Here is a 143,966-nt window from a genome sequence, read left to right as displayed (position 1 = left end):
ACGCAGTAAAATAAACCCTAATTTTTTTGCGAAAAAATCGATTTTGGTGCAATTTACGACGATGATTTTTTATACGTTAGGTAGTACTTTTGAAAGAACTTACAAGGGTTAGAAGTTTGGGGTAGAAAATATATTTTCGCTAATAATTTTCATAATCCTACAGAAAACGTTTTTTATCCTTACTCTATTTAAATAGCACAAAAGTCAAAAAAATAATAATAATAGTAAAATTATAGTTATATAATTAATATTATTATTAATTATTTATATAATTAGTAGTTATATAAATATTTATTAATAATGAGTTAAAAAGTAACTGGCAAAGAAATGGTTGACTATTACAAATTGTATTCTACATTATTAATTTATTTTTTTTTTTTTACTTTTTTTATTCAATGTATAGAAGAAATGTTTTAAACACAACGATTGTTTACACCATGCATAAGTTATAACAGCTATTTCTCCACAAATATCGCACGTAGGTTTTTCATTAGAAAAGCAAACCTCCACGAGATTTTCAAACTGTTCTGGTCTCTCCTCTATATATCCAGACGCAAGCTACGCGTATTTAAAAACATTAATAAATCGTGGGGAAGACAACTGGTTATGCGTTAGGGATTGCAATTTTAAAATATTATCTCGCTGATGCAAATTGACATCGTACTGGTAGAGAATAATTTGATCAGAAATCTTCTAATGAAATTATTTCATATTCTAAAACCAAATACATCCAGGGGTTGAATTTGACCTGTTGTCCCTGCAGGTATAGACAAAGATTTAAACTTAAAATTCGATGGAGTTACTTTACTAATCATTTCAGGGCAGTGGCCGAAATTAGCAGAATTGAGCAGAAGTCAGTTTACCAGACTTTGATGGCAAAACGAATATGATATTTGCTCTGAACATTGTATTTATTACAATGTAGAATACAATTCGTGATATTTAACAATTTTTTTTCAGTTGCTTTTTAACTCATTATTAATAAATATTTATATAATTATCCTAGCTTTTGTGTTATTTAAATAGAATAAGGATAAAAAAGCTTTTTCTGTAGGAGTATGAAAGTTATTAGCGAAAATATATTTTCTACCTCTAACCCTTATAAGTTCTTACAATAGTACTAACTTATAAAAAAATCAGCGTGGTAAATTGCTCCAAAATTGACACACAAAAATTTATTTGGGGTAACCACCCCAAATAAATTTACATCTAATTAATGGTTTTCTTCAAAATATTGTTCAACAGTGTAACAGTTTATCACATTTTTCTTAAGCAAAGGGGTTATCTATCATACCCCGTAACTTTGCAGGGGATGGTCAGAGGCAAATAAGAAAAAACACGTCATTAATATTTTTAAACGTACTATAAGGACACATAATATCGCAAATATCGACAGGGTAGTTTTTAAAATATTCCAAAAAACTAGGGGTAGTTTACCCCCTGAAGCCCTTAGATATATGTGTGATCCATCAATGGAAAGCTCTTTGAAAATGAATATCAGTTTACATTTACCACATTTCGATAGCTGTTTCCAACCCTTATAACTCGCCCAAGGGGCTTTATTAGCACGTATAAAAAAATACGTAAACCTTATTTTTGGCCATACTATCGCTGTACCAAATTTCAACAAAATCGGTGAGGGACAGTTCTGATACTTCCCTTGTCAGAGACTTCATCGGTCCAGATAACATTTTGAACAAACAGCAGATTATTAAATTTTTCTAAAAATCCTCTACAAAATTCTAATCTTAGATTGACATCTCCGTCACGTAAATAATGAGTAAGCCCCGTTTGAATGGTTTATACTTATTTTTCTTTCATATTCGGGAGCAGCGGCTTTTGGGTCAGACGTCTTATTCAATTTCTCTACGAGATGTTGATGGATTTATCGCAACTGAAGCCAACACTGAAACTTTTGAAAACTTTTGAATCTTTTCGTTATGCTGATAATAAAAATTGATAAACATAATTATTAACATTACGAACCCGATTTATTGATATTAACCTTTAACTACTCGCGCTGATGACCTATGCAGCGACACCAAGCCAGCTATGCTTCGTTCGGTGCGTCTTCTAAGTGTCCTGCCAGTACTGAAATTTGCCGTGGTGTACAGAATACGCCAACGCGAGTAGCTATGTAAGTATATCAAAATGTTTATTTTTTTAGTTTTTCTACAAAAAAGCCTTTGTTACGTAGGGTGTGCATAGGTTAATATTATATGTAGGTATGTATTTAGTTAACCGATTAATTTTTTCTAGGCATCGAGTGAAGATAAAAAATCCCCAAAATTTGACCCAAAATGAGTTGGAAGCTCTGGCCCAAGTGATACATGATACAGATTCCGAAAAAGAAGTTGGAGGAGAAGCAGACATATCCGATGAGAGTGAAGGTATAGAGGAAGATAACCACAATTCGAATTCCGAACAAGAAATGAGCGAACAAGAAGAAAACGGTGAAGTGGAAGGTGAACAATATTCTGATTCGGACGATGTTCCTCAATCAGTATTAGTGGCTAATGAAGGACAGTATGTTGGCAAAGATAAAAAAACTATTTGGTATAAAAGCTACCATACGAGTAAATCTACTAAGCCCAGAAGCAAAAATATAATAAAAATATTACCAGGACCAAAACAATACGTAAGGGATATAACCGATGAGATAAGTGCTTTCACAAAAATGTTCAATGATGAAATGGTTGAACATATTATTCAGTGTACTAATTTGGAAATTTCAAGAGTTTGACCAAACTTTGATCGAGTACGAGACGGAAAGGACGTTACAAAATCGGAAATGCTAGCTTTTATAGGCTTATTGTTTTTATCTGGAGCTAAGAAGCAAAACCACACTCATTTTTTGGAGTTATGGACAAAAGATGGAACGGGATCAGAAATATTTCGAGCATGCATGAGTTATCAAAGGTTTCTTTTTTTGCTTGCAAACATTAGATTTGATAACAAAATAACAAGGCATGAAAGAAGACAAATAGATAAGTTGGCAGCAGTGCGGTTTATTTTGGACAAATTTGTGAATAATTGCAAAAAAACTACTCTGTGGGTGAATTTATGACAATAGACGAAATGTTGATTGCGTTTAGAGGGAGGTGCAGCTTTGTACAGTACATACCAAACAAACCTGCTAAATATGGTTTGAAGGTGTTTGTGCTTTGTGACGCACAAACATTTTACGTGAGTAATCTGGAGCTGTACTGTGGAAAACAAGCAGACGGACCATACAACCAATCAAACACACCAACTGCCATAGTTCACCGCTTGCTGGAAGAACAGAAAGGAAGTAACAGGAATTTAACCTGTGATAATTGGTATTCAAGTTACCCTTTGGCATTGGAACTGTTACAAGACAAAATAACATTTATTGGAACTCTAAAAAAAAATAAACGGGTGCTGCCGCTAGAGTTCCTGCCAAATAAAAATAGTTTAGTTGGGTCATCAACTTTTGGATTTCAAAAGAATGTAACGATAGTTTCACATGTCCAAAAAAAAATAAATGCGTTGTTTTGATTTCAACTATGCACGACGACTCCGCTATTGATCCAGATACTAACAAACCTGAGATCATTGTAGATTACAATATCACAAAGGGAGGTGTGGACACAGTCGACAAAATGTGCAATACTTATTCTGTTGGAAGAAGAACAAGAAGATGGCTCTTGGCTTTTTTCTTTCAGTTGCTAAATATAGCAGGCATAAATAGCCAAATTTTATATAACGCCACTCACTCTGATTCTCCTTACAAGATCAGAAGAAATTTCATAAAAACGCTATCTCTGTCGCTGATGAAAACTCATCTTTCTGAAAGAGCTGCAATATCTACTCTACCCATAGATATCAGACATTTTCTATCCAGATATAGAGAAGCTCAAGGAGACACAGACGAAGAGGCACCGAGAAAATATAGAGGAAGATGCTTCATCTGCGGTAGAAAAAAGAACAGAGTGACTACAATTACATGCAGCATTTGTCACCAATTAGTATGTAAGGAACATAGTGTAAACGTAATTACATGCCAAAAGTGTAAGGAAGGCGGATCTAGTAGTGAATAGGCAAATTTTTTTTTGTGTTTTCAGAATATCTGATTTATTTTTTTTTTAATAATTTTTTTGGGTTTAATTACTGTTTTTTGCAAATAAATATGAACTAAAATATTGAGCAGTTGTTTTCTATACATATATTTACGACTTCTAGAACAAATAAAACTAAAAAAAAAATAAATATACACCATAATGTGCAATGGTGTACAAAATACACCGCGCGAGTAGTAGCGTAAAAAAAAGGTGCGCGAGTAGTTAAAGGTTAATTGATACTGTGAACATAATTACATTGTATGATGTTATTGCAACAATAAACATTTTTAATCGATACTATAAAGTAGTATCATTGGCAGGATTGTAATAACTTGGTCCCTTTTGGGGTTTCATATAGGATATTTAATTTTGTTTCATTAAAAACCATAAAATAATTTGCTTAACAACTAACTTTATTGATAGCTAAAATAATACTCCTTGCAATATTAGTTATTACACTATTCGAACGATTCATTGTGCGTGCTCATCAATTAGGCAATCGGTCAACGACCAAAAATGCTTACTCCACGAGCCGCACAGTTCATCGTCTTTTATTTAATGCTACTTATGCTATTTTTTATAATTTACACTTCTTTCTAATTAATTTCTAATTCTAATTTTATTTATTCCACTACATCTCCCTTATTGTTAAAGAAAATTTAAACATCTTAATGTTTTAAATTTTCATGTTAAATTTATTTATTCCACTACATTTCTATAACAATTAAATTTTAAATTCTATAATCTATTATAATTAAATTTACATAACACTACACGTAACAGTCTCTTTTTTATGCACTGTATTTTTTCACTCTGTTTTTATGCACAGTTACTAATTTATTGTTAATTTTTATAATTATGTTAGGGGATTCATCTTTAATTACTTTGTATGGACCCTTATAAATAGCTTCTAGTTTATTGTTAGTTTCGCTTTTTAATAATACTTTATCATTAAACTTAAAGTTAATTTCCTTACAATTTTTATCTAACCTACATTTTCTCTTATTTTTAGATTCAATTAAATTCGTCCTAGCATCGTCTAATGCAGATTTCAATCTAAATCTCAATTCATGGTTATAATCGTCAAAATTATATACTGGCTGATTGTTATTAAGCAAACTAGTTGGCAATTTACATGTTTTTCCAAATACTAATTAAAACGGTGTGTATTTTGTTTCTGAATGCACGGTGTTATTAAAAGCAAATGCCCAAAACGGTACCCATGCACTCCAAGTATCTTGAAATTTGGAAGTTTGAATTCGCAAATATGCGCCTAAGCTTTTATGTGTGTTTTCCAAAGATCCCAAAGTTTCATGATGATAAGCACATGAATGTAATTGTTTTATACCTAAAACCTTTGCTGATTCTTTAAAAACACTTGCTAAAAACTCAGTACCTTGATCCGTAACAATTTCCTGTGGAATACCGTACTGTAATATGAAATTTTGAACAAAAGATTTTGCTACAGTTTCGGCTTCTTTGCTTTTAATAGGATATGCTCCTACGAATTTAGTAAGTTCACATTGAACGGTTAAAATGTACCTGTTATCTTCATTATCTTGATTCAAAGGACCTACCAAATCTAAGAAAATTTTTTCAAAGGCTGATGATGCGGTGGTGGTGAGTGTTAACGGTTCTTTATGAGATCTCGAGTGTTTGTACCGTTGACACTCATCACATTTATTTACGAATCTCTTTACATCATGTTTTAACTTATTCCAACAGTAGTATCGCTTAATATTGTTAAACATACGATTGATACCAGCGTGACCTCCCGTAGGTAAAATATGAAATTCATTTAAAATTAATTGACGTGTTTCTTTACACTCAATGTAAGTTCCTTTATTTATTATGTTAAATTTTACGCGTAACTCTTTGATTATTTGTGAATATTTCGCTAAATTGGCAATTAACTTATCATTTTCTTTACATTTAAATATACACAGCTGTGAAATTTCATTATTAATGCATATAGCTTCTAAGTGTCTCAACTTTGCGTCTAGGGCTGAAATTGATCGACAACTTAAATTTATATAAATTATTTGATGCCTTTTATCATATAAAATTTCATTATAATTAATTATATCCACATCATTATAGTTATAGTTCACTAATTCATTATTGTTCAAATTTCTTAATTCGACTGAACCTATTGGCCGCTTTAGCAATTCAACAATTCCTGGATGGCCAGTCCATTTATCAGTATCATTGCCAGAGCTTACCACAGATTCAGAGTTTCTTAATTTTTGCTGTGCACGTGTCGTTACAAAAACATCGTGTGACATATTTTTTAGATCTGTAGAGTCAAGAGTAATTCTTGATAACGCGTCCGCTACGGAATTCTCTTTTCCCTTTATATAGTGCACAGAAAAATCAAATTCCTCTAACACTAACCTAAATTTAGTCAATCTCGAAGAAGGATTCGTCATGCTGAACAAATATATCAATGGTTTATGATCGGTGAATATTTCAAATTTTCTACCGTACAAATATGGTCTAAAGTGCTTTACGGACCACACAATTGCCAAAAGTTCTTTCTCAATGACTGGATAATTAATTTCTGCTTTATTCAATGACCTGTTGCATATGCTAGTAGGCTTATCATCAGAATTTGAGAGTACTGCGCCAATTGCATAACCAGAAGCATCAGTTCTAAGAATAAACCTATTACTCTCTGAAAAATTAGGATATTGTAAAACCGGTGGGTTTATTACAGAATTTTTTAGAATTTCAAACGATTTTTGGCAAGTGTCATCCCATCGAAACTGTATAGACTTCCGGCATAATTTATTCAACGGATATGCGATTTCAGCAAAATTTTCAATGAACCTACGATAATAGTTCACGAATGCTACAAAACGCTTACATTCGTCGGCATTTTTCGGTATTGGGTAATTTTTTATTGCATTTATTTTAGCAGGATCTGGTGAAATTCCGTCTGCAGAAATAATATGACCTAAATATAGCATTTTTTTTCTAAAAATTGACATTTGACTGGATTTAATTTTAAATTTACTGTTCTAAGCCTATTGAGTACTTTTATTAAATTTTTGTTATGATTTTGTAAACTATTTCCGAACACTATAAGATCATCCATATAAACAAAACATGAATCATAGTTTAAACCTGACATCGCAATGGTCATAACCCGTGAAAATGAACTAGGGCTAGTTTTTAATCCAATTGATAGCCTAGTCATTTAAAACTGACCGTTGTTGGTAGTGAAAGCTGTACAATTTCGACTGGATGGTTCCAATTCTACTTGGTAATATCCTTGAGAAAGATCTAAATGGGTAAAATATAACGCGCCTGATAAGGAGTCAAAAATTTCAGTAATATTAGGTAACGGAAATCTGTCATCCTCAATATTTTTATTTAGCAACCTATAGTCGATAACAATTCGCCATTGTTTGTTTCCCTGACTATCATTTTTCATAGGAACTATTAGCAATGGTGAGGACCAACTTGACTTTGTTTCTTCAATTATTCCGTCATTTAACAATTTATTTATTTGAGAGTCGATTTCGGTTTTTTGCGCTTGAGGTAACCGATAAGGTTTGACATAAACTGGATGTGCGTCTTTTTTTAATTTAATAGTTTCTTTAATAATATTCATAACACTCAAAGGATCATCTTTTAATAAGAAAACATCTGCATACTTAACACAGATTTTATGAATTGCGTCTACCTCTTCTTTGTTTAAATGTTTTACATCAAGTAAATCCAAAAGTTTATTTACTCTATTTAAATTTATATTAGTGTTTTCAAAATTTAGCAATTCGAATTTTGATAAACATACATTTGAAGGTCTAAAATTTTTAATTTTAACTTCTCTTTCGTTAGTATTTAAAATTCTAACTGGGACCTTATTCAAATCTGGTCGAACAATGATTCCTGCAGTGAAGACACCTTCAGATATCTTGGCAAAATCACACAGTCTCCAGAAGAATCTGTCGAGAAATACTTTATAACTTCGCAACGTGGTGGTATAGTTACAAAACTGTCAATTTTAGATTCTAAGTTGATCATAATTTTACAAGAATTAATCCAAAATGAAAATGAAAATTTTTCGTAATCTATGGTTGCACGATATTTTTCAAAAAAAATCCGATCCTATGATGCCATTCACACCACAATCAAAATCATTCATAACAACAAATTCATGAGTAATATTATAATTATAAATGTTTAAAGGAATGTTTACTAAACCCATTGACTTGTTTAGTGGTATCAATTATTTCATTTTTGTGTAAAAATTTTGAAAAAATTACACTTAATGTTGCACCCGTATCCAAAAGAAATAATAGATCATCCGTACCGTATCTCATTCGCACATAATTCATACCATTCATACTACATATTACTTCATCTGTAGAGTTATTCACGAAAAAACCGCTGTTCGTTTATGTCATTGGCTGTATTTTTATTGGTAACCTCAGGAATTCCCATCGCGTCAGATTCTGCAAAATACGCATGATTTCTACGAAAAGAACCTGAGATTCCTCTATGACCTCGAAAGTTACCGCGACTGCGATATGATCCTCTCTGACTACCACGATCGTTACTTCTAAATTCAGCATAATTACCTCGGTTGTTATTGTGGCTATTGAAATTATTAAATCCGCGATTATTGTTATGAGGAACAAAATTATTATTTCCTCGATTGTTTCGGTTATACCCGTTAAATGGTCTAGAATTCCGAAAATTTGTTCTTCTGATTTGATTACCTCTACCATTCATTTGAAAAACAGTAGATGACGAGGGTTTATTTATTTCCTCATCTAATGCAATGTTAATTGCGTCTTTTAGGGTTTTACAATTTCGTTGTTACGGTTGTATTTTTCCTTAATGTTTCATTTGAGTGTTTAACCTTTACTTTCCTAATTCTTCGTTTTAATTTTATTTTGGGTTAGATATTTTATTTTGTTATCGAGTATTTTGAGTTGCATAAATTTCGCGATGATTTATTTTGTTTATTTTTGTTTATTTTGTTGAATTTTTGTTTAATTAATTTTTCTTTTCAGCGACAATTCTCCGAAGATCTCCTTTCATAATTTTCCTTTTTCATTTTCAATTTATTTTCCTCTAAACTTATTTTACTTCTTCGTTTCCCCTAAAAGATGGTGTTAATTCTTTCGTTATTCTTGCTTGTGCGCAAGTATCAATTTTTTGTGATTTTTTGAGGATATTTATCGTCTGTGTAAGATTTTCTCTTCCTCTTTTCAAGTCAGATCAGTACGTGTACGCACGTAGAGTTAGGATTTTTGGTAAAGCCATTTTGAATTTTTCGCGTGGTGATTGGTTCCTAATCCAAATTTTTGGGATTCATCTACGTGTTGTGCAATTTATTGGTAACGTTTTTGCACGTCCAATTATCGGATTACTCCGGATTAAACCGTATTTTGAAACTTTTCTAAGTTTTCTGACTAAACCTCGAAGATCTGAGATTTTAATTGAAAAGCATAAATTTTGGCAACCTTTCTGTAACATTTTCGAGACAGAAGTTTGGTTATTTTGTGAGATTTTCAATCCATTTTCGAAGTTCTACCTTTTCGGAGGGGTTCTTCCTTGAGGATTTTGGTCGAGGTTGCATTGCCACCACCTATTAAGTTTTCCTTTCCCTGAATCGGAGGAGATTGTCGCTGGAGCTGGAAGAATTTGCTTGGATCGTCTACATGTGGTCAAGACAAGGTCAGACCTAAACGTTTGTTTTTTTTTTTGTTATATACCGCTTCCCGGTGAGCTTTTGTTCAATTAATTAGCACAATTTAAATTAAATTCATTAAAATCTAAATCAATTAAATTAATTAAATATATTTTATTATATTATTAAATTATCATAGATTGAGAATATTCAGTATTTTTGTCTGTTAAATCAAACAAAATAATTTTTATTGTAAAATTTTGGCGTACTTTTTTTTTGTTTCACGAATTAGTTTTTTTTTATTTTCTTTCTCGACGCCACACTGATATCAGGGGTACGGGTCGTACGCGTAATTCAATTCAATTTATTATTTTCTTTTGCGTAGTTGTTTTGGTCATTTATTACAATTTTTTTTTTTTTTTTTTTTTTTGGTACGCCAACAATTCGTTTCTTTTTTTGTTGCTTCACGTTCGTTGGACAACAACATTTTTTTTCTTACGTATATCATAATAATATTTTTTTATTTACATTATTATTATTTTTTTTTTACCGAATAAATATTTTTTTTTTGCAACTTAAAATATCTCGAACTTTTTTTTGTTTTGTTATTTTTTTTTGTGTTTGTGTCCACTTGTGTCGATAGCATCATTTTACCACCTCACGTCACAGTTCGTGGACAACGCAGGGTTAACTGTGTGGCGCCTTATAAATAACCCTACCCGTCTTCACTGGGCCGGCCGAGGACCTGCGTTAGTTATTAAACTGCTAATCGACTATATCGTTCCTTTTTTTTTGTGTTCATAAGTCGTCACACGTGCTTTAAGGATTGTTCTTAATTCATGATTTTTCAACCCGTTACAAAACGAATTTATCGCGAGTTTTTCATTAACAATGCGTAACGAACTTAGTAAATTTTCATCATCACCCGCTTGTGCCAAAGTTAAATCAGGTAAGTAACTGTTCAATGTCCCTACCAAAATCATCAACTGTTTTACTCTGTTGCCGGGAATTATGGAGTTGATTGGACAGAGTAGTGGCAGATTTTCGAGTTGTAAAATTTTCTCTTATATCTCTTACAAGCGTTTCAACGGTATCATACTTTTTATTTAACCTTACTTTAGCATTGCCAGATAGTCTGGTTTTTAAAACATAATTAATTAAAAGTTTTTTACCATCTGCATTTAACAATTCAGAATATAATTCAATTGAATCCATTAATTGTTTTGTAGTTTCCTCTTTTCCATCCATTAATGGAAGTAAACTACCTGCTGTTTTTAGATCAAAACTTTCCCCCATACTTATTTCTACAGCTTCACTATTTATATTTAACCTATCATCTAAAATACCCTGAATTTCTAGAACTATACTATCTATCCCTGAACTATAATATTTAATGTCTTCAATTTTATCAACATTTGATGTATCCCTCTTTAATTCTATATTTAATGATTCTAACCTAACTCTAAATTTATTTAATTCATTCAAACGTTTTTGAGTGGATTCTAAATTTTTCCTTCTTTCTTTATTATCCTTTAAAATATTAGTTTTAAATGATTTAATTTCTACCAGCAATAATTGTAATTCTTCTATGATTGTCATAATATTATGAAGTTTTTTACTCACACTATAAATCACATTTTATTTATCGTCACACCGGGCACTTCCGATATTGAGCGAAAGAAGTTCATGACTTCTCGCAACTTCTCGTCGGATTTTTCTTTCCATATTCCTATTACACTTTTTCCATATGATGTATCCCAATGCGCAGATTACAACGAAAACCAGAAATGCCATACCAACTTCCCATAATGTAAAAATTGTTCCAGTAGTTGCTGTAGTTCCACCACTGTTTCCAGCTTGCGATATTATGATTTCTTTCTCTTCCTTAGATTGATTGGTTCCCATAATTACGTTTTCATAAATTTTCGATTTTCTTTCAAACGGCTGGCAGGATCGCCATGTAATAACTTGGTTCCTTTTGGGGTTTCATATAGGGTATTTAACTTTGTTTCATTAAAAACCATAAAATAATTTGCTTAACAACTAACTTTATTGATAGCTAAAATAATACTCCTTGCAATATTAATTATTACACTATTCAAACGGTTCATTGTGCGTGCTCATCAATTAGGCAATCGGTGAACGACCAAAAATGCTTACTCCACGAGCCGCACAGTTCATCGTCTTTTATTTAATGCTACTTATGCTATTTTTTATAATTTACACTTATTTCTAATTAATTTCTAATTCTAATTTTATTTATTCCACTACAATACTATTCTCGGTCCTGTGTTATCCCTACAATTGTGTTAAATACGTCGTAAGCACCAAAATGTGACGTCACGTCGAAATTTCAAAGTCATTTTTCGGTCATTTTTTCACTTTTCCGCACTTCCTTTTTATTTTTAATGTGTTTTTTAGGCATTTTTACATCGGTTAAAAAATCGTCGATTTTTAGAGCACATGTACAGCTCTGTTCAGATTTAATGCGAATCGGCCGCTGTTAGCTCCGACATGACGCTGGTACTGGAAGAGACGGAGACATCTTTTGTTTCTATTCAATTTTATTTCTGAGACTAAGGGAACAGGGTAAAGCCCAGGTAAAACCGTCCCAGTTTGAAGTGGGCCGAAGAATGGATCACCCTTTTTTTAAATGTGTTAATTTTATTTTATTTTAAATCTTTTTTGATATTTTTAAGCACAACAAATACATGATTTTTTATATGTTCCTCTAATAAATGATTTTAGAGTATTTCTATAAATAAAACGTCAGATAAAATTCATTCATGATCGGGTAGCTGTAAAAAAACCCCTAATTACGGAGCAATTGGCTACAACACGGTTACGATTTGCCCTTGAATACCTTGAGTATAATTGGGAACCAGTCATCTTCACAAACGAAAAAATCTTCTGTTCGTCGGACGACCATAAGAAATTGCTATGGCGAAGGGATGGAACCCGGTATGATGCTAATCATGTTCAACCCAATACAAGAAGTGAAATTAAAGGAAGATTTAATACATTCGAGTGCTGGAGGATGTTTTGATACCACCAGTAAGAACCTGTATTCAGAAGGGATCATCACGATAGTCCAAGACAACTCGCCCGTGCATTCTTCAAGAATTGTTCATGATTAGTTTGACGATCATAATGAGGTTAGGCGAATACCCTAGCCAGCGTGGTCACCGGATGGAAACCCATTCGAAAATCTATGGGCTTTGGTGGAAAAACAGTTCAATAAAAATGCCAACTTTCCTTTTCGCAACGTGGATAATCTGCGCCGCAACATTACAGTTGTATGGGAATTGTTTCGCGGCAAGGATGTATGCGAAAGATTAGTAAATTCGATGTCCACCAGATGGCAATGTTGCATAGAGAATAATGGGTATTATACAAAATACTGATATTTGATGGTATAATAGAGCGTATGAAATTCTCCCCAATTAGATTATTATAATATTTATTATATTTTATATGTATAATAATATATTATATTTTTTGTTATATAGGAGTGTTATATTTTATTATATTGATTTTTGCTTGTTTGATTTTATTACATTAAAATGGTTTGCGATATATTTCAATATATGTATAGTTTATATATAACTTATTATCAATATATCATTTTCATTTCTTTTGAGGTTCGACGTATCCTTCCACTGTATTACCAAAGTAATACAGTAATTATTAGTAATTATTTTCATTTACTACAGGAATTGTGTAAAGTAAATGAATTGCTTATACCTATTTATTTTCTTAATTTGTCTTTGTGATTCAGTCATCTTGGCCATAAATCACACCACCCCGCTTGCCTGTTCGGAACTTTTACAAGACTACAGAGCAGATAAAACCGAATTAAATGCCTCATATCTGAACAGAACTGTAATAATAATAATAATAAATAAATTTATTGCCATAATAAGAAACAAAAAATACAAATTAAAGAAAATGTATACATTTAACTTAATACATAAATACGGGCAAAAGGGTCGATTTATCGCGTAAGCGATATCTTCCAAACAACCCAATCAATCAGCAGTATACTAAGTTATATAGAAAAACAATAAATGAACGGCAAGCTGCTATGCTAAACTTATGGTCACCAAAAACGGTGCATAATGATAGTTGCTGGAATAAAAGAAGAACAGAAGAGAAGAAAAGGGAGAAGAAAAAGTTTTCAGGAAGATACTTGGAGAGCCAATAAATGACGTTTTAGGTGGTTTTTAAATGTTACAAGGTGAGGAATATTACGGATCTCAGTAGGCAGACTATTCCAAAGGGTTACTGCCTGCACAGCAAATGATTTATGGTAAATCTCGGTACTATGGGTCGGGAACATAAGCACAGAATCTAACTGAGATCTAGTAGGTGAACCATGCGACGACAAGCGTTGAAATATACAATACAAATACCTTGGGGTTTGATTGTGAAGAACAGTATATAACATAGTTAATATACGAAACGATCTACGGTTCTGACAGCTTAATATCTGCAAATAATTACGGTATGGGGTTATGTGTTGAGATCTCTCGAGATCAAAGATATACCGTATGCAGTTGTTTTGAAGTCTTTGCAGTTTGTTTCGTAGTGTTACCGAAAGATCAGGATATGCCGTGTCAGCATAATCAATATGGGGGAAAATCAGGGAAAAACAAAGATTATGACGGATCATGGGAGGAAGGAAGCAACGGAGACTTCTCAGTGAGTGGAAACAATGATAGACCTTTCTGCAGACGGATTGAATTTGAGGTTTCCAGGACATTGTAGAATCCATAACCACCCCAAGGTTTCTAACCGTGTCTGACAGCTGAATAATGTCTCCGTCAAGCATTAAGTGAATGGATGAAAAATTATTCAGCTTTGCCAGTAAAGGTCGACTGCCAAACGCAATTGCTTGAGTTTTAGCAGTATTTAATTTAAGGCCATAACGTTTGGACCAATCCAAAATATTGGAAAAATCATGATTAAGACGTGCAATTGCTTCCGGAAAATCATCAATAGTTGTCGTAGTGTAAATTTTGAGGTCATCAGCATACACATGACTATTTCATTCATATCGTTAACAGCCAATAAGAATTCGCGGTTTTCCGTCAATTGCGAGTATTTCAGCGGTTATTTGGCCGTAACCATGGAGAACGATAATACGAACCTTTGTATTATCGCTGTAATACGAACCTTTGTATTATCGCTTGTTTGACATTTAATTAATTTCGAGACATCCATGCATGTTTCCATAACAATCAATGTAATTTATTAAAAAAATATAAAAATTCTAAAAATATGTATATTTTTTATTCATGAAATAGTCTAGCCATATACAACACGACAATCGAAAATACTCGAATCTCGACGTATTGCCTTAAAAAACACCACTCGACCTTCGGTCTAGTAGTGTTGCAGGCAATACGTCTCGTATTATCGAGTATTTTCGATCGTCTTGTTGTATAATATATGATAATTACAAGAAATACAGTGGGTTACGGCATTAATAAAAATCGAAAAGAGCAACGGACACACAAGCAGACGAGAGCGCAGAATCAGCACGCACACACAAGGAACGACAGGAAAAGTAAGATTGAAACCAAGATAAACATGAAGAGGTTTATCCAAGGGCAGCTAGTGACTCCAACAAAAGATCGTGATCAACCGAATCGAACGCCTTGCTGAAATCAAGTAATACAAGGATGGTAACACAACGTTTGTCGCAAGCATACCTAATATCATCTGTAATCTTAATAAGCGCTGTTGTCGTGCTATGACCCTTACGAAAACCCGATTGAAAGTCGTTGTGCAAGTTAAATTCTTGTAAATACTCTTGAACTTGTAGATAAACAAGGCACTCGAGAGCTTTAGATAGAACAGATAAAATGGAGATAGGGCGAAAATCATTTAAACTTGAGGGACTCTTGGATTTAGGTATAGGGACAACATGAGCAACCTTCTAGATTGAAGGGAATGAGGATCGTTCAATGGAGAAATTAAAAATGTCGGTAATAGGAGTAAGAACAATATAAAATATAGGAAGAAGAAGTTTGAGACCAACTCTATCAGCTCCCACACTCGTAGACCTCGAGTGATTCAAGGCATCGCGGACTTTGACGCTGTGACCAGGAGAAAGGAGAAAGAGGAGAATTTAGATGAGGCAAGAATTTCAGAAATAGTTGTCATCCTAGTCCCACCACTAATGAGCAGAGGTGGGTCAGCAAAAAACCTCGCCAATGAATCCACATCACAAGCAGCCCGAACAGAGGGAGACTCAACCGCCCCTAAGGAACGCATCAACCTCCAAAACGTCCTCGGATTAGCATTGTAGTCAACCTTGCCATCAATATCGGCCATTCGATAAAGCGGGAGCCAATCGATCCTCTGCGCATCAGACAACAGCAAATCGTTATCAATACGACCCAGATCACGAACGGAAATAACGCGTTGCGAGAAAATATGTTGTCGTATCTGCACTGCACAGTAAATTAGATCGTGATTGGAAAATTGAGGAGCAGGGAGCTGACCATGCATAAGTATGCTGCTCGGACGAGTCGTAATAGTAAGATCCAGATGCGAATGCGAAGTTGGAAGATGATGAGTTGGTTGTGAGGGCAGGATGGTCAAATTTAATGAGGAAGCAATGAAACGAAGTTTGTCACTCCGTAAGTCATTTTTTAGCAAACAAGTATTGAAATCTCCCATCAGAAGAATAGTGTTATAATTTAAAGAATGGGTTTCCTCCAATTGATCAAAGTAGTTAACAAGAGGAGGACAGTAAAAAACGAAAAGTAATAACTTGTTGTAGGAACTTTTCAGTTCCACAAGCATAAATTCAGCCCCCTGAACTGACCCATCGGAGGATTCGACAATCGTAGCACTCAGGGTATCCCTGATAAATAAAGCCACTCCCCCACCCAGCGAAAATAGACGATCGTTTCGCAAAAGACTATAATTAGGAAGTGGGGAGAGAGGGTTTAAGCCATGTTTCACTGACCATAATAATATCAAAAATATTAGATTCTGAACTGTATAGTTGTTCAGATATAATGCGAAAAGAGCCGCTCGTAGAGGCATAAAATTGTGCTAGAAACGACTTACGTTGACGAGGCATTCAATTCGGTTTTACCTGCTCTGTAGTCTTGTAAAAGTGCCGAACAGGCAAGCGGGGTGGTGTAATTTATGGCCAAGATGACTGAATCACAAAGAATAATTAAGAAAATAAATAGGTATAAGCAATTCATTTACTTTACACAATTCCTGTAGTAAATGAAAATAATTACTAATAATTACTGTATTATTTTGGTAATACAGTGGAAGGATAAGACGAACCTCAAAAGAAATGAAAATGATATATTGATAATAAGTAATATATAAACTATACATATATTGAAATATATCGCAAACCATTTTAATACAGTAAAATCAAAAAAAAAATATAATACTTCTATATAACAAAAAATATAATATATTACTATATATATAAAATATAATAAATATTATAATAATCCAATTGGGGAGAATTTCATACAGTCCATTATACCATCAAATATCAGTATTTTGTATAATACCCATTATTCTCTATGCAACATTGCAATCTGGTGGACATCGAATTTACTAATCTTTCGCATACCTCCTTGCCGCGAACAATTCCCACATAACTGTAGTGTTGCAGCGCAGATTATACACGTTGCGAAAAGGAAAGTTGGCATTTTTATGGAACTGTTTTTCCACCAAAGCCCATAGATTTTCGAATGGGTTTAGATCCAGCACTCGAATGTATTAAATCGAATTAAATCTTCATTTAATTTCGGTCAGTTCTCCCGGTCCATGAATGCTCATCCATCTCCAATAACCCAAGGAAATGTGTCCACTAATGTACATTAGTAAATTTTTCCATTTTTTCAAAGGGTGGCCGTGACCATTATAAGGGGGGGTGCCGTTACTGGAAGGGATATTAGAACGGGATTTCGTCCGTAATTGTTTGGAATTTGAAAATTGGCCATTTCTAGAGGTGACCGTTTTTTAGGTGGTCGAAAATAGAGGATTTACTGTTGATCAAAGTTTTTATAATTTAGTTATTAATCGGCCGTTCCGTATTTATTAAGTTTTTGTCATTCACATGTTTCTCGAATTGTTGTTGACGTTAAAAGTGCAATAAATCGTTCCGGTCAATCTTCTTCAAAAGTATTTTCAATTGCCACTGAAAGATTTCTACATTTTCTACAAGAACCGTAAGACTTTTCTTTTGTTTTACAGTTTTTCTAAGACCCGAGCTTTTAAGTGCACAAAGGAAAAAGAAAATTTTTCGTAATCAATTTTTCCTCCATACTAAACAAAAAAATCTGTACCTGAAACTACATCAGTAATTTTGATGTAGTTTCAGGACCAAAACTGTTAACAACTAAAAATTTATGGGAAATCACATAATTTGCAATTTTTAAATCTAATTTATCTGAACTAATCGAAACTATGCGAATTTTGAAACCTGCAAAAATAACATCGTTATGTACAAATAAATGAACCTTTTACTTAAAATACATAACTTATTTAAAAATACTTCCTATAAAAAGGTTTTTAGAAACAATCAGTAAAACAATTTATTTGCGATGCAGTAAAATTATTAAAAATATGCAGAAACAATTTCAAGGTTATTTGCGATTCTGACGTAATGATCATAACTATTTATAAATAGTTGATTAGTTCGAAGTTTAGTCATATAACAACCAAGTGTAAGTAAACTTCGTATAAAATGGCTCAGTTCAATGCATCATCATTAAACGATTTAGCCTTTCATAAAATTAATTTAAGCATAGAAAAACGTGTAGATGTGTTAAGACTCCATCGACAATTACCATGGACTTTAGTTTTACATTTGTGGAAAACGTGGTTCGAGATAAATTGGAATGAATTGGGTACACATATGCACTGCCATGAAAATGCGAGTACAGCGTGCATAGAGTTTAAAATATTCACACATAAAATGGATCATAAGATTCAATGTGACCTATTCAGGGAACCACAATTGTACAGGTAAATTAGAAATTAAATAAAATGTATAAAATTATATAAAATTTTAATAAATCTTTAGGGATGATTTATTCTTCCAAATATATGGGAATGATGAACGTGGAGAAGTGTGTGTATGGGTTGCATACTACGAAACTGAACATGGACGTGTATGTGGGGAGTGCTTCGCAGATTACGAGTGGCATATTGTATGGGAAAGTAACTTTTACCGAAATAAAGACGGATTTAAAGACACTGAAAAAGTTGTAAGATTCGAACATAAAACTATTAATAAATATGGGTTTATCGAATTAGTGGAAAATAAAGCTATGTGGTGCGCGTTCTGTTTGAAACGTTCACATTTTAAATTTGTTTTAAGAGAATATTGTTCCGAAAAGGTTCATGAATTTTTAGAGGGTTTTTAATAAACATTTATTATTTAAGTAATTATGTATTAAGTTTAAATAGTTTTTGTATTGGGGATTATAAATAGTAACATAATTTTTTTTTTAAACATTTAAATCTCAATGATATTGTCTTTAGGTATCCAACTGTTATGGGATGAATCGAATTCTAACTACTTAACGAACACTTTATTCTTTAATAAAAATAAAGATGTTTTCTTTGTACTTATAGTGGTTGTTTTATTTCTAATACGCAGCTTTAAATGTTCTTTACATGTTAAGTACTGAATCAAAAAATTATATCTAAAAACAGATTTACAACAAATTTTTCTCCCTTTCCTAAAAATCTAATTTACTTGTCACAAAATCAAAGTAATAAACATTCCAAAACGTAGAAAACTTGAAAATTAAAATTTAACAGATTAAAAAATAAAAAAATTTTACTATAAAATAGAATCTAAATTTGAAGAATGAAGTTAATTTCAAATAAGAATGAAAATAAATTAGAAATAGAATTAGGTGTGGGGTTGGGGAAACCAAAAATGGGTTATTAAGCAATTAAAATTTATTTTTGGGAAAAAGGAGCGGATGGGTATTTATACAGGAGTCCGTTACTAATGGGACACAGAGCAATAGTGAATTCCTTACATTAAATTATTACGATTTAACCCAATTTATTTATGTGGCTGAAGTTAGCTTCAGATTTAAATCCACAACGGATTCAGATTTATAAAATTACAGTTGACCAACCAAGTAGTGAACAGGAATTTTAATTATTATTTTTGTCAAACCCCACGGAGTGTCGCACCCTGCGACTAGTCTAGATAATTCGAATAGGTCCTCTAATATGCAGCCTGTCTTTGGACATCCCCAGATTTACCGTAGGGGCAGCGGGGTCAACGTTTAAAATAGACTCATTTTTACCACTAAACTAAGGATTTAATTTCTCAACCCCTAGTGAATGTAATTTAATATGCAACGCTGATTATTATTTTGAAGCTGGAAAAAAACAAAATTTACTCAAAAATCGTTTCTCGTTGGTATTTGTAATATGAAAATATGTCAAGTTTTAGTTTTATAAATGTACTTATAAACCAGTTTATATTCTACATAAGGTCACTATCAAAGTATAAGTTGTTTGAGTAAGACGTAGAGTTAACACATGGCGCAGTCAGTGAAAGAATGAAAAAGAAAATGAAAAAGTAAAATGAGTGAAAAAGAGAAAAGTAAAGAATATACAACGAATTTTATAGTGCCAAATCCGCTAAAATTAGAAGATAATATGCAAGAAAATTTAAACAAAATTTCGATTATTATATGGAAGCATATGGCTTCGAATTGTTACCGGAAAAGAGAAAAATAGTCATTTTGATGAACATCGTGGGCGAAGAAGTCGTAGAAGTCTATAATACATTTCAAATTGAAGATCCGTTAACATTAAATAAAATTTTAAAAGAATTTGAGAATTATTGTAATCCCAAGAAAAATATTTTATACGCAAGACATGTTTTTCAATCTCGAACTCAGCAAGAGGGTGAGTCATTTCACGGGTTTTTAACAGAAGTAAAAACATTAGTTAAAAATTGCGAGTATACTAACGAAGAAGAAGCATTAAGAGATAAAATAGTTTTACAATCAAATGATAGGGACACTAAGGACCGATTAATGAAAATGGGAAATGTAACATTACAAGAAGCGGTAGAAGCATTCAGAATAGCGGAAATATCAAGAGGACAAGTTAAACAAATATATTTAGAAAAAAGAATAGATAAAATTAATAATTTAAAAAATAATGTTAAACACGAAATAAAACACAAAGAATAACTGTACCTGATTTGAATGATGTAGTTCACACTATAAACATGTCTGATGAATATAAAAATAAATTTAAAAAACAATTAAAGTATTATTGCATGCATGGTTGGCCTAATTCAATATCTAAAGTAAAAGATAATGTAAAAAAATATTATAAAGTAAAGAATTTAATTTTTATTGAAGATGATTTAATATTTTATGAGAATAATGTAATGGTTCCAGAAAAAATGAAAATTCATATTTTAAAAAAATTACATGAAACACATTTTGGAATGACAAAAACAATCGCAAAAGCTAAAACATTATTTTATTGGGAAGGAATGATAAAAGATATAAAAGAATACATAGCAAAATGTAGACTATGTGAGAAGTTTCAGAACAAAAAACCTATAATTATAAGTGAACAACCAACACTACCTTTTGAAAAGATAGGTGTAGATGTATTAGAATATAGCAATAAATCGTATTTGGTATTGATTGACTATTATTCGAAATGGATAGAGCGAGGGGTAAACCGCTGGGGAAGTAGGTGTACAAAATAGGGGAAATGCGGAGAAATTATGGGGAAGTTCGACGAATTACGGGGAAGTCTGGGGAATTATGGGGAGATGCGAGTAATTACGGGGAAGTACAAGGAATTACGGGGAATTATCGAGGAAGTTTGGGGAAGTACGGGGAATTATTGGAGAAGTACGGGAAATTATTTAGGGAAATTTGGGGATATATTGAAACACGATCGAATACGATTAAACACGATATCTAACGATCGAAGTTACGATGTTCCATAAACAAGCTAGATCTAGTATTAGGTGCGCAGTTTCTGTTCCATAAAGGGTGTGTGAATTGTTACTAGTAGAAGCATCGTTTTCATTCAAAGGTAAGATTGAATGAGTATCATATTAAAATTAAAATTTATATTAACATATCGTGAAGAGTCAATGGTACTAAATTCGCTCGTAAATTCTGTTTTGTATTAGGCGCCAGGATGACGGCAAATCGCTATCGCTGTTTTCAAGAGGCCGAAAATTTTCTACAATTTCAATTAAATGAAAATGTTAAGGAAATTCTTATTATTACCGGATTTGATAATGAGGTGCTGCTTGGTACGATTGACGAAAATGATCTAGAAAAAATAGAAGCATTTATTAGAAATGACTACCATGAATTACTAACTTTGGAAGAAAAAAATTTGTTTTACGGGATTTTTAAAAATAATCCGCAGCAATTTAAATTGCTATCTGGCACGAAAAAATAAATAGTTTTAATTTCCAAATTTTATAAATGCAAATACGAGAGAAAAATATCGACTCAGTCTACGCAAACCGACATAATTGAAAACATTTCTGAGCAGACATTACCACACCCCTCAGCACAACCATTAAGTGAGACTGCAGCTACAGATCAGGAAACAGAAATGTGCGTTATATTAAAAGCTCTTAAGTGCTGGCTTAAAACAAAAGTTAGTCAGGAACAATGGTTAATATTTGAATCAAAATGTAATGGTATAAGCCTAAAAATTCAAAAAGGATTAGATAAACATTTTTCTTGCACTGTGACTTGCTTTTGTGGTCAAAGTTGCAAAATCTTACGACAAGATTTGGATTTTTTGGTATGGCCGAAAACACCAGACATCGCGGTTGTAGATGAAGAGTATGTATTTTACGGTCCCATTAATTTACTTGGTAACGAAATAAAGAAATTATACAAAGGTTTCGAACAAAATTATAAAATGCTTTAAATCTGTTTTGTCAGTATTATTATTTTCTATTTTTATATAGAAAAACTCAATGTTTTTATTTGCCAAAGAATATATGTTAATTTTTATTGACTTTTATTTGGGTGTTTTACTTAAATACACACGTGGATATGCCGTCCGAAGGGAGAGGAGGTACGAGTATGTAAGAGGAATTACGGGGAAGTACACGGAAGTACGGGGAAATACTAGGAATATAAGTAGGAAGTATAAGGAATTATTTGTCAAAGGGGAAGTAGGTGTACAAAATTTGAACTAGCGGTTTACCCCTCGGGATAGAGTTAGTTAAATTAAAGCAAAAGAATTCGGAAGAATTAATCACTGTATTGAAAACTATGTTTGCAATACACGGAGTTCCACAAATAATGATAGTCGACAATATGCCTTTTAACTCTAAAATATTTAAAGATTTTAGTATTAAATGGAATTTTATAATTAAAACTTCCAGTCCATATTACCCTAAAAGTAATGGACTAGCAGAAACGGCAGTTGGTATATGTAAAAAAAAATGTTAAAAAAAAACAATGGAAGGAGATTTAGACATATATAATGTTTTATTACAATATCGATCGTTTTAAGTACAAAATTGTCACCTGCTGAACTTTTATTTAGTAGAAGAATAAAAACTAAATTACCTATAAGAAATAAACTATTAAGACCAAAAATTATAATGAATTTTACAAAAACTTTAAACGAAAAAGCACAAATAAATAAAAGCTACTATGACAGAAATGCTAAACCTAACAAAACAAACTTCAAAAAGGAAGATAATGTAGTATACAGATATAAAAATAAGTGGGAACCAGCAAAGGTTATCAAATCGAATAATACTCCTAGATCAATATTTATAAAAGATGAAAACAATAAAATAAAAAGCAGAAACACGATAGATATACGTCCTTCGGAAAATATTCCAACATTTAGAACACGTGACAATGACATAGAAATTAAAAAAGAACAGGTACATTTAAAATTATACGATAAAGAGATTAATGTTGAAAATCAATATAGAACAAGGTATCTTACAATAGTAAAACCACATCAACATTTACAGGTTTAAGTTAGTTTTAAGTTTAAAATCAAAATTTGAGAATGTATTTTATTTTTATACACATAAAATGGAAAGAAAATCACCTAATAATATTAATAAGTTTAGTACGACCCATTTCTACGAATACAAAAGATACAAACATAGATTATTACAACAACTGCAACATATTTATTTTCTTAAAACACAATCGATAAAATAAAATTGAGAGAAATTAGAAGAGAAATTAAAAGACACTACAGAAAAATAAATGAATTCAACATAAAAATATACTATTATTACCAAGAATTCACCACTAAATTACATCATCTAGAAATAGAAGAGATACTTACGGAAATTAATGTAACACTAGATTCTACACTAGCACGAGAATGGGAGAGAAAGGAAAGAAAATTGAACCAACTTCGTACAGAGAAGAAAAAGAAGAGGGAGAAAAAAGAAAATAATACCATCTTGCATAAATTTCATGACCGAGTCACTAATCTTTCAAACACTAATTTTAACACCGAAGAAACGAAACTTCTCAACAAAGGGACAAAATACGCCATAGTAAACACACCAAACCTAAGAAGAGTGGCATTGGAAATGGAAGCCATAACAAGAGGAATGAAGGAGGAGGAAGAAATAAGAAAGAATCTACAACTTCTAATCCGAGAAGACACAAAGAAGAGGAACAAGAACAATGAAGAGAAGATCAAAGAGAAACGAAGAAGAGAGGTAAAACTGATAGAATCAATAAAGAAGAAAATCAAAGAAAACGACCTAATTTTCACCAAGGCGGACAAAAACGCAGGTTTAGTAATTTTAAGCAAAGTTGAATATGTTAGTAAAACAGAAAGATTCCTCAAAGACAATAACTATAAAAAGATTTTGAGGAATCCCATTAATCATTTTCACCAAAATGTCAAAAAAACTATCAATGAGGTTAAAGACACTCTTAAAAAGTTTAATGTTAACACAAAAAGCATAATTCCAATGAACCCAAAAATACCTAGATTATACGCCCTCATAAAATTACATAAAATAAACCACCCAATAAGACCCATAATAGCCTCTACAGATGCCAGTACATATAAGATCTCAAAATTTCTAGTACAGTTTTTTAAAAATAATATAGACTTTAAACCCAATTATACGATTAACGATAGAAGACAAATAATACAAAAACTTACAGATATGAGACTACCAAATGAAAACACCATAATATCTTTTGAAACAAACTTTGAAAATTGTCGAAAGCATTCTGAATTCACAGTTAGAAAACAAAAATGATAGCGAAAACATTTTTAAATTATTCCAGATATGCTTACAACAGAATTTCTTTAATTTTCAAAATGAAACATATACATATCAAGAAGGACTCCCCATGGGTTCTCCTTTGAGCGGTTTATTAGCAGACATTTTTATGAATGAAATAGAAACCAGCTTCATAATAAATGAAAAGAACCCTTATTTTGAAAATATACTAATATGGCAGCGCTACGTGGATGACATTTTGGTCATTGTCAACACCAATAAGAAAGAAATCATAGAAGGTTTGCACCAATACATCAACACATTGCACACAGACATCCAATTTACAATTGAACTTGAAAACAACAATAAACTAAATTTTCTCGATATCACAATAGAAAAAGACAAACATGACATACAATTCGAAATATACAGAAAACCGACTCAGACAGACGCCACTATCCCGTATGATTCCTTTCATAACATAACCCAAAAAATGGCAGCATTCAGATCTTACATCCATAGAGCTTATAATTCGAATTTGAATACAGAAAAATTTAACAAAGAAATCAGAATAATAAAAAACATTGCCATAAATAATCTATATCCAGAAGAAATAATAGATAAAATGATCAATAAATATTAAATTAGACAGGAACTAAATAATATTACACAATTACAAAATCAACAAACACAGAAAATCAAAAACTACAGATCTATCACACACCAGGGAAGCATTAATAATGGAATAAAACAAACAATGAAACAATATGACATTCTAATAACAGATAAACCAAATAAAACTATAGGCAATTTACTCATGAACAATAAGGACAAAATAAACAAATTGGATGACAACGGAGTATACGAACTACAATGCGATACATGTCATGCTACGTACATCGGGGAAACAGGCAGAGCCGTTAGACTACGAGTCAGAGAACACAAAATAAAACATAATTCTAATTTTGGCAAACACATAACTTTCAATCTTAATCACGAATTTAATGACGACAAAAATACAAAAATTCTGCACCATATTAACAAAGGTCATCTCATGGAAATCCTCGAAGGATATGAAATTAAAAAATTCATTAATAATAACCCTGATCTAGCATGTTTGAACGACCAAACCCAAACAACATACCAACCACTATACTCTTTCCTACAACAACCCTACACCCCACCCCGTAAACCCCCAGATAGACGATGTCTTCAAAACACGATGTCATTTTGAAGTCGCACTAAGCTGGGTCCCATAACCCATCCTCATCCCATAACAATCCCTAATGGTCGATACAGAACCTATAATATATCACTACCCAATATTTAACCCCCCCACAGAGACGAGGATTTCAGAGTAAGATGTCGTTCTGAATTCGCACTACTCTGGGTCCTTTGAACATCACCCCTCTCTCCCACCTTTTTAAACTAACCTTTACTATCCTTTCATCCCTTCAAAAAAAAAATTATGGATTCTGTATAACAACCAATCCAAAATATACCCCCAGGTTAAACGAGGATAACAAAACAAGATGTCACTTTGTTTTCGCATTAACTCTGGATCCCATGGACATCATACTTATCCCTTTACATCCTACCCATAACCATTAAAAAATCCAATACCCCTTCCCTATATTTTCTAACGTGGCTTTAATAATTATTTCAAAAATCGATATAAAATCCGATACTATTTTCGAGATTTGAATCGACATCGAATATCACTATAATACCAAACAGAAAAGATATAATATCCCCAAACAAATAACGTATAACCTCAAATTAAAATTAACTTTGACAACGAACTCCATGACACATCGCGTTTCTAAACGTTTTTAATCCTCTTCGATCATACCTAATAAACATCATCTATATAGTTTAACAATAGAAATAAACAAGGAATTACCAAATGAATCAAGTTAAAGCATACTTTTGTAACAAATTGACGTAAGTTTTATTATATTAATAAGTTCACATTGACATGCTAATGTAAGATTTACTTAAGAAAATTTATATCTATGTAGGTAACTCTCCTGAAGATGCTATGTAAATATAGCGAAACCGGTTGAGAAAAACAATAAATAAAATCCATTAAAGTGCAAAAAACGAAGTTTTAATTTATACACATAAAATGGAAAGAAAATCACCTAATAATATTTTATTTTTAATTTTTTGGGGAGATGTAATATGAAAATATGTCAAGTTTTAGTTTTATAAATGTACTTATAAACCAGTTTATATTCTACATAAAGTCAGTATCAAAGTATAAGTTATTTGAGTAAGACGTAGAGTTAACACAGTATTTACGGTTATAGTAATACAACCATTAAATTAATGAACTATGATTTTTTACGATTGCATTCCAATAAAAATTTAACTGTTATTAATTCAAACACATTATCCGACAAGTGGTTATTGGATTATTGCATTGAAGCGAATGCGTTTTCTTTTTTGAAAAATATGTCGTCTTACATTTAATACGTCGATACTGTTTCAACTCAGTTTATGTTTTCGGAAAACGACACCTTGAACTTAAAAATTTATACGGAAAATTTAAAAAATTACAAATATGTATTGATTCCTTACAACGTGAATTCTTGCCATTGGACATTAATTCTTTTAAGTACGTCCGAAAAATTATTCTTCTTTCTCGATCCCGGACCTACAAACTTGGCTAATAAAATATTCAACATGGTTAAAAAGTTCTTCCAGGTTTGTAACAGATCAAAATCTAATGATAACAAAATCAGCATTAAAGGATAGAAATTGGCAACCTGTTATAAATATCCAAAACAATCAGACGACATAAACTGTGGACTGTATGTTATCTATTTTATAAATATTATAGGTCGCCGATTGTAAATGACTTATTTAATAGTACTGAAGAATTAGAAACAATATCGACTTTGGGTGCAGACTTATGTATTAGAAAATTCTGACAACATTAAAAACCACTGCCCTCGATGTGGACTCTATAGTAATCTGAGTGGGTAACGTCCATTATACGCAAGTTGAACTATACTTTATCTACAACTATTTAATTTTGAAAAAAAAAATCAAAAAAAGGAAAAAAAAATCTTGATAGACATTTTAGACATTACCTCAATATAAGAAAGCTGTCATTTCTGTTAATATTTTATTTTTTTGGTTAGTAGGCCGTGTCAGAACTGTGGAATAATGGCTTCATTATTCAACACTTTGTCAGTCGTGAGTAATGGGTGTCATTACCCGTCAAAAATCAAATGTATAACGAATAGATAATTCAATAGTTGTAGATAAACATATTAAAAGTTGTACCCTTATGAAATTTCGCTGTAATTTTATACTGTATGTGTTGTTTATAATGCTGGATTTATTTGTCTTTTTCTCAACACTGTTCATAAACAGATTTTATTTGCAATGTTAAACTTTAATTTAAGCTACAAAAAAATCCCACAAGATCCCAGGTTGAAATTTGTTTTTTTATGTAGTTTCAAGCCTAAACTTTCCGTTCCTAAACAAATAAATTGCGCATATTTGCGCATTTTCAATAAAATGGCTAATATACAGGGTGGTGTCTACGGATATTCGACAGTAAATACTGAAAGTTAGTTTTGAAACTATCAATCGTTTACAATTTTTCAGAATAACTATTTTTTATGAATTAATATTAGTACTAACTCTATTATTAGATCAACAACTAGAGGCTTTCGGGCTTAACCGTGCGTCTTGAAAAAAGAGTCACGATTCAGATATCATGTTGTAACCTTCTTTCCAAAAAATATCTATCCAACACACAGTAATAAAAAACAAAATCAATGACACCAGATGCCTATTTCACAAAAATTATTATCAAGAAATGAACACTGCTGTATTTAAAAATTTTACAAACGACACAATTCTATTATACAATCAATAATTAGTGTTATATGCCTGTGGCAGTGCATAAAATTCTTGTGGATGGCCACTTAATAATAAAATCATTAAGTATCCAGATTGGCATGCTTTCAGAAGATGCACAAGAAACTCGGAATAAAGACCTTAGAAGGTATAGAAAAAACTTTTCCAAAAAAATGTCAAGAATACACAATAATAGAGACATTTTGTACAGACTATTAATATGTTCAGACACAATTATAGGATCATTTCATAGCCGGAAATCAAGGAATAATACAGATTTTTCTGAAGAACTTATAAGTCTTCTCTGCTTTGAAAATGATGAAGAAAGAAATAATTTTTTATCGTCAATTGCAACTAATATTGAAATTGTAAAACACAGTGACAACGAAGAAAAATAAATATAGGTATAAACAAAATTTTTTTTTTTTTTATATATATTATTTTTTATATACTAACACCTAGTAAATACATACTAATTAGTTACTTATTTTTAACACTAAATTAAACTAGATAATGTTTTGCAGCTTTTCCCAGTGGTCCAGTCTGCTTTACCCATAATATAGATAAATATTGTCATATTTTTACAGTTTTAAGACCAAAACACAAAAACGCGCACACTGCGATACGCGGAACACACGTATTGGGTATTATTGTTTTTGTTATAATTCCGCACTATTGCTCGCGTTTGAATCGACTAGGGCACTAGCTCACTAAATCGAACGGATTCATCCGAACTTCAATCGAACAGCTGGATGGCCTCGATGTTGGGATGATCGTGCATTCTCTTCTCATGTTTATATGCCAATGATGCAATTTCTGATGACACCGATGTTACTTTCAAGGCGCGATGGAGGTCGGTGTTTCTTATATACCAGGGTGCATTCACTATGCACCTTAGTACTTTGTTCTGAAATCTTTGAATCAAAAATCAGACTTGCATTTGTCTTGCAGGTACAACCCCACAGTTGGATTCCGTATGTCCATTTTGGTTTTAATACTTGCTTGTATATTAACAACTTGTTTTTTAGTGATAGCGTTGATTTTTTGCCAATAAGCCAATATAGGTGTCTAAATTTGATATCAAGTTTCTCACGTTTTTTTTTGACGTGAGCTTTCCATTTGAGTTTGACATCCAGCGTCATACCAAGATATTTTGCGGTGTCGGCGTAAGGGATTGCATTGCCATTTATGTGTACTGGGACATAGTTTACTTTCTTGTAAGTAAAGTTTATATATGTCGATTTATTTGTATTTAGTTTTATTAGCCATCGTTTGGTCCAGTTTTCTATTGAATTTAATGCCAATTGTAACTTATTTGCTGCAACTACTTCATTTTCTGCAACAGCAAAGATCGCTGTGTCGTCTGCGAATGTCGCTGTTAAAGTTTCTGGTACCTGAGGAAGGTCGAATGTGTAGAGTAAGTACAATGTTGGGCCAAGCACACTTCCTTGAGGAACTCCGGCTCGTATTTCATGTATTGGTGAATAAGCGTTTTCGTATTTTACTCTAAAATATCGATCAGAAAGATATGATTTTAGTAGTTGACTATACGTTGATGGTAGTATTTGGTCTAGTTTGAAATTTAAACCATCTAACCAGACTTTGTCGAAAGCTTGTGCAACATCCAAAAATATGACAGAGCAGACTTTATTTTCTTCCATTGCTATTTCCATAGTATTCGTTATTCTATGCACTTGGTCTATTGTTGCATGTTTATTCCGAAACCCAAATTGATGTGTTGGTATTAGGGCTTTTTCTTCTATGACAGGTTTTAGTCTTTTTAATAGTAATTTTTCAAGCAGTTTTGATAATAAGGGTAATAATGAGATTGGTCTATATGATGTAACATCTGTGGGGGGTTTACCAGGTTTTGGTATCATTATTATTTCAGCATACTTGGGAAGTATTTCTGTTTAAAAGCAGCATTAATTATGTGTAATAGTTTTGTAATCGCCCGTTTTGGTAGATGTTTCAATGTTTCTCCATTAATTAGGTCATAGCCCACTGATTTCTTTATATTTAGTTTTTGTATTTCATAATACAGTTCTTTCATTCTTACACATGGTATATTACTCTGCTGATCACTTTGAAATACGCTAGGGACACTATTTAGCATAGTTGTTAGACTGTCTGATGTAAAAGTTTCTTTTAGATGATCAGCAAACAAATTAACTTTTTCTTGATTGCTCTTAGCCCAATTTCCATTATTATTTCGTATTGGAGGTGTATGTGTTTTTGGAACATTAAGCTTTCTTGTTGCCTTCCACAGAGAATAATTAGTACTGGCATCGTCAGTAAGGTCTTTTAAGTACTTTTGAATATTATTTTCTTTATGGCTATCTGTTAATGCTCTTAATTCGGCTGTTATTTTATTTAATTTAGTTTTATCACTAGGAATTCTATTGGTTTGCCATTTCTTTCTTGCTTTCCGTTTTTCTGCAATTTTGTCTCTAATGAATTTAGGATAAATATTAGATTTAGGTTTTGGTGTTAAAATTGGTGTTAAACAAAATTTTAAAACAGTATGTTAAAATACTAAATTTGCTTACGGGGTAAAACATAATTTATGGTTATCATTACATCATTAAACATTTGTCACAAATTAACACAGAAACAGAGTATAGCGTAGTTTATTATTACAGTATTTTTTAATTGCTATTTTTTCGCAGGCCAGCTACATGAAAAATACTCAGAAGTTACTTAGAATCCATAAATGCAACAAAAAAATGGGGGTTCCTGTTTTAAAATGTCAACATATGGTATCTCAATTTTGGGACAACTGTCATTTTAATTTTATATCAAAAAATACGCGTTAAAAAATATAACATAGATATTCAAGAATTTTTTCTGGAAGAATATCCTTCAAATTTTTATCGAATTGTTTTCATACTTTATGTACATAGATCTTTCTTAGGGTCCACTATTTGTACAGTTTTGTAATCTTGGTAGCATGAATTGTTCATTCGGAACTGTCGATATAAAATAATTTCAAGATGACCTCCACCTATTTAGTAGACTAGGGATGTTACGGATCTTCGCTTCGACTCCGAAAGGTCGGAACTTCCGATTGATTTTACACCACCGACTCCGACTTCGGCTTCGATAATTTTGATTCGGACTTATAACGAAGATCGAAATGTAGCAGTGTATAAAATTCGACGTGTCTCGCAGGCTAGCAGGGTTTCCCGACGCGAGCAAATGCTTTACAGGCAGATAGAACCTTCATTACCAATGAAACTAAATTAACGAAATAAAAAAATATATATATTTTTTTTTGCTAAAAAAAATGCTTTAACGTAAAATAATTTTGATTACGTTATAAACTCTTTGGCAGCACTGTGCGTCTACATTAACGTTTGCTTGTTATTTCATTTTCTTTTTTGATCGATTTCGGGGAATCCCGCTCGCGTATATTGTTCAGTTGTATTTTGTTTTTTTATTTGTGTGTTAGTATAAGCTCGTCGCGCATCGACCCTTTAAAGATTCTAAATAATAACTTGTGAGTTAAGTATTGTTGATGTGATAGTTTTTTTATAGACTGAATAATGAAGCCTAAAACGAGTGTTGTATGGAACTACTTCTATGAAGTAGACGCAAATTCGGCAATGTGTAAGATATGTAAGAAAACCTATTCAAGAAAAGGAGGTACAACTACTTCGTTAAAAGGTTATTTAAAGTCGTTGCATATTACTGAATACGAAGAATGCATTAAGCTTGAAACTGAAAAAAAGCAGCCCGCGACTGCATCCCCATTTCAAGAAGCTAAAAAACAAATGACTCTCCAACACGCTTTGATGAAAAATCAAAAATGGGCTTCTTCAAATCCTAAATCAATGGAAATTGATAATTTGATCTCTCAGATGATTGCTCTGCAGGACCTTCCATTCAATTTTGTAGAAGGTGTCGGATTTCGACGACTGTTGCAATTCATCGTGCCGAATTATCAGTTAAGGGGAAGACAGCTTTTTACGTCATTTATTTGTGATGAGTTGTATCCTAAGCTGGCCAGTAAGGTAGTGGATTTGTTGAAAACTTTTACAAAAATTTCATTTACCACCGATGTTTGGACTGAACCCAGTTCTAATGTTTCCTTATTGAGTTTGACAGCGCATGGCATAACTGAAGATTTTAAGAGAATAAAACTTGTTTTGAAATGCCACCCTTTTGATGGCCGACATACAGGAGATGTAATTCAGGAAAAATTTAATAAGATGCTTCAGGAATGGCAAATAACGTCTGACAAAATCCACTGTTTCATTCGTGATTGTGTGTCAAATATGATATGTGCAATGAGGCTAGCTGATATCTCTGATGTCAGTTGTACCATACATCAATTACAACTTTGTGTGAAAACTATGTTAGATTCTGATGAAGAAATCAAAAATTTGATAGCAAAATGCAAAAAAATTGTACGCGTTTTAATCATTCTCAAATTACTCAAACGGAACTAAACAAAATACAAACAGAACAAATCAATCAAACGGCTTTAAGCGTTGTACAGGAGTGTAGTACGCGGTAAAAAGCTTACATAATTTAATTTAATTGAGAATTAAATTCCATATTCTTTTACTTTTATTTACAGGTGGAATAGCACTTTCAACATGCTGGAACGAATAATTAAAATAAAGGATTCGTTGTGCCTTTATGCTGGTAAACATAGTATCCCACAAATATCTCCTGCAGAATGGCTGTATCTCAACAAATTAGTGTCTATTCTTCAACCATTTGAAGAGGTTACCAGAAACATGAGTGATAGTAATACTAGCATTAAGCAGAGACAATAATGCTGATACTCCTGCAAAAAAACGAGCAAGGTTCGAATCGCCATCAGCGGATGTACCTAACAATAATGTTCAGTCAATTTTATCAAATATATTGCTGAGTAGCGATGATGATGATGATAACACCGCAAAGGATCATCATATGGAAGACCTTACTTAATAAGTACAACAAAGAAAAACGTATTCCTGTCAGTGACGATCCCTTGTTATGGTGGAGAGTAAATACAAAATTTCAAACATTGCACTCAATTGCTCGCCAATATTTATCGTGTCTTTCAGGGTCAGTGGCAAGTGAGCAACTTTTTAGTGGCGCCGGTCTCATTTATGATCCATTGAGAAATCGATTGACCGGAGAGAAAGCTGCCAAGCTTTTGTTTATTAAATACAATTTGCTACTTTTAGAGTCAATTCATTTGATTTAAATTAAATTTAGCACTATTAAGATATTTTCCTATTGTTGCGTACCTACGTACGAGTGTATGTGTAATATCTAATTAATATTTTAAGTATTGATTAAAGACACTGATTGCTGTATTATGTTTCTATCATGTTATTAGGGTTACTCTTAACAGTTAACTATCACATCTCTCTTGTACTCCGCTTCCGATTCCTACTCCGATAAATCAAATCTAAAAACTCCGATTCCGACTCCGGTTCCGGTAAACTCACCTCCGTAACATCCCTATAGTAGACCATAAGCTAGTTATTTTAAATGGAATGCTACAGTTTTTATTACACCTTTTAATTGTCTTTAATTGTTTCTTAATAGTAAATATATTTTTTATGTACAATTAAAAAGTAGAATAAAAACTGTAGCAATCCATTTAAAATAACGAAGTTATGGTCTACTTCCGGTAGACCGCAAGTGGCAGCCATCTTGAAAATATTTTAGATCGAAAGTTCCGAATGAACAACCTATGCTATCAAAATTTCAAACTTCTATGAATAGTGGAACCTTAAAAAGTTTTAACGAACCAGTTGCATAAGACATCCTGTATATATTATAGTATATAAGTATATATTACTTATTGTTAGGGTACATGAAATAAATGTACCATGTTTTCGGAGTTACATCAGTTTAAACATCCAACTCAACCAACAACAAAACATTTGTTTCGCTTTTATCTTCAAATATTCGCTTCAAAATACTAAATTTTGTTTTATAGATGAAATAAATCCTAGCTAACGATTAAGGAGATATTATAATGGTATTAAATCACTATTAAACATTTTCAACTTCATTTAGTTGTAATTAGATTTTTGGCCAGATATTCATAACTTCCTAACACTGTGCGGCGGGGTGAATTTTTTAAGTAGACTCATTTTTACCGCTAAACTAAGGATTTAATTTCTCAATCCCTAATGAATGTCGCACCCTGGAACTGGTCTAGATAATTCGAACAGGTCCTCTAGTATGCAACCTACCTATGGTCATCCCCAAAGTTACCGTAGGGACGACAGGGTGAATTTTTTAAGAAGACTCATTTTTACCACTAAACTAAGGATTTAATTTCTCAACCCCTAGTGAATGTCGCACTCTGGAACTGGGCTAGATAATTCGAATAGGTCCTTTAGGATGCAGCCTGCCTATATGGGCATCTCCAGATTTGCCGTAGCGGCGACAGGGTGAATTTTAAAGTATAGTCATTTTCATCACTAAACACCACGTTTAGGCGCCTGATAGTCCGGAGTTTTCTCCCATGCATCGTACAAGTTAGTGGTGCACCTTTCTGGGACACTCTGTATCATTTATAATAAAAATTATTGCGCTTGTAGAACTACATTGTAAGTTGTTTTTAATTATTTAATAACCTAAAATTATTTGAACATACGATTTCTACAATATTGTAATTTTAGAGAGGAGAAAAAGTTGGGCAGAGATCACAAGTAAACAGGAAACTGGGGCTGAACGCTTGCTGAAATGAAATATTAGTAGGAACTTTGGAGCACCTTTCAAAATGAAACCATCTTTTGCAATGATTGCAAGTAATATATCTCAATTCATTATAGAGTCCACATCGCGGGCAGTGCTTTTTAATGTTGTCAGAATTTTCTAATACATAAGTCTGCACCCAAAATCGATATTGTTTCTAATTCTTCGGTACTATTAAATAAGTCATTGACAATGCACCGGCGACCTATAATAAACTGACCGGCAAAAAAAACCGGCCACTTAAATTTTGCCACAATTTCAAAGGTGGGTTTCTCGCGAACCACTCATTCGATTTTGATGATTCCTTTTTTGATCGAAAGGTTGATTCTTCTGTAATAATCCTGCGATAGAAATTTTTATTCGGATATTAATTTGAGCATATACGGGGTGTAAGAATGAAAAAAGCATTTTTTCTCGAAATTTTTAATACCCTGTGGGGTGCAGATGCTACAGCAGAGGGTGTTAACTGGAATCAAATGGTAACCCAATCTTTTCTGAACATTTTGTTTTTTTATTCACTCTATTATCTCTGTTACTAACGAAGATGCAGTGTTTTAAAGCGAACGCCTGTGAAAACAAGACAAATAAGCATACAAAACAAGGTGGCGCGCTAGGTAGCGTATGTCAGTTGTTTCGAATAGTAAATTGACAGTTGTCAAAGATGCCGTTGTCAATAACTGATGTTGCGGGTATTATTAGTTTAATTGAAGATGGCAAAAGTCAGCGGTACGTTGCCCATACGTTGGGTATACCCCGAACAACAGTTCAGGATGCCTGGAACCGATATGTCGAAACAGGAAATTTTACTAGGCGGCAAGGTTCCGGTAGAAGACGACTGACAACAGCACTTGATGATCGATTTATTGTGCTAAACACTCTGAGGAATCGTAGAACGACTGCTGTAGAAAGTCGGCATCGCCTTCAAATGGTGCGTGGGGTTGACGTAAGTGAAAGAACCATTCGTCGAAAACTTGCAGAAAGTGATCTAACTGCAAGAAGACCTGCCAAAAGACAGCGGCTGCTCCAGAGATATCGGCGAGCACGTCTTCAATTTGGACACCTACATACGAATTGGGAAATGGAACAATGGGGTAAGGTCACAGTATAAAGTAAATCAGTAGTCTCACTTGCCTTATATGGCGTAATCAGATTTGCTACAGCGCACACGCTGCGCGCATTCATACTACGTTTGCTACCTTATAGTACGTGATCTTTATCATCGACATAAAAGTTTGTTGCAACATTTATTTCAATGATGCGCGCAGCGGATGCGCAGTAAAAAATCTACGGACACGACGTCAAACGTGCCGACACGAAGTGAGACTACTGCTTTACTTTATACTGTGGTAAAGTGCTCTTCACTGATGAGTCCCGATTTTGTCTCCGGTCACCTGATGATCGAGAACGAGTGTGGAGACGTCGTAATGAAAGGTTTGCGACCTGCACAATTTCGGAAAGAGTACCTTTCCATGGAGGTTCGGTCATGGTATCGGCGGGTATTTCGACGGAAGCGTATGCAGCGGTCATCTTTGTTGAAAATGGCACGCTAAATGCCCACCGTTATATCGAAGATATTCTGCAAGAAGCTGTCGTGCCCTATTCCCATTTTATTGGTGACGGATTCACGGTAATGCATGACAATGCGCGACCGCACGTAGCACGTGTGGTTAGCGAATATCTTGATGAGATGGGTATTGAACGGACCTTAACACTATCGAACATCTTTGGGACTAACTTAAGAGACGCATTCGTCGTCATCCTGTCCTACCGGACAATTGATTCATAATTGTGTAGTCCACAAATCTTTCATTTCAACGTCTTCATATTCGTTTCTGACTATCGGGTGATAGTAGACAAAACCACTACTCATCCGTAAAAAAGACCTCCATTGCAGTACTCATTCTTCCATTGCTCGATCTCCCAATTCACATGTAAGCGCGCAGATTGAAGACGTGCACGTCGATATCTAGGAAGCAGCCTCGGCCCTTTGGCAGCCTTCTTGCAGCCAGACCAGTTCTAGCAAGTTTTCAGCGAATGGTTCTCTCACTGACATCACAGCGGCCTCTACAGCTGTCGTTCTACGATTGCTTAGAACAATAAAACGGTCATCAGCTACTATTGTCACTCATCTTGTTTTCACAGGCGATCGCTTTAAAATACTGCATCTTCGTTAGTAACAGAGATAATAGAGTGAATAAAAAAAGAAAATGCTCAGAAAAGATTGGGCTACTGTTTGATTCCAGGTAATACCCTCTGCTGTAGCAACTGCACCCCGCAGGGTGTTACAAATTTCGAGAATAAAAGTCTTACTCATTTTTCTCACCCCGTATATGCTAAAATTAAAATCTGAACGAAAATTTCTATCGCAGGATTATTACAGAAGAATCAACCTATCCATCAAAAAAAGAATCATCAAAATCAAATGCGCGGTTCGCGAGAAAGCCAGCTTTGAAGTTGTGGCAAATTTATAGTGGCCGGTTTTTTTTGCCGGTCAGTTTATTTATAAAATAGATAACATACAATCCACAGTTTATGTCGTCTGATTGTTTTGGATATTTATAACAGGTTGCGAATTTCCATCCTTTAATGCTGATTTTGTTATCATTAGTTTTTGATCTGTCACAAATCTGGAAGACCTTTTTCACAACGTTGAATATTTTATTATCCAAGTTTTTATGTCCGGGATCGAAAAAGTAGAATAATTTTTCGGACGTACTTAAAAGAATTAATGTCCAATGGCAAGAATTCACGTTGTAAGGAATCAATACATATTTGTAATTTTTTAAATTTTCCGTATAAATTTTTAAGTTCAAAATGTCGTTTTCCGAAAACATAAACTGAGTTGAAACAGTATCGACGTATTAAATGTAAGACGACATATTTTTCAAAAAAGAAAACGCAAACGCTTCAATGCAATAATCCAATAACCACTTGTCGGATAATGTGTTTGAATTAATAACAGTTAAATTTTTATTGGAATGCAATCGTAAAAAATCATAGCTCATTAATTTAATGGTTGTATTACTATAACCGTAAATACTGTGTTAACTCTACGTCTTACTCAAGTAACTTATACTTTGATACTGACTTTATGTAGAAGATAAACTGGTTTATAAGTACATTTATAAAACTAAAACTTGACATATTTTCATATTACATCTCCCTCAAAAATTAAAAATAAAATACATTCTCAAATTTTGATTTTAAACTTAAAACTAACTTAAACCTGTAAATGCTGATGTGGTTTTAGTATTGTAAGATACTAAAACCACACTACCTACGAAAATGAATAAAAATACTTTAATTAAATACAATAAATAAATAACAATCTTTAATAGAAAATAGAAAAAAAATACTTTACAAACAAAATTATTGAAACAAAAAAAAAATATCTTAACACGAGACTCTACAAAAAAAAATAACGAAAGTAAACGATCTCAGGGTTTGTTTTCTAGGGCTCATGTAAACGAAACACAGTTGCTCATGTTTAAAAAAAGAAAACATTTAAGTTAATCTATAACTTTCAGCTCTAAAACTTTTAAATAAATTGATTCTGATAATTGAAATAATCAAAGTGATCTGAAATAATTGATTTTGATTCGCTCTGGATTACACACGAGGTAAGTGAGTTATTTTTTTTTGAAATGGTATATCGAAAATACAAAAAAAATCTTAACTTCTTTGGTTTTACAGATGTTGGTGGAGTTGATTGAAATCTTGATTCCTCCCTGGTTTGAACTGCTCCTTTTTTCCCCTTGGTGGAATGTGCTGGTACCCACTTGGTGGCTTTCCTTTTATCGTACTCTTCTTAATTAATTTTAGCTTCTTTTCTTCTCCCTCAATTGTGAATTTCTTTGGTTATCTTTTTTCTTCAGAAATTTATCTTCGTAGGATTTCACGAGCGTTTCGAAATAGATGTTTACTCAATGATGATCAGGAAGCGAATCTTAGCGTCCTCGTTATTCATTTTTCACCCTTTTTTCGGCAAAAATCGACAAAAACTTCTCTTTTTTGTCCATCACCCTCTTTGATACCACAAGAAAAAGTGTAAAAAATTTGTATTTCTGAGCGCCATCTCTTATTGACATTTGGTTTTTCTTCCAAATTTTCAAAAATTACTTTTTAAATAAACTATATTTATTGAAATCCTTCAATGTCTGAATACTCTGAATTATTTCATTCCCCTTTGACACAATTTTTCACATTAATTCTTCTTTAATTCCAAAATTTATATTCCGTTTCTTTCAAAATCTTCACATTTTTAATTTTCAACATTTCGGTTTTAAACTGATTAAAATCACTTGAATCTGATGTAATTCATTATAAGCTTTATGTTTTTAGGTATTTCAAGAAGTTTTTTGGCTGTAATCACCCATAAATTGAATACTTTGGATTTGGAGGTTATATTTTGTTTTTTTGTGGCCTCTTTTCTCTTTTTAACTAAATACAAGAATATTTCTTAATCTACGACGGAAATACGAACGGATTTATCATTGATTAAAACATTTTTACAAATAACGACGAAATCAATGAGAACTATAACAAACTTTTATGAAATTTTTCAACGATTAGCTTTAACTATCCTCGGTATATCAACTTTGATATCAATACGTGAGTTGTTCTTTATATTTTAATTATAATATTAATTTGAACGATTTGAAGAAGTACTAATAAACTCTCTAGGCTCTCAATTTACAAGGATGTTTCTACGGAATGTCATTATTTCCTCTTTATTGTAATTATTTCTTATAACAAAACTATTGTTTATTAATTAATTAATAAAATTATGAGTGGAACCCAATATTATTACAATACCTTGTTCTATATTGATTTTCAACATTAATCTCTTTATCGTTTAATTCTAAATGTACCTGTTCTTTTTTAATTTCTATCTCATTGTCACGTGTTCTAAATGTTGGAATATTTTCCGAAGGACGTATATCTATCGTGTTTTTTCTTTTTATTTTATTGTTTTCATCTTTTATAAATATTGATCTAGGAGTATTATTCGATTTGATAACCTTTGCTGGTTCCCACTTATTTTTATATCTGTATACTATATTATCTCCCTTTTTGAAGTTTGTTTTGTTAGGTTTAGCATTTCTGTCGTAGTAGCTTTTATTTATTTGTGCTTTTTCGTTTAAAGTTTTTGTAGAATTCATTATAATTTTTGGTCTTAATAGTTTATTTCTTATAGGTAATTTAGTTTTTATTCTTCTACTAAATAAATGTTCAGCAGGTGACAATTTTGTACCTAAAACGATCGATATTGTAATAAAACATTATATATGTCTAAATCTCCTTCCATTGTTTTTTTTTAACATTTTTTTTTACATATACCAACTGCCCTTTCTGCTAGTCCATTACTTTTAGGGTAATATGGACTGGAAGTTTTAATTATAAAATTGCATTTAATACTAAAATCTTTAAATATTTTAGAGTTAAAAGGCATATTGTCGACTATCACTATTTGTGGAACTCCGTGTATTGCAAATATAGTTTTCAATACAGTGATTAATTCTTCCGAATTCTTTTGCTTTAATTTAACTAACTCTATCCATTTCTAATAATAGTCAATCAATACCAAATACGATTTATTGCTATATTCTAATACATCTACACCTATCTTTTCAAAAGGTAGTGTTGGTTGTTCACTTATAACCATAGGTTTTTTGTTCTGAAACTTCTCACATAGTCTACATTTTGCTATGTATTCTTTTATATCTTTTATCATTCCTTCCCAATAAAATAATGTTTTAGCTTTTGCGATTGTTTTTGTCATTCCAAAATGTGTTTCATGTAATTTTTTTAAAATATAAATTTTCATTTTTTCTGGAACCACTACATTATTCTCATAAAATATTAAATCATCTTCAATAAAAATTAAATTCTTTACTTTATAATATTTTTTTACATTATCTTTTACTTTAGATATTGAATTAGGTCAACCATGCATGCAATAATACTTTAATTGTTTTTTAAATTTATTTTTATATTCATCAGACATGTTTATAGTGTGAACTACATCATTCAAATCAGGTACAGTTATTCTTTGTGTTTTATTTCGTGTTTAACATTATTTTTTAAATTATTAATTTTATCTATTCTTTTTTCTAAATACATTTGTTTAACTTGTCCTCTTGATATTTCCGCTATTCTGAATGCTTCTACCGCTTCTTGTAATGTTACATTTCCCATTTTCATTAGTCGGTCCTCAGTGTCCCTATCATTTGATTGTAAAACTATTTTATCTCTTAATGCTTCTTCTTCGTTAGTATACTCGCTATTTTTAACTAATGTTTTTACTTCTGTTAAAAGCCCGTGAAATGACTCACCCTCTTGCTGAGATCGAGATTGAAAAACATGTCTTGCGTATAAAATATTTTTCTTGGGATTACAATAATTCTCAAATTCTTTTAAAATTTTATTTAATGTTAACGGATCTTCAATTTGAAATGTATTATAGACTTCTACGGCTTCTTCGCCCACGATGTTCATCAAAATGACTATTTTTCTCTTTTCCGGTAACAATTCGAAACCATATGCTTCCATATAATAATCGAACTTTTGTTTAAATTTTTTTAAATTTTCTTGCATATTATCTTCTAATTTTAGCGGATTTGGCACTATAAAATTCGTTGTATATTCTTTACTTTTCTCTTTTTCACTTATTTTACTTTTTCATTTTCTTTTTCATTCTTTCACTGACTACACCATGTGTTAACTCTACGTCTTACTCAAACAACTTATACTTTGATAGTGACCTTATGTAGAATATAAACTGGTTTATAAGTACATTTATAAAACTAAAACTTGACATATTTTCATATTACAAATACCAACGAGAAACGATTTTTTGAGTAAATTTTGTTTTTTTCCAGCTTCAAAATAATAATTAGCGTTGCATATTAAATTACATTCACGAGGGGTTAAGAAATTAAATCCTTAGTTTAGTGGTAAAAATGAGTCTACTTTAAACGTTCACCCCGCCGCCCCTACGGTAAATCTGGGGATAACCATAGGCAGGCTGCATACTAGAGGACCTATTCGAATTATCTAGACTAGTCGCAGGGTGCGACACTCCGTGGGGTTTGACAAAAATAATAATTAAAATTCATGTTCACTACTTGGTTGGTCAACTGTAATTTTATAAATCTGAATCCGTTGTGGATTTAAATCTGAAGCTAACTTCAGCCACATAAATAAATTGGGTTAAATCGTAATAATTTAATGTAAGGAATTCACTATTGCTCTGTGTCCCATTAGTAATGGACTCCTGTATAAATACCCATCCGCTCCTTTTTCCCAAAAATAAATTTTAATTGCTTAATAACCCATTTTTGGTTTCTCCAACCCCACACCTAATTCTATTTCTAATTTATTTTCATTCTTATTTGACAATAACTTCATTCTTCAAATTTAGATTCTATTTTAGTAAAATTTTTTAATTTTTTAATCTGTTCAACTTTAATTTTCAAGTTTTCTACATTTTGGAATGTTTATTACTTTGATTTTGTGACAAGTAAATTAGATTTTTAGAAAAGGGAGAAAAATTTGTTGTAGATCTGTTTTTAGATATAATTTTTTGATTCAGTACTTAACATGTAAAGAACATTTAAAGCTGTGTATTAGAAATAAAACAACCACTACATAGGTATTGTACATATGTACAAAGAAAACATATATATTTTTATTAAAAAATAAAGTGTTCATTAAGTAGTTAGGATTCGATTCATCCCATAACAGTTGGATACGTAAAGACAATATCATTGTGATTTAAATGTTTAAACAAAATTATGTTACTATTTATAATCCCCAATACAAAAACTACTTAAATTTAATACATAACTACTTAAATGACAAATGTTTATTAAAAACCCTCTAAAAATTCATGAACCTTTTCGGAACAATATTCTCTTAAAACAAATTTAAAATGTGAACGTTTTAAACAGAACGCGCACCACATAGTTTTATTTTCCACTAATTCGATAAACCCATATTTATTAATAGTTTTATGTTCGAATCTTACAACTTTTTCAGTGTCTTTAAATCCGTCTTTATTTCGGTAAAAGTTACTTTCCCATACAATATGCCACTCGTAATCTGCGAAGCACTCCCCACATACACGTCCATGTTCAGTTTCGTAGTACGCAATCCATACACACACTTCTCCACGTTCATCATTCCCATATATTTGGAAGAATAAATCATCCCTAAAGATTTATTAAAATTTTATATAATTTTATACATTTTATTTAATTTCTAATTTACCTGTACAATTGTGGTTCCCTGAATAGGTCACATTGAATCTTATGATCCATTTTATGTGTGAATATTTCAAACTCTATGCACGCTGTACTCGCATGTTCATGGCAGTGCATATGTGTACCCAATTCATTCCAATTTATCTCGAACCACGTTTTCCACAAATGTAAAACTAAAGTCCATGGTAATTGTCGATGGAGTCTTAACACATCTACACGTTTTTCTATGCTTACATTAATTTTATGAAAGGCTAAATCGTTTAATGATAATGCATTGAACTGAGCCATTTTATACGAAGTTTACTTACACTTGGTTGTTATATAACTAAACTTCGAACTAATCAACTATTTATAAATAGTTATGATCATTACGTCAGAATCGCAAATAACCTTGAAATTGTTTCTGCATATTTTTAATAATTTTACTGCAACGCAAATAAATTGTTTTACCGATTGTTTCTAAAAACTTTTTTATAGGAAGTATTTTTAAATAAGTTATGTAGTGGACGTAAAAGGTTCATTTATTTGTACTTAACGATGATATTTTTGCATGTTTCAATATAGTCAAAATTCGCATAGTTTCGATTGGTTCAGTTAAATTAGATATAGAAATTGCAAATTATGTGATGTCCCATAAATTTTTAGTTGTTAACAGTTTTGGTAGTAATTTTGATGGAGTTTTAGGTACAGATTTTTTTGTTTAGTATGGAGGAAAAATTGATTACGAAAAGTTTTCTTTTTCCTTTGTCGCAAATAATAAATTAATTACAGTAAACCTCTAAAAACGGCCAATTTTCTAATTCGGAAAAGTTACTCGGAAAAAAAGGAAAAAATTACCAATGTAAGTACGTGGCGCCAAGCGGTTCTTTGAAAAGCAAAATCATATCCATAAGTATAACTTTTTTGTTAATGGTCCGATTTAAGTGTGTGATACCTTTTTGGAAAGGGTTCGTCCTGTAGATCATGTCATAGTAATGGCGGCGCGAAATTCTAACAATAACAGTAATTAAACGAGTAAAAACGTTATAAATTATTATATTCTTAGTTCTTTAAACATTGTTAGTAATTGTCCGACTTTTATAATAAGTAAAAACACAGTATATTAATAAAATACTATAATTCATTATTATTAACGACAAGTCAACTGTATATTATATAATTTTTCTGTAAAGATAATAATTATCTAAAACTCGCTACAACAATTATTTACAAAATGAGATCAATTAAATAATATTCTATAAGTAGTCAACTATTAAAATCTAATTTAGCTGTAGTTACATTTAGTTGCTACATTAAATTGTATATAAAAATTCATGGCACATTTTTATTTTACCGTATAGGGCCGTTATCCTAAATCGAATAGAAAGACCATTTTTCAAAAGAGGTTTTCACGTAAGATCAAGATTTTTTTTTTTAAGTAAGGTCCAGTTTGAAAAATAAAAAATTAATAGAAGTCTTCAATTTTGCTAAACTATCGAATAAGCCAATAAAAAAAAGAATGTGTAACGGCCCTATTACAGTTTAAGGTCGGTGTCTACAAAATTCACACAGTTCGTCCAAACTACTTTCGAAGGTATCATGGGCCATCTACGAGCATTACTTGCATTTGAATTCATTATGAACCTCTTCAGCGAAATAGAGACATTTTTCCTTTAATGAGTTGGAGTTTTTTTAATAAAGTTTCAATAATGATGTTTCTGTATGTATCTGCATTGAATGATTTAACTGTTTTATTTGATAATATAAAAATAAAAATAAAACTGCTGTAATATAACTTTCCTTTATTGAACACGGCTACTACATAGTCTTTCGACAATTTAAGTGGCGTTGTAACGTTGTTGTTGGTAATAAAATAATGACTTTTCTGGCTGATTGTCAAATTTTGTTTTAATTTGTGTTTCATTTTTGGATTCATCACTTTCTTAACAACTTTTCTGTTGTTGCGTAAAGGCGCGTTCTCACGATTCAAGTTTAGTTGATCGACTAAAGTTTATCAACAAAACTTGAATACGACTTGAATAAAATTTTGTTCACCCACTTCAATAGAAACTGATCGACCGTTTCAGTTTTAAAATGGCATCGAATGTAGTTGTGCGTGAATGTGTACAGATGACTGCAGTTTTGTTAATAGAAGAACTGAAAATAATTTTATGTAATATGAACAAAAGTCGTAAGAAACGTCGTTTTTGGGTGAGGCAGTGGATTTTAAGGAGAGATAATTTGGGAGCATCTTAAACTTTGCTGAAGGAGCTAGCATTAGAGGACAAAGACGAATATAAAAATTATTTAAGAATGTCTGAAGACAAATGTGACGAACTGTTGTCGAAAGTTCATGATTGCATAAAAAAACAAGACACAGTGATGCGACAAGCAATCCCACCAAAATTAAAGCTGCAAGTAACTTTAAGATATTTAGCTACGGGGGATTCATTTTCCACGCTTGCTTCCGTATACCGAGTACCTAAAAATACCATTTCAAAGAGATTTTATTAAAGTAAGTATAAAAATGTATTTAATTTTAAAGTACAAAATTTAGTCTAAGACACTTTTTAAAGCTTCGGTAACTATATTAGATGACTCCTGCAAATCCTCGCCGCATTGTTGTCTATCGCACAATTGATTTGAAACCGACGACGACCAATATTCTCCGTCCATGTTGTTTGAAAGCGATGGCGATGGAGATGAATGATACTGAGAAGGTGAAAACGCTGGTGATGGAGTGTTCTGATATTGACAAGGTGCCTGCAATCGTTTTTGTCTTATTACACTTTCAATTTGTTCCTGGCAGATGATTGCATCGTAAAGAGGCATCTGTTTTAGCTGGACAGCGATATACACTGTTGGAAATAATTCACGAGCACATCCTGTATAATCTGAACGCGTGTGTGTAGCGGAATAAAATTTGGTATGGAAGTAGTACTAAAGTAGCGTAACTTACTCTCACATGGAGAGCGGCACAACTCTGCTGGGAGATGAAACATCAATAGCGAGAGTATCCCCCGTGAGCTTCGCGTACCATCGCTACACGACGGCATGGAGTCTATAAGTCGCTGTATTGTAGTGAGAGGGATGGCCAACTATGCCACCTCAACTCGCCTCCATAGCTCCTCAACGTTAGCTGGGGAAGCCGGATAACTTTGAAGTCTCCGACCAGTCATGTCCCAAACATGTTCGATTGGATTCATATCCGGAAAACGAGCTGGCCTAGGAAGCATTCGTATACGGTGCTCTTCCACAACGGTCTGTACAATACGCCCGATGTGCGTTCGGACGTTGTCGTGCATGTATAGGAGAACTGGGCGCCGCCGAACGTAGGGAAGCACAACGGACCGTAGCACCTCATCTACGTATCATTGACCCGTCATGGTCTTCTATACACGCAGCAGACGTGTACGTCCACCATATGTAATCGCACCCCATATCATAGTGCTCGGTTGTCGGTGGATAGGGCGTTCTTGCACACACTGCTCGAGTAGACGATCATCACGGCTCCGACGAACTAAAATTCGCGCATCACCAGTGCTCAATTCGAATCTTGATTAATCGGAAAACAAAATGTCCCTCTACTCGGCAACCTACTAATGCCTAGCGTCGACCCACTCGTGACGTATGCTGCGGTGCTCGGGTGTTACTGGAATCCGCTGTATCGCACGACGCGCGCGCCTGTCCACTATCTACCAAACGCCGCCGTACAGTTCGCGTAGTGAGTGCGCCTTCCTCTGCCAGTGGCCAAACAGCTCCAAGTTGCCTTGAGGAGGACGCACACGACGCTAAAGCGCTGAGCACAAGAGTGCGATCCTCGTGTGCTGTGGTCGCGCAGGGCCGTCCCGGCCGCGGCTGTAGGTACCTATGTCCTACCTCAGACCATTCTCGCTATGCCCGTTGCACTGCCGATAACGACCGCTCGAGACGACGCGCAATTTCACGGAACGATACACCCTCAATGTGCATACCCACAAACATTCCTCGCTCAAACTCGCTTAAGTAACGCGATCGCCCATCCATTGCGCACAGAGTACGATAACAATGTGGTCCCTCACACCACAGTAAAAACGACCGGTATTTTCCATCCACTTCGGTCTCCATAGCGACGGAATGTTCCACTTGGAAGGGCGGCTCAGTCAACAATGCCGCGACGGAACAACTCGAAACTCGCTGAATAAACTCGTCTACAGTAAAGCTTTGTGCTCCGCAAATATTATGGATTTATCTTCACGCGTTCAAATTATATAGGGTGTGCTCGTGAATTATTTCCAACAGTGTATTTCGCAAATATGTCGAATTCATCATCAACATTACTTTTATTTCTTTGCATTACTTCATCAAGTTTATCAATTGAACACGAAAGACATTTGTTGTCTTTGATTGTTTTTTAGTAGACTGATTGGCAGTTTCTGTCTTTTCTGAATGCATCGCGTCCTTCTGTGTATTACCATTTTCAACAGTAACAGATGCAGATGTTGATGCAGGAAATACATTTTCAACTTGGGTTTCTGCTTCATTATCGATGGTTTCGTTTTCAGCGTCATCAGGTTGTAAATTGTAAAAGAGAAATAGAACTATATTAATATACTTCATATTATTAAAACATGTATTAAATATGCAGCAACATGAAAAAATATTTTTTTTTTGTTACAGGTGCCACAATATGAGGACGAATGGAAGACAATTCAAAGGGAATACTACTTTCGATGGAATTTTCCTAACTGTTGTGGTGCGTTAGATGGAAAACATATCGTGATACGAAATGCCCCTCACAGCGGATCAGAGTATTTTAATTACAAAGGCACATATAGCTTAATTTTGTTTGCGTGCGTTGACGCAAACTATTGTTTTCGCTATTTCGATATAGGCACAAATGGACGAGCAAATGATGCTGCCGTTTTTGCAAAATCTTCTTTCAATGCAGCATTAGAAGATATTAGGAATAAGTTGAATTTTCCAAAAGGTGGAGTATTTGTAGCTGACAATGCTTTCCCCTTAAGAACCTACATTTTAAAACCATTTGGAAGAAGTACTAATCTATCTAGAAAACAAAAAATATTCAACTATCGCTTATCAAGAGCTCGTCGCATTGTTGAAAATGCATTTGGAATTTTGGTTTCTAGATTCAGAGTCTTTGAACGACCTATAGCGGTTAAAATTACCAATGTGGACGCAATTGTTAAAGCAGCTTTAGCAATACATAATTGGCTAAAAATGAGTTCTGGTGAAAAATATACACCAACAGGCTCTTATGATAATGAGGATCTGAACACCAGGCAAATTATACTAGGTTCTTGGAGAACACAAAGTACTGAAGCCAATGGTTTAGTTGATTTGCACGTTAATTTAGGAAGTCGCAACTACACAACATTAGCGTCTCATGTGCGTGATGAATATGCCGAATATTTTTCCGGACATGGTGCTGTGCCCTGGCAACTGAATATGATACCCGACGATGAATAATTAATAGTTAATGTAAAAAAAATAAAGAATGAAAAGTATACTTACTAAATTTGATGAAGTGGCTCTTGTATTTGTAACACCGTTTAGAAATATATCTGCTCTTTTATACCAAAATAATTTTGGCACGTACAGTTCCTCTGTTCCCATTCCACTTTTTATTGATTTGCAAACCAATGAATGTTCTTTTTTATACATCGTTCTAATAGTCTTGATTTTGTTCTTCAGATCAACAATAGTAAGACCAGAAATTTCCATTTCCTTGGCAATAGAACCTAAAGCATTTTGTCGTGCATCTTTATTTTTATATTTATCCGTTCGGTGGTTCCAAAGACAATCATGCTTATGATATAGTTCCAAAAATTTCATCATAACACTTTCAGACCACTTGAGACTCATTCTTTTAAACTATTTTATTATTGGTAATTTTAAATAATATCTTATATCAAAAATAACACAAGCACGTGTGACGCGGCCAGTGCAAGCGTACTACGCAGTCGACAAAAGACGACTGCCTAGTTCACACGTTTCAAGACAGTTTCAACTTGAAAGCAATTCGTGATGACTCCTCACTTGAACGACAAAAGTTTGACTGGATCAAACTTTTCTTGATCAACTAGAAAGTTGATCAACTCTATTGAAAGAAAGGTTCTCACTACAGTTTTTATTCAACTTTTGTTGATCAACTAAAATCGTAAGCGTTTCGCTCAACTCTCTTCTGGCACTTTGTTTGACTTTGCGTTTATTACACATCTCGTATTAAGCTATCTTTATTAGTTAGTTACAGACAATTAACAAAAAAGTTATATTTATGGATATGATTGTTTATAAACTTTTTAATTGTTTAAATACCGTTATTGTTAGAATTTTACGCCGCCATTATTATGACATGATCTATAGGACGAGCCGTTTCCCAAAGATGTCATACATTAATAAATTAGAGGTTTTAGCTGCCCACTATAACCCGGATTTATTGTGCATATCGGAACATTGGGCTAAGTCGGAAGCGCGTGATGTCATAAACATGCGTCATTATGACTTTGTAACTGGCTATTTTCGTTCTGTAAGATCCCACGGGGGTCCTTAATACTTGCCAGAAACGGCTTGACCATATCGTTAATCAATGTTGAAAGTTTTTCATCGGAAATGTCATTTGAAGTATGTGCCGCACGTGTTAAATTTATGGCTAAAGATGTTGTATGCCTTTGTGTCTATAGGCCCCCACTGGGCTCGATTGAGACGTTTGTTGCTAACCTGTCTGCGTTACTTTGTTCTTTATTCTTAAAATTCCAAAACATTGTTCTATGCGGTGATTTTAACATTGACATTAATAAATTCAATAGGGAATCCGATCTTTTGAAAGATATTTTGAGCTCATTTGGTCTACACGGTCAAACGAGCGAGCCAACGCGCATAGCTATTGACAAAAACAACCGCATAGCCAATTCAACATTGGTTTATATATTTACTAATTTACCGGCGCGTTTCTGCACATTTACCGTTTTTGATCCTATTATAGCGGATCACATGGCTTGTTCACTCGAGGTTCTTTTTGAGCCGGTAATTGATGTGGAGATAGAGGCGCCTGTGGTAGTAAGGCGTCGTGTGTTGTCAAATTCGAATCTTGCTAAGTTATATTCGCAATTACGTGATTATGATTGGTCGGATATCTGTTCAAATATTCAATCCGACTCTTATGACCGTTTTTTGAATGTATTTATGTTTTACTTTGATATATGTTGCCCTATAGTTTCTGGTCGTCCTGGTGGTTGTAATAAAGCTCCCTGGATTACAAATGATATAATAAGTGCTGGCAGGGAGCTTAAAGACATGTTTTGGATTATGAGCAACGGTTATCCGGAGTTGCGTAACTTATATAATGTTAAGAAGGGTTCATATAGAAAACTAATTAATGAAACTAAAAAGAAACATACTATGAAACAAATAATAGAGTCATCGAATAGAAGTCGCGCAGTGTGGCATTGTGTAAATAACCAATTGGGTAAAGGAAGGAAGCAAACTAGTTTTCTGTTGCGTTCGGATGATGGTCATATGATTAGCGACACTGCGCAGATCTGCTCAACATTTTCAAAGTTTTTCACAACATCTGTTGAGGAGAAGGTAGAGTTGATTTATGGCCCGATGAGGGATGTATCTTGTACCGTTGGTAGCTCTGTACCCAATAGCATATTTTTGTATACTATATCCTCCGCAGAAATTCTAGCGGCCATCAAGCGCTTAAAAAATGTACGCTCGACGGGTTGCGATGGCATCGGTGTGAGTGTAATTAAGTATGTAGCGTCTTGTCTGATCGAGCCCCTTAAGCATGTATTTAATTTTTCTGTTTGTTCTGGAATCTTTCCCGGGGCGCTGAAAATTTCTCGGGTCATTCCAGTTTTCAAGGCTGGTGATCCTACAAATGTCAACAATTTCAGACCAATAGCGATAACTAGCGTTTTTTCAAAGATATTTGAAAGCATCGTCTCGGAGCGAATTTTGAGTTTTCTGGACAGGTTCAATGTTGTTAGTAATGCTCAGCATTGTTTTAGGCGGGGTCTGTCTACAGAGACTGCGTCACTGAATTTTATTGAGTTCATCTACGATAACCTGGATAAAGGTAATTTTGCTGTGGGTCTGTTCTTCGACATGTCGCGTGCGTTTGATTCGCTGCCACTAGTGTACATCATGCAGAAATTGTATGCTTTGGGTTTGCGAGGCACGATTTTAAATTGGCTTCAATCATTTCTGGAGGAACGAAAAATAAAAGTGGTCCTCTCTGGTCAGGAGTCATCGGAATCAAATGTTCGACTGGGAGTTCCCCAGGGCTCAATCTTGGGCCCATTAATTTTTCTATTGTATATAAATGACCTTCCTGAGTATCTTTCCGATGTCCATATAGTCATGTATGCCGATGACACGTCAATTGCCCTGGCGTCGAATGATGCTGATATGCTTTTTTCTAAAGTCAAGCATACCGTTGAATCATTTGATGCTTGGTGCAAACAAAATCGTATTGTTCTTAATCTAAAAAAGACCGTGTTTGTAAATTTTCATAAAAGGAGAAGGTTTCCGCAAGCCGATGATATCATTCTATCAAATAGCTGCAAGTTTTTGGGTGTTTATCTAGACGAGCAGCTAAGTTTTGACAAACATGTTGATCATCTGGTTTCGAAATTGAACTCGTCCTTCTATGCAATTCTGAAGTTGAAGGGATGCCTCCCGCTATCGGGATTATTAGATGCGTATTATGCTCTCTGTTATTCGCATCTCTCATACAATATATTACTGTGGGGAAGATCGACGGAGTGGCGGCGTGCCTTTGTAGCACAGAAGCGCATTATAAGATTAATCTTCGACCTAAACTGCAGAGATTCGTGTAGAGATACATTCAAGGCCAATTCGCTTCTTACTCTTCAAAGTATATATATATATAAATCAGTTGTTCATGTGCGGGAGCATGTCGATAGATACCCTGTCATGAAACACAATTACGAAACTAGATCTGATAGTTTGGTGTGCTTGGGTCATCATAAGACGGCTTTCTTTGAAAAGAGTCCACGGTATGATTTCCCAAAGCTCTATAATAATTTGCCATCTGCAATTAAAAAAGCTGATTTAAACATAAAGTAAAAATGATGCTTGTAGAAAGGGCGTTTTACGACCGCCAGGAATACTTGTCATTTAATTTTAGTATTAGTCCTAGTCAACTAGCATAGGTCATACTTCATAATTTAATTTCTCTCTTTCTTTGTTGAATATTGTGTATGTTGTGTATTATATATTGTATGTGGTTTGAACTTGTCACATCTACTATTTGTAGCCAGGTGATTAAATAAATTATTATTATTATTATTATTAAAATCGGAGAATTAGCAAAAAAGTTATATATATGGGTATGATTGTTTATAGCGTTTTTACTCATTTAATTACCGTTATTGCGCCGCCATTACTATGACATAATCTATAGGACGAACCCTTTCCAAAAAGGTATTACAAACTTAAATCGGACCATTAACAAAAAAGTTATACTTATGGATATGATTTTGCTTTTCAAAGAACCACTTGGCGCCACGTACGTCTGGAAACAGGTTCGTGTTTTGTTACACTTTTCTAATTACCCATATGATTTAGCGACGACCAAAATTCACTTTTATGTAGAAGACAGTATATGCTTTCTGATTTGGTAATCATATCTGATATTATGTTAATTAGTTTTCAATTTTTAGGACTCTAAAGTTAGAGAATTTTTCTATATATTTTACTGTTTTCCGCAGAATTTAAGGTGTTCCCGCCCAAAATCTGCGCCGCCAAAACTATGTTAGGCTCTACTCTACGGGATCTTTCTAATGAGCTATTAATCATTAAAATCAATACACAAACAAAAAAGTTCTTTTTATGGATAGAATGTATGGGTAACTTCAGACGGGTGTACTTCTTGATGTTTTTATTTTGTCATTTTTTAATAATTATTCTGAAACGCAAATAACATTGTTATTCGGTTATAAATAAGATAACGTCAACTAACGCAAATAACTTTGGAATTGTTTTTGCATAATATTCTATAATAATTTTATTGAAACGCAAATAACCTTGGTAAACATTATGTGTTGTAAATTTTCCACTATTCATTAAGATTATACAGTGTGTCCGTAATGTAATGGATATAGGCGATAAAATCATTATAAACGGTTTATGGAAAAATCCCTGAAACCGGTCTAAAGATTTAAATTTTTTCAATTGTTTGGTGTAGATTTTAAATTTCTTCCGCCATTTTTAAGCGAGTTATGACGTCATCGGTATTTTCTTCAAATGGCAATCCCCATTTTTATTATGAAATATGACAGAAGATTTTTTTCTGAACCTAATACAGTCAATATTAATATTGTTTACATAAGAAAATTTTCGAGAAAAATTACTTTAAAGTTTAACTACTTCAGATTTGTTGACATGATGAAAATAGCAGTAGCCATAAGTAACTATGGTAACCAATTATTTTAAACAATTTCCTAAGTGTCAAAAACTGATTTAGTAAGTAGTTGACCTCTTTAATACAACATATCCTGATCGCCAACTCATTAACTAAAGTATGGTGAGTCTAGCTGTGACTAAATTTAAACAGCAAGGCCATCCCTCGAAGCATTTCTCGAAGTCTGGCCTACTAAATGTTGCAAGGGAAGTTCAACAAATCGTGGTATTGGCTAGGCAAGAAAACCCTCGTGTTACTGTAAGGAGTCTATTGGGTCTAATTTCGACATTAGTAAATCAACGGTTCATAAAATTTTAAAACCCGCAAAATATCATTCCCATAAAGTAAACCTGATTCACGAGCAATGACTCGTAGTTTTTGCAACAACAATTTTGCAACGATGACGAAGACTTTGTCAAAAACATAATTTTTTCGACGGAGGGACATTTACTTTGAGTGAACAAGTAAATAGACAAAGTTGTCGGTATGCGCTACCCAAAATCCAAATTAGCCAAGAAAGTTGCACACCCAATATCCGTAAAAGATTTGAGGAAACCTTAAGTGGAAAGAGATGTTAAAATTTTTTCAAAGCGATGTTATTCCTTCCATCCCGATAATGTTGACACAACCCAATTCCCACGGCAGTTATTCCAACAAGATGGCGCGCCACCACACTTCAAGAAGCTTTACTAAATCAGTTTTTGACACTCAGGGAATTGTTTAGAATAATTGGTTACCATAGTTAATCATGGCTACTGCTATTTTTATCATTATACAAATTTGAAGTAATTAAACTTTAAAGTAATTTTTCTCGAAAATTTTCTTATGTAACCAATATTAATATTGACTGTACTAGATTCAGAAAAAATCCTGTTTCATATTCCGCAATAAAAATGGGGGATTGCCATTAACAAAAAATATCGATGACGCCATAACTCATTTAAAAATGGCGGAAAAAATTTGAAATCTACACCAAAAAATTGCAACAAATTTCAATCTTTAGACCCGTTTCAGCGATTTTTCCATAAACCGATTATTATTATTTTATCGCCTATATCCGTTACTTTACGGACACACTGTATAATAAAATCCAATAATAGCATATTATTCTACTCACATATAATGAGGGCTATTATTCACTAAGGTAAAGTTCATGTCACGAGCGAGTGGCATAATTAACCTGAGTGAATAATAGCTCATTATACGTGAGTAGAATACTATACTTTGTCCACGACTATTGAAATTAATTCCATAAATTTATTTGTCCACGACTACCTTATAATATATACCTTATAGTTCAGTTTTTTAAAACAAAATGGTAGCCATTTTTCACAGAGTGAATAATAGCGGTGAATAATAATCATTATTCACGCATAATCAACTCGACAGACAAATAATTATTTGAAACGTCAACATTTCAAAAAACGTCAATTTAAAGACGCGGTCGAGGAGCTGCAGTTTTCAAAAATACATAAAAAAAGGAAATTGATAGTGAGGAAGAGATAATGTGTACTCCACCGGAGATAACAGAAGCTGCAAAAATCACTTCCCTGCATTTGTTGCCTGAGAAATTCCGAAATGTTTATTTATCTGTGTACAACACCCTTATGAACTGGAGGGCGACCAAGAAAATTAGTTCATTCTCAGAGTCAGTTTTACTGGTATATTTTACGGAAAATTAGCTGCAAAAAATAAGCCATCCACATTGTGAACACATTACTCTATGCTTAGGAGTACGCTTATTATAAATCAAGCAGTCAATATAGAAAAATATGTAAAACTGCGTTCACTTTTAAAATGTAGGTCTGAAGGCTTTCATCCGAAGAAAGCTAATACATTTTCTTCCGAAGAAATCAATAAATTTCTTATTGAAGCATGTGATACACAATATCTTGCAATGAAGGTAAGAAATTAGCTACATTAAAAAACTTGTGTAAACAATATTAATAAAATATAATTCTTTATGAGGTTACAACGATAATGGGAATAATGGGTGCATGCCGGTTAAATGAAATGTATAACATGAAAATAGAAGACATAAAAGACCTTGGATCAGCCATTTTGGTAAGCGTACCCAACACCAAAACAAAAAACAGTAGAAAATTTACTATTACTGATAATTTTTACCCGATTTTAAAAAAATACATCGTTCTCCGTCCGGCATATGTAACTTCTCCTGCGTTTTTTATGAATTACCAAAGTGGCAAGTGCACTTCACGAAGGATCGATATTAACAAATTCACAAAAATGGGACAAATAGCTCAGTTTTTGAAACTCCCAAATCCCGAGGAATATTCTGGACATAGTTTCCGTAGATGCTATGCAACCTTACGCGTGTCTAAAGAGACACGGAAGTTAGAAATCCATATCGGTCGCGGAGGGCTACATGAGTCAATTAAAAATAAAATGGATACAGTTCATAAAATACTATATGTAACTACCAAATTAAAAATCTCATTCAGATTAGTTCTATAAGCAAACAAAATATTGATTTAGATATAAACTCCCTACCTTCTTTTAATATTACTCATTGCTCAAATACAAATATTACAATTAATGTAAATAAATAAGCTCAATAGTTTTATTGGCATGCCGGATGAGGAGCTCTTTTTGCTATCAACAAACGATCATATCGTTTTTGGTTTACCAAAACATCAGCCTGAATAGAATTCAGATAAGCTCTGTAATCAGCAGCTTTAAATTTCTTATAAATGAAACACAACCAGAAGGAAGGACACCTTTACACGTTAAGGACAGGAATAACTGAAAGGAAAAATTAGCAGCGCCGGGACTTTTTCCGGAATTAAAATCTTGTGACGTTGGTCCTTTAATTGTGCATGTGAATGACATTAATGCGGTCCAGAAATGTACAGGTTGAAAGGAATCCTTGTCTGTTAATTTCCCTACACCTTGTGGCGTAGCATAGAGGTCAGTGCAACCGTCCGGCAAACGGGAGACCTGGGTTCGTGTCCCGGCGCTGCAAATTTTTCCTTTCAGTTATTCCTGTCCTTAACGTGTAAAGGTGTCCTTCCTTCTGGTTGTGTTTCATTTATATGTTACATACACGTTTATATTAATTCCACTTATTGTTTAAATTTCTTAGATCTACGACGCAAAATTGAAAAAGATAGATAATCATAGTTCCATCCACCGGACTTCCACTTTTTGTAAAATTGTAGCTTTTCTTTAATAACACGAATGGTAGAACGGTTATACCAACAAGGGAACCGTTGTTTAGGTAAAATTCGCTTCAGAACATATCTATTAATAGTAAAATTAAAATGCGCGTAAAAGACCTCAACCATGCCTTGCACGTCCATCCCGGCAAAGAAAGATCCCCAATCAATACCGTTTAAATAGTTCTTTATACTCAAGGAATTTGCTTTCTTGTAAAGGCTAATTTTCGTGCCATCAGTCAAGTAAGTTAACGTGACCGATGTAACAATTACAAAAGGCGAACAAAATGGTTTCTGAAACTTGTTATTAAAGAGAGAGAGAATCTTGCAGATCAACGTTTATTGGGACCTCTAAGTTATAATATAATACAGATGCGTATTTATGAAAAAACATTGAAAAAACTTGAATTCAAATTGTATATTGATTGTTGTAAATGTTATTTTAATTTTGTTAAATTTTGAGGGTAAAGAGGGTAGGGGTGGATAATAAGGTGTATTTTTAACTAGTCTTAGTATAGGGGAGTTTTTAGATTTGTAGGAAAAGTAGGAATGAAGGGAGATTGGAGTAGGTCGCTAGGATCCAAAAAGTGCGACTAAATGTACGCGAGCCTAAATTCATTAATCCTCTACATTTTGGGGGAAAGGATCTATTTATTTCAATGAAGAAATGTTGTTATTATTAAAAATTAATTAAAAGTTGAAAAATGGCAAAAGGTTTAAAGTTGCCATTCAAATATTCAAATCAGGGAGTGGATAAAAGTTAACGTGGGATCTTAATAATGTTTTATTTTTGAAAAGAGGGGGTGTTTAGGTGTAAAGGAACGTAGCTAAAGAAGGAAGTTGGAGTTGGCCGCTGAGATCCCAAACAGTGCGAAAAGTGTATGCGGGTCAAATACACTAGTTTGGGAAAGGTTATTGTTAGGAAGTGGGGAATGGGTTGGATAAGAATTTATATAATGGGATTTTTAAGGTTTGAGTTTGGTCATTCAAGCATTCAATAGCTAGTTCACACTTTCTACATTTATCAATTTCGTAGGTTTCCAGAAGGTTCAATTTCAGGCCTTTATTTTGTTTATGCAACAATGTCACATTTCTGTCTATGTCAAAGTCGTGATTATGTATAAGCATACGTCTGCCAAAATTAGATTCTCGGTTCAGCTTATGTTCCTTAATTTTTTGTTTAACGGATCTACCCGTTTCTCCAATATATACTGCACCACATATGTCACATTCCAGTCTGTATACTCCATTTTGATCTAATCTGTGCAATTTGTCTTTTGCGTTAAATAAAATTTTTTTTCTAAGGTGTTGTTGTTTCTAAATGAGAGGTTTATATTATAATTATGAAATAACTTTTGGATAGAATAACTAATATTTTCAGGATAAGTTATTGCTCTGTAAATTTTATTAATGTTGTAAGGATGAAGATAAGTGATATTTAGCACTCCAGGTTCATTGTGTGATAATTATGAGGAATGATATCAAAAAATTCCACAATGATGTAAATTTATTAGAGGATATGTACAACAATTGTTTCGCTTTATTAGAGCGTCTTCAGGTACAACTAGAGTAATAATAAAAAATTAGCAGGTGTTAAAAATTTACGGAATAATCATTTCTTACCGTCAAATCAACGAGAAATGATCAAGAGATCGTAAATGTGAAGCATCATGTGGAAAAAGATTGAGAAACGAAAATTGATAAAAACTAACAGAAATGATTGGAGACTCGAACGATTAAAGAAACTGAACCATCATTTCATCGTCTCACCCACTAAAAGAAAAGCTGAAGGCATGTTAAAGGCAAATGTGGAATGAAGGCTAAATAAGTGAGGCGATGAAACGAGTATACAGTTTTTGAAACAAAATTAATCTAAAAAGGAAAAAGGATAATTAAATGAGTATAAAACGAAAAAACTTATAAAACGTTACCTAGAGTTAAGTGCGCACTTAATCGGCCATTTTCATAAGACCGGTATGAAGTTAGTTTTACAAAAAAGGAGGGGGGTGATCATTGCAACGAGCAGGCAGAGGCGGCAAAATTCAAATTTTAAGAAATAAACGGTTGTTATAAAATTCAGTGATTTCATTGATGATTAAGTTAGGGTTTTTTCTATTGTATAAGTTAATGTAATACTCCTCATAGAGGTCCATTTTTTTAGATTTTTTTAGTTGTTTAAGTAATTTTATGTTGGAAATGTTGGAGGTATGGTTGTTATCTGTTAGATGTTTTTTAAAGGCTGAAGAGGATTTAGATATGTGTTCTTTGTATCTGGTCTCTAGGTCACGACCAGTTTGGCCTATATAGAAATTGTCACAATCACCACAACTCAGTCTATAAATCCCGCTTCTCTGAATATCAGAAAAACTGTGTCTATTGTTAGCAAGAATCTGCCCAAGTTTATGTCCAGCGGTAAATACCGGGGTAATATTAAAGTCCTTCAGATTTGCAGAGAGAGTCTCCTGTAAGTGGGGCTGATAAGGTACGGAAATGTAAAAAGGTTGTTTAGAAAATTTAGGGTATATGAGATTGTTAATATTATTTTGATGTACACGGTAAAAAAGGCTCTGTATTTCATCAAAGGAATAACCATTATCGAGGCCCACCCCTACAATTGTTTGGATTTCTTGTTTAAACGCTGTAAGATCAAGAGGGTATTTAAGAACTCTGTTGAACATGAATCTTAAGGAGGCGTATTTATGCTGTTTACAAGTGAAGGAGGTTTTTGGAATTATGCAATCGGTGGTAGTAGGCTTGCGGAAAATATCGAAGGCCACTCTGTTCTCAGAAGGTTTTCTAGTAATTTTTAAATCAAGGAAGTTAATGGACATGTTGTTTTCTATGTTATTAAATATGTTGTTAAGAGCAACAAGTTGAGCCTTATTACCTTCGAATACAAGAAGAATGTCATCAACATATATTTTGTAAAATTTAATGTGTTTAGTGAAGAAAAGATATTTGTCAGAGAACAGAGTGGCCTCGAAGTTATTGACGAATATGTCAGCAATGATTCCTGAAATGGGGGATCCCATAGGTAAACCGTTCTTCATACGATAAAACTTGTTGTTGAAAATAAAGAAATTTTGTTCACAGACAAAGCTGATGACATTAATTAAATTGAAAATATCTTGGTATTGAACATTAGGAAATTGTTTGATGTTGTTGCAGAGGTGGGTCTCGATGATGCTCAGTGCTCATTTAATTATTCTTTTTCCTTTTTTCTTTTTAGATTAATTTTGTTTCAAAAACTGTATACTCGTTTCATCGCCTCACTTATTTAGCCTTCAGCCTTTTTGCCTTTAACATTCCTTCAGCTTTTCTTTTAGTGGGTGAGACGATGAAATGATGGTTCAGTTTCTTTAATCGTTCGAGTCTCCAATCATTTCTGTTAGTTTTTATCAATTTTCGTTTCTCAATCTTTTTCCACATGATGCTTCACATTTACGATCTCTTGATCATTTCTCGTTGATTTGACGGTAAGAAATGATTATTCCGTAAATTTTTAACACCTGCTAATTTTTTATTATTACTCTAGTTGTACCTGAAGACGCTCTAATAAAGCGAAACAATTGTTGTACATATCCTCTAGTAAATTTACATCATTGTGGAATTTTTTGATATCATTCCTTATAAGTGATATTGTTGTTTTATGAAAATTTTTCTTATTAAGTATTGAATATCTGACTCTTTATATCTATTGTTGTTCGCAATTGTTTGAATAATTTGAAGTTCTTTATTTTTGTCTATTGTCGAGAGTGGAGTGTTGTAACATCTATGTATAAAAGCTCTAAAAGCTGCAGCTTTGTGAGTCTTATGGTGAAATGAATCTTTAGGAATTATTGAGTCAGTTTGAGTCGGTTTTCTATATATATTAAATGTGATCAGATTGGCATTATTATGTAAAGTGAGGTCTAAGAAATTCAGTTTTCCATCCAATTCAAGCTCTATTGTAAAATTAATATTATTATGTAAATTGTTAATGTGTGAATGGACTGTATGAATGGAGTCATAATCTTTATTATTCCAGATAAAATAAAGCGTCTCTGATGATGATAATATATCGAAACATGTTAGACTAAGAATATGAAAAATAAAAAATCAGTAATTAATATATTATTTTCACCCTCTACCCTCTTCCTCCATTTCCACACCCTCGGCTCCTCGGCCCAATCATCCCGTCATCCATCCCTTTGTCTCCTCACCCCCACAACCATTCTCATCCATCGTTTCCCCTCTCCCCCTCTCCTAAGATCTGCCCTCGGTCCAACTCCTCCTCCCTCAACTCACTGCACCCATTCAACATATGTTCCCACGTTTCCCATTGCTCCCTGCATAGCCTACACCACCTCTCCTCATCGGCCATCCAGTATCTGTTAGCTCTCTCCTCGTTTCCACAACGGAACCTAGCCATCAACTTCTTCCCTTCCTCATCTCCTTCCAATAACAAGTATCTAGGCAGCCCCTCCGTAATTATGTCCCTGTACCATTCGTTATACCTTCCCTCTTTTATTTGTGTCCTTCTTTCCTGTCTCTGCACATCTCGGTCCTTATATCTCAACTAGTAAAAAAAATAAATATTAAATAAAAAACCAGTAAAAATACAGATTACCATTTTCATTTACTAATTCAATAACTGGTTAGAAAATGGATCTAATTGAACCTTACCATCAAATTAACAATCTTGGTACTACCGAAATGGTCCATCGCTACAAAAGATTAACATTTAAGATTAAAGTGAAGAGACAACATATTAAATTTAATTCCATTTGTAAACCAGCAAAACTTTTTCCGAAATATACAAATTACAAACTTCCACAACATCTTACAGACTCTCAAATAAACAGAATCAAATCCAAACACATAAATATTGAAATAAAGAAACATCACAAAAACTTTGACTCATACAACAGAAAGTTAAATTACATCTATCATACTCTCACAAGGAAACTACGTTACCTAGAAATACAAGAAGTCTTAAATTAAACCGAAACCTTTGAGAGAGAGAAACTTTCAAAATTTTGGGAGAAAAAGCAAAAAAACTCGATAATTTAAGAAGAATAAAAACAAATTTAAACTTTAATAAAATATCTAACAATCAAAATTCAAGTTCTTATAACTTTCATCAAAGAGTTACCAATTATGAAACGTTCAATTTTCAACTGAAGAATGGAACCTGCTCAATAAAGGACACAAATACAGTATGAATCCACAAAAGTTTCACCCAGCAAAACTAGCCATAGAATTAGAAGTTGCCGTCAACAGAATCCCAGGAGAAGACAACATAAGAAAAGGGTTGACAGAAATTTTGAAGAGAAGCGAAAGGACTACCTATAACTACAACCATACAGATAATAAAAAAGAAGAAACAAAAACCTTACTTAAGATAAAACATAAAATTCGTTCTAATTCTTTAATACTTACAAAAGCAGACAAAAATGCAGGTATAGCTTTTCTGGAAAGACCTCTTTATATTTCAAAAAATCATACAAAATAACTTTATAGAACTAAATAAAAATCTCACTACCACTTTTCACACCAAAGTAAAAAAGATTATAAAATCCTCACAAAAATTCCTTAAAGAGCACATTGTCACATTTTATAATTTCTCTCCAATGAACCCTAAAAGTCCCTTATTATATTCACTCATTAAGTTACATAAACAAAATCTACCAATAAGACCTACAATCTCCTCAATAGACTCTAGTACATACAAAATTTCAAAATTCATTTTACAAATATTTAAGAACCATATTAATTTCAAACAAGAATACACATATTGTTTAATAATTGAAACATCTTTTGTAGCGTCTCTGATGATGATAATATATCGAAACATGTTAAACCAAGAATTTGAAAAATAAAAAACCAGTAAAAGTACAGATTACCATTTTCATTTTCTTATAATTTACTCTTTTAAGTGAAAATTTAAAACGGCTAAAAATAGGTAAAAATTAAAAAGGTTAATTTTTTGATGTAACAGAAATAATTTTTAACTAAAAAAGCACCTATGTTACGCTAATAACTTATTCTTTTATCTGAAAATTAAAACTTTGTAGTAATAATGTTTTCATTTTGAAATAAAAAGAAACAAATTATAACAAAAAAGGAAAACTTTATTGATTTAATAACTTAAGAGTTTTCTTATAATAAATCGCATTTTTATCGCAATAGTATTTATATATTAGTTTAATATTTAAACACATTGAATTTAAAAAGGTAGTTTATTAATTCAATAGTTATTATTTTTAATATAGCCCATTTTGCCCACATACACGTCCACGTATAGTTTCAATGTATGTAATCCATACACACTTGTCCACTCTCATCATCCCAATATATTTGGATAAATAAATCATTCCTAGTTTTAGTAAAATATTTTAATTTAATATATTATTTATAATTAAATATACAGGGTGGTTCAGTTTTTAATCGGGAAACTTTACTAGGACGTAGTACTTGCCAAAATAACACAAGTTTTTTATATAAACGTAGGGTCGCAACTCGTTTGTTTTCGAGTTATGAGCTGTCAAAGTTGAGCCAAAAATTTACATTTTGTTTTGTATTTCGGCTGTAAGTAAACCGTAGAATTTGAAACTTTGTACGTATATACTACTGGTTAAGATCTTATTTTCAAGCATACCTTAAACTTTCCTACCACCCTCTAAGGGGATGAAATTCACCACCCCCTTGATTTTTTTATAAGAACTTTTTAACGCTATGGAATATTAACATACAAAAATATGGGTTGTAAGCTCATTCTTTAGTGGGATTTTTTGTCTCTTTAGTATTTTCCTTAAAGTTAATAGTTTCCGTGTAAAAAATTAATATGTCGTGCCAAGTACCGCTATGTGCTGCCATGTTTAGCTAAAATTATTCTAAAAGTTGGCTCTGAAAACTTGTAAGTTTCATTTACCGTGAATCCTCACAATTATTGATGATTATTAATAATTTTTGACTGTTATTAAGCAAGAGTATCAATTTTTTAATGTTGTTGAAAACAACGTAATTTGTTCAGATAGACATTCATCTCATTTATGATTTTTCTTATGAAAATCACAATTAATTCGTGTTATTTATTTAGTAGTAGATCATAGTAAGTGTACGACTTCCATAGCCAGCTATAAAGAAAAATTTTTTTTAATAATAGTAGCGCTTTACAGTACAATGGAGCCTATTTTATTTTTTTACGCTAAAACTATTATCTTTAAGGAAAAAACTAAAGAGACAAAAAAGTACCAATAATGAATAAGCTTTACAACCCATTGCCATCCCTTGCTAATACTCCATTGGCATTGTCAAAAGAAGTTAAATATCTGGGCATCACGCTTGACAATAAAATGACATGGAGAGCCCACCTAGATAATAAAGTTAAAAAAGCGTACGTTGCATTCGGTCAATGCCGGAGGGCTATAGGTAAGACATGGGGTTTGTCACCCAAAAATGCCCTCTGGATTTACACGGCTGTAATCCGACCTATGCTTACATATGGTGCAGTAGTATGGTGGTCAAAGACCCTACAGTCTACATCTACTGCTGCACTTATTAAAGTACAGAGACTTGCGTGTTTGTATGTTACAGGTGCGCTGCGGACTACCCCCACTGCAGCCATGGAAAACATGTTAAACCTAACGCCACTTCATTTGTTCATCCAAGAGGTGGCATTGGTGACCATGATTCGACTGCGAGCAGCAGGAATTCTAATGGGTGAGAGAAACAGTGAAAATGCCAATCTCTGGAACGAAATGGTGGAATACTCACCAATTCTGGATTGTGTAACGGATATTACACCCCTACAACACATTTTTACGAAGAAATATCTCACCCACCCAAGTTCCACAGAAGTAGAGGTAAAAAACAGCCTTAAAATCTACACTGATGGTTCAAAGAGACGAGAAGGGGCTGGAGCCGGAGTCTTCTCGTACGATCTCCGACTCCACGTATCTGAACCTCTAGGTAAAAGTACCACCGTCATACAGGCGGAATTAATCGCCATACAACTTGCCGCTGACGTTATTGTCAGATCCAACTTGGTAGGTAAGACTTTTACAATTTATACTGACAGTAGACAAGCTATTTTGGCCCTGAGTAGAATAACAATTACTTCAGGACTTGTTATGGGTTATCATCTGACATTGGAAAAGGCCGCAGTGCATAACTGTGTTATACTTCAATGGATAAAAGGACACTCGACTTGTTCAGGTAACAAGCACGCTGATAGGCTTGTCAAAAGGGCTGCCAAGCGAGCGCCATGTTCGCCTGAACCGATAATCGCTCCGTCCTTATCAACTCAGATTGAGATAATTAAAGATTTTACCCACAAAAAGTTTATGAAGTGGTGGGATAGGATTAAGGTCTGCCATCTCTCTAAGGAAGTATTACATTATCCTTCAGCAGAGGCAGCCTTGTCTGTCGTAAGGCTTGGCAGAAACGCTCTACGAACTGTAACGGGACTCGTCACGGGTCACTGTAAGGTAAACAAGCATCTTTATAACCTTAAGCTTGCTGTTAGTCCTCTCTGTCGCCTCTGTAAAGAGAGCGAGGAGACGGTCCGACACATCTTGTGTGAATGCCCCACAGTAAATTTTTGGTTCAACTTTAACAGCTCATAGCTCGAAAACAAAAGAGTTGCGACCCTATGTATATATAAAAAACTTGTGTTATTTTGGCAAGTGCTACGTCCTAGTAAAGTTTCCCGATTAAAAACTGAACCACCCTGTATATACAAAAACTACTTAAACTTAATACATACTTAAATGACAAATGTTTACTATAATAAAGTAAATACACTCACGTAAATTTAACTAATCATCTTTATTGAAACTTCAAACAAAATAACAATGTAATTCAGTTCAGGTTTATACTTCTCAAAACACACCCGTTTGTCCGTCTTTTCTCGCGATACCCGTCTTTTTACCTCTGCCACGCACCAACTCTCATGTTCGACTCTCTCTCAATCTTGTTCAAACCTGTATATTTTTATCTAACGTCTCGGAACCTTTTCGAGCGCGGGAATCACTCCATTGCCACCCTACGCTCCGCACTACCAACCCAAAATCTCCCGCACACCAAATATCCCTAACACTCGGCCCTCCTGAAATCTTCGGACTCCTGACCGAAGTAATCTACGTCATAGTCATTAAATCGTTGTGGACGTCTTCGTGTTCGTTGACTCGCCTTTCCCGGTGTCCTTTCTTTCGCTTCTTTTCCTTCCTCTAATTCCACTGTTTCCACGTCTTCTCCCGAATTCTCTTCTGCGAATTCCATCTCATCTTCGTCTTCATCCGAACTATCCTCACTTTCTTCGTGATTTATATATAGTTTCAGCTGTGATACATGTGCGGTGGTAGCGTAACGATGGGATTTATTGTTTTCTATCGTTACAACCCGGTATGTATCGGAGGGTAGTACCTCGGTTATAACAAGAGGTCCTCTATATTTTGGTTGTAACTTCGTTGGCTCGCCTGTTCCCACCGAATTTCTTCGCATATATATTACGTCGCCAACATCATACTTAACACCCAAAAATCTCTTTCCATCTACCCGTCTTTTCATTTTGACTTGCTCTTCGGTAATTGTTTTACGAATCTCGTCCTGCATTTCTTTCGCTGGTTTCCAAATTTCTCGCCCCGCTTCAGCTGTTAACATTCCATCGGCAAAGTTCGGTAGATTCCCATATAACGCTTCATATGGTGTACGGTTAGTTGTTTTGTTTACAGCACTGTTGAGATTTTTCTCTGTCATCGAGATTCCTTTGTCCCAAGTCTCGTTATCCCTCATATTCGACATAATTACTGGTACTACAGTTCTGTTTACCCGTTCGACCTGACCGTTTGCCGCGGGATAACTAGTCGAATTATAAGTCACTTGGATCCCGTATCTATTCGCGAACCGTCCAAATTCACCAGAGGTAAATGTCGTTCCTCGATCGCACACTATTCGTCTTGGAATCCCAAAATCTCCGATCAATTTTTCTAATGCCCGAACCGTTGTTTTTGTTTTCGTATCTCGCACTGGGTAGAGTTTAACGAATTTAGTCAACGCGTCGATTGCTACCAATAAATGAACGTTACCACTCACGCTTCGCACAAAAGGTCCCAGATGATCTACATGAACGCGTTCGAAAGGCCTCTGTGGGCTCGGTATGGGATGTAATTCCCCGGCTTTATGTCCGCTTGGTACCTTACTTAGAATACACTCGGCACACGCGCGAATATGTTTTCTCACGTAACGTCTTAATCCCGGAAACCAATAGTTTTTTAAAATTGCACTTACGGTTCTCTCTAAACCGAAATGACCTCGCAAGTCGTGATATTTTACCGCTATACTTTTACGAACGGATTTCGGAAGTACGTACAAGTCTATGTTTTCGTTATTCACTTTCACAGTCTTCACTAACCTGCCTTTGATTTCCTTAAAACCCTGCACTAATAGTTTCTCTTCTTTCATCCGGTCCTCTTCGTTTTTACGCAAAATCTTGAATCTTCTTTGTAGATCTTTATCTGCGTATTGTACTGCAGTGATGTGATCTTCTTCAGACATGATACTCAGCACCTCTCCTCTGTCTAAAATTTCATCTGTTTTGTCGTTTTCCTTATCAACTGGAGCTCGAGACAAAGCATCCACATGTTCCATCTTAGAACCCGGTCTATACCTGATCACCAAATCATATTCTTGAAGGATACTGAACCAACGCGCAATCTGCGGATTTTGTGTCTTCTTTACGTTCAGGTATACCACTGCTGACAATCTGTATAGACAGTTACAGGAACGCCAATTAAAAGATATCTTAGCTTCTCTAGACAGTACACAATCGCCAATAGTTCAAGTTTTGACGAATGATAGTTCTTTTCGGCGTCATTCGTCTTCTTCGATAGATAATAAACGGGATGTCGATCCCCATCGCTCTGTGTCTGTAGCAGAATACCGGCTAAACCCAAGGAACTAGCATCTGTGTGCAGCTCCGTTTTTTCTGCTCTTGGGTTGAAAAGGTGTAATATAGGTTCTTTGATGAGGGCTTCCTTCAAATCGTTGAAAGCGTCCTCCTGATCAACCCTCCATTTATATTTTGTTTCTTTCTTCGTTAGGTCACTCAAAGCTCGTGCCCTTCTGGCGTAATCTTTCACAAACTTTCGAAAAAAGGAGGTCATACCCAAGAATCGTCGCACCTCATGAACTGTTTCTGGTCTGGGATAGTCTGCTACTGCCTTGACCTTGCTCCCAGGTTTAATTCGTCCTTCAGATAAAATGTGTCCCAAAAATTCCACCTCTGCCTTACCGAAATAACACTTTTTAATGTTCAACGTTAATTTCGCCGACTTTAACGCTTCAAACACTCTTCGCAACTTCTGCATCATTTCTGGCCAAGTCACCGCCGCTATCAGAATATCGTCTAAATACCAATGTGCAGTATCCGGTCCCAATGGACCCAAAACTGAGGCCATCAACCTTGAAAACTCATACGGAGCATTACAAAGTCCAAAAATCATTCTTTCAAATTGACCAGTCTCATCCGGTGTTACAAATGCAGTTTTTTGCTTTGCTGATTCGGTGAGTGGAATCTGTAGGTACGCGCTACCCAAATCTAGTTGACTGAAAAGTCGACATCCGCTCAACCCAACGAATTGTTCGTCTAAAGATGGTAAACTTGCCTTTTCTGTTTGCTGATTTAAAGCTCTGTAATCAACCGCAAGTCGAGGCTCACCACTCCGTTTCGTAACCAGAAGACAAGGAGAAGCATAAGGTGAAGTCGTCTGTGTTACTAATCCAGCTTCTCGCCATTCCTTCAAAATGCCCTTCATCTTCTCCCGTTCCGTAAATGATGCTCTGTACGGCTTCTTTCGCACCGGATTTCCACTGTCCTTGATGTCCATTTCCGTTTTGTTCGTACACCCTAGTTCATCGACTGACAATGCGAAACACCCCCGAAACTCGTTACAGAGTTCCACTAACTCATTCCGCACTGACTCGTCTCCATCACAATTAATCATAGCATCTGTGACTCTTGTCGGTTCATTTCTCTTGATCATTCGGACCCCAGCTACTTTCGAACCACGAATTTCGGCAATAGTCATACCTTTCTCCAGCACAAAATCTTCTTGTCTTTCATTTACTATTGGAACCATAAGAGATTCACCACACTGTGTCTCCGCCATAATCAAGTTCATTACTCCGGCTTTAACAATCGCATCCTTTTCGGCCATAACGGTTGTTTTCTTTGATTCCGGAATTTGGAAATCCTTGAACGGCAAGGTATCCTTCCAACCGAAAACTAGTTCTTCCCCAACGCGCGCGTAAGCAATTTCAGGTCTTTCCGTAAACGAACGTCCGATTATCATCGCTACATTTTGTGCATCGTCCGGCACCACAAACACTTCCACGCCATTCACGAAAACCTCGTCTACCATAAGTCTTAAGCAAACCTTTTCGTTACAAAGTACCTTATTTTGTCCACCACCAAAACCGGTCAGCTGCATCATGGCTTTCTCGCGAATCACTGAATTGTCTAGAACCCCTTCTTTGATCGTACAAACCGCACTCCCCGGATCAATTAAAGCAATTTTTTCGATTTCGTTAAACCAAACGCGTTTTAAGTACTTTTGTAGAGATTTTTCTACCGTATTGTTCACTAACATAACTTGTGCTCTCGGCTCTCCCTTAGAACCTCTTTGTTCCGGACAATCTTTCTTAAGATGCCCAGTTTTTCTACACGCGAAGCACACCGCACCCGATTTCTCGCATTTTACCGCCAAATGTCCCCTTTCCCCGCATTTGAAACATCGAACCACCGGTAAAATTTGCTTGTTCATAATGCGATCTGTTTTTAACATTAGTTCACCCGACGCACGACTGTCTTTCGACGGAACACCACTTTTCGTTTTTTGTTCACGTCTGTCCGCCTTAACACGTTCTGCAGTTAAAATGTCTCGGTACAAGTTTTCGATATCGTCATAACGTTTCGTACACAAATTACCCGCAATTTCACCTGATAAAAGTCCTTTCAGGATTTCTTCAGCGGTTTCACTCGTTGTTAATCCTAAATTCTTGCACAATCGGGCCTTGTCGTGAAAATAAGCACCTGCGCTCTCGCTTGATTTCTGCTGGCGTTTCTTCATTCTGTCCCATTTCTCGCTCAACGTTAAATCTTCGACAAAAGTTTTCCGGAAACACCCTTCAAAATCGTTCCATGAATTAATCTGATCTTGTTTTGTTTTGTACCAATTTAACGCAGGGCCAATAAGATGAGTACGCGCCGTTTCTAACTTCACGGCCTCCGGCCATTTGTAAAGGTTGGCACTCACAATTACGCCCTCTAGCCACTCAGCCGCCTTCGGTAAATCTTTATCTCCGTCAAAACAATTGATCGATTTCGACAAATCCGGCATTACATTGAATTGATTAGAATTTACCTCTCTTTGCGTTTGTTTCATTTCTCTAAACAAATCCGTCATCGCTGACATCATCGTCGCCATCATGGAGGTCTCCGTCATCGCTCCACTCTGTCTCTCCGCAAGGTTAAACGCAAATCCACCCGGACTCGTCCTTGAGCCACCGCTCTCGGATGTTCTCATGTCGTCCGTGGAATCGCTGTTTTCCATTTTGTTCTCACAATTCAACTCACACAAGAATCCAAGACACACTCGAATCACCCGTCGAAAATGTCCGATCCAACACGTGGTTAAATTTAGTTTTATCCCACTTCTGAAGTAAAGTAAATACACTCACGTAAATTTAACTAATCATCTTTATTGAAACTTCAAACAAAATAACAATGTAATTCAGTTCAGGTTTATACTTCTCAAAACACACCCGTTTGTCCGTCTTTTCTCGCGATACCCGTCTTTTTACCTCTGCCACGCACCAACTCTCATGTTCGACTCTCTCTCAATCTTGTTCAAACCTGTATATTTTTATCTAACGTCTCGGAACCTTTTCGAGCGCGGGAATCACTCCATTGCCACCCTACGCTCCGCACTACCAACCCAAAATCTCCCGCACACCAAATATCCCTAACAATAAACACTCTAAAATTTCATGAACCTCGTTTGAGCAATATTCTCTTAAAATAAATTTAAAATGTGTACGTTTCAAATAGAACGCGCACCACATAGCTTTATTTTCCACTAAATCGATGAACCTATATTTATTAATAGTTTTATGTTCTAATCTTTAAGTGTCTTTAAATCCGTCTTTATTTCGGTAAAAGATACAATATGCCACTCGTAATCTGCGAAACACTCCCCACATACACGTCCATGTTCAGTTTCATAGTATGTAATCCATACAAACACTTCTCCACTTTCATCATTCCCATACAGTTGGAAGAATAAATCATCCTTAAAGTTTTATTAAAATTTCATATAATTTTATACATTTTATTTAATTTCTAATTTACCTGTAAAATTGCGGTTCCTTGAATAGGGCATATTGAATGTTATGATTCATTTTATATTTGAATATTTCAAACACAAAGCACGCTGTACTCACATTTTCATAGCAGTGTACATGTGCACCCAATTCATTCCAATTTATCTGGAACCACGTTTTCCACAAATCTAAAACTAAAGTCCATGGTAATTGTCGATGAAGTTTTAGCACATCTACACGTTTTTTTATGCTTAAATTAATATTATGAAGGGCTAAATCCTTTAATGAAAATGCATTGAATTGAGCCATTCTATTCGAAGTTTACTTTCACTTTGTTTTTACATAACTAAACTTCGAAATACGCAACAATTTTTATATATAGTTATAATTGATAGGGGCTAGCGGGGCCTTAAATAATTTGTAACACTAAATAGTAATCAACTCAAGTTTAATATTCCAATGAAGGCGTTTGTAACAGTGTGCATTAACGTTACCGTACGGCGCTCTCTTAACAACTACTTCGACGACACCGACGACTACGACTCAAGTCTAACGTGTTTTTCTTAAGACTGTAGACCGTGTAGACTCACGGTCACAGAGTTTTAGAGGGGCCCAGGGGACGGACGTTCGGAAGCAAGCATTTATTTTTCGATATGCCTCGCCTCTTACAGATAACAAACAATCTGTTTATTTATCTTTTGCCCAAGCAGTTCGTTTGAATTGAATGTGTTTATACCTATAATATAAACGAGTAATATAAATTATATTACCCGTTTTTTTATGGAGAATATAGAAAAAGACGGTAATAGCAAGTGACGTCTTCATCAGTACATATTAGAGCACTGCACGAGTACGTAAAAAGTAATCTGAGAAATAATCGCCGAGTATACAACTGAACGATGCGAGTACATACTCGGCACCGTTGGCCAATGCATCGCCGATGCATTCACTTTGTGATTACGAGTAATATTCATCAGAATTGCATCGTAGCATCGTGCAGAGTACGCATCGTGAATACTCGTCGGGTTTTCTCGTTTCGTGTTTCGACAAGTCGAGACAGGACAGTTGCACGGAATTATTCTGGAACTAATCCTTTGATCGTTCATGTGTATTTGACATTTGGAGCTCGTGTAACAATGTCGATATTAGAAAAAATTAAAAGTGGTGAATATATAACGAAAGAAGCACCTGGAAAAAGTAATGTGTGGGCCTGTTTTAAAAAAATTGTGAAAGAAATTGACGGTGTTGAACATATACAACCATTTGTAATATGTGTTAAGTGTGAACATATTTTTAAATACAGTAAAGGTTCGAGTCCATCCAATTTAAGGAAACACCGTTGTTTCAAAGACACAGATGAGCCGGAAAATTCTTCTACAAATGCTGATGTACGCAACAGAAAAAGAGAACGTATCAATGTGAGTGACGAAATAAAAAAAGATATTACAGACAAGTGTGTACAGTATGTGACTCAGGATCTCCGTTCGTTTGTAGCAGTAAGTGGTAGTGGGTTTAAAGCCCTAGCACGCTGCTTGGTAGAAACAGGAGTGAAACTGGGTTCAAGGAACTTCGATATAAATGACATTTTGCCGCATCCGACTACTGTTAGCCGTACGCTTCACAAAATGCACAATAGAGAAATAGAATGCTTTGTTTCCGAACTACAACCACTGCTTGAGAAAGGTAAAGTGTTGTTCTCTATAAGTGTATTTCCAAAATAATAATACAACATGTAACGACGTTATACAGGGTGGTATGCAGCAACAACTGATATGTGGACGGAAAACAAAAAACAAAGGAACTTTATAGCCTTAACAGTCTATTATCTTGATTCGACTTGGCGACTGCATAGGTAAGCTAAGCAACTAATGCACCGCATATATACAGGGTATCCCGTTAAGCGTACGGAGCGGCTGTATCTCTAGAACGGTAAGGCCTAGAGGTTTGGGAAAAAAATCCTTATAAGCAAAGTGACCAAGAGAAATGGCTGGAAATTATTTTAAAGTTCGTAATTCTACCGCTAGGGGGCGTAACTGCCATTGAGAAACATAAAGTTTCCGCTATCTCAGAAACTTAAACGATGAGCTATAACTTTGACAACATCATTTAATAGCTTGGATAATACCGCATCGCTTTTGTTTTGCGATATTTCTCATATCTGTCATAATAAGGGAGAGGGAGGCCAATGCGTTTTCATATGTTTACATTTTAATATCTCCTAGACCTTTCAACCGATTTGAATGTTTTCGGAGTTGTTTGAAAGAGCATTTTATGCTCTTTTTAAACATATTTTCAGTAAGACCGTCTGCTTTAAAACAAATGAGCTAGAGGACGTTATCTGCAGCGATTACATATTTTTGTGATGTTTGAAGAAAAGTTAAATGGAACGATACTATTTACTTCACAGACCATTAGTCACCTTAAAATTTGCTAAATTTTAGTGAAAACCGCATCTCGATATCGCCACCCGTTCTCGAGTTATAGAAGAAAATGTTAAAAACTCGAGTGCCATCAATTGGATCCAGTTACCTCATCAAGAAAAACAAATCACATAACCACGGTAACTGTAAACATGTCATTTACTAACGCAGAAGCGTATGATAGAGCGTATGATGATTTATTTTCAATGTTTCGAATACGATGCAACTGCATGGCAAAAATGTGCAATGTAATTACGACAAAGAAAGACATTTTTCTCTAGAAGTGTTTTTAAGATTGACTTAGCGATTACGGAAAACTGGCAACGTGTAGCCCATTCAGACATCTCTATGAATTCGTAAATCACATTGGTGCGCAATGTGATCCCACATAATCTGGGAACTCCGAAAACAATTGTCCACAAGAGTTCTCAAGAGAATAATATCTCCACCATGTTGTTTTACATCAGGCCTTAACAGATACCGATTATGATAACAGACTGAACTATTACCATTGACTTTTAAATATTATTTGGACAAATCCAAATCTTTTATCACAAATGCTATGGATGCATGAAGCATCTGTCCACAAGCTGATGTAAACTTGCATAATATGCATTCTTGGTTCGAGCAAAACCCACATTGCTTTCACCCCTCTATCTATTGGGTAGACTAAACGACCTGACTTTTCAAGAAAAACGAGGTTTATGGAAGGCATGTCGCACATTAGTGAGTTATTTTTGCCAAAATTTTAAGTTATTCTAAGTGTTTTGATTTATTTTGTTTTATTATCATTGTTGATGTTTCATTGATCCGTTGGCTTTTCAACACGCCTCAAAAGTAGTTTTGAAGCAGTTCTAAGCTTGGATAAAGTGTGAAGGAAGGTTCTAGATAATAAAATTTTTGTTCTCTCTTATTTGTTTCCTAAGGTAACTTGATCCGATTAAGATATACGAATTTTTAACATTTTCTTTTATAATTCGAGAATGGATGGAGATATCGAGATGCGGTTTTCACTAATATTTAGCAAATTTGATGGTGATTAACGGTCTGTGAAGTAAATAGTACCGTTCCATTTAACTTTTTTTCAAAAATCACTAAAATATGTAACCGCTGCAGATAACGCCTTCTAGCTTATTTGTTTTAAACCAAGCGGGCTTACTAAAAATATCTTGTAAAAGAGCATGAAATGCTCTTTCAAACAAGACCAAAAATATTCAAATCGGTTGAATGGTCCAGGAGATATTAAAATGTAAACATTTGAAAACGCGTTGGCCTCCCCCTCCATTATTATGAGAGATATGAGAAATATCGCAAAACAAAAGCGATGCGGTATTATCCAAGCTACTAAATGATGTTGCCAACGTTATAGCTCATCGTCTAACTTTCTGAGATAGCGGGAATTTTATGTTTCTCTATGGCAGTTACGCCCCCTAGCGGTCGAATTACGAACTTCAAAATAATTTCCAGCTATTTCTCTTGCCCACTTTGCTTATAAGGATTTTTTTCCCAAACCTCTAGGCCTTACCGTTATTGAGATACAGCCGCTCCGTACGCTTAACGGGACACCCTGTATATATATATGTATGTGTGTGTTGTTGTGGTCGATCCGAGATTTCATCCGTTCTTCCTGTTGGTTCCCTTTGGAAAGGGGCAGACGTTTTTCCAAGATCTCACCTGACAGTGCGTTGTCGTAATCTCCTGTCGGCAAACTGCCCGACCCTGAAGATGTCAGGTGAGATCTTGGCGAAACGTCTGCCCTTTCCAAAGGAAACCGACAGGAAGAACGGATGAAATCTCGGATCGACCACAACAACACATATTTACATATAACGTTCAGAAATGGAATTTATGTACTGTATTTGTAGAGATATAATACCTACTATTTCTAACTTTTCGCAATGACCAGCATGAGCTTTAGACCTGAATAATTACATTATCCTATTTATTTTTTGTATTATAGTCGAGTACTGTGTACCATCGAATTTTTGAACTTCGACGAGGAGCAAAACGCAGTCAAAAAAACAGGTACCAACATACTTCGCGCATTAGAAGCGAAAGTGGCAACCTTAAATATATGAAGTAATGATCTTGAAAAACTTACTTTCACTACTGATCAAGGCTCTAATATAAAAAAAGCATTGGAGCAATATTCGCGCATTAACTGTATTGCCCATGTTCTGAACCTGATTTTAACACATACATTCAAGAACACAGTACTGGAAGAAGTAGCCCCTCGTATTTTACAGTTAATCAAACGTTGTAAATCTTTAGCAGAATACCTTAAACGGAGTGGTATCTGTCAGAGCTTGGACACGGCAGTTAGGCAAGAGTGCAGTTCACGATGGAACACAAAATTTGACATGTTACTTTCGATTCGAAAAAATTTTAACACTATTGAAAAAATATTAGAAGAAGCAAAAGAAGAATATCGTCTTCATGGAATTGAAAAATATCTCTTAGACAGATTAATTCTATTTTTACACCCCTTTAAAATGGCTACATTACTATTTGAAGCGGACAAAAAGCCTACCATTCATTTAGTACTACTACACATGCATATTTTGAAAGAAAAGCTAATACAACTACAGAATGATGAAACAGTTACCGATGTTCAAGCGGTTATTCGTCATTATTTAGATAATGTTTTTGACATAAAATTTCAACCACATCGTATTCATAAAATAGCTGCGTTTTTATGGCCGGAATACAAACAACTACGGTTTCTGGATAACAATACACGTGAAGAACTCTTGTAAAGCATGAACTAAACTGTATACTCGAAAATCCTGAAAGTTCTTCTGCCACAATTTCATCTTCTTGTGACTACCAAGACATAGAACTTTATGCCAATGCGTCGGATAGCAGTGATGCAGAAAATGACGTAGAGTTCTGTGATAAATATAAGGATATTTATGTTGACAACGATAATAATTGGTAGTCACAAGTTAATGTTGAAATGGAGCTGTACAAAGGAAGTCGGGCCACTGACCGAAATGTATTACGATGGTGGCGAAGTCATGAAAAGGATTTCCCTTTACTCCACCAACTTGTACGAAAAATCTTAAGCATTCCTGATTCTAGCGCCTCAAGTGAACGGGCGTTCAGTTCCGCAAACAGAGTGCTAGAAGATAGGAGAAGTAATCTGAAGGGAGATAATGTCGATGCCATACTGTTTCTACATTCCGCAGGAAAGGATTAACGTACAAACCAAAACGCAGTGGAAGATAAGTTATTTATTTCTTTACTTATTCATACTTATTTACTTTCTATAGACGTTATTATTGTATAGAATAAACTACATACTAGAAAAAAAAATTTTTTGTTACATTCTGTTTTTATGTAATGTGTACTTTCTGTTTTGAATTTGTCTAATGTCCCATTTCTCACCCTCCTATAAATGTCTCATACAATATACATTCCTTCAGCATAAACAAAATATCGCCGATGTATACTCGCCGATACCGATTCTAAATGATGCCGATTACTCTTATACTCGCCGATGCCGATGCGAAACGATGCGAGTACAGAAATGCGTGATGCGTACAAGTACACACGAGATAATCGTATCACTCGTCTAACGAGTATTCGTACTTGTATCCATACGATGCTGTACGTACTCGTGCAGTGCTCTAGTACATATCTAACAGAACAAGGATTTTAGTAATTTTGTGGATTGTGCAGATTGTTGTGTACCGCCGCCACCGATGTTGTGTATTCTTACTCAGATGTAACGTCGATATTTACGAATATATTTATTTCTTCGTTGTGAAGGGCAATTTATTAAATTAAACAACTTTTCTTCTGTTCTTAATTTTATTTAAGAGACGACTATGACGACCGGTAACAATTTGTTCTAAAACTAACTGATCGACTCGATCTAATAGAGACGACTAACTTAATGTGACTGACTTGACTTTTCGACTCCTCTTAGGCCCGCTTTTATCACCTCTAGTTAAACTGGTCGTTAGTCTAACTATAAGATAACGTTTATCTATTAGTTAACTGCGAAACGACTTTTACCATTTCGATCTAACTAATGGATAGGCTATCTAGTAGTTAACGTAAAAATCTAGGGGAATATTATAATGATTGTTGATGACTACGTGTAAAAGAGGTATTACAGGTTTCTATCTCCTTTGTCCGTCGGTAATGGTCGGTGATTCGTGGGTAATTCTTATAAACCTGTCAGTTCTGTTAGTGGCAATTAACGATCACGAAAAAATAAAAACCGCAAATCAGGCCGAAAAGCGTATTCGGGGGGCAAATTTTAAACCTGAAGAAATAACACTTTTACTTGACTTGGTGGCGGATTATAAAAATGTCCACGAAAAATACAAATAGCCACGTTAGTACGTGGAAAATAACGTTTGGGTTTTGCAAACAACAAGGAAAAATAAAAGTACAATCAAAATACCAACTAACCTACTATGTATTTATAAAAAATTGATCTGCTTTATATGGTGTAGTGTCCAATAAAGCTGTGCACGATACCTATAATAAGTTATTAAAGAAAAGGTTAGAGTTAACAACATTAATGTTAGAAAATGAGAAGGAAAGAGATGGAAGTGATGAAATTGAAAAAAGAAGTGGAGATAAAAAAATTAAGAAAAGAAAAAGACAGTTTATCTATTTTTTAAATACTTATTGACGATATTTAAATAATAATAATATACATATTTATTGTAAATAACGTTTTCTTTTATTATTTTTTATAATTATAAAGTTTATTTTTATAAGTTCTGAAAATAATTGATAACTACTAATCTTCTATTATTGACCTGAAGCTAATGATTCGCTGATTCCACAAGTCAGCTACATCCAATAACATGTTGCCTGTAGCAAAAAAATCTTAAAGTAAGCAACAATCTATTTGAAACAGGGATTACAAAATTTCTAAAAAAAATTAATTATTAATTCTTCTACTGATAAAAACTAGGTACTATACATATATAATACCTCCTCGTTCGTCGTTTGATGTCATTATCAATTTGTGCTAAAATTTGGTGAAAACACTCATTCTTTTGATAATCGAAATCTTTTAATAAATTCATCAGTTTGATGGCGGACGTGGTTTATTCTGCCTTTTATTACGCGTCCACCCCAAATGGCAAATAGATAATTAATTTCCAAGATTTCTTGCTCATCAATTTCAAACCTTTCGAAATCCATAATTTTTTTATTTTGTTGCTGTGTAACACTGTTATAACACGACAATAACACCGTTTTACTCATGTTACGCCATCTGGTTAAAAATACCTTCAACCAAGTTTATCAATGAGTTAAATATTTAACCCGACCCCTAAACCGATAGTTACGGATAAACCGAAAATAACTATTAGTTAGCGCTATCAACAAGGTAAATATGGTGGTAAAAGCCGATTTTTGCGCTAACCATTAGTTAAAGTTAACAACCACTTTAACTAGAAAAGGTGGGAAAAGTGGGCCTAAAGCCGTGTGTCCACTACCAAGTTTTCTTGCGGAAGTTGCTTCCAGAAGTTTTTGTCGTGTAAACACGTATTAGAAGTCGACTTCCAGAAGTCACGGCTTGCAGAAGTTACTTGCAGCAATTATGTGGAAACACGTGTTTGTTGCTTGCTGGAAGTAACTTGAACGACTTGCTGTGAACTACAAGTGTTTTGAAGGCTTGCAGAAGAAGTCGGGTATACGTGAGTAAACGGTTTGTGGTATTCTCTTCTGTTTTCAGTTTTGTTTTTTTTTGAGTTCTTTTTAAAATTTATAAAAATGTTTATAAAAATGGACAAAAATAAATTCGTTTGGAGTAGTGAAAAAACAAATTTGGTAATTGAAAAACAAGAAAGTTAGCCTGAATTATGGGACACGTCCTCAAAAGACTATAAGAATAAAATTAAAAAACAAAATGCTTTAAAGGCAATAGCCAATGATATAGACGCACCCGAAGAAGAGGTCAAAAGGAAATTGCACAACCTCCGAACGCAGTTTGGTCAAGAAGTAAACAAAGAAAAGAAAAAAAAAGTGGCCAAAGTGCTGATGATGTATAGGTTAGCAAGTGGGAGTTTTATAATGACATGAAATACATGATGTCATCTCATGTACCCAAAGAAACTGAGGATAATTTGGTAAGAACAAGATAATACACATATATAATCGTTTTAATTTTTATTTCATTATATATTCCATTATATTACATATTCACTTGTACATACTTATTATATATGCCTATATTGCCACTCCACTTCTCCTTCTGCAATTCAGCAAATTCGTTACGAACATTTTTCGGTTCTTGTGCTTGACTGCGTGAATTATGTGGTTCAAATGGTAACATGTGTCTTTCTGGTATCCCTTCTGTACGGCACTCTCCTTGATTATCGGATACAGGAGAATTAAATGTCATAGACGACGCATGTTGAGAATTGCGACTTAACAGACAGTTATGCAGAGCGCAAATGGCCTTAACAATTTTTCTTGTTTTTTGTGGACTTAAAAGAATGGGCTTACGTAAAATTCGAAAACGAGCTGCAATTTGTCCAAAAAAATTTTCAACCACATTTCTGGTCCTAGAAAGCCGGTAATTGAAAACACGATTTTGCACTGGCTGGCTCTTGAAAGGAAATGGCTTCATAATATACTTCTTAAGAGCAAATGCGTCATCTGCAACAATAACGTATGGAATTGGAATTGTTCTACCAGGAAGTGATCGTGGAGATGGCAAATGCAATGTATTTTGTGGAAGGCATTTCGATAATTCACAGTTGTTATATACTCCCCCGTCCGAAATTCTACCATTACACCCCACATCAAAGTAAATTATCTCATAATTAGGTCCAATCAACGCCAACAGTACAATGCTATGTGTACCTTTATAATTGAAGTAAACACTGCCTTCTTTCTTTGGTGCCTGTATCACCACATGTTTCCCGTCCATAGCAGCTAGGCAATTAGGAAAATTCCATTTGTTGTGAAATCCGTTGGAATGCTGAAGCCAATTTTCTTCTGTTGAAGGAACCTAAAAAAAAGCAGTTTAATTTCACACGCAACTACTTAGTTCAGGTACAACTGGGCTTGAAAGCTCCAGTCAATCATCAATAATGCTGCCTTGCAATACATCTACCCAATTTTTTATATGTTCCGACAACGCACAAGGTATTTTTGGGAAATGTTTTATATAAATTACATATTTTAATATTTACCTTCAAATATTTTGATTTCAGACATTGGTACAGAGCCTCGCAACATTCCAACACAATCCTTGCAATCGTACATAGAGGGATTCGAAACAAATACATAAGCGAATGAAAGGAATCGCCTACAAAATAAATATACTCATAATTTACATTTAATTTGAAATACTTATGAAAATAAAATGAATTAAAAATATTTTTGTTTTTTATGAATAAAATGATTTAAAAAATATTTTTCTTGTTTTTTTTCTTACCTGTTGCCAAAAATCGAATAGTAACTAAAAGCCGGTCTTTGGGAGGTATAGCCAATCTCATTTTAGTATCCTGCTTTTGAATACTTGTTTGAATTAAAGATAAAATGTATTCAAAATCATCATTAGACATTCTCAGGAAATTTCATCTGCATGGAGTCTTCGGTCCGCAATTCTTCAAGTAATGTATTTTGGAAACTTAAATCTACGCGCCGTAGCACCCAATTTCTCACCCAAACACTTCTGTTTGTTTTTTTTTTAATTTGTTTCTTTTTAATTAAATATGCTGCGATGGCAGCTGCCAATCTTATTTTGCCACAAGACATTTTTATACTGTCATTCGTAAAAAAAGCAAACTACTGCAAGCTGTACTCACATTGTGTGGAAACACGTCTGCAATTTCTTGCAGCACGTTCGTCGTGATAACTTCTACAAACTACTTCTGGAAGCAGACTTCCGCAAGTTTCGGTTTGAGTGGAAACACTTCAGCAAATACTTGCAGATGTTCTTCCGCAAGTGACTTGCTAGTGGACACACGGCTTTAGTGTGGCGGTGGTTGCGAATGAGTAGGGACGTACAGTTTAGCCACGATCAGCGAAGAAAATGGAAGAAATGGACGAGTCCGATATTGTAAGTTCATTGCTCATCAAGTGGAACTTGCCAGAGTTTATAGATGAATTCAAAGGTAAGAAAAAGGAATCATTTTTCTAGTTACAAATAACGGCAATTACGTTACTAAGTTAAACAAATTATTTAGACGCCACCCGTAAATATACCCGGAAACTTGAAATTATTCGTTTTAAATTCACGTCGCATCAGTGTTGGCTAGGTTACAGAATAGCGAAAGGGGAATATAACATACGCAAACATTTGAATCGGAGGCCTGAAAATGTTTAATAAAATATGCGTCTTATGTTAGATTCGAGTAAAGACTGTTTATGCGGTAGGTTTGCCGGCGCGACGCCGTGACGTCATCGACAAGAGTCAAGAAATTCGTTACAGTATTTTCTAGTTTTTTATTCATTCTCTTATGATTTTTAACATTTGTACGAAGAGAAAGAACATTTAATTTTTTAGATTAATATTGATTTTGAAAATATCCATGATGTTATGTTATTGTTTTACATACACAAACAATATACAGGGTGATTCACATAAGAACCGACACAGAACAGGGACATGTAGAGGACAATAAATTAAGATGATTTAACGTAACTTACCTCTATACTAAGTTGTACACCTCAGGAGTTATAGGCCTTCAAAGTTGGGTCTTAAATTTTTAAAAAGTTCAATATCTTCGTAATACATTAAGCTAGAAAAACCAAATTTGGTATACGTTATGAGTGTACCAAGGGTATTAATTGATAGCAAATTGAACTCAATTGAGGCATTTCATAGGGTTGATTAAGGGTGATGGTACCCTGGACACGTTTCTACTGGTATTTAGTGTTTTGTCATATTTTCCATGGTTATTGCTTTTTGTGAAAGCAATGTGGGTTTTGCTCGAACCAAGAATGCATATTATGCAAGTTTACACCAGCTTGTGGACAGATGCTTCATGCGTCCATGGCATTTGTGATAAAAGGTTTGGATTTGCCCAAATCATTTTTAAAAGTCAATGGTAATAGTTCAGTCTGTTATCATAATCGGTATCTGTTAAGGCCTGATGTAAAACAACGTGGTGGAGATATTATTCTCTTGAGGACTCTTGTGGACAATTGTTTTCCCTGATTATGTGGGATCACATTGCGCACCAATGTGATTTACGAATTCATAGAGATGTCTGAATGGGCTACACGTTGCCAATTTTCCGTAATCGCTAAGTCAATCTTAAAAACACTTCTAGAGAAAAATGTCTTTCCTTGTCGTAATTGCATTGCACATTTGTGCCATGCAGTTACATCGTATTCGAAACATTGAAAATAAATCATCATACGCTCTATCATACGCTTCTGCGTTAGTAAATGTTTACATGTTTACAGTTACCATGGTTATGTGATTTGTTTTTCTCGATGAGGTAACTGGATCCGATTGATGGCACTCGAGTTTTTAACATTTTCTTCTATAACTCGAGAACGGGTGGCGATATCGAGATGCGGTTTTCACTAAAATTTAGCAAATTTTAAAGTGACTAAGGGTCTGTGACGTAAATAGTATCGTTCCATTTAACTTTTCTTCAAAAATCACAAAAATATGTAATCGATGCAGATAACGCCCTCTAGCTCATTTGTTTTAAAGCAAATGGTCTTACTGAAAATATCTTTAAAAAGAGCATAAAATGCTCTTTCCAACAACACCGAAAATATTCAAATCGGTTGAATGGTCCAGGAGATATTAAAATGTAAACATTTGAAAAGGCATTGGCCTCCCCCTCTCTTATTATGACAGATATGAGAAATATCGCAAAACAAAAGCGATGCGGTATTATCCCAGCTACTAAATGATGTTGTCAAAGTTATAGCTCATCGTCTAAGTTTCTGAGATAGCGAGAATTTTATGTTTCTCTATGGCAGTTACGCCCCCTAGCGGTCGAATTACGAACTTCAAAATAATTTCCAGCTATTTCTCTTGGTCACTTTGCTTATAAGGATTTTTTTCCCAAACCTGTAGGCCTTACCGTGGTAGAGATACAGCCGCTTCGTACGCTTAACGGGACACTCTGTACATATATATACAGGGTGTTCCGGTGACTCGGGGCATAAAATTAACCTCATATACTAGAGCAAAATGATGATTCGTGAAAAAAAATTATTATAAAAGTCTTCAAATGGCCAAAATATGGGCCATCGAAGTTCAGAAATTTTAACACATTTTTCTAAATATTTTCAATACCATTTATGGTAGAGCGTTGAAATTTGGTAGAGGGTAAACAAATATCAAGCAAAATTATTGAATCAATTTTGACTTTGATCGGGCTGCGGTAACCATGCTATTCAGGCTGTCTCTAAAATTTGTTTGCTCAGAACTTTTTTGTTCGCTCGTAACCCTACATTTATTTTTGTACTCTTTAATTGAAAATTTATTTTAGAAACTTTTATCACACTTTGAAAATGTGATAATATTGACGGTTTTCGAGTTATACGCGAAAATATTAAGCTTCGATTTCAATGGTAACACTAAAAAGCAAAGTCTTCGAAAAAGTCAAGGTTGGCCATGGCAATTAAAAAAAACAACTTGCTGTCAACTTGCTCATGTCGTTTAAACACAAACGATAGTTCTGTTAGTTAGTATTAATTTTAAGTGTTCAAAATGGAGAGTTACACATTTAGTGAACAAACTGACATGATTTTGACATTACGGCAATGTCAAGCAGCCGCTAACCGTTATCGGGAGAAATTTTACTATGCCTAGCAAAGATTTCTTTTAAATGGTTTATTATTGTAACTGATGTAGTATTATATTTGAGTTCAATCAATTCTGGAAATTTACTAAATACATCCACTACAAGTAAATACATATATAGCAACTATTTGAAAAGATCTTTCCCGAATTTCTTTTGCACTCATTGGTTCTGATGAATTTAAATTTTGATACTTTAAAGAAGTTACACAATTTGCTATTTTATTTTGTATTTGAACTGTCATGAATGGCCAATAAACTACTTCTTTAGCTTTATTTATCGTTTTTTGTATTCCCATTTGATTGTGGTGTATTCCCACGTGATTCACAGGGAATGTAATACAGAACAGGGACATGTAGAGGACAATAAATTAAGATGATTTAACGCAACTTATCCCTATACCAAGTTGTACCTCTGAGGAGTTATAGGCTTTCAAAGTTGGATCTTAAATTTTTAAAACGTTGAATATCTTCGTAATACATTAAGCTAGAAAAACCAAATTTGGTATACGTTATGAGTGTACCGAGGGTATTAATTGGTAGCAAGTTGAGACCAATTGAGGCATTTCAAAGGGTTGATTAAGGGTGATGGTTCCCTAAATTTTGGCAGATTTTTTTAACGTTTTTGTTGATTTAATACATTATTACCTCATTTCATGTGGAATTTAATTCTAAAACTTTTTTTACTCTTACTATTTTTTAAAAAACATTGTCGTTCTCATAAAAAACTCAAAAAACTAAAGACGCGTATCTTGTTAATGCTACTTAAAATCATCAAAAATTCAGTAGTCGGCTGTGAAATTATACGTAATTTGAGGAATAAACTGTTTATTATGAACTAAAAAGACATCATCCATAAACAAATTTAGTTTAGGCATAATAATTTTCTAGTGATAAAGAGAAAATCCCCAAAATCTCAAAATTAAGTACTTTTGGCTTTAAAATCGATCATAACTCAAGAATGAAAGGTGATGACGAAAAGCTTTTTAGGAATAAATTGTTTATTATGAACTAAAAAGATATTATTAATAAACAGATTTTGTTTAGATGTAATGATTTTCTAGTGATAAAGAGAAATTCCACATAATGTCACAATTGAGTACTTTTGTTATCAAAATCGATCATTACTCAAAAATTATTTGTGATGGAGATAAGTTGTTTTGAAATAAATTGTTTATTATGAACTAAAAAGACATCATCCATAAACAGATTTGGCTTAGTTATAATGATTTTCTAGTGATAAAGAAAAAATCACCAAAATGTCAAAATTGAGTACTTTTGGTATTAAAATAGATCATAACTCAAAAATTGAAGGTGATGGAGACAAGTTTATTTGAAATAAATTGTTTATTATGAACTAAAAGGACAATACTCATAAACAGATTTGGTTTAGTTATAATGATTTTCTAATGATAGAAAGAGAAAATCATCGAAATATCAAAATTGAGTACTTTTGGTATTAAAATGGATCATAACTCAAGGATGAAAGGTGATGGAGAAAAGTTTTTTAGGAATAAATTGTTTATTATGAACTAAAAAAACATCATCCATAAACAAATTTAGTTTTGGTATAATGATTTTCTAGTGATAAAGAAAAAATCACCAAAATGTTAAAATTGAGTACTTTTGGTATTAAAATAGATCATAACTCAAAAATTAAAGGTGATGGAGAAAAGTTTATTTGAAATAAATTGTTTATTATGAACTAAAAGGACATTATTCATAAACAGATTTGGTTTAGTTATAATGATTTTCTAATGATAAAAAGAGAAAATCTTCGAAATATAAAAATTGAGTACTTTTGGTATTAAAATTGATCATAACTCAAGGATGAAAAGTGATGGAGAAAAGTTTTTTAGGAATAAGTTGTTTATTGTCAACTAAGAAGACATCATCCATAAACAAATTTAGTTTAGATGCAATGATTTTAAGGTGATAAAGAGAAAATCCCCAAAATGTCAAAATTGGGTACTTTTGGTGTTAAAATCGATCATAACTCAAGAATGAAAGGTGATGGAGAAAAGATGGAGAAAACCTTGTCGTCAAATAACTTTATAACCTATTTGTCAAGTTTGACTTACAATTTCATAGTCGACTACTAAATGTTCTCTTATTTTAAGTAACATTACGAAATACGTGTCTTTAGTTATTTAAGTTTTTTGTGAAAACGACAACGTTTTTTAAAAAATAATAAGAGTAAGAAAAGTTTTAGAATTAAATTCCACATGAAATGAAGTAGTAATGTATTAAATCCGCCAAAAGGTTAAAAAAATTGGTCAACATTTAGGGTACCATCACCCTTAATCAACCCTATGAAATGCCTCAATTGAGTTCAATTTGCTATCAATTAATACCCTTGGTACACTCATAACGTATACTAAATTTGGTTTTTCTAGCTTAATGTATTACGAAGATATTGAACTTTTTAAAAATTTAAGACCCAACTTTGAAGGCCTATAACTCCTGAGGTGTACAACTTAGTATAGAGGTAAGTTACGTTAAATCATCTTAATTTATTGTCCTCTACATGTCCCTGTTCTGTGTCGGTTCTTATGTTCTTATTACAATATACAGGGTGATGTATATTGTTTGTGTATGTAAAACAATAACATAACATCATGGATATTTTCAAAATCAATATTAATCTAAAAAATTAAATGTTCTTTCTCTTCGTACAAATGTTAAAAATCATAAGAGAATGAATAAAAAACTAGAAAATACTGTAACGAATTTCTTGACTCTTGTCGATGACGTCACGGCGTCGCGCCGGCAAACCTACCGCATAAACAGTCTTTACTCGAATCTAACATAAGACGCATATTTTATTAAACATTTTCAGGCCTCCGATTCAAATGTTTGCGTATGTTATATTCCCCTTTCGCTATTCTGTAACCTAGCCAACACTGATGCGACGTGAATTTAAAACGAATAATTTCAAGTTTCCGGGTATATTTACGGGTGGCGTCTAAATAATTTGTTTAACTTAGTAACGTAATTGCCGTTATTTGTAACTAGAAAAATGATTCCTTTTTCTTACCTTTGAATTCATCTATAAACTCTGGCAAGTTCCACTTGATGAGCAATGAACTTACAATATCGGACTCGTCCATTTCTTCCATTTTCTTCGCTGATCGTGGCTAAACTGTACGTCCCTACTCATTCGCAACCACCGCCACACTAAAGCCGTGTGTCCACTAGCAAGTCACTTGCGGAAGAAGTTCTGCAAGTATTTGCTGAAGTGTTTCCACTCAAACCTAAACTTGCGGAAGTCTGCTTCCAGAAGTAGTTTGTAGAAGTTATCACGACGAACGTGCTGCAAGAAATTGCAGACGTGTTTCCACACAATGTGAGTACAGCTTGCAGTAGTTTGCTTTTTTTACGAATGACAGTATAAAAATGTCTTGTGGCAAAATAAGATTGGCAGCTGCCATCGCAGCATATTTAATTAAATAGAAACAAATTAAAAAAAAAACAAACAGAAGTGTTTGAGTGAGAAATTGGGTGCTACGGCGCGTAGATTTAAGTTTCCAAAATACATTACTTGAAGAATTGCGGACCGAAGACTCCATGCAGCTGAAATTTCCTGAGAATGTCTAATGATGATTTTGAATACATTTTATCTTTAATTCAAACAAGTATTCAAAAGCAGGATACTAAAATGAGATTGGCTATACCTCCCAAAGACCGGCTTTTAGTTACTCTTCGATTTTTAGCAACAGGTAAGAAAAAAAACAAGAAAAATATTTTTTAAATCATTTTATTCATAAAAAACAAAAATATTTTTAATTCATTTTATTTTCATAAGTATTTCAAATCAATTGCTGCGCATATAGTTGAAATATTTTCGTTTCCAGATATTTTCCGTTTACGGCTCAGAGGAACACGAAAGACATTTGTTGTCTTTGATTGTTTTTTAGTAGACTGATTGGCAGTTTCTGTCAACCATTTTCAACAGTAACAGATGCAGATGTTGATGCAGGAAATACAGTTTCATCTTGGGTTTCTGACGGGAATTCGTGACGACTCCTCACTTGAACGACAAAAGTTTGACTGGATCAAACTTTTCTTGATCAACTAGAAAGTTGATCAACTCTATTGAAAGAAAGGTTCTCACTAAAGTTTTTATTCAACTTTTGTTGATCAACTAAAATCGATCAACTAAACTTGACTCGTGAGAACGCGCCTTTACCAAATTCCTACTTTTTCAAATGGTAAAATATATTAATATAAAATACGATACCTTACTTATTCTTTTAACTGAAAATTTAAAACATTTGGTGATAAAAAGGTTAATTTTTTTAAAGAAAAACAAAACTTGTAAGTACAAAAACAACCTTTATTAAACTAATAACTTATGCTTTTATCTGAAAATTAAAAATTTTTGTAGTAATAATGTTTTCATTTTGAAATAAAAAGATACAAATTTTAATCAAAAAGGAAAACTTCATTGATTCAATAACTTAAGAGTTTTGTGATAATAAATCGCACTTTTAGCGCAATAATGTTCACATATTAGTTTAATATTTAAACACATTAAATTTAAAAAGGTAGTTTATTAATTCAATAGTTATTATTTTTACGCCAAAAATTATATATTTTACCATAAATGATTTCCTTATTGACTTAAAACAGATTTTAACTCTTGAATCAAATACATCTACTATTTTGGGATAACAGAAAACTCTTTTGCTTAAAATCTATTGGCGTTTTTCTTTGTGGTAAAATTAAAAAACATTTGCCACAACAACTTATTTCTCTGGGTGTAGATGGATGTACCCTCCCCATTGTCGACGAGGCTAAGAGTTTGAGTCTTTCTTTGTCAAATGACTTTAGATATGCACTCAAATTAGCCGGTACATAAAAAATGCATATATGGGCCTGCGGATGATATATCCTCACCACTCGTGTCTTGATACTCGCTTAAGGAGGAGACTATGTGATGCATTTGTGTTGTCACAATTTAATTACTTGGTTCCAGTTTATCACCCTGCGATTGGTACTCTTGATGCTAAACGCATTCAAATAGTTCAAAATAACTGTTTAAGATTTATTTATAATATCCGTAAATACGATTCCATAACTTATAAACTAACTGAAGCGGGGTGGTTGTCAATGGGTAATAGAAGACAACTTCACACGCCGTTATTTTATAATAAATTAATTAACTCTGAAACTCCTGAGTACTTATTTTATAAAATTCGTTTTAAATTTTTGGTTCGGACTCGTGATACAAGAGGAAGATGGACGACATTTATCTCCCGTTTTTTACTTATGTTAGTGAAGTTATGTAATATATAAAACATTAAATTTTATACTAGACGTGTACTTTTCCTTCGGGTACTTCGTCGGCACCGCACTATTTTGCTCGGGATTACTCGTCGGTACCACGTGATCAACATGTGGTGTGATACAAGCTAAAATTTAACAGTCATCTACTAAACGAGTCGGAACTCGATAGCGTCTCGAGACCTGATTTACGCGATATAGAAAGAAAGAACGATTATTTTTATTTTAATTATGTTTGCCAAAATAAAACATTCATGATGTGAAATTAGTGGAACTTCCGAAAGATGTTACATACAAGTTCCTTGTGAAGATTGGTAAGTATGTGCAACTTGGTGCAACATATAGGAAACTTATAGAAGACTCATTAGATGCAGTTTTGATGGTGACTCGGTGGAAACTTTAAAATGAATTAAGTATTATATATGTTATATGTATATAAACAAAATTTAATTTTTTTAAATTTAAGTTATAACAATATATTACAAGCAAAAATAAAAACAAATATTTTATAATTATGATTTTTATTACAAACGTAAAACTCCCCTAAGAATACTCCACTTCCTATTAAAAATTAACACTAATAAGTGGAAGATACACACTATTTAGTGATATTTTGTTAATTAATAGAGTAAAATTAGATCGAATTTTTAATAATTTACACTGATTAGATTAGAAATGTATCTAATTAGAGTCACGACAACATCTAGTTAGATTACATATAATACACTGTTATAGAGTAACGATTTTACACTATTTAATAAACACCATCTTCTCACTATTTAATGTAAATTTTTAATCTAATCAACTTCACTATATAGTGCAAAAAAATAACTCTAAATAAATTGGACCGATCTGAACCATGTTTTAGAGTTGATTTTTACTCTATATTTTTTCCTGTGTAAAGAACTAGTATAACAGCCCTGGCAAGTTATTTTAAAAGATGGCCTGTTTAATCAAGATTCCAAAATGGTATAACACTTGCTATTTTTCTTTTCCTAAAAAATATTATTGCCTGTTTTTCTGCCAAAAACGTGTTATTTAAAAAATTCATACTTTCGTATGTTATTTGTATTGCCCCCAAAATGATTTAACAACTTTGTAAGAAGATGTGCCATTCAATATCTACAGTGAAATGTGGTTTCAAGAAGATGGTTATCGTTATGCTTGTCCTGTACGGGATTGCATACAGAATACCCAGAAAGATGGATTGGGTGTCGTGGTTCGATTATAATCGATTTTTACACGACACGATTTTTTCCTGTGTACGTAGCCTCCTCATTCTCTGTGTCTAAATCCCCTTGATTTTCTTATTAGGAATGCATAAAAGAAACAGTGTATTAAAAACCGATTGAAAATCTTGCCGAACTGCGCCACAATATTTATACAGCAGCAGAAGAAATAAATGCAAAGAGATTTGCACAACTAGTAAAAAGATCTTTTCTGTGACGATACAGAGCTAGTATTAGTGCTGACGGCAAATAATTTGAGCATTTGCCTTAGTTTTAAGAAAATAATGCTATAAAATTAACAGTAACTAAATTTGTTTGTTTAATTTTGTCTTTAGGTTAACCTTATTTGAAAGAGTCTTTTTGTAAGACATAATGGCAACCATCTTGTTGAAACCACATTGTGTAGTTCGTAGATATTAAGTGGCACATCTTCTAAGAAAGAAAATAGTAAATACAAATAACATACAAAAGTACACAGGAAAAAATATAGAGTAAAAATCAAGTCTAAAACATGGTTCAGATCGGTCCAATATATTTAGAGTTATTTTTTTGCACTATATAGTGTAGGTGAATAGATTAAAATTTTACATTAAATAGTGAGAAGATGGTGTTTATTTAATAGTGTAAAATCGTTACTCTATAACAGTGTATTATATGTAATCTAACTAGATGTTGTCGTTACTCTAATTAGATACATTTCTAATCTAATCAGTGTAAAATAAGCACTGTAATTTATTAAAGATTCGTTCTAAATAAATATTCAAAAAATATTTGATTCTTCAAATATCACTAAATAGTGTGTATCTTTCACTTATTAGTGTGAATTTTTAATAGGACGTATAGAGTATTTTTAGGAAAGTTTTAGGTTTGTAATAAAAATCAAAATTATAAAATATTTGTTTTTATTTTTACTTGTAATATATTGTTATAACATAAATTTAAAAAAAATTAATTCTTTTTATAATATAACCATACTTAATCCATTTTAAAGTTTCGAGTAATCCCGAGCAAAATAGTGCGGTGCCGACGAAGTACCCGAAGGAAAAGTACACGTCTAGTGTAAAATTTAATGTTTTATATATTACATAACTTCACTAACATAAGTAAAAAAGAACTCTCCTTTAGAGAACTGTAAAACCTACTCTATTAAGTGAATAATATATGAACTCTATATTAATATTAAATATAGTGTACTTTAGAGTTATTTTTACCATGTGATATTACAATTTTTACTCTAATTCTTTTTACCAACTACTCTAAAATTTTTACACGACACAATTTTTTCCTGTGTATGAATTTTTTAAATAATGTGTTTTTTTGCAGAAAAACAGCCAATAATATTTTTTATGACAAGAAAAATGGCAAGTGTTGTACCACTTTGGAAACTTGACTAAACAGACCATCTTTTAAAATTACTTGCCAAGGGTGTTGTATTACTCCTTTTTTAGAAATCGTGTGTCAAACTTGATAGACATAAATTCTTTCAACCTTAACTCAATCAAATTAATATATTTTTTTGCAAAATTAACGATTTTTGTTGTTTGATTTGTGACTTCTACAGTAGCATGGTTCACAAGGAATACATTATTAAAAAATCACTATTAAAAATTAAATTGCGAACATTTCTGACCGTAGTTCCTAAAGATATGATGTACAGGACCGATTTTTAACGTTTTCAAAAATATGTCTATTACCACTTAACTGGAAGTTTTTTCTCATTTTTACCAGAACAGGTATGGGTTGGCCTCTCACCCGGTGCCCGCTTGACGTTGAGTTTCGGGACACCTGTATATTGTGATGGACACATTTTAATATTCAAAGTTACATAAATTATTGTTGTTATACATATAAGTTGCCAATTAAACAGTTTTATTAAATTATCGAGTTCAAGTAAAGTCCAATGCACCTCGCCATCGGAAGTGTTAAGTTACACTTTGGCCATCGGCGCGTGATTACAATAACGCTGAGCAATAGAATTGTTGGCACTAATGAAATACATAAGTAGTTAATAATTCTAAGTGAAAAGCATTCGTAGCCACGAACACAATAGACATGTAATAACTAAAATAAATTAGTATTCTTAAACTAAAAAGTGTTTAAATATTGTTGGAAATAAATACAGTGAAAGCTCTACTAAGCGGACAGTGACGGTTCCGTTACTTTTGTCCGCTTATGAGAAAAGACTACGTTCATACATAAAAAAGGTAAACTTAAAACTAAAACTATTTATTTTTCGTTTGAATAAAATCTAGCATACTGCTTTGCAGCAATGAAGTTTCTCTTTGTAATTATAGAGAACGTTCAATATGTGTTTCTAAATTTTTCACATGTTGAAATGCAGTAAAATCATTTTTCACGAATGATTTTAGTTTGGAAATTACATTCAATGCTTCTTTATAAGATGTGATTGGATTACGTTCCTCGTCCTCCTCCACCTCTACCTCTTCATTCTCTTCCTCTTCTGTCTCATTTTCAACATTTTTTGTGACTACCGAAAATTCCAAGTCATTATCTTCTATATCGACGTTTTGATCAACAGTTAAATATTCTTCTGGTGTTTTTACATTATCTATTCCCAGTCTTTTACTACATTTAAACAAATCAGCTAGTCTCGCAAGTGGCAAATTATCTTCAACATCGTAGTTACTGTCAGTTGAACTTCCTTGATCCATCAGAAATCCAGCTTTTTTAAAACAATTTCTAATTGTCTTTGGAGTGACCTTCTGCCACGCAGATTTTATAAAGTACAAGCTCTCTAATATGTCAATAGATTTTGATAATTTAGAAGCCGATTCTGCGAAATCTATTTTTGATAATAGTTGACTCACTATTAAATCGTATGAAATTTAAAATTGCGTATGATACCCTGATTTAACGGCTGGCAGACAGATGTTGCATTAGGAGGTAAAAAAATAATTTTTATATTTTTTAATTTTAAGTCATGTGGATGTGAAGTGGCATTATCAAGAAATAAAATGATTTATCTTTTTATTATACCCATGTTTTTATCGAAATTACTTAACCACTCCGTCATAATGTCTCGTGTCATCCATGCTTTTTTGTTTGATTTCCAGATAGCCGGTAAATCCTTGGGAGCAACATTTTTTAATGCTCGGGGACGTGCCGACTTTCCATTATTTTGATTTTTAGCTTTCACAAACCATTCGAAACAGGCTTTGTCGATCTTTGAACCCTCACTACTCAAAAAGTTTTTCTTCGTTTTTACACTGACTCCAGACTGCCATTTCTTTCGAATCTTTTCTTTATCTTTGATTATTTTTGCCGCTTGTGTTTTCCCGATTTTAAATTTTTTAACAATATCACGAACTGACAACTTTTCTTTATCTAATAAACACACTATTTCCATTTTCTCCTTTAACATAAGCATGTTTTTCTTTACCACCTTGGAAGCCATTTCAACGCACGTTACACCGAAACGAACAAACTAATAATAACTATGTACTAATGTTTTGGGGTTCGTTAACAAGCGGAACTCGTAAAACGAGGAATCCCCGAACACATGTCGGTAAATATCTATTACAGATTACTTTGATGTGTGCGTTTAGTTACCTACACGTCCGTTTATTAGAAATTTTTGCCCGTTATGTAAAGAAAAATAGTGTCCGCGTCCGTTTATTAGAGCGTCCGTTTATGGGAAATAAATATGTACATGAAAATATAGGTTTGGGGTTGGTTCCAAGATTTTTGTCCGCTTATAAGAGATGTCCGCTTATTAGAGCTGTCCGTAAGGAGAGCTTTCACTGTATATACACCCTAACCACCTGGAGACCCAAATGGGGTCAATACAATATGCAAAACATATAATGAGTTGCATATTGAGCTTAGGATTGCAGATGTGGCGCGGTTTCGAATGGGACTTTATGCGGGGCTACTCGAGAGTCAAACTTTGATTAATAATCAGGGATGATATTTGAATGTGTTGGGTGACGCATTGAGTTGGTAGCACTGGTTGGTTATTTGGCGGTCTGGCATTTTTGATTTTTGCTTTTCTATTTTTATTTTTGTTTTCGTTCAATTTTTGATATCTTTACATTAAGTCTGTAAAATTTATATACAGTGCTAGCGTAAAGTAACCCCCCCCCTGTTTAACTTCCGAACAAATTGAGATATCACTATGAACAAAAAAACGTCAGTTTCTATATTTTATCAACACAAATATTTTCTTATGGAAAATTTTGCCATCACTTTTAGTTTTTCCGGAAAATAGATCAACTTTGCTTTTTAAATGGAACACCCAGTATATTATGGTATCTTCCGAAAGATGAAAACAATACGAATCCAACGGTACCTCACAATCAAATATCGGTTTATTAGTTTTTCGCATAAAAATTAAACAAAATGCCGAATTTTGCCGGAAAAACCAACGTATCTTCGTCGACTACCTGTCGTAATGCAATCGGCCAGGTAAATGGTGGACGGTAGGTTTACGGTCGGTATACGCTCGAGCTAAGACGGATTTAAAATTGCAAGTTCAATTACTTATTTTTTTTAGAAATGAAATAAAAGTTGATTGGAAGTATATAAAATTTATGAATTAATCATATTTTATAAAAAAATATTTATAAAGAAAAAAAGTCAATATAAGAAATGAAATTTTCTTACTAAAGATTTTGCTAGTATAGGTAACGGTTGAAAAATTTGCTTAGTGTTGTTATTGAATAATAAAAGAATTTTTTATTTATTAAGAATCAACTATTTTGTAAATTGTTCGATATGATTACGTTGAACTTCTAGGCAGTGGTACCATCTTTGTAGTGTTTCCTCTCTCACACGGCTTAACATGTGATCAATATTTTGGCAGACGTCAATAATTTTTTGTTTTAAATCCTCAATACTACCCAACGGAATTTCATATACCTTGGATTTTAGATAACCCCATAAAAAGAAATCTAAAGGTGTCAGATCTGGTGATCTTGTTGTCCATTAAAATTTTTATCAAAATAATTTCGTACCATTGGCGCATAATGTGGAGGTGCTCCGTCTTGATGAAACACTAGTTCCATTTCAAAATCGTCAGAATTCTGTTGTACAATTTGCAAAAGTCTTGAAAAAAAAAACATTTACTTTCTAATGAAATTGAGTGATAACGTCACGATATTCATGTGGATTAACATCACGGCGATGCAATTTTCCACCCAAAAAGAAAGTACATTCATCACTGAAACAAATATGTTTCAAGTATAATCGATTTCGTTCAACCATATTTGTCATTAGCTCACAAAATTCTGTTCTTCTATATCAGGGTCATCTTCTGTTAATTCATGAAGCATTTTTATTTAAAATGGGTGATATTTATTCATCTTTAAGTATTTCCACGTCGTCCAACAACGACGCGGAAATATTTAACACATCACACGTTGATGCGATAGCAGCAGACGACATCATGGGCACATTAAATACTTCTGTTAATATCTGACGACCAGTTCTTTTGCGGTCTTCGACGCTTCCAGTTTCCAAAAACTTATTCACAAGCTCTCTTAAATATTTTCGACTAATTGGATGTTCAGGAAATCGTTCCTTAAATTGTCGCTCTGTTTCATGTAGATTTCTGTCAGCACGAGCGAATATTAAAATTGCTTCGATATTGTGCTCTAAACTCCTTCTAGCCATTTTGATCTCGCCTTTCTTTGGTTATACTTGGTCGGGTAGAATTCAAAGATAGAAATGAAGGAAAATATTTGCATGCTGCCTTAAATACAAAATTTCAAAGTACCTACAAACTTTAAAATTGTTGTTGTAACCATTTTTTCTTAGAAGTTTTAAAAAGAATTTTCTTTTTATCCTTTTCTTGTATTGATTGTTTCATAAAAACATTCTAAAAGAATTGCTGATTTTAACCCTGCTTAATCCGAGCGTAGACCGACCTTTAACTGACCGTCCACCATTTATCTGGCCCATTGTATCTCGACAGGTAGTCAACGAAGATACGTTGGTTTTTCCGGCGAAATTCCGCATTTTGTTTAATTTTTATGTAAAAAACTAATAAACCGATATTTGATTGTGAGGTATCGTTGAATTCGTATTGTTTTATTCTTTCGAAAGATACCATAATATACTGGGTGTTCCATTTAAAAAAACAAAGCTGTTCCATTTTTCGGAAAAACTAAAAGTGATACCAAAATTTTCCATAAGAAAATATTTGTGCTGATAAAATATAGAAACTGACGTTTTTTTATTCATATTGATATCTCAATCTGTTCAGAAGTTAAACAGGGGGGGGGTTACTTTACGCTAGCACTGTATGCTCATTTTTCTTTTTTCTTTTCTCTTACTTGTGTCTGATGTAGATTGGTTTAAGTAATCGGAATGTGAATTAGTGTTAGTTTTATTAGTATTAGTATTATTGAATCTTTTTATTTTGTATACTTTATTTTTTTTTTTCTCTTTCTTTGTATCAGGGTAACAATGGAAGATCAGGTCGTTGTTCCTGAATTGTCGCCCGGCGGTTGTGCGAAGCGAATAATTAGTAGCTTTCCTTATTTTCGTTTTAATAACTTGTATTTAATGTATGTATTGTTGTTAAACTACTATGATTTTTTTTGCTTGTTTGTAGCTTTGCACAATAAACGATTATTTATTTATTTAATAATGTGTATGATAATAAAGCATAACAATAACAAGGTAGGTATCCTGGATATACAAAAAAAGTTAATTTGATAATTATCAAATGACAAACATGACACTACCACTAAAAGGTAGATCTTTTCACCTTATATCAAGGTGCCAAATATCAAATTCATTGTATTTATAGTTTCCCTATAAAATCGTAACTCTCGCAGCCGTGGGAAACCTGAATAAAAAAAACATGACGTGTTACAAACAAATGGAATCAGCAACCCAAAATTAACTAAAAACACTCAACTCATCAACTGTACAAAAATCTTGCAGCACAGTGTAATTTCACAAAACCTATACCCAAAAAAGAAATATATTTTACAAGACCTGGCTTTATTACAAAATAGAAAGTTTTAATACAGCGAAAGAAAGTGTTAAAAATCGTTCAGTACAAATTGAAATAGGACATGTTATTCATAAACAATCAACAAAACTTGGACCTATTTTCTCGTCTTCTGGAGTACTATACGCTCCTTTTTGCCGAAGCAAATACGTTACATTATAATTTCCACAGTGACTAGCAATGTCTAAAGGTGTTAATCCCTTATTATTCCTAACATTAACATCGGACGAATTTTCGATAAGTAATTGACCGACTCCTTCATTGTTTTTGATTCTAGCAACAAGGTGTAATGCCGTTTCTCCCATATTGTTTTGATCATCAACATTCGCTCCTTCTTTGATTAACATTTTAATCATGTCATCATTGGCACCTTTGGTAGCAATGTGTAAGGGTGTTAAACCCCCATTACTTTTAGTGTTGACAATTGCCCCATTTTCAATTAATAATCGAGCCGACTCAACTAATACGTTATCTTCGATGATTTCACGACTTGCTTTTTCAACAGCTATATGTAAGGGAGTTTTTCCTTTATGATTTTTAATATTACAATTCGCATTTTTTTCGATTAGCAATTGAATCATTGCAGTATTATTAACGGAGTCGTGTAAAGGCGATGTACCCTCGTAATCCTCATCGTTAACATCCGCACCATTTTCGATTAACAATCGCCCAATATCAATGTTGTTACTATTAGTGGCAAAATGTAAAGGTGTTGTGCCTTTATTAGTTTTAGCATGAACATCCGCTCCATTTTCGATTAACAATTGACCGATTTTAACGTTTCCAATTTCAGCGGCAATGTGTAATGACGTCCTATGGTTAATATCCTTGACGTCAATAATCGCCTTTTTTTTAATTAGCAATTGTATAATTTCAATGTTTATTCTTTTAATGGCATGGTGTAAAGGCGTTTCACCCTCATTCGACTGAGCATTAACATTCGCCCCATATTCAATTAGCAACTGACTCATTTCTAAACTGTTTCTTACAGCTGCAAAATGTAATGGCGTTTCTCCCTTATTATTTTTAACGTCAACATTAGCGGTATTTTTGAGTAATAATCGACCTAGCTGAATGTTTCCACTGATAGCAACAAAGTGCAACGGCGTTGAACCTTCATTACACCTAATGTTAATATTTCCGTATTCGACTAGCAGTTGACCAACTTCATTACTTGCTGTTTCTGCGGCAATGTGCAGAGCCGTTTTTCCTTTGTTATCAACTATATGATTCGCTTTTTTTTCGATTAGTAATTTAGCCAATTCAACGTTTTTACTTATAGTAGCAAAATATAAAGGCGTTAATCCATCATTACTTTTAGCATTAACATCCGCCCCTTTCTCGATTAGCAATGTACCTAATTTAATATGTCTATTATTTGCGGCTAAATGTAAAGGTGTTACTGCGTTATAATTTTTGGCGTTAATATCCGCCTTATTTTCGATTAGTAACCCACTTAATTCGAGATTTCCTTTTTCAGTAGCATAATGTAAGGGAGTGCTTCCTTCATTGTCTTTAGCGTTAACATTTGCCGAATTTGTGATTAATAATTGAGCCAAACCAAGATCTGTGCTGTTGGCGGCAAAGTGTAAAGGCGTTACTCCCTCATTGCTCGTAGCATTAACATTTGCTTTATTTTCAATTAAAAGTTGAGCGATTTCAAGGTGTTTTCTTTCGACAGAAATATGTAAAGCTGTTTTTCCTTCGTTATTTTTTTCGTTAACATGTAAATCATATTTGAATAGCAATTGGATTAACTCAATGTTTTGCCTGTTCGTAGCAGCAATGTGTAAAGGTGTTTCACCCTCATTATTTTTAGCATTAATATCGGCCATGTTCATAATTAAAAGTTTTGCGATCTTAAAATTTGTTGTTTCGGCAGCAATATGTAAAGGGGTTTCTCCTTTATTATTTTTATCATGAACATTCGCTCCCATATCAATTAACAACCGGATAAATTCTAGAATCGTTTGTTCGGTGCAAAACTCGTTTACACTTTTCTTAATGGCAATGCATAAAGGTGTTAAACCTTCATTATTCTTAACGTTAAGAAGAGCGCCATTTCGCATTAGCAATTTACCGATTTCTATGTTTGTTCCTTCGGTAGCAATGTGTAAGGGCGTTTGTTTATTAATATCCTTAGCATTTACTTCCGCATAAGATTCTATTAAAAATTGAACCAATTCTTTATTCGTAGTGTTGCTGGCATTATGTAAAGGTGTTACATTTTCATTAGTCTTGGCGTTTACATCCGCTCGATAGTCGGTTAATAATTTACTGATTTCTAGATCTGCCCTTTTTGCAGCAATATGTAAAGCCGTTTCTCCCTTATTATTTTTACCCTCAACATCAATGTACAATACTAGTAATCGACATAATTCAATGTGTTTCCTTTCAGTGGCTACGTGTAAAACTGTATCTCCCTTATTATTTCTCATGTTCATTTGAGCTCCCATTTTGATTAGTAACTTGGCCAATTCAATATTATTATTATAACTGGCAATGTGTAGGGGAGTTTGCCCATAATTGTCCACTTCGTTAATAAAGGCGCCCTTTTCGATTAGCAATCTAACGGTTTCAAGATTAGATTGTACGTTACCTGCTTTATGTAAGGGTGTTATTCCCGCCTTATTTTTAATATTTACGTTAGCACCATTTTCAATCAACAATTGAGCGACATTTTTGGTATCATTTGTAATCAAATGCAAGGCAGAATTACTATTGTTATCGATAATTGTTACGTCACAATTATGTTGGATTAAACAAGATATTATTTCGAAGGAAGCTTTGTACCTGAGAGAGTACATTAATGGAGTTTCTCCAAATCGACTTCGAATGTTAACTATAGATTTGCTTAGAGATAATAAATATTTTAACGAATTTAAACTAAAAAATAACAAAAAACATTCATTAAAAGTGGATTATTTGAGCCAATTCTTTTATTCTAACCTTCCATAGCGAGCAGCTAAATGTACGCAAGTCACATCACCAAAAGTATTTTCCAAAATTATTTTGCGATAATCCCCATTGAAGTAATTTTTGATCTCATCAACGACATCATCACGAATAGCTCGGTATAAAGATGATTCTGTTATCGAAGATAGGTGCGGGTCATTATCAAATAAATCTGCCTAAATAAGGTGTTAAATAATTTTGATTTGGTTGTTCACTTTCTAATTTTATTACTTACAATTGTGCTGTCTACGAAGCTACTATCACCGTTTTCACTCATTTTAAGTCACCTCTAAGTTAGTATAATATAGTTGTTATAGTTTGAAATTGAATTATTAACTAAATTAAATTTGGAAAATGCATGTTTAAATGTGCGACCCTATCAAGTGTTGTGGTGAATCGAGAACATTCGTAATGAAAATAACTAATATGTATCGAAAACATCCTGTTTTTTCTGGAAAAATTTATTTTATCATTTTTGGTGGTTAGAAATATCTAGAACAATGATTTTGTTTTAGCGTAAAAAACTAAAAATAATAGTCGTATATATAAACAATAATATTTGATTGAATTTTGATTTTTATAAACCTTGTTCTATATTGATTTTCAACATTAATCTCTTTATCATTTAATTCTAAATGTACCTGTTCTTTTTTAATTTCTATGTCATTGTCACGTGTTCTAAATGTTGGAATATTTTCCGAACGACGTATATCTATCGTGTTTCTTCTTTTTATTTTATTGTTTTCATCTTTTATAAATATTATATATCTGTATACTATATTATCTCCCTTTTTTAAGTTTGTTTTGTTAGGTTTAGCATTTCTGTCATAGTAGCTTTTATTTATTTGTGCTTTTTCGTTTAAAGCTTTTGTAAAATTCATTATAATTTTTGGTCTTAATAGTTTATTTCTTATAGGTAATTTAGTTTTTATTCTTCTACTAAATAAAAGTTCAGCAGGTGACAATTTTGTACCTAAAACGATCGATATTCTAATAAAACATTATATATGTCTAAATCTCCTTCCATTGTTTTTTTTTTTTAATTTTTTTTTACATATACCAACTGCCCTTTCTGCTAGTCCATTACTTTTAGGGTAATATGGACTGGAAGTTTTAATTATAAAATTCCATTTAATACTAAAATCTTTAAATATTTTAGAGTTGAAAGGCTATCATTATTTGTGGAACTCCGTGTATTGCAAATATAGTTTTCAATACAGTGATTAATTCTTCCGAATTCTTTTGCTTTAATTTAACTAACTCTATCCATTTCGAATAATAGTCAATCAATACCAAATACGATTTATTGCTATATTCTAATACATCTACACCTATCTTTTCAAAAGGTAGTGTTTGTTGTTCACTTATAATCATAGGTTTTTTGTTCTGAAACTTCTCACATAGTCTACATTTTGCTATGTATTCTTTTATATCTTTTATCATTCCTTCCCAATAAAATAATGTTTTAGCTTTTGCGATTGTTTTTGTCATTCCAAAATGTGTTTCATGTAATTTTTTTAAAATATGAATTTTCATTTTTTCTGGAACCATTACATTATTCTCATAAAATATTAAATCATCTTCAATAAAAATTAAATTCTTTACTTTATAATATTTTGTTACATTATCTTTTACTTTAGATATTGAATTAGGCCAACCATGCATGCAATAATACTATAATTGTTTTTTAAATTTATTTTTATATTCATCAGACATGTTTATAGTGTGAACTACATCATTCAACTCAGGTACAGTTATTCTTTGTGTTTTATTTCGTGTTTAACATTATTTTTTAAATTATGAATTTTATATATTCTTTTTTCTAAATACATTTGTTTAACTTGTCCTCTTGATATTTCCGCTATTCTGAATGCTTCTACCGCTTCTTGTAATGTTACATTTCCCATTTTCATTAATCGGTCCTTAGTATCCCTATCATTTGATTGTAAAACTATTTTATCTCTTAATGCTTCTTCTTCGTTAGTGTACTCGCAATTTGTAACTAATCTTTTTACTTCTGTTAAAAACCCGTGAAAGGACTCACCCTCTTGCTGAGTTCGAGATTGAAAAACATGTCTTGCGTATAAAATATTTTTCTTGGGATTACAATTATGTTAAAGATAAAAGTATTGAACAGCACATTGAGGCGTCAGCAGTTGAATTAACAGGCAGGAAGATGATAATCCTGTCCATCTATAGGTCTCCTGACGGCGCCATAAATACCTATCTAAGTGCCTTAAACGAGATCCTAACTCACATTGATGAAAATTATCCAAACTATAAACTTATAGTATCAGGAGACTTCAATATCAATTTTCTGCATGAAAGTGTCAATAAAGCCGACCTATTAGAATTGATGAGGGAATTTGGACTGCAACAAACGTTTGACTCACCCTCTAGAGTGAATAGAAAAACTAGTAGTTGTATTGATAATATATTTTGTAACCTAAATAACAATTGTCTAAGAAACACCACACGATGCAGCTTCACATCGGTGACCACTACGGACAAATACTGATGATAACCAACAAAGATCTAAAAAAGGAAGAAACACAAAAAATTAAAAAAAGAATTTATAACGATAAAAACACTCACTTTTTTAAAATCGCTCTTTCCACAGTGGATTGGCAGCCTCTCCAAAAATCCGAGAACGCAAGTGAGTTGTATGATGTTTTTCATAATATATTCTGTGCAGTCTTCGATGATTGTTTCCCGTTTGCCTATAAGAAAAAACGGAATACTAAATTTAAAACAATTTATATGTCTAAGGAGACTAGAAATCAAAGGGACACACTAGATCTTTTGGGGTGGCTGGCCTCTGTAACTAGGTCCAGAGAATCCTACGACAAATATGCTCAATGTAAACAAAAGTACTTTGATCTCTTAGAGAGCGAAAAGAAAAAACATTACACGAGAAACATTTTAACGGCCGATAATAAACAAAAAAAGATGTGGGAGGTTATTAATAAGGAACGATCCTATCATCATGCACAAAAAGAAGTAGGAACGAATTTAACTGCACAAAACTTTAGTAACTACTACGCTGAAGAAGTTGAAAAACTGGTAAAGGGTTTGAATCCGACAACGACGAGTTCCAACGTTTACGTAAAGAATACAGCAAGAATTTTTTCAAAAAGTCTTTACTTTAGTCCCTGTACCAAAGACGAGATAACAAATATAATTAATCATTTAAAAATCAAAAAGAGCGAAGATGTCTATGGACATTCAACAGGTGTTGTAAAGAAAGTTGCGAATGAAATCTCTGAACCGCTTTGTATGGTTTTAAACAAATGTATTGAAGAGGGAGTTTTTCCCGAAAGGATGAAACAGGCCAGGATCGTTCCAATTTACAAAAAAGGAGATGACAACGATTGCTCAAATTACAGACCGATTGCCCTCCTTCCAGTGTTTTCGAAAATCTTCGAAGAAGTAATAAAACACCGACTAATCAGCTACTTGCAAAAAAATAAAATATTTGACGACAGCCAACATGGTTACAGGACCGGAAGATCGACGATCACAGCTGTTACCCGAATGATACGCGATGTCACGGAAGCTCATGACAATCGAGAAAGCGTGGAAATGACCTGTTGCGACCTCACCAAAGCTTTTGATACGGTGGACCATAATCTATTACTGGATAAGCTCGCCTTTTACGGCGTACGGGGATCAACACTAAGTCTAATGAAATCGTATCTGAGTAACAGAACACAATATGTCGCTTGGAATGGTTCAATATCCGATGTGAAAAACAATAGATACGGTGTACCCCAAGGATCAATCCTGGGACCGATCTTATTTATACTGTATATGAACGATCTTCCTCGAAACAAAAAAAAGCTCAGAAACGTATCTATATGCGGATGATACGTCGTTCGTAGTAAAAGGGAAAACGAGAGAAGAAACACAATTGAGAACTAACGATGTCTTAGAAGACAAAAGAACAAAAGAATCAAAAAATTAACTTTCTCACGAAAGGAAACTATAACGTGGTGAACTTTCTTGGCTTGAAGTTGAACAATCGTCTCACCTGGGATGACCATGTGAGTGCCCTTTGTAGAAGACTCGCGAGTGCAGTTTTTATGGTGCGAAGATTGGTGAAGTGTACCGAACCTGAAGTAGTAAGAACAGCATATTTCTCTTGTTTTCATGCAGTGGCCTCATATGGCATCTCCATTTGGGGTTTGGGTCCGGGAATCAACAGGGTGTTTAAGCTACAAAAGAGTTGTATCCGCGCTTTGTGTAATCTAAAAAATTTAGAATCATGTAAAGAACATTTAAAAAAAATTGATATACTTACCGTGCCCTGCATGTACATACTTACTTGTGTTAACCATGTACATAATAATACACATCTCTATGACATAAACTCCGTACATCACGAATATAATACGCGACAAAAAGACTCTATAAGGGTTCCGTATCACCATCTTAAGGTGACCCAGCAAGGTGTGGACTACCAGGGTACAAAACTTTATAACAAACTACCGGATTGCATAAAGAACATGAACACCGCGCGTTTTAAAAATCGTGTTAAACATTTTTTGGTGTCTGAGGCCTTTTACTCGGTAGAAGAATTCCTAAGTAATGTCCACCGTATGACCGAACTGTATTAGTTAAGTTACTGTTTTAGATACTCATAGTTGAAGTATACATATATATTTTGTATGACGTCTGTCCAAAAACTTTTTTTTGACATATAAATAAACATTAACATTAACATTAACAATAATTCTCAAATTCTTTTAAAATTTTATTTAATGTTAACGGATCTTCAATTTGAAATGTATTATAGACTTCTACGGCTTCTTCGCCCACGATGTTCATCAAAATGACTATTTTTCTCTTTTCCGGTAACAATTCGAAACCATATGCTTCCATATAATAATCGAACGTTTGTTTAAATTTTTTTAAATTTTCTTGCATATTATCTTCTAATTTTAGCGGATTTGGCACTATAAAATTCGTTGTATATTCTTTACTTTTCTCTTTTTCACTCATTTTACTTTTTCATTTTCTTTTTCATTCTTTCATTGACTGCACCATGTGTTAACTCTACGTCTTACTCAAACACCTTATACTTTGATAGTGACCTTATGTAGAATATAAACTGGTTTATAAGTACATTTATAAAACTAAAACTTGGCATATTTTCATATTACAAATACCAGCGAGAAACGATTTTTTGAGTAAATTTTGTTTTTTTCCAGCTTCAAAATAATAATCAGCGTTGCATATTAAATTACATTCACTAGGGGTTGAGAAATTAAATCCTTAGGTAGGTTGCATACTAGAGGACCTGTTCGAATTATCTAGACCAGTTCCAGGGTGCGATATTCACTAGGAGTTGAGAAATTAAATCTTTAGTTTAGTGGTAAAAAAGAGTCTACTTTAAACGTTCACCCTACCGCCCCTACGGTAAATCTGGGAATACGTATAGGCAGGCTGCATACTAGAGGACCTATTCGAATTATCTAGACTAATCGCAGGGTGCGACACTCCGTGGGGTTTTCAAAAATAATAATTAAAATTCATGTTCACTACTTGGTTGGTCAACTGTAATTTTATAAATCTGAATCTGTTGTGGATTTAAATCTGAAGCTAACTTCAGCCACATAAATAAATTGGGTTAAATCGTAATAATTTAATGTAAGGAATTCACGATTGCTCTGTGTCCCATTAGTAACGGACTCCTGTGTAAATACCTATCTGCCCCTTTTTCCCAAAAATAAATTTTAATTGCTTAATTTAACTTAATTGCATTCGAGTACTGTTCGCGGTGGTGAGTGGTTGTCTTGTACAGATTGCTCATTTTGTGCAAGGTTTTTAACTCTCTCTTTGCCTTTATAGCTGCTTAAATTTGCTATACGGATCATTTTGAGTTAATGTTCGGGTGGAAGTTTGAAGTTTGGAAGATATTTACACCTTAATAAATATAATTTTCGATATTGAAGTCGGTTTTCGTGGGAGTATTTCTGTACGGACTGCTTTTTTGGTTCTTTGCGTTATCAGACCGGTCGTGGATTTGTATAGCTATGTCCCGTGACTGTCTTACATGCAGTGCGCGTCTGACGTCGAGAGCGCCAGGTCTTCAGTGCTCTGGAGACTGTAAGGGATTTTATCACGCGAAATGTGTTGGAATACCGGGAGCCGATCTGACGAAATATAAAACTCAAGGAGTTTTTTGGAAATGTTCATCTTGTCGCGACGATGCCAATGCTTCTATGGTGATAGATGATGATAATAATAATAATAATAAACTTTATTGTGCACCATAAGACTCTACATATTTAAGAAAAAAAAAACAAAAAAATACATGAATTAAAAACAAAAGGGCACAAAAGGCGGGTTCCAGACTTTAGTCTGTTCTAATCAACCTATACAACAAAAAAAAAATAATAATATCCAGAAAAAAGCAAAAAATAAAGTAGTATATACGCAAAGAAAAGTAAAAACAATATAAAAGTAATAATAATACAAGCAAAATACAAATAATAATATAAAAAAACATAACCAACGGCGACAACAGGATGCACACCAAATGCAAGATCATAAACAAAAAAAAATATTTAAAAAAAAAAAAAAAAGACAGCATTGTAAAGAGGACAAATTTAAGTGGCCTGCAAACCTACCAGTCTCTCGCCTACCCGCCTTTTGAAACCTGTCGTACTTAACTGTCGAACCGACAATGGCAGGCTTCCGTAAGATTTGTAGACATGATAGGTGAAAGAGCGCTGGAACAATGATGTTCTGTACTTTGGTGGCACGATTGCAAGAGCAAACTTGGTTGGATATCTCCCATCTTCTGATCTTATGAAAAAGCATCAAGCTAAGCAGTTCGTGCCTAGAGCTCATTTTCAACCAGTTTGCATCTTTGACGTGTGATAAGACATATGTATCACATAATTGTTTTTTAACATTATGTGATAAATAAGACCGATGAGGATATAGCTTCCTTAGACATAAATATGCCTTTTTGATATATTCATTGATCTGTCCACGATACCTAAAACTAGGGTCGAGCGTTAAGCCTAAGCACTTCACACTATCCACGCGCTGCAAACGTGTATCCCCCAATTTGATATCAATATCAACCCGCCCAATCCCCAGAGTAGTTCCAAAACAAATCCACATTGATTTCTCAGGGTTAATTTTTAATTGATGATAATTAGCAAACTTCTGAATATCCCGTAAGTCCTTATTTAAGCTTAGCTCTACATCATGACTCCTGCAAGGAAACGACTGATACACCTGAATGTCATCGGCGTACATATGAATTTTGGAAGAAGTCAACAAGGAGGCAAATCTCGACGTGTAAAGAGCAAACCGAAGTGGCCCCAAGACTGAGCCCTGCGGAACACCCGAACGTACACCAACCTCCCGCGACACTTGATCTCCAACTTAAACTTTTTGTGTCCTACCCGTCAAATAGTTTTCTATTAATGACACGGCACTTCGTCCCAGTCCCAAAAATCCTAAAATACGACAAAGTAATGTATGACTAATGGTATCGAAGGCCTTAGAAAAGTCCAAGAGTACCACCGCAGTCAGCATGCCCTTATCGGACGCACTCAAAACATCATCCGTGAGCCCCAACATGGCTGTAGTACAACTATGATTTGCACGAAAGCCAGATTGCTGGATAGGTAACAAGCTGTTCTGTTCAACATAAGAAACTAACTGTTTTTTCATGATTTTCTCTAAAATCTTAGACATAGTTGGTAGGATACTGATCGGACGTAGATCTCTATAATCAACTGGGTTCCGTTTCTTTGATAAAGGAAGTATGACAGCTCGCTTCCACTGGTCAGGAAAGATATTTTCAACCAAGCAAAAGTTCAATATATGCGCCAAATACGGTAGTATTGTGGGGCAACACATCCGCAACATATGAATACCAACCGAGTCCGCTCCTATCGATGGAGAATCTATCTCCGAAATAACCTGCAATAGCTCAGACTCGGTAACCGTTTGAAATGTAAACACATTAGAAGTGATAGCAGGAAACTCTCCATAAAAATCATCAAAATCGTCTGACTTAATTTCATCAAGAATATCCTGAACACTTTGAGTAAAAAAAGTATTAATACCTTCAGGATCCTGCAATTGTTCAGGCAATTGGCTACAATTATTTATTATTATTCTTTGATTGAATTTGCAAATGCTTTAAACCCCCCCATTTCTTCTTAGAATCTCGTTCACTCGCGATGTACTTAAAATTGGCTCTTTTTTCGTTTTTAATGGCATTAGTAGTGAAGTTACGCAAGTCTTTATAATAGTTCCAATGGGAAATATTGCCTGTTTTTCTGAATTTGCATTTCGCCTGGTCTCTTAAACGCATCATGAATTTAATGTTATCCGTTAGCCAAGGAGCATTAGGCTTTGTGAACTTACGTAACCTTAAAGGAGCATGAACGTCAAACAAATGAACTATCTCCTGAGTAAAATACTGAAGTATAAATTAAGTAAAAAGTATAAATTCCAAATATGAAGAAATACTTAAATCTGTGTCATTCTATGGTGACATGATTTCGGATTTCGATAAGACACTTAAGTCGTTTGGAGAGAAGGTTAAGACCATTGATGGTGTTGTTGCTGAAAATCTTAAATTAAAAAAATCGGTCACCGAACTGAATTCTCGTATTGAGCACCTTGAACAGTATTCCAGACTTAATAACTTGACCTTGTCTGGAATACTGGTTTCGGAGATAGGGAAGGCGATTGATTGTACATTGGTCGAGACATTGGTCGTAATTATCAAATTCAAATCTCGTATTATACGGCACCGATTTTTGGCGTGTGCAAGGATATACCGTAAAAATAGTGACAATCCGTCTACGGGCATTAAGATTCTTAGTCTGACTGACAATTTGTTTATTAATGAGCACCTTACGGCTTTTAATGCGGATCTCTTTAAGAAGACCAAACAGCTGGGTCGTGATAAAAATTACAAATATATATGGACTAAAAATTGCGTTGTTCATGCCCGCAAGGATGACAGATCGAGGATGGTGATTATAAAGTCTCATGATGATTTGTTGAGACTCTAAGATGTGACCTTTTTATGCTGATTTTCTCTTAATCCTGTATGGTCTGGTCTTTTTACTACCAAAACGTCCGTGGTCTACGTACGAAAACCACTAAATGTTTTATTAATTCTCACAGCATCAATAGCGATTTTATACTTCTTACGGAGACCTTTTTGAACGACTCACAAGGGAAGTGTCACAACTGTGTCTCACCGATTTCGATGCAATTTGGTACAGTCATAGAATGGGCCAAAATAAGGTTCGTACATTTTTTTATACGTGCGGTAAAAGCCCCTGGGGCGAGTTATAGGGGTTGAAAGTTTGGAGAAAAAGTACGTTTTCACTTATATTTTAAAAATGAAAAGTGCTATCAAAATTTGGTAAATTGTAACTGATATTCATTTTAAAAGAGCTTTCTTTTGATGTATCACACATATACCAGAGGGTTAAGAAGGGCGAACTACCCCTATTTTTTTGGAATTATTTAAAAACCACCCTATCGATTTTGGCGGCATTAAGTATACTTCCAGCACGTTCAAAAATATTAGTTAAGGGTTTTTTCCCATTCGCTCTAGATCATCCCCAGCGAAGTTACGGGGGTTAACATGTAACCACTTTTCGTAAGAATGATGTGATAAAATTGTCAGGTATTTTGAAAATACTTTAACAAAACCGTAAATTAGTCGCACAATAAAATGTTTAATGTAAAATAAGGCATAATACACCATTTAGGGGTGGTTGGGGTTAACCACCCCCTTAAAAATTAATTCTATCCCGGGCATTACTTGTTGATTACGGCGAAATTTGGTACTGTGTTTGTTTTATATAGTTTTTTAGTTTATTTTTATTCTACATAATGTTGCCAAAAATACACCTACCAAAAAAATTTTGGCACAATATTTGTTTTTTTAGTGCCGCTTGCTAAAGGTCATTTCTCAAAATAGTTTTTTCTAGTATAAAAGAACGTGTGCCCAGTGGGTAGATTTTAGTTTCAGAGCAACTGACAGAAGCAATGGTTACAATAAACCCAATAAACGTTTTAAATTTGCTAATGACAGTTTTTACTGTTATGAATATTCCCCAGACTCCTGTAAATGAAGCAGAAGTTAGTTTAAAAGAAAATATACAGCGTATTTTAATGGAAAGTATGGAAGACTACAATATGCAAATTGAAGACGAAACTGTATTAATTTTCGATTCATCCAATGGCATCAATGACGGTCAGCAAATTATTGAAGACCAGGATACAACTGACAGGTTTGTAGAAGATACTGATGCTCATTGTCCATTGAAGGATGACATCGACTACGAGTACAAATTAGAGGCGGTAAATTACTGGACAAGTGGGAAGAAAGGTTATTTGAAACTAGAAACCGTAAAAAACAAATACCGAAAAGTAACGTCAAAGACCCAATTGCACAGATGGTCTAAATATATTGAAGAAAGAGGGACATACAAAGAAAAATTAGCAGAAATTACCGAATTTGTAATTAATCAAGCGAGAGCCGCCGTAGATAATAAATTGCCACTACATGATATTGATATACGCAGATGGGCTATACAAGCTAGAAATGAAAAGAATTTATCTCCTCAACTGTTCAAAGCATCTCATAGCTGGGTGCAACGTTTTAAGAAAGCAAATCGGTTAGTAAGCCGAAAAATAACAAAATTTCTATCCCAAAAACAAATTGGAAATGTTGATCGAGTAAAAACTTTAGCAAAAGATTTCGTTAAAGAGGCAAAGCTACAAATCCAAATATATGGACCTGAAAACACCTACAATTCGGATCAGAGCGGTTTTAACTTGGAATTCCATTCGGGAAGAACATTAAGCGATTTAGGAGTTAAAACCGTAGAAAGTGTGGTCCAGTCGGTGTCATCTACAACGCACAGTTACACAATTCAACCCGTAATATCTGCTGATGGGAAACTTCTTTCTCCACTTTTTATTGTTTTAAAAGAACCCTCTGGCAGCTTTGGACCGAGGGTAGCAAATACAATGTTTAAAGCAGACAATATATACGTTTTGGCATCAAAATCTGGAAAGTTAACTTCAGAACACATGAAAAATTGGCTCCAAAATGTATATTTTCCAAATACTGGTTCTAAATCATTATTATTATTAGATTCTTGGAGTGGCCATTGTCCTGAAGTTATTAGTGAAATAACTCCATCAGGTACTAATTTTAAACATTTATCTATACCTGCAGGGACAACAGGTCAAATACAGCCCCTAGATGTATTTGGTTTCAGAATATGGAAAAATTTTATTAGAAGATTCTCTGATCAGATTATTCTTTACCAGTATGATGTCAATTTACATCAGAGGGATAACATATTAAAATTGCAATCGTTGACGCATAACCAGTTGGCTTCCCCTCGGTTTATAAATGTTTTTAAATACGCATGGTTTGCAAGTGGCTATATAGAGGAGAGACCAGACCATTTTGAAAATCCCGTGGAAGTTTGCTTTTCGAGTGAGAAGCCAACGTGTGATATCTGTGGGGATATAGCGGTCATAACATGTGCATGGTGTAAAAAATCCTTATGTTTAAAACATTTTTTCCACGACTTTCATTTTTGCCAACACTACGTAGAATAAAAATAAATTTAATATTGAAAATTAATATAATACATAAAAAACGTCAATTAGTAATGTAGAATAAACTTCTTTGGTATATTGAACTATTTTTTTTGTCAGTTGCTTTTTAACTCATAAATAAATAAAATATCTTATTTATCTAGTAGTTTTATATTTATTATTTAAAGAAAATGAGGGTAGTTTACCTCGTGGAACATCGATAGATAGATTTTTAAAAAACAATACCACAGTTACGATGGCAGTTTTCATCTTCGAGGTATAAACAAAAAACTACCCCTAATTTGTAACCCTTATAACCATTTTCAAAAATTTTTACTTCAAATATAAAACAAACACAGTACCAAATTTCGCCGTAATCGACAAATAACGCCCGGGATAGAATTAATTTTTAAGGGGGTGGATAACCCCAACAACCCCTATATGGTGTATTATGCCTTATTTTACACTAAACATTTTATTGTGCGACTAATTTACGGTTTTGTTTAAAGTATTTTCAAAATACCTGACAATTTTATCACATCATTCTTACGAAAAGTGCTTACATGTTAACCCCCGTAACTTCGCTGGGGTTGATCTAGGGCGAATGGGAAAAAACCCTTAACTAATATTTTTGAACGCACTAGAAGTATACTTAATGCCGCCAAAATCGATAGGGTGGTTTTTAAATAATTCCAAAAAAATAGGGGTACTTCGCCCTTTTTAACCCTCTGCTATATGTGTGACACATCAAAAGAAAGCTCTTTTAAAATGAATATCAGTTACAATTTACCAAATTTTGATAGCACTTTTCGTTTTCAAAATATAAGTGAAAACGTACTTTTTCTCCAAACTTTCAACCCCTATAACTCGCCCCAGGGGCTTTTACCGCACGTATAAAAAAATGTGCGAACCTTATTTTGGCCCATTCTATGACTGTACCAAATTGCATCGAAATCGGTGAGACACAGTTGTGACACTTCCCTTGTCAGTGCTTAGTGGGGAGATTCTCTGCGATAGATATGTCGTGACAGATCTTCTTCTTTATCTACCAATCTCGATGGAGGTGGTGTTCTTGTGGCGGCCAAAAGGGGTATTCCTGTGTCTCCAATGCCAGAGTTTTCAACGGGTGCAGAGGACTTATGGTTCTGCGTCCGTGGTGAAGTATCGCGTGTTTTGTTGTGTTGTGTTTACTTGCCTCCCAATGATACTGCAGCGATCAATAGCTTTCTTCTACAGCTGCAGATGATTAATGATCGTAATCCGAATGACGTCATCCTCGTTGTTGGCGACTTTCATTTACCTGGATTAACTTGGAAGACGTCTTCTACTGGTATACTCTTGCCCTCTGGGGATAATTCGGTGCGTACAAAAGATTTTCTGGACATATTTTCATATTGTAATTTTTCGCAATTTAATAATATTTCTAATACAAACTGTCGAACGTTGGATCTGATTCTTTGTAATCGATTTGCTGTGTTTTGCGTTCAGAATTGTTTTGATCCGTTAGTTAATCTTGATGACCATCATCTAGCTATAGATTTTTGTTTTGAGTTCAGTTCGAATGTAATGTTTGATGATGGTCGGCTTGAAAGATTCTTTTTTAATAAGGCAGATTACGTTTCTCTCAAAGCTGATATCCGTGCATTTGACTGGAATGACGCCTTTATTAATCTTAATGTTAACCAAGCCTTGGAGGTATTCTACTCACATCTGAATCGGATGATTAGGCATCATGTTCCTTACAGAACCATCGGGAATTCTAAGCGTTTTCCACATTGGTATGCCCCCTCAACCATTAGGGTTATTAGGGAAAAATGTAATAATAATAATAATAATAATTCACTTTATTGCCCAACAAAGATCAATTACAGGACAATATTACAACAAAAAGAAAATAAGAAATAAGAAATAACACATGCCATAAAACAAATATAATTCACATAAACACTCTTACACTATTATTGATTGTTAGTTAGTTTACACATCCTCTGCACCGGGGAGTTGGCTAAAACATTGGATCTGCAATTCCTCAAATAAAACTGATTTGTACTACGTGTTGCACGCGTAGGCTCCGCGAAAATGATCCGCGACAACAACCAACCACAATCCAATTCACCTTGCACTAACTTCTGCAAAAACTGGATGCACTGGTCATCTCTTCTTACGTCTAGTGCAGAAAAATTGTGACGCCGCAGCAGGGATGCGTAATCCATTCCACGATCCGGGTATGATCCGTCCAGGCGTAGAGACAAATATTTGAGAAATCTCCTCTGAATTCTCTCCAATATAAGTCTATGACACACATAATGTGGCGACCAAATTACAGAGCCATATTCCAATTTGGACAATACAAAGGTCGAAAATAGTCTTGTACACACCGATATCAGAAAAAGCACGCAAGGTGCGCAAAACGAAACCAAGCATCCTCGCTGCAGAAGATGCAATATTTTCGATGTGAGGTACAAAAGACAATTTGCGATCAAAAGTTACTCCCAGATCCTTGATTGTAGATAGTTTCTCAAGAAGAACACCTTCTATATAATAAGAAGATGGAAGAGGAGACAGCTTGCGTGTAAAACTAACCGCACCGCACTTATTGGCATTAATCTTTAGCTGATAACGGTTACACCATTCCACCAAGACGTCCAAATCCGACTGAAGAGTGACAACATCACGGTCCGCAAAAATAGGTCGGAATAGTTTCAGATCATCTGCATAAGCTAGTACGCTTGATGAAAATTTGTCTAGAAGGTCATTCAAGAAGATAACAAATAGTAGGGGGCCTAGATTTGAGCCCTGAGGAACACCAAACCTAGCCGTAAACTCCATAGACGCATAACCGTTGTAGTACACATAATTTATACGACCCGATAGGTAAGAGGCAAATAGGTTCATAAACTTAGGAGATAAGCCAAAAGCACTAACTTTATACAAGAGGACGTCATGATGAATCATGTCGAATGCTTTAGAAAAATCAGTGTATACCACATCTACCTGACCGCCCCCATCCAAAGATTCACAAATTACCTCAGTAACCACCGCGAGGTTGGTAATGGTCGAACGACGCTTGATAAACCCATGCTGATATGGTGACACAAATGACTGAACCTGTGGATAAATCATCTTGTAAATAATCTGTTCAAATACCTTAGCGAAATTGGACAATAACGATATTGGTCGATAATCAGTAATGTTGGTACGTTCGCCATGCTTGAATACAGGAACAATGCGTGAGCGCTTCCAAAGTTTAGGAAATGAGCAAGTGCTTAAGGATAGGTTAATTATTAAATGAAGCGGAACTGCAAAAATTGCACAACAATAACGAATGAAAAATGCAGGAAGATCATCATCACCAGCAGTAAATTTATTAGGTAACCTTTTTAGGAAATGAGGAACCTCTTCTTCGGTGACATCGGCAACAAATACTGAAGGATACGTAGAGTGTACATCAACCATGTTATAAGCAGAGACACCAGAATATACTCCAGAGAATTGATCTGCAAAAGCATTAACTATTTTTTCAGGATCAGTGTAGGTGGACTTATCACGCATCATTTTTCCAGGAAGTCGAGAGGTCGTTGTTTTCTGTCTTATATAATTCCAAAAGTTACGGGGATCAGAACTAAGCGATTGTTCAGCACTAATAGTAAAGGAAGTATACGCATCAGAGATTTTCTGCTTAGTCAAACATCTCAGTCTTTTATAATCAGCTGAATAGAAAGCACTATTGCTTCTCCTCCACTTCCTCCTATAATACTCTTTCAACTTTAATAGCCGCTTAATTTATGGGGTGTACCAAATAGGGTATGAGGATCCCCGACTCAATCTCTTAGGAACAAATAATAATAATAATAATAATAATGTCTTTATTCGTAGCAACATCAAATTAACAAATTAAATATTCTATACAAAACAAAAAAAATAAAATAAAATAAAATACTAAATTCACTAGTAAATTATAATAGTACGAAATGGCGAAGTTCAGTGCCGAGACACTGCTCAACTTAACCTTAAATTCCATTATAACAATATTCAAAAAATTCCAAAACGTTCAGCAACAAGCGAACAAACTAGATATATAAAGAAAATAATTAAAGAAATACCTCTGCCAGTACAGACAGAAACGGAAAAAAAATGTAAAAAAAAAGAAAACTAATACTTAATAAATGCCACCTTCGCCTTACATTTAAATAGTTAGGATGGCCGTCTGTTGATCAAGTAAGCAACCAAACACTCGCTTTTTAAATGAGGAGACGCTTGCTAGCAGTTTCGTTTCAGTGGGTAAATCATTGTACATCTTTACAATCTGATAACTGAAGCTCCGTTTAAATAATTCCGTATTGTGGTTAGGAGGTGACAGAGCCCCCCTGAATCTCAAATTCAAGTTATGAATGTCAGTGCGATATTGAATTTTTTGGCATAAATATTGAGGCTTTTCTCTCTGAATTATGTTGTAATAAAACACACAACAATGCAGCTGCTTCCTACGGACCATATTAAGCCATTTTACCTCTGTCAACTTATGTGAAATTCTGTCATACTTCCTAATCCCGAAAATAAATCGCAGACAGGCGTTCTGAACCCTCTGTATGCGCTGCTCATCGACCCTAAGTAAAGACGGCCCATACACCACATCTCCAAAATTAAATTTTGATAAAATCAGCGCATTACAAAGTAGAGTCTTAGTGTTGACAGTGAGAAGATGGCGAGAGGGGTACAGAGCTTTTAGTTTACCAAACGCACCCTGAAGCATACTTGTCACGTGACTCCGGAATCTCAAATCCGAATCCATCACCAACCCTAAATTACGTGCTTCAGATACAATGGGGAGCGTTGATCCGTTGACCGTTACCCTGACATCTCCACCATAACGCAAAATATCCATTTTTCGGCCAAATATCATAACTTTTGATTTATTCGGATTGATTACTAAACTGTGATGGTTGGCGGCAGACACCAGATCCGACAATTCTATATTCAATAAATTCAGATAATGTTGTTGTTCTTGAGGTTTATATGATATATACACCTGAGTATCGTCTGCGTAAAAATGAACTTTGCAGTACTTAAAAATATTACTTAAAGGTGCTGTGTAAATTGAGAACAGGGTTGGGGAGAGCACAGAACCCTGCGCCACACCCGACCTAAGAAGGCGTACATTAGATTGATGGTTAAACAGCTGCACGTATTGTTGACGACCACTTACGAAATTCTCAAAGAAAGCAACTGCTGAATCTTCCAGCCCATAGTGCTTTAAAATAGTTAGTAAGAGGTTGTGATTTACTGTATCAAATGCCTTCGTGTAATCCAATAGAACAAGTATAGTCATGTACCCTCTATCTGTTGCACCCATTATGTCATCGATTACACACGTTAAAGCAGTCGTACAACTGTGACCATGTCTAAATCCAGACTGAACCGAAGGAAGGATGTTATTAATTTCCAGGTGACTACCACTAGGATACTAACATTGCCGTTAGTATACTTATTGGACGAAGGTCAGAAACGAGGATCGGATTAGCAACTTTTGGAATCGGGCGCACGACTGCTACTTTCCACAAAGAAGGAAATACACTATTTTTAATACAAAAATTAACAAGATGTGTGACATAAGGCAGTAGAAATGGCATACAGTATTCTAATGTTTTAACCGATACTCCATCGGTACCAATTGCATTAGATTTAATTGATTTCAAAATCTTCAGAACATCGCTTTCAGATACTGTAGAAAATCTGAGAGGGATTACAACACGTTCATTTAAGTTGGAATACATATTATTATCAACGGTGGTATTAGTGCTGGGAAGCGAATCAATAAAGAAATCGTTAATAATAGAAGCATCTTGAAAGTGGTTAGGAAGCGATCTATGTTTGGACTTAATTAATTTCGTGGATTTCAAAATATGCCAGGTCTTAGCACCGTTACCCAAATCCAAAAAATTTTGTAAATATTTTTGTTTACAATTGCGATGCATATTTGTAACCAAGTTAGGCGCCGTTTTATATAGCTGCCAATGCGCGGGGTCTCGTGAGCGCTTAAAAGATTGAAGCAGTTTATCTCTTTTGCATTGCTGCTCTTAGTTCAGCAGATATCCAGGGGGCCCCTGGCTTAGTAATTCGAGCTTTCTTTAGCGGCGCGTGCAGATCCAATAGCACTAGTATATTTTCAGTTAGAAATCTAACTTTTTCATCTATAGTCTGTATCTCGTATAGAATTCGCCAGGGCAATGATTGTAAGTGCTCATAAAACATTAACTCGCTAAAACCAACGTAGTTCCGATATGTCTTGAAAAGGGGTACAACCCTCTCCTGTGGTGTATGTAGCTCAACAAAGACCAGAGAATGATCCGACAGATCATTATCCAACACCCCACTATCAGACACTAATTCATGGTTAGAGAACAGAATAACATCAAGCAAAGTGGCAGTTTTCGGGGTGACTCGTGTTGGCTCTTTAATTAGCCGCTGCAGTCCAAACACCTCCAGAGTATTAATCAATTCAGAAACAGCTGCCGTGTCAGATTTGAGCATATCTATGTTAAAGTCCCCAACGCATAAGACATCGTCAGCCAATAAAGTAACTTGTGCCAATACTTCTTCAAAGGAAGCTATAAAGTCTCCAGCAGCTATGTTCGGGGGCTTATAAATAACACCACACGATAACGATAATTTCTTCAGGGAAACTTTTATCCATAATTGTTCCTAGGCACCCTCCACATCCATAACCCTACAAACCACGTTAGACCGTACATACCAGCAAACGCCTCCACCACGTCCATGTCTATCATGTCGATATAGGTTATAACCTTCTATTGCAAGATCATAATCCGGAACACTCGGATCCAACCAAGTTTCCGTAATAGCAAACATATCAAAGTTGTGCTCAATAAGTAGCAAGCTTACTTGATCAATTTTAGGCTGCAGTGAGCAAACGTTAAGGTGAGCTATTTTAAAATTACTCGTAATGTTCATTATACAGAGGTAGGTAAATTAACAAAAACAAAAAGAAAACACAGTAATAACTATAATAAACAAATAGTAGCAATGAAATAGTATGCGAAGCAAACTAAAAAAAAAAAAAGAAAACGCAAGATTTGGGCGGCCAACACCCGCTCCGCATCAAATTACAGAAAAAAAAATAAACAGAGAAAAGCCAATTAGCTGCTAATTCAATTGTTAAATTAAAATTATATAGCAGTAAAAAAAAAATAAATATAAATAAGTCAATAGATATACTATCCTGACATCTTGTTCAGTTCAGACCATGATGTAATTTTCGTTTTAGTACTGTTCACCACAACGTGAATCACACCGTCCAATGTCCACACCGATTTGTGATCAAATTTCTTTATAGCCTCACGGTACAGATCGTAACGCAACTTAGTTAGGTCCTCAACTATTGTAATTTTTGAACCCTTAAGTTTTCTCTTATTCCGCATTACAAGCTTTCGATCTCTATAACTAACAAATCTAACTATTAAGCTCTGCACGCCGTTATTCGGTCTTCCAATTGGGTGACAACGATCTATCGCATCCTCTCGCATCTTAATGTCCAGCTTTTCACGAAATAAATCCAAGACGCGCTCTTCGACTTGTTCCGGATCACATTTCTTAAGCCCGATGATACGCACGCTCGTACGCCGCGAATACTGCTCAAGCGCATCGCACTTGTCCGACAATTTGCGGTTCTTCTCTTCGAGGTCGCTTACTCTCTCTTCCAAGGACTGGATTTTTTCCTCAAAAACGCGGTTCACCTCCTTCGCAATGGTTTCTCGCAAAACTTTGATAAATTCGTTGTCTTTTACTATGTCAATGATACAGGATTTCACTAACTCACGGCGCTCAGCAGCAAGACGCGTTTTCTCCGTCATTTTAACAAAGATTTAATAAAATTCGCTGATAGACAACTAAATATATAATCGAAAATACGGAGCAGGGTGTACGCGTGCTTATTCGCTGAACATCTGTTATCAACTGATAAATAAATGAAATAAATCCAAAATCTCATACAACTTTTTATAAAAAGCTCGCAAAGCATCATCCGCATTAACCTCCACACCTAGAAAAGACCAATCCGTGTAAAGTAGTTTATCATACATGCCAGGAAAGTTGGCTCTTCGAAAATTATATCGACCACCCAAAGACGGAAAGTTCGGCAAACCATCATTTGCCGTCAGTAAATTCATTGTAATATCTAAGGCAGGATGGTACTGATCCTCGTAGACGAAGGGACAACCATCATGAACAAGATCAAACTGATGGTCAGCATTTGTCAGAACCAAATCCAATAGACGATTGTCACAGTTCAGTACATGATTGAGTTGGCGAAGGTCCAGAAAATCACAAAAGTTACGAAATAACTCCGTTTTTCCACATTTGGTTGACATACCAGGTGCCTTAATATATTCAGGCAAATTAAAATCACCAAGGATAAAGACAGGATAATTCAAAACTTTATGTTCTAGGGCGTCCAAGAAACATAGTAAATCAGGTTGCGGATTATCAGGAGGTATCTATAAAAGGTGGAAAAAGTATGGTAATCAAGTGGATTACTTGTCCTTTTCTTTGTTGCGTAAACGTTCGAAGAGTCTCATTAGGGCTGACTATTAAAATTACATTAATAATTTGCAAGAAAATATTATTGACAATCCGAAACAGTTATGGTCCTTTTTTCGCGACAAAAGGCGTAGCGGCGGCGGTATGCCGGTTCCCATGTCGTATGGTGATGTTTCTGCTTCCGCTGGCTCGGACATTGTTGAATTGTTTTCTGAATTTTTCGGCGAGGTCTTTATTGATGGTACCTTGAAAGGCCCTAATGATTCAGTTTCCGGTGGGAATGTTTTGTGTTGGTTTAATGAAACTGACGTTAAAGAGTTACTGAAGTCTATTAATGTCAATTCGGCACCGGGACCGGATGGTTTACCGGGCATTTTTTTGAATGCTAGCGCGGAAGAACTTGATAATCCACTTTTTTGATTTTTTTAAGCTCTATTGCTGAGTTCCAACCGTTTGGAAAAGTGCTTTCATTATTCCTATTTTTAAATCTGGTAACAAACACTTGATCAATAATTACCGCCCTATTTCTAATTTATCATTACTTTCAAAAATTTTTGAAAAACTTATTTACAAAGACATTTATTTTTCGTTAAAACCTTTTTTCATGGTTGAATAATTTGGTTTTTTGCCTGATAGGTCTGTAGAATCTAATTTAATTACTTCAAACAATCTTGCACCCTCATATTCGACGTTAAGAACTGTTGTAGAGTGTATGTTAATTTCATTCAAAATTCGCTTAATGATAACTGTCAAGTTGATTCTATTTACACAGACTTCAGTAAAGCATTCGATAAGATCGATCATAATATCTTAATTTCCAAACTAGTAACTTTCCCGTTGCCTGGTTCAATCATTGCTTTGTTAAAATTATATATTTCGAATAGAAGGCAGGCAGTTGGTTTATTTGACTGTATTTCGAAATCTCGAGCTGTTACGTCTGGAGTACCCCAGGGGAGCCATCTCGGCCCGTTATTATTTGTAATTTACATTAACGACATTGGATCGTGTTTTATGCATTCCAGTTTCTTATTATATGCGGATGATTGCAAAATTTTTTCCTCTATACGTACAGTTGCTGACTGTATTAAATTGCAAAGCGATCCTTATCGTTTTAACACTTATTGTTCTATGAACAAACTTCTTCTAAATTATGAAAAATGATCCTAAATTTTTTTTAGCAGAAAAAGATATAACATTGATTTTTCATATCTGCTTGGTGTTGAATCTATTAAATGTGTTACTTCTATCAAAGACCTTGGTGTGATGCTAGATTCAAAACTCTTATTTTCAGATCACATTGAGTATATCTTTTTCAAAGCTATGAGACAATTGGGGTTTATTCTAAGAACTACCTATGTCTTCTCAAATTTTGATTGCTTAAAATCTGCTTATATGGCATATAATAATAAATGCCTTTATTAGAAAATAAGCTTAATTGTACAAAAAAAAACATACAAAAGAAAATAAGCGAGTTCCAGCTTGTACTAGTTAGTACAGCTGCTCTAACTAACCTAAGAAACAAAAAAGAAAAACATGACTCGGCCAAAAATTACAAAGCAAAAGCTAGATACAACAACAAGATTGCAAAACATGTCAGATCAGCGTTTGCCCCCATGTAGACATTGTTCAAGAAAACAAGAATATTTCTGTGTAAATTTAAACCTTCGTTGTGAGAACCCCTTGCAATTATCGTCCACCTCATTATATTTCGAAGTTATTTGAAATATGTATGATCTCTGAAACAAAGACAAACGATAGAAGGGTGGCGACAGTCTTCCGCGAAATCGCGTATTTATTCGGTGGACATCATTTCGGAAAGTTATCAGTTGGTAGAGATACTGTGGTTCCTTGCAGTTTATAATTTTATGGTATAGGCACAAACACTGCACTTTCCTACGATGATACATATTCAGCCATCCCGCATCCTTCAGTTTATAAGATATTCTGTTATATTTTCTAATTCCATATATATACCGAAGACACGAATTTTGCACTCGTTGAATACGTGTTACATCGCTAACGTCAATGCACGGATGGTAGACCTCAGCACAATAAGTGAATTGAGCCAACACAGAGGCTTCGCACAACACCTTTTTCAGATGAATACCAAGGTAGTGTCGATGAGGAAACAACATCCTCAGATGATAATAAGCCCTGGATATACAGTTGGAGACATGCTTCTTATAGCGAAAACTGTTGTCCATAATCATACCCAAATTCTTTACCTCACTAACCAAAGGAATGTTACAACCATCAATTTGCAAATCAATACTTTCCCGAAAACCATTACATATAGCGGAATTTCCAAAAAGTATAGCATTGGATTTACTCGGATTAAGATGTAGACCGTATTCCCGAGCCACTTTATGAATGTAATCAAGGTCTTTTTGCATATTCGTAATACCCAACGCGAAGTCGCGTGGATCAAAGGAAACATACATCTGCAAGTCATCCGCATACATATAGTACTCACAATGATTTAACCCCCTAACGATTTGAGATGTATATAAAGAAAATAGAATAGGCCCTAAAATAGTACCTTGTGGTACACCCTTGCTCAAACAGCGAAATTCAGACAAAGCATCACCGATTCTAACCGACTGATGCCTATTATTTAAATAATTTTCAATTAAGTTTAAAGCGGATTCACTGAAGCCAATATACTTTAACAATTCCACAAGCAAGTCATGACAAACACTATCAAAAGCTCTACTAAAATCCAACAAGACTACCAACGTACATAATCCTTTATCTCGAGCCTGTAAAGTATCATTAGTTACCTTGAGAAGAGCAGTACCGCAGCTATGGTTTCTACGAAAACCAGATTGATGCTTCGGTAAAATATTATTAAGTTGAACAAATTGATGCAACTGATTAAACATAATTCTTTCCAGAACTTTAGATAAAATTGGCAATATGCTAATCGGCCGCAGATCTTTAGGCTCAGATGGGTCACGTTTTTTTGGGATAGGAACCACAATTGACAACTTCCAACAGTCAGGTACATCCGAAGTTTCAATGCAAACATTGAGTAAATGTGTCAAGTAGGGTAATATAAATGGAAGACACATATTCAACATACTCATACTGATATTATCAGCACCGGCAGCTCTAGAAGAAATTGAGGAAATAGCTTTTATTACATCAGCTTCGGATACAAAGACAAACTTAAAATTAGTTTGAATCAAATTTAAAGGCGGTAAGTCATTAAAACTGAAACGCCTTGCAAGGTTCAAAGAAGGGACTGAATCAATAAAGAAATCGTTAACCTCATCTGGTCGATTCAAGTGAGCAGAGATGTGCTGTGAACATTTCGTACCACAAATACCCAAATGATTCAATTGTTTCCACAGTTCAGCACCCCGAGACGTCTGATATAAAAATTCCAGATATGATTTTCTTTCTCTTCTAATGCAGGTTGTAGTAAAATTCCTCAGCTCCTTATAAGCAACCCAATCAGCACCTGAACGAGTACGCTTGTATTTATTCTTTGCCCTATCACGTTCGTCCATAAGCAATTTAATATTTGGTGTTAACCAAGGTACGACCTTTTTGGTAAACCTCCTTACGGTTAAAGGGGCATGTCTGTCAAATAAAGCCAGCAACAAGTTATTAAAGTTTTGAACTTTACAATTAATGTTATCCATGAAAAATATTTTGTGAAAAGGCACCGACTGCAGATCGCTATTGAAAGCACACTCATCGACACCACGCAGCATACGCACGGTTAATAACCGAGGAGGAATCTTAGGTACCTTCAAATCTATTTCGCGAAAAATCAAGTCATGATCAGACAAATCACACGGCAATACACCACTAACACTCACCAAACGACAGCAAGATGTGACGATGACATCCAACAATGTCATAACAGCCGGATCACCTATTAGTTGCACAGCCGAGCATACATCCAAGAATTCATGAAACAGGTTAATAAATGGACCATTCACGTTCAGAAGATCGATGTTCAAGTCACCCAAACAAAATATGTTTTCGGTTTCAGCAACACAAGTAGTGTATACTTCCTCAACACTACTCAAAAAGTCTCTACAATTAATGTGAGGCGTTCTGTATATCCCACCGACAAAAATAGAGGACTTAGGAAAGAAAAATTGAAGCCAGGCCTGCTCAATATCACCACCAACCGCAATAGGTTTATAGTCAAAGTAATCACGGAAGACTATCGCAACACCACCACCACGATCAGTCCTATCAAATCTGACAATTCTATAACCATCAAATCCAAAATCGTACTCAGTATTTGGATTCAACCACGTTTCGGTCAAAACCAAAACATCAAAATGATTATCACATAATATAGTTTTAACATCTACTAATTTAGGCAAAAGCGATCTGACATTCAGATGTGCAAGGCGTATCAAATGCATACAAATAATAAACTAAAGTTATTCTATATACAGACAAAATTAACAAAAAGAAAAAAAACAAAATAAAGAACAAAGAGAGGCACGAAATACCTAGTCTCCTCTCCGCCGTAACCACATACAGCTACATTTAAGAAGTTTATTCATTTATTTATTTTAATTTATTTCATTTTATTTTTCTTCCCTTCCTCAAGCAACTCAGAGCACCCTAATTTATCCAAATCAGCGAGCGACTTAATTTTAAATTTAATGTCATTCTTGTTCACAAAGATGTTCCCACCCAAGGACCAAACAGCTCTGTAATTAAATTTTTTCACCGCTTCTTGATACAACCGATGGCGCACCTTCGTCAGATCCTCCACAATTGAGATATTTTTACCTTTAAGCAGTTTCCTGTTGTGCATGACCATTCTTCGTTCTCGATAGCTCACAAATTTAACGAGGATAGTTTGCGTACCGTGTTTCGTAGGTTGACCAACTGCATGACACCGATCAATCAAATTACGCGCCATGTTGATGTTCAAACTGCCGTTAATCAGCTCAAGAACTTTATCTTCGACTTCACTAGACTGGCACTTTTTTAATCCCTTTATACGAACATTAGATCGCCGCGAGTATTGCTCTAAATCATCGCATTTTAAGGTGAACTCACTGTTTTCATGGTTCAACTGCTCAACACGGTCTTCAAGGAACCTGATTTTTTCGGAAAAAACCCGTTCCACTTCCTTAGAAATAATATCTCGTAGAACATTTAAGAAATCAACGTCTTTAATAATTTCGATCACACAAGATTTCACAAAATCTTTTTTCTCCTGCGCTGCCCGAGTCTTATCAGCCATCGTGTAAATAATAAACAATAATAACTTCCCCGTCACAAACAAAATACGGCGGAGCGAAACAAAGCACTCCTCACTCAGCCGCCATACTTTTCTTTTCATATGTTAATAGTATTCTATCTTTTTGCTCGGTGGTTTGGAATCCAATGTATCACATATACATTGACCGTTTGGAGTTGGTTCAGCGTCGTTTTGTTAGGTTTCTAGCTCATAAATTTCACTTACTTTATTGTGAGTACTCGGTTGCTTGTACGGTGTTCGGATTGATTTCTCTGCCTCGCCGTAGATTTGTGAGGGACTTGTGTTTATTATATAAACTGGTTACCGGGCTTATTGATAACCCAGAATTCTTATCTTTAATAAGTTTTAATGTCCCGCAATATCGCACTCGCGATAGTTTTTTGTTTAGATACCTTCTTCGGCGTCTAATGCGTATACTAATTCGCCTATCCTGCGCATATTAAATTGTTATAATAAAGTTTGCCAGTCGATTGATATTTTTAATTATTCTTTTGTGTCGTTTAAAAAGAAATGTATGGTGCTTTCCAACATTGACTGAAATTTTGAGTTGAAATTTACTTTTAGTTAAACTAAGATTAGAACTAAAACTAGAACTAACACTAGAAACTTCACTTCGAACCAGTTTCTGAAGAAGGTTGCAACATGGCATCCGAAACGTCAAACCTTTTATTAAAAGACGCACGGCAAAACCCGAAAGTTTCTAGTGTTAGTTCTAGTTTTAGTTCTTATCTTAGTTTAATTCACACCGGCCGTGAAAGCCTTCGTACTTATATTACTTTTAGTTGTTGCTTTTGGATTGTATTTTTGTTTTTTTTTCTTTCATGTCTGTTTAGCTTCATAGTTTGGGACTTATTATGTTATATCTGTATTTTGCTTGTAAGTTTAGTGGATGCTTTATTGGGGTAACCTGTCTGCATCCCGAAACGAATAAATAAATAAAAATAAATAAATAAATAACCCATTTTTGGTTTCCCCAACCCCACACCTAATTCTATTTCTAATTTATTTTCATTCTTATTTGAAATTAATTTCATTCTTCAAATTTAGATTCTATTTTATAGTAAAATTTTTTTATTTTTTAATCTATTCAATTTTAATTTTCAAGTTTTCTACATTTTAGAATGTTTATTACTTTGATTTTGTGACAAGTCAATTAGATTTTTAGAAAAGGAAGAAAAATTTGTTGTAAATCTGTTTTTAGATATAATTTTTTGATTCAGTACTTAACATGTAAAGAACATTTAAAGCTGCGTATTAGAAATAAAACAACCACTATAAGTACAAAGAAAATATCTTTATTTTTATTAAACAATAAAGTGTTCGTTAAGTAGTTAGGATTCGATTCATTCCATAAAGGCGCGTTCTCATGATTCATGAGAATGAATTCATGATGATTTTGGTTGATCGACTAAAGTTTATCAACAAAACTTGAATACGACTTGAATAAAATTTTGTTCACACACATCAATAGAAACTGATCGACCGTTTCAGTTTTAAAATGGCATCGAATGTAGTTGTGCGTGAATGTGTACAGATGACTGCAGTTTTGTTAATACAAGAACTGAAAATAATTTTATGTAATATGAACAAAAGTCGTAAGAAACATCGTTTTTGGGTGAGGCAGTGGATTTTAAGGAGAGATAATTTGGGAGCATCGGAAACCTTGCTGAAGGAGCTAGCATTAGAGGACAAAGACGAATATAGAAATCATTTAAGAATGTCTGAAGAAAAATTTGACGAACTGTTGTCGAAAGTTCATGATTGCATAAAAAAACAAGACACAGTGATGCGACAAGCAATCCCACCAAAATTAAAGCTGCAAGTAACTTTAAGATATTTAGCTACGGGAGATTCATTTTCCACGCTTGCTTCCGTATACCGAGTACCTAAAAATACCATTTCAAATTTTTTGGGAGAAGTTTGTACGGCAATATACGATGCTTTGCAAGATTTTATTAAAGTAAGTATAAAAATGTATTTAATTTTAAAGTACAAAATTTAGTCTAAGACACTTTTTAAAGCTTCGGTAACTATATTAGATGACTCCTGCAAATCCTCGCCGCATTGTTGTCTATCGCACAATTGATTTGAAACCGACGACGACCAATATTCTCCGTCCATGTTGTTTGAAAGCGATGGCGATGGAGATGAATGATACTGAGAAGGTGAAAACGCTGGTGATGGAGTGTTCTGATATTGACAAGGTGCCTGCAATCGCTTTTGTCTTATTACACTTTCAATTTGTTCCTGACAGATGATTGCATCGTAAAGAGGCATCTGTTTTAGCTGGACAGCGATATATTTCGCAAATATGTCGAATTCATCATCAACATTACTTTTATTTCTTTGCACTACTTCATCAAGTTTATCAATTGCTGCACATATAGTTGAAATATTTTCGTTTCCAGATATTTTCCGTTTACGGCTCAGAGGAACACAAAAGACATTTGTTGTCTTTGATTGTTTTTTAGTAGACTGATTGGCAGTTTCTGTCTTTTCTGAATGCATCGCGTCCTTCTGTGTATTACCATTTTCAACAGTAACAGATGCAGATGTTGATGCAGGAAATACATTTTCATCTTGGGTTTCTGCTTCATTTTCAGCGTCATCAGATTGTAAATTCTAAAAGAGAAATAGAACTATATCAACATACTTCATATTATTAAAACATGTATTAAATATGCAGCAACATGAAAAAATATTTTTTTTGTTACAGGTGCCACAAAATGAGGACGAATGGAAGACAATTCAAAGGGAATACTACTTTCGATGGAATTTTCCTAACTATTGTGGTGCGTTAGATGGAAAACATATCGTGATACGAAATGCCCCTCACAGTGGATCAGAGTATTTTAATTACAAAGGCACATACAGCTTAATTTTGTTTGCGCGCGTTGACGCAAACTATTGTTTTCGCTATTTCGATATAGGCACAAATGGACGAGCAAATGATGCTGCCGTTTTTGCAAAATCTTCTTTCAATGCAGCATTAGAAGATATTAGGAATAAGTTGAATTTTCCAAAAGGTGGAGTATTTGTAGCTGACAATGCTTTCCCCTTAAGAACCTACATTTTAAAACCATTTGGAAGAAGTACTAATCTATCTAGAAAACAAAAAATATTTAACTATCGCTTATCAAGAGCTCGTCGCATTGTTGAAAATGCATTTGGAATTTTGGTTTCTAGATTCAGAGTCTTTGAACGACCTATAGCGGTTAGAATTACCAATGTGGACGCAATTGTTAAAGCAGCTTTAGCAATACATAATTGGCTAAAAATGAGTTCTGGTGAAAAATATACACCAACAGGCTCTTATGATAAGGAGGATCTGAACACCAGGCAAATTATACTAGGTTCTTGGAGAACACAAAGTACTGAAGCCAATGGTTTAGTTAATTTGCAAGTTAGTTTAGGAAGTCGCAACTACACAACATTAGCGTCTCATGTGCGTGATGAATATGCCGAATATTTTTCCGGACATGGTGCTGTGCCCTGGCAAATGAATATGATACCCGACGATGAATAATTAATAGTTAATGTAAAAAAAATAAAGAATGAAAAGTATACTTACTAAATTTGATGAAGTGACTCTTGTATTTGTAACACCGTTTCGAAATATATCTGCTCTTTTATACCAAAATAATTTTGGCACGTACAGTTCCTCTGTTCCCATTCCACTTTTTATTGATTTGCAAACCAATGAATGTTCTTTTTTATACATCGTTCTAATAGTCTTGATTTTGTTCTTCAGATCAGCAATAGTAAGACCAGAAATTTCCATTTCCTTGACAATAGAACCCAAAGCAATTTGTCGTGCATCTTTATTTTTATATTTATCCGTTCGGTGGTTTCAAAGACAATCATGCTTATGATATAGTTCCAAAAATTTCATCATAACACTTTCAGACCACTTGAGACTCATTCTTTTAAACTATTTTATTATTGGTAATTTTAAATAATATCTTACATCAAAAATAACACAAGCACGTGTGACGCGGCCAGTGCAAGCGTACTACGCAGTCGACAAAAGACGACTGCCTAGTTCACACGTTTCAAGACAAGTTTCAACTTGAAAGCAATTCGTGATGACTCCTCACCTGAACGACAAAAGTTTGACTGGATCAAACTTTTCTTGATCAACTCTATTGAAAGAAAGGTTCTCACTACAGTTTTTATTCAACTTTCGTTGATCAACTAAACTTGACTCGTGAGAACGCGCCTTAACAGTTGGATACCTAAAGACAATATCATTGAGATATAATGTTTTTTTTTAATTATGTTACTATTTTTAATCCCCAATACAAAAACTACTTAAATTTAATACATAACTACTTAAATGACAAATGTTTATTAAAAACCCTCTAAAAATTCATGAACCTTTTCGAAACAATAATGTCTTAAAACAAATTTAAAATGTGAACGTTTCAAACAGAACGCGCACCACATAGCTTTATTTTCCACTAAATCGATAAACCCATATTTATTAATAGTTTTATGTTCGAATCTTACAACTTTTTCAGTGTCTTCATTTCGTTATTTATCCGTCTTTATTTCGGTAAAAGTTACTTTCCCATACAATATGCCACTCGTAATCTGCGAAGCACTCCCCACATACACGTCCATGTTCAGTTTCGTAGTATGCAACCTATACACACACTTCTCCACGTTCATCATTCCCATATATTTGGAAGAATAAATCATCCCTAAAGATTTGTTAAAATTTTATATAATTTTATACATTTTATTTAATTTCTAATTTACCTGTACAATTGTGGTTCCCTGAATAGGTCACATTGAATCTTATGATCCATTTTATGTGTGAATATTTCAAACTCTATGCACGCTGTACTCGCATTTTCATGGCAGTGCATATGTGTACCCAATTCATTCCAATTTATCTCGAACCACGTTTTCCACAAATTTAAAACTAAAGTCCATGGTAATTGTCGATGGAGTCTTAACACATCTACACGTTTCTCTATGCTTACATTAATTTTATAAAAGGCTAAATCGTTTAATGATAATGCATTGAACTGAGCCATTTTATACGAAGTTTACTTTGACTTGGTGTTATATAACTAAACTTCGAACTAATCAACTATTTATAAATATAAGTAAATTTTCTTCGGTTTTATCACCCAAATTGTAAATGGTAGAAATTAATGAAATCGTACTTTACGGTGATATAAATTTATTCGCTCAACCGGTTTCGATATTTTATAATATCATCATCAGGAGTTCCTATTGAAAAACAGTGAACAAAATCAAAATTACAATCATATAAACTTAAATCAAAAAATAAAACTACATTGACATAACCTAAAAAACTTACGTCGGGCATGGTCTTTTAAAACAGATTAAAAATGTTGGTATCATTACAACACCAGCTGTAAACGATCAATTATTCACGTATAATAACACAAGTATGTTGTAAAACCAATCAACAAACCAATGAAAATTGAAAAATGAAAAACAACTTGTGACCGGTAAATTAATAGGTTCGTTCCAACCGCACTTTTGACTGCCAATTGACAGTCACCAGCCTGCGCAGTTGAAAAGTGCTGTTCCATCCGACCCGTGGACGTGCCGCGGACTGGTCGGCGACAAGTTGTCATGAGTTCCAACGACCGTCGGACGCGTTCATGTACGCGTCCGCGACAAGTCAAATGCGTACCTGGTTTCAACGATGTACGGTTTGTCACGTTCTTTAGCGCTTGCGCATAACTCATTTCCAATTGTGCAGCCGGTCTGTTTGTATCTCTTATGGGTATCTTTACCATCAAGCGTGTCTGTCACGACGAGCTGAGTCTATATCTATGTGGCAAACTACTGGCACTATTTCTCTGAAAATTTGTATATAGTTTCAGCTAAAATATTTTCAGTTTTCTCCAATTTTTATAGAATTTTTGAGATCCACACTAAATTTTAATACAATTTGGTACAAGTCATCATATGACTAGAGTGCACAATTTATGAATTAATTCAGGTTTTTCGAAAATTATGGCAGATGCAACCCTTCATAATAAAAGTAATTTTTCGAAATTACAGGAGTCCGGCCAAATATTCTCAGGGTTTGCACAGAGATGGCCCATAGGTTACATAACCCTTTAAAAGTTTTTTAAAAAATTACACAGAGTTGTCAGAAATTTGCCCCGAATTTCCGGAATTTCCGAATTTTCGAAAATTTCATCTTTTTAAATGGCAACCCCAATTTGAGGTTGCTTTTCAAGTATTATGTAAGCTGTGGGTCGTCTCTGTGCAAACTTTGAGAATATTTGGCCGGACTCGACTGTAATTTCGAAAAATTATATTTATTGTGAAGGGTTGCATCTGCCAAAATTTTCGAAAAGACTGAAATAATTGAAAAATGACATGAAAGACATATATCAAGTATTATTAAAATTTGGCGGGGATCTTGAAAATTCAATAAAAGTTGTTAAAATAACGAAGTTAGGGTCCATTTCCGGTATAACCGGAAGTTGGAGAAATCTGAAAATATTTGAGCTGAAACGAGAACTTCGGGTAAACCCATATGCAAATTTTCACAAAAATAGTGCAGGTAGTTTGCCATATACATATAGACTCAGCTCGTCGTGACAGACCCTGTACAGGATGTCCAAATTTCGATGGGTTTGTATAGGGTATCTCAGTTATTATGAAAGATAGAAAGTTGCGGCATTCGCGAACCTACTTTTTTGGAAAATTTACAATGGCGCAAACCAAATTTTCATATCCCTCTTCGTTTTTAGGGAGTGTTTCAAAATTTACGATTTTCAGACACCTGCTGTATCTCGGCTATCCGGAAACGTAAAAACGGGTTCTAATAGATTTTTTCCAATGGTGCACGTAGAATTTTTCTAGTCGTCACGGTTTTTGAGTTATTAAGAGTTAAGTATTTTAGAAGTTGAGTATACAGTATTTGAGTTGTCTCAAAAACTCAAAAACCGTGATGACTAGAAAAATTCTACGTGCACCATTGGAAAAAATCTATTAGAACCCGTTTTTACGTTTCCGGATAGCCGAGATACAGCAGGTGTATCTATTCCACGTGAAAAAATCTAGTAGAACCCGTTTTTACTTTTCTACTAAGTTTCCGGATAGCCGAGATACAGGAGGTGTCTGAAAATCGTAAATATCAAACACTCATCAAAAACGAAGAGGGCTATGAAAATTTGGTTTGCGCCATTGTAAGTTTCACAAAACTAGTAGTTCAGGTTCGCGAAAGCCGCAACTTTCTATCTTTCATAATAACTGAGATACCCTGCAAACCCATCGAAATTTGAACACCTGTACATTTGGATTATTCTCTACTCTTTTACATGTTTCTGGTGTTTTGTTTAACAAATTTTTAAGAACTTTTATTTTATATGTATGTTTTATGATAAGTTTCATAGAGAACTTAATCATAAAAGTGAACAAACATGCATATTTTTATTTCATTTTTCTAGTAAGGGTTATTATGGGGTTATTACGCTTTTTTTACATTTGTAATTAATGCTACTTTAGTTCATTATTGTTAAAAAAATGATTAAATGGATTTCGTTTGAAATATTAAATTGTGGTTGCAGCGCTAACTATCGGCAGGGTTGGATATAAAACGTACATAGAAATTGAAAACCGTTCCAACAGCGTTGACGAAATGTACGCGTACACGAACGTGTCCACGGACGAACATGCGCAGAAAAAAGTCCTGTACTAGTCGTGTACGCGTACACGACGAGTCAAATTTGTGCGGTTGGAACGAACCTTATAAAAGTAAGCATGTACAAGGTAAAGTGTCACATGAAGTTAGCTAATAATAAAAGGGGAGCGGTAAATTCAAAAATTAAAAAATTCTTTAAAAAAAAAATCAAAACATTACTTTTTGTTATTTATTTATTTATTTATAATTCGGTCAATATAAATAAGGTATTGGGAATTCCAAACTACAGTGCAAAAATTAAGAATACTGTAAACATATGCGAAATATAAATTTTTAATCGCGTCAACGCTTACAAAGGAAGAGGTGGATCTCATAATGAAACCGAGCATACGCCAAGCCTTATTAACAGTAGTGTTAATGTGCTGTGCGTAGAGAAGCTTGGGATCGAGAGTCACTCCAAGGTCTCTAATAAAGGAAACGCAGGTTGCTCTCCACTGACCGATTCGCAAAAAAGCCATGTTGTCTATGATCGATTTTGGATTTAAGCCTAAAGAAGAGTCTGGTATAAACCAGTTTCTCTAAAACCTTACCAAACACTGACAATATAGATATTGGGCGATAGTTAGATATAAGGTTACGACTACCGGATTTGAAAATGGGCAAAATATATGCACGTTTCCAAAAGGCAGGAAACGTACCTTCCTTTACAGATTTCTTAAATAAGATGGAAAGTGATAGAGAAAGAGATTCAAAACATGATTTTATTAGGATAGGAGGAATACCATCAGTGCCTGGACCATTATTTATGTTTAAAGCAATAAGAGCTTCCTCAACCTCAGACCGCTCAAAGCGCATCGGACCCAAACATGTAGTATCATTAAGGTCAGCATTAGCAGAATGAAGTGAATTAATTGAATTAACAGGATTAACAGAGGGAGGGACATACACCGAAGAGAAATATGTTGCAAATAGCGAGCAGACACCCTTACCGTCCCCGGCAACAGCCCCATTTAATGTCATAGGTGTAGGAATTGTATCCGCACCTTGTTATACTCCAAGAATTCTAACAAGCTAAAGAGTTTCTTCGTTCAAAGATAGGTATCATATAATCATATGTCCAACACAAAACACCATCACATAAACCCAAGAAAGATAAGCGATGTGGGAAGATCATTTATAAATTTTCTTGGGTTCAACAACAACCGACTATCTAAAAATTCGTCTTGTAGGTAGATGAAGGGAGACGAAGGGATAACATATAATGGGTAGGAGAAAAAGGAAAAGGGGGGGGGGGGTAAGGAAGGTAGCCAAGGAAACCAGAATCGGTGCGATATGAAAATGCTACCATGTTTCATATCCTCGTCCGTCTGGGGGTCTGGGAGGGGTGTATGGTTGACGAAGGTCCATATATAATGGCCTTTGAGTCAGCTGGAGTTGGTCATTCAGACATTCAATTTCGGGGTTGTTCTTCTTAAATTTTCCTATTTCACAGGCTTCCAGAATCTCAAGTAGATATCCTTTACTCTGTTGATGTAATAATGTGGTGTTATCTCATGGAAGTCATTGTTGAATTCCAGTAAATGTCTGCCAAAATTGGAACTGGTTCTGGTTTTGTGTTCTTTATCCTGGTACGCAAAGATCTACCAGTTTCTCCTATGTAAACTGCCCCACAAGTCGAACAGTCGAGTTTATACACACCATTATTGTCCAATTTGTCGATAGTGTCTTTGTTCTTCGTCAATGTTTCACCAACAGTGTTTCTTATTTTAAAGGTCAGATTTATGTTGTGTTTATAAAACACACGTTTTAATTTTTGTGAAAAGTTACCTTGATATTTCATTGACCTGTAAATGAGGTTTCTGTCGTTGGATGTGTTTATCAAGGACGTGTGATTATCTAGGTTCCGCTTATGTTGCTGTTTCTGAACTAACTTATCAATAATGTGTACTGGAAAACCATTCTTTATAGCGATCTGTTTTATAATACAAATTTCTTTATTCAAACTGTCCTTGTCAAGTTCTGAGTTGAACGCTCTATGTGTAAAGGCTCTATAGGCAGCTATTTTATGGGTATAATTATGAAAAGAATCGAAAGGTATGGTGATATCAGTTTGGGTTGGTTTTCTATATATGTCAAATTTAAGAGTGTTATTAATTTTGGAAATTGTAAGATCGAGGAAATTAAGCGTATTGTTCTGTTCTTTTTCAATCGTGAATTTTAAGTTGTTATGTAGTGAATTCAAAAACAGATGAAAGTCGTTAATAATGGTTTCATTTTTCGTATCTACGATAACAAAGATGTCATCGACGTACCTAGACCAGGTGATAATGTGTCTTTTAAATGGGTTCATATCGTTGTTCAGAATAAGATCGTTTTCAATTGAATCCAGGAAAAGGTCTGACAAGAAACAGCTCAGCGGTGAGCCCATAGGTAGTCCTTCTTGAAATCTGTAAATGTTATTGTTGAAAGAACAAAAATTCTGTTCAATGCAAACTTGATAGAGTTTATGAATATGGTCTGACAATAGATCGTTCTTCAATTCCACCTTTAATAACTTTTTAAGTAAAATAAGTGTGTCTTTAGTTGGTATGTTTGTATAAAGATTGACAATATCAAAAGATATCATTATACAGTTGTTCGGTAGTTCAATAGACCTATCATATCTTCTATAGGCTCTAGCACATACAGAATTTGCAAATTCTTAATCCAATTTTTCAAAAATGTCATAAATTTCAAGGCTGACTATGCCATCACCAATAGATATGAACTTGTAGTGCCATCTATTAATAAAATAATAAAATGTAAAAAAAAAGAAATCAATAGTAGCGATATAACGGGCGCGAGAGGGTTATGTTAGGAGAGGTTATGTTGAGTTGTGAAGTTGTGAAATAAAGCGGTTAAACTGTATAGTGCGTTTTATTTTACGGGAATCGGGTACAAAGGGAAAAAGAACCTAACAATTGCAGCGGAGGGATAAGTAGATAAAGTTGAATCGAAGAAAAGTGTTATTAAAACAAAAACGTGATTAAAATGGATCAAAACAGCTTCGTATCGAACACAGACGGTGGAAATGAAGGCGAAGAGGTTACGTTGGACGCAACCGGTGAATTTAATATTAACATCCAGTGGGAAAGACGACTTTTGCAGCAGGAACGTGATTTGTTGAAGAAGGAGAGAGAATTATTGCAAAGAGAACGAAGATTAGACAACGCAGACGGCGCTAGAACTTCGGTACATTACCATAACACAATGCAGCAGGTTATTTCGGATTTTAATCCAGGTAAATCAAATTCGTTGACAGCCCGGCAATGGATTAAAAGCGCGGAAAGTTTAGCAATGATTTTTAAGTGGGATGATCAAACGTTATTGTATAATGCTATAATTAAATTAAACGGCGCGGCGAAACTGTGGTTTGAAAGCGTTCAAAACGTGGTTTATGATTGGAAAACTTTTAAAAAACAACTAATTGATGATTTTCCAACGGTAGTAGATGAGGCCGACATTTATTTTGATTTGTCTAAGCGCGTTAAACGTGGAGATGAGACGTATGAGCATTATGTTTATAATATGAAAGCCATCGCTAGCGCAGGTGATTTTAGCGACAGGGCCGTACTTAAATATATTATTGCCGGAATACAGGATAAAGAGTTAAGTAAACTTTTAGCCATTAGTTTACCGATTGATACTCAAGACCTGTTATTAAAAATAAAAAGTTATGAAAGTACAATAAAAACAAATAGCGTTAAAATGCCGTCCACAAGTAATAAGGACTATAATAGAGCGGAAGTCAGGAAGTGCTGATAACAGAAAATGTTACAATTGCAATGAAATTTGACACATTTCGACTAAATGTCTTAAACCTCAAAATAGAAACCGATGTTTTAGATGTGATAAAGTGGGCCACATCGCCAAAAATTGTAGAGAAACAAGTGCTAAAGGAGTTCATCAAATACAAATTCACAAACCATTGGGAGATCTGAGGAAAATAGTGGGTAAATGGCGAACAAATTGTAGCTTTTATCGATTTGGGGAGCGAGGTGGTGACAATGAGAGAAAAAGACGCGATCAGGTTACATTTAGGCTACATCCCATGTGTGATTTATCTAAGAGGTTTTGGTGGAGGTGAAGGGAAGACGATGGGAAAGACACGTTGTATAGTTAAAATTGATGACGTAACGATTGAAGTAGAAATTTTCATTGTCCCAGACGAATGTCAGGACGACTCTATAATAATTGGAAATAGTGCATTTGAAGATCCAGAAATACAGATTATTAAACAAGGGCACAGTTTGAAAGTACAACGAGTGTTGAAAGAAGATCCTCTTTACATCAATATGGTTAAAGGTCGTGATGAAGAAAATGAAAATAAGGAAGATGAAGAAAATAGAAATGAGGAAGACGAAGAGAAAGGAGATAGCGAGGAAGAAAATGCTGATGAAGGAGATGAAGACGAACCAATCCAAGACAACAAGATGGAAGAAAATGAAGATTCTAACCAATACGTAATGCCTGAAGATCTACGAGAAAACGAAAAACAAACTTTAAGAAAACTTATTCAAGATAATGAAAGTTGCTTTGCAAGTTGTTTTGGTGAAATAGGACTAACCAACAAACTGGAGATGGACATAAAACTAACGTCAAATGATGTGGTGAGATCTAGACCGTATAGACTACCATATGCTCAACGAGAAATTGCGAAAAAGACTGTAAATGAACTAATTGAAGCGGGAATAGTGCGTGAATCGCAATCGGAATATGCGAGTCCAGTCGTATTAGTGAGTAAGCGAACCGGAGGTGAAAGAATGTGTATTGACTATAGACGATTGAACGCGATTACCAAGAGGGAGTGTGCACCGTACATGTTTTTAGACGAACAGTTGGACAAGTTAGCTGGTAAACGCTATTTTACCACTTTAGATCTCGCGAGTGGTTATTACCAGGTGCCGATTTCGGAGAAGAGTAAGCACCTTACCGCGTTTGTGACTACCGATGGGCAGTACGAATTTAATCGTATGCCGTTCGGGCTAGTAAATGCGCCAAGTGTTTTTATGCGATTAATGAAAACTGTATTTTCGAAACTGGGAACAGATGTGACAGTGTACATGGACGATTTGATGATTGCGAGTAATACAATCGATAACGGACTTGAAAAACTAAAACGAGTGTTAAATGTATTGCGCGAAGAAGGACTTACGTTGAACTTGAAAAAGTGTCAATTTCTTTTAGAACGTGTAGAATATCTTAGTTTCGAGATAGATAAAAATGGTGTGAGACCAGGGAAACGGAAAGTGGAAGCGGTTCAAGACTTTGGGCAGCCAAAGAATGCACAAGACGTTCGTCGATTCTTGGGATTGGCTGGTTTCTTCCGCAAATTCATTAAGAACTACTCTTTGATTGTAAGACCGTTAACTTTACTGACGAGAAAGGATGCTGTATGGACTTGGGGCGGAGACCAAGAGAGTGCATTTCGGCAAGTGAAAAGAGAGTTATACCGTAGACCTATATTGACGATATACAACCCTGAAGGAAGTCTAGAAATTCATACGGATGCTTGTAAAATTGGCATCGCAGGAATATTATTTCAGAAACTACCAGGTGAAGACATGAAACCATTAGCTTACTTCAGTCGTCAGACAACTGATTTAGAAAGCCGTTATCATAGTTATGAACTTGAAGTTTTGGCCGTTACTGAGACATTAGAACGTTTCCGAATGTATCTACTAGGACGTAAATTTAAAGTAGTGAGTGATTGCAATTCCTTGAAGACAATAATGAAAAAGAAAGATTTGATACCTCGAATTGGACGATGGGTGTTAAAGTTGCAAGAATTTGACTTTGATGTTGAGTATAGACCAGGGAATGACATGGCACACGTGGATGCGTTAAGCAGACAGCCGGCAGAAGATCCACAGGAAGCTAACGTTGCTTGCCTCGATGTATTATCCGTGACAATCGATGATCATTGGTTACTGACCATGCAACTTCAGGACCAAACATTGAAAAAAATAAAAACGATTTTAGAGCAAACTCCAAAAGACAACAACGCAAAACAAATTCACCAAGACTACGAGATCTATAAAAACAGAATTTACCGAAAAGGGCCGATAGGTCGAAGATGGGTGGTACCAAAAGCTATCATTTGGAAAATAATCAAGGGAAGTCATGATGACATAGGTCACTATGCGTTGGAGAAAACACTAGATCATCTGAAGCGTTATTTTTGGTATACAAAAATGCGAAAACGAGTCACGAATTATATTAAATCTTGTGTTGAGTGTGCATATCACAAGATATCTGGAAGGAAAGAAATTGAATTACACAACATCGAACGAATTCCTATCCCATTTAATACAGTAAATATTGATCATCTGGGCCCCTTTCCAATCAGCAAGCGACGAAATACTCATATTTTGGTTGGTGTGGATAACTTCACCAAGTACGTTTTTATCCGAGCAGTGAAGAGTACAAAGTCGAAACCAACTATTGAGATATTGCGAGAGATAACTGGTATATTTAGATGTCCGACAAGACTAATTACTGATCGAGGAACAGCGTTTACGTCACAAGATTTTGAAGATTTTTGTAAGGAAAACAACATTCAACACATAAAAAACGCGACAGCTACACCTAGAGCAAATGGACAGGTGGAAAGATTTAACCAAACGATCATGACAGCGATTAAAACAATGCATCATGATGATGAACGGGCTTGGGACACAAAATTGAGAGAAATTCAGTTTGCATTAAATAGTCAAATGAATAAAACTACGAAGAAGACCCCGCATGAGTTACTATTTGGTTTTCAACCGAGAAACATTCTACAGAATTACGTTATTATGGCCTTAGAAGAAGATAACAAATTAGAAGACGATCAGTTATTTAAAGTACGAGAAATAGCGATACAAAACATTGAAAAGATGCAGAAGATTCAAAAAGATATAAGCGACAAGAAATATAAAAAACCACGAAGATATCAAGAAGGCGATCTAGTACTGATAAAACGCGAAGCTTCAGCTACAGGGCAACCACGAAAGATGATGCCACTCTACAAAGGACCCTACCTAGTTAATGAAGTACTAGGAAATGATCGATACCATTTGGTGGATGTACCCGGTGCGCAACGTACTCAAAGGAAGTTCAACTCAATATTTGCAGCAGACCTGATGAAACCTTGGTGTCAACTTCCGGAGGACTTTGAAGAGCGAATCGAGGACGATTCAAACAGTAGCGAGGCCGAATGTAGTGCCATCTATTAATAAAATAATAAAATGTAAAAAAAAAGAAATCAATAGTAACGATATAACGGGCGCGAGAGGGTTATGTTAGGAGAGGTTATGTTGAGTTGTGAAGTTGTGAAATAAAGCGGTTAAACTGTGTAGTGCGTTTTATTTTACGGGAATCGGGTACAAAAGGAAAAAGAACCTAACAAACTTATAGAAACTTTAAAATCTTTACATTTACCCAAAAACTTTACTTTACCATCTTTCGATGTCACAAACTTATATACCAACGTTCCAGTTAATGAAACACTAAATATAGCTAAACACATCATAGAAGAAAAAGTGGACTCAAAAAATGTTGAACATATTTTTAATTTACTTAAAATATGCACAGAACAAAATTTCTATCAATTCAATGGGATCCCCCTTGAGCGGTCTACTCTCCGACATATTCCTTAATAATAAGGAAAACAAAATTTTACACAAAGATAACATTAACAATAATAATATAGTCATATGGCGCAGATATGTTGATGTTATTTTGATACTTTGGGATGATGACGGATACAATTTGATAGATGATTTCCATAAATGCATTAATAACCTCCATAAAAATCTTAAATTTACTATAGAAATTGAAAAACATAAACAACTAAACTTCTTAGATCTCACCTTAGTTAATACCGATTATTCTATTCAATACAAAATTTACAGAAAACCAACACAAACAGACACCATAATCCCATATCATTCTCATCACATTACAACACACAAATTAGCTGCCTTTAATGCTTATCTATATAGATGTTTCAACACCCCCCTTTCAAACGAAGATAGAAACACAGAAATTGATATAATTAAGAGTATAGGTATTAACAATGGTTTTCAATTATCCCAAATTGACAAAATAATTAATAAATTCATTTTTAAACAAAACCTTAACAACTCTACAGGTCTTCAACCTATAACTCAAAACTTTGATACATACAGATCAATTACTTATCCCGGCAAAATAGCTCACAATATCAGAAACATTTTCAATAAATATGGAATCAGCATACCTTACAAAAACAATCACACCTTACAAAATCTTTTGCATAATGCAAAAGATAAGCTAGACTTGTTGGAACTTAACGGTGTTTACAGTTTAGAATGTAATACTTGCGGAGCCACATATATTGGCGAAACAGGGAGAGCCCTAAAAACAAGAATTAGAGAACATTTAATAAAACCCAACTCTAATTTTGGTAAACACCTATCTCTGCACAACCACACTTTTGATATTAAAGAAAATGTAACACTGATACATAAACAAAATAAAGGCCACAAACTTGAGCTTTTAGAGAGCTATGAAATAGACAAATTCATAAAGACTAATACAAGACTTGAGTGCCTTAATGACCAGGTTCTCCCCTTAAAGCCACCCTTATACAAATGCCCCCAAAATACTGAGGATCAGTGTACTTAGCAGCACACACTGTTCGCAGATTTTGGGGTCCCTGCGGCAACACCCAACTCCTGTCTACACCCTATCCTTAGAGACCAATCATTGTAAAGTTGGTCTCTTATAATATGCGGAGAATGATATGGACCAACAAGAAACAACTGAGAGGTAAAAAGATTTTCATTTCTGAATCCCTTACTGCCCGTCGTCTTCAGCTCTACCTCAAAGCTAAAGCCTTAATGGGACCTGAAAATACTTGGACCTCAGATGGACGAATATACGTTGCGTTGGCGAAGGATAAGAAGAAGGTAATACGCTGCTTTTCTGATCTGGAAGAATGTCCTCGTCCTCAGCCTCGTCGCGGTGTGACTACTAGGAGTCGTGTAGCGGTTGAGTGATACGTGGCGATGTCGTCTCGGGTCTGTTAGCTTAATAGTAAATTAGAAGTACATACATATATATTTTTCCTTTTTTTTTTTGTGATTCAACTACAAGAAAATTGTTATTGTTATTTTCTTTTCGTTTTTGCTCCATTATTTTATAGTAATCGCCCGGTTTTTCGTTGCACGGCTGGCACTGTAATGTTATTCGGTTGATTAAATTTAGTCATTGGTGTTAATTATTTTTATTTTCTTTTTTTTTGCGTTTGAAGGTCAATTCAAGTAAAAATGGATGCTGATGCTGGTTGCTCATCTGATTCTACTTCTCATTCTTTCTATTCTTGTAACTCTTCTCTTGATTCTTCTCTTCTCTCCACTTTTGATTCTGTTCTCGATCGTACGTGTGAAGCTGATGTAAACGACTTTAGTACTTATCATGGGATACCTTCAGCTGATTTGTTTAACGGATTAACAA

General features: G+C 34.2%; 6 protein-coding genes and 1 long non-coding RNA gene across 7 annotated transcripts; 1 reads left to right on the top strand and 6 right to left on the bottom strand.

Moving 5' to 3' along the window:
- The first annotated feature begins 18,427 nt into the window (after positions 1-18,427).
- LOC111421233 (uncharacterized) lies at positions 18,428-19,231 on the top strand. Its single transcript, XM_071200908.1, has 2 exons — positions 18,428-18,741; positions 18,800-19,231. Exons 1-2 carry the CDS (start codon positions 18,461-18,463, stop codon positions 19,140-19,142), a joined length of 624 nt encoding a protein of 207 aa, XP_071057009.1. The 5' UTR covers positions 18,428-18,460; the 3' UTR covers positions 19,143-19,231.
- Positions 19,232-43,210: 23,979 nt separating this feature from the next.
- On the bottom strand, positions 43,211-44,570 carry LOC139432395 (uncharacterized). The gene is made up of 2 exons (XM_071200915.1): positions 43,835-44,570; positions 43,211-43,776 (listed from the first exon to the last, which is right to left on the bottom strand). Exons 1-2 carry the CDS (start codon positions 44,113-44,115, stop codon positions 43,434-43,436), a joined length of 624 nt encoding a protein of 207 aa, XP_071057016.1. The 5' UTR covers positions 44,116-44,570; the 3' UTR covers positions 43,211-43,433.
- Positions 44,571-68,138: 23,568 nt separating this feature from the next.
- Positions 68,139-71,009, bottom strand: LOC139432435 (uncharacterized). Its single transcript, XM_071200962.1, has one exon. It carries the CDS (start codon positions 71,007-71,009, stop codon positions 68,139-68,141), a length of 2,871 nt encoding a protein of 956 aa, XP_071057063.1.
- Positions 71,010-93,751: 22,742 nt separating this feature from the next.
- On the bottom strand, positions 93,752-94,851 carry LOC139432434 (tigger transposable element-derived protein 6-like). Its single transcript, XM_071200961.1, has 2 exons — positions 94,461-94,851; positions 93,752-94,290 (listed from the first exon to the last, which is right to left on the bottom strand). The coding sequence occupies exons 1-2, from the start codon at positions 94,849-94,851 to the stop codon at positions 93,752-93,754; spliced, it is 930 nt and encodes a 309-aa protein (XP_071057062.1).
- A 3,560-nt stretch (positions 94,852-98,411) lies between these two features.
- LOC111422358 (ankyrin-3-like) lies at positions 98,412-101,740 on the bottom strand. The gene is made up of 3 exons (XM_023055563.2): positions 101,633-101,740; positions 101,392-101,573; positions 98,412-101,328 (listed from the first exon to the last, which is right to left on the bottom strand). Exons 1-3 carry the CDS (start codon positions 101,672-101,674, stop codon positions 98,514-98,516), a joined length of 3,039 nt encoding a protein of 1,012 aa, XP_022911331.2. The 5' UTR covers positions 101,675-101,740; the 3' UTR covers positions 98,412-98,513.
- Positions 101,741-103,604: 1,864 nt separating this feature from the next.
- On the bottom strand, positions 103,605-106,053 carry LOC139432451 (uncharacterized). The gene is made up of 3 exons (XR_011642218.1): positions 105,428-106,053; positions 103,993-104,117; positions 103,605-103,932 (listed from the first exon to the last, which is right to left on the bottom strand). It is a non-coding gene; the product is annotated as an uncharacterized lncRNA (long non-coding RNA).
- A 22,685-nt stretch (positions 106,054-128,738) lies between these two features.
- Positions 128,739-132,659, bottom strand: LOC139432376 (uncharacterized). The gene is made up of 4 exons (XM_071200882.1): positions 132,138-132,659; positions 131,567-132,046; positions 130,377-131,508; positions 128,739-129,427 (listed from the first exon to the last, which is right to left on the bottom strand). The coding sequence occupies exons 3-4, from the start codon at positions 130,584-130,586 to the stop codon at positions 128,804-128,806; spliced, it is 834 nt and encodes a 277-aa protein (XP_071056983.1). The 5' UTR covers positions 130,587-131,508; positions 131,567-132,046; positions 132,138-132,659; the 3' UTR covers positions 128,739-128,803.
- Positions 132,660-143,966: the final 11,307 nt, after the last annotated feature.

Source organism: Onthophagus taurus, unplaced genomic scaffold (assembly GCF_036711975.1).
Source record: "Onthophagus taurus isolate NC unplaced genomic scaffold, IU_Otau_3.0 ScKx7SY_15, whole genome shotgun sequence".
Taxonomy (NCBI): domain Eukaryota; kingdom Metazoa; phylum Arthropoda; class Insecta; order Coleoptera; family Scarabaeidae; genus Onthophagus; species Onthophagus taurus.
The sequence above is the reverse complement of the archived record's forward strand: the minus strand, read 5'-3'. Positions and strand labels throughout refer to the sequence as shown.

Coding starts and splice junctions, on each gene's coding strand:
- LOC111421233 (XM_071200908.1), top strand. CDS start 18,461: ATGGCTCAGTTCAATGCATCATCATTAAACGATTTAGCCTTTCATAAA. Junction 18,742..18,799: donor AGGGAACCACAATTGTACAG/GTAAATTAGAAA, acceptor ATAAATCTTTAG/GGATGATTTATTCTTCCAAA.
- LOC139432395 (XM_071200915.1), bottom strand. CDS start 44,115: ATGGCTCAGTTCAATGCATTATCATTAAACGATTTAGCCTTTCATAAA. Junction 43,777..43,834: donor AGGGAACCACAATTGTACAG/GTAAATTAGAAA, acceptor ATAAATCTTTAG/GGATGATTTATTCTTCCAAA.
- LOC139432435 (XM_071200962.1), bottom strand. CDS start 71,009: ATGGAAAACAGCGATTCCACGGACGACATGAGAACATCCGAGAGCGGT.
- LOC139432434 (XM_071200961.1), bottom strand. CDS start 94,851: ATGCTTATGTTAAAGGAGAAAATGGAAATAGTGTGTTTATTAGATAAA. Junction 94,291..94,460: donor TAATTTCGATAAAAACATGG/GTATAATAAAAA, acceptor ACGATTTAATAG/TGAGTCAACTATTATCAAAA.
- LOC111422358 (XM_023055563.2), bottom strand. CDS start 101,674: ATGAGTGAAAACGGTGATAGTAGCTTCGTAGACAGCACAATT. Junction 101,574..101,632: donor GCTTCGTAGACAGCACAATT/GTAAGTAATAAA, acceptor CACCTTATTTAG/GCAGATTTATTTGATAATGA. Junction 101,329..101,391: donor TTAGCTGCTCGCTATGGAAG/GTTAGAATAAAA, acceptor GTTATTTTTTAG/TTTAAATTCGTTAAAATATT.
- LOC139432376 (XM_071200882.1), bottom strand. CDS start 130,586: ATGGAAATTTCTGGTCTTACTATTGCTGATCTGAAGAACAAAATCAAG. Junction 129,428..130,376: donor GAGTCACTTCATCAAATTTA/GTAAGTATACTT, acceptor TTTCTCTTTTAG/AATTTACAATCTGATGACGC.